The sequence below is a fragment of the Poromitra crassiceps genome (genome assembly GCF_964638095.1).
Source record: "Poromitra crassiceps genome assembly, chromosome: 21".
In the NCBI taxonomy this organism is placed as follows: domain Eukaryota; kingdom Metazoa; phylum Chordata; class Actinopteri; order Beryciformes; family Melamphaidae; genus Poromitra; species Poromitra crassiceps.
Window position 1 is genome coordinate 26,657,869 of NC_139638.1, and position 144,179 is coordinate 26,802,047.

At 42.9% G+C, this 144,179-nt stretch overlaps 5 protein-coding genes, 1 long non-coding RNA gene and 1 pseudogene across 8 annotated transcripts; 5 read left to right on the plus strand and 2 right to left on the minus strand.

Moving 5' to 3' along the window:
* Positions 1–317: 317 nt before the first annotated feature.
* bspry (B-box and SPRY domain containing) lies at positions 318–8,640 on the plus strand. Of its 2 annotated transcripts, none has more exons than XM_083657945.1 (6): positions 318–723; positions 1,550–1,648; positions 2,704–2,952; positions 4,796–4,821; positions 5,077–5,201; positions 7,584–8,640. In XM_083657945.1, exons 1-6 carry the CDS (start codon positions 340–342, stop codon positions 8,123–8,125), a joined length of 1,425 nt encoding a protein of 474 aa, XP_083514071.1. In that variant the 5' UTR covers positions 318–339; the 3' UTR covers positions 8,126–8,640. The 2 variants fall into 2 exon arrangements, with proteins under 2 accessions (XP_083514071.1, XP_083514072.1); XM_083657946.1 differs by having other exon boundaries at positions 2,704–2,934.
* A 3,784-nt stretch (positions 8,641–12,424) lies between these two features.
* Positions 12,425–20,347, minus strand: coq4 (coenzyme Q4 homolog; the record flags this gene model as incomplete). The annotated part of the gene is made up of 7 exons (XM_083657653.1): positions 12,425–13,522; positions 15,417–15,510; positions 16,137–16,266; positions 16,433–16,535; positions 16,673–16,769; positions 18,474–18,623; positions 20,287–20,347. 7 exons carry the CDS (start codon positions 20,345–20,347, stop codon positions 13,354–13,356), a joined length of 804 nt encoding a protein of 267 aa, XP_083513779.1. The 3' UTR covers positions 12,425–13,353.
* A 490-nt stretch (positions 20,348–20,837) lies between these two features.
* traf2b (Tnf receptor-associated factor 2b) lies at positions 20,838–40,799 on the plus strand. Its single transcript, XM_083657515.1, has 11 exons — positions 20,838–20,967; positions 24,406–24,610; positions 28,947–29,025; positions 30,816–30,914; positions 33,948–34,109; positions 34,266–34,340; positions 34,736–34,810; positions 35,812–36,045; positions 36,267–36,570; positions 36,872–37,020; positions 37,145–40,799. Exons 2-11 carry the CDS (start codon positions 24,435–24,437, stop codon positions 37,361–37,363), a joined length of 1,572 nt encoding a protein of 523 aa, XP_083513641.1. The 5' UTR covers positions 20,838–20,967; positions 24,406–24,434; the 3' UTR covers positions 37,364–40,799.
* A 17,198-nt stretch (positions 40,800–57,997) lies between these two features.
* Positions 57,998–107,929, plus strand: LOC310795362 (GTPase IMAP family member 8-like; the record flags this gene model as incomplete). Its single annotated transcript, XM_083657396.1, has 6 exons — positions 57,998–58,010; positions 68,287–68,429; positions 81,454–82,352; positions 93,939–94,266; positions 104,779–105,615; positions 107,904–107,929. Exons 2-6 carry the CDS (start codon positions 68,411–68,413, stop codon positions 107,927–107,929), a joined length of 2,109 nt encoding a protein of 702 aa, XP_083513522.1. The 5' UTR covers positions 57,998–58,010; positions 68,287–68,410.
* Positions 103,485–103,833, plus strand: LOC310795583. Its single transcript, XR_014553629.1, has 2 exons — positions 103,485–103,701; positions 103,732–103,833. It is a non-coding gene; the product is annotated as an uncharacterized lncRNA (long non-coding RNA).
* Positions 107,930–109,526: 1,597 nt separating the features above from the next.
* Positions 109,527–118,625, minus strand: LOC310795539 (F-box/WD repeat-containing protein 5-like). Its single transcript, XM_083657607.1, has 10 exons — positions 118,545–118,625; positions 117,104–117,299; positions 116,755–116,912; positions 116,002–116,185; positions 114,976–115,124; positions 113,530–113,859; positions 112,694–112,877; positions 112,420–112,567; positions 111,502–111,714; positions 109,527–111,148 (listed from the first exon to the last, which is right to left on the minus strand). Exons 2-10 carry the CDS (start codon positions 117,288–117,290, stop codon positions 110,872–110,874), a joined length of 1,830 nt encoding a protein of 609 aa, XP_083513733.1. The 5' UTR covers positions 117,291–117,299; positions 118,545–118,625; the 3' UTR covers positions 109,527–110,871.
* Positions 118,626–122,839: 4,214 nt separating this feature from the next.
* On the plus strand, positions 122,840–123,754 carry LOC310795364 (E3 ubiquitin-protein ligase TRIM35-like; annotated as a pseudogene). Its single transcript has one exon. The product of its transcript is annotated as an E3 ubiquitin-protein ligase TRIM35-like (transcript).
* Positions 123,755–144,179: the final 20,425 nt, after the last annotated feature.

The following is a 144,179-nucleotide window of genomic DNA, read 5'->3' on the forward strand; positions in this document are numbered from 1 at the left end:
GACCTAATTAACTGACTACATTTCAATGTATTTCTGACCATGATTCTGCCTACAGTAGAAGCTCACGTATGACGTCATGACTTCAAAGCACATGGCAGTTGGCTGACGCCCATATCAAACGGTTGAAAGCCAGTGGACCAAAAAGTTTGTGGCTGCAGGTTACAGCTGCTGATCTTGCTTTTCAGCCCTGACCTCTAGTCACTTCCGCCTTCCGCTCACCTGTTACACCTGTGTTACAAACAGCAGGCAGGTGCGACTCCACTCCTCTGTCGCTACACCTGTCGCGTTTTCGTTTTTATCCCTGCGGTGCGCTCTGCCTTTTACAACAGCAGCGGCGCCATGACCGAAGAACTACAGACCTGTGATTTAACATGTAGCACAGACACCGGAGAGGAGGAGACCACCATCAACACTAGTCTGAAAAGCCTGGATATGGACTGTGATCAACCCATTTTCTCCGCGTTGACTTTGCAGCTGAGCGCAGCCCAGCTGGGAGACACCTCCTCCCCGGCTGCCGGCGGGGCCACATCGCCGGCCGCCGGCACCTCGGACACCGAGTCGGGGATATTTTCCGGCGAATGTGAGCAGTGTGTGGAGCACGAGTCCGAGCTGGACTGGTTCTGCGCGTCCGAGCAGAAACTCATCTGCTCCCACTGCGCCATCGTGGGCCCCTGCCACGGACACACCGTCACTCCGCTGGCCGCTAGAGTCACCGCAGTCCGGGTGAGTTGAGTTACACTCAAATTATGTAGTTTTTAGTATTTATTATATTATAATAAGGCTATATTACTGCCTTGACTGAGCTGTGCCTTAACTCATACTAGTAGGCTGCTGGTAGTTTGGGGGATTTACTTGGGCAGGTGCAATAGGCTAATGTTTCGCCTTCACTGCTTGGGGGGTTGGGAATACCCTAGGCCCCTAGGGGTTAGTTAATAGGAAATAGGTTAGGTGGGTTAGGCAACTTCCACTCAAGTATCCCTGAACCTTTTCTTCTTTAGGTATAAAGAAGTAGTATCAATGTTTTAAGGAAGTTGATCATAAGGAAGTTGATCATCATTTTACCTCATCCACTGCATCTATCACTTTCTATTTATAACATGCAGACACAGTTATTAGTTTATAGAGATTTTTGCAAACATTTAAAATAAATTGTGCATTTTCATATTTTGAGATTGCATTGTCATTGTTGTATTGAGCAAGGTAGAGTAGCAATTATAAATCGACAACCACAGGATTTGTCTGGGGAAATGTGTTGAAATTGTATTCCAGTGTGTGAAATGTTTATTTGTTTAGTATAGGTGTGTGCTTCATATTAGGCCTATCTAATACTTTCTTGGGTGTGCCACATTTTGCAAGTACCACAGAGGTTTTCCATGATCATTCCCTCACCTTGGCGTTTGGGGAGACAGGATTTTCAAGTTGCATTTCAAGCTGGCGGCGTTCTGATGTCACGATGTGTCAGGAATCACAACGTGTGTGTGTGTGTGTGTGTGTGTGTGTGTGTGTGTGTGTGTGTGTGTGTGTGTGTGTGTGTGTCCTCTTTCAACAGAATCAGCTGGTGGACGTGTGTGAGAAAATGCAGCTGCAGGCACTGAGAATCGAGCGCTTTATCGACCAGACTCTGACGGCCAAAGAACGAATGCTGCAGGTGAGAAGGTTCCCCCGACTCCCACTGACTACCACTGAATTTAAGTTTCCACGACATCTGAAGTAAAAGCTGTCATGTGATACCACGTGGATAAGATGAAATCCATCCACACAAATCAACATGGACCTACACCTGTATCATATTTCATAGGTGAACGTTGAAGGGCCGGTTCCACAAAACCTGGTAAACCGGTGTAATTCACCTGTCTTGTCATCTTTTTACCTGAAGCTACAAATCCTTAATACAGTATTAAGCACCTTGCCATTGTGAAGGCATGAGCAAGAGAAACAACAAACTATTTGAGCATTTGAGACTGATATATGCTTCAGTGTCCTCAATAGTGAAGTAGCATTATTAATCTTTATTTATTTATTTTTTAACGCCTTGTTGTTGAGAGCAGTCAGAGGAGAATGGCTAGATGGGTTGGAGCTGACAGAAAGCCTACAGTAACTCAGATCACCTCTTTACAACCGTGGTGAGCAGAAAAGCATCTCAGAAGGCAACATGTCACCTGTTCGGGCGGGAGGAGGGGAACTGGGGGGAATAGTGCGATCCTCCCACACGCTACATCCTGCCGGTAAAAGATCCTCGCTGTCAGGTGAAAAAGAAGCAGCTGGTAACTGCACATGTAGCGGAGGAAGCATGTGCTAGTCTACAACTCTCCCCAGATCGGCAGAGGGGGTGGAGCAACAACCGGGACACCCTTGACACTGACACAACTGAAAGTTGATACCCACCTAGTAGTAGTATGGTGTTCCTAACAAAGTGATCGGTGAGTGTACGGCAAAGTTTAATAAAGAAAAGATTTTCTTTTTTTGAAAGCATGTCTGATCATATAGGAGTCTCAATGGGGAAGGTGCTAGAGTATGTTCACATCTAGAAAACTGTATCTTTAACTGTCATGTTGTTGCCCATAGTAATAATAATGATATAGTAATAATTATATAATGTTTATTCATTACCCCGCTGAATTCAATACCATTCAGTGTTCCTGCTCCTGCACCACCATGTCCTGTAGTGTTTCTTGACCTCGCCCGCTCTCTGCGTCCGTGCAGGCGGCGGCGAGCGGCGCCAGGGAGCAGGTGCTGGCCCAGGTCGGTGCGGTGCGCGACGCCCTGGAGGAGGAGGAGCAGCGCCTCCTGGAGGAGGTGCAGACGGAGGAGGAGAGGGTGGAGCAGTGCCTCCTCACCCAGAGGGCCCACTGGAGCCAGGCCTTGAGCAGCCTGACGCAGACACGCTCGCGCCTGGTCCACATGCTCACGCACACGGTGGACGCACAGCTGGCGGTGAGAACGGGACAAACGGTGATGTTCGTTTGGCAGCTCAGTCTCCAGAATAAAATGTCGTCATTTTATGCATCTGCAAAACCCACGGATACGTTGAATGTCAACGTTTTGCAAACCAAAAGTATGTTGCATATCAACATTTCTTGATACGTGTATATTAATGTTATAGGGTCTGCTATTGAAATGGCACGTGGCCAGTAAGGGTGTTGTGGGCGGAGTGGATGGAGGGTGTAAAACACTCGAGTTTCCAAAGTCTATCTCTTAAACCGTAAGTCACATTTAATGTTTTTGTTATTTAAGCCTAACCCAAACCGTAACCCTAACCTTAACCAACATGTTTTTTACCTAAACATAACCCAAGTTGTTTTATTTGCGTAATGTTCTCAAATTAACCGGAAACTGAGAAGTGTTTAAATTAACCACATTTTCAAATTTACGTTGGAAACGCTCCTGTGGAGTTGAACTTGTTGACATGTTAATATGCAACATCTTTTTTGTTCAGAAACATTGATATTGAACATATCCGTGGCTTTTAGAAACTTAGGGCTCTATCTTCCCAAAAGTGCTAATTTAGCGTTTGCGCTCGTTTAACGCCGTGCGCAATGCAAATTGGGGGCGGACACAAGCACATGCCTGTGATAATTGTACTGGGCATTGGCTGCCACAAGCCAAAGCAGGCGTTTCAGCGGTAAAATGTGGTTATGCATGGAGTTACCCTATCGTCAGCAGCGCGCAATTACTTTGCGCTAAGAGCTTTGAAAATGACCTCTTACGCGCAAATACCTCTCTGCGCTGGGTGCGCTGCACGGAGATTACGTCTGTGCTCCCAGCACAGAGGTATTTGCGCAGTGGAAAGTGGAATTCCTTTTGGATATGTCATTACGCACAGCCTTGCCACGCCAAGACATCAAATTATGCTGCTAAAACTGGGTATTAGCAGATAATTCAGTGAGACAATCAACTATAACTCACTGAGAAACTTTTATCACATCGCAAAGAGGGAAATGAATTGAGAAAACTTGTTGGACAATGGACATAGCCTATTTACCTTCATAAGCCGGAGGGTCGTTGGCACCACAGACGATCTGTCAATAAGCTCTCTCTGTCCTCGCACGAGTGAGTACACTTTATTACGCATGGAGAGAATTACAGCCTATTGCATGCCTCGCGCAAACAACCATTGCGAGACGGGAATCTGATTGGTTTTGATTGACGTAATGCCCAGCCTTGCCTGGCCACGCCTGTGAATAATTCTGCCCAAATCCCGTTTGCGCAGACATTTTGGGGCGCAGATGATTTTGGCACGGCTCTAATTTGCGCTTGCGACACGTGGCGTGAACCTTTCCGCATCCCGGCCGAGAATTGCATCCCCAACATATTTCGGGACTGTTTTAACTTAAGAAATCAGGGAAGGTCACGTCTACCAGACAATTATATCACTTTTAAACAGTTACATTTCTGTATAAATGATTACAAGTATGCTCCCGTGAGGTGGGGATGCTTTTATTTGCTGATTGGCGGGGGAGTAAAACTCGGCAGAACACCCGGCGGACGGCGCAAGGCGGAATGCTATCTTCCCTACATTAAGGCACGCGCAAACAGGTGCGCAAAGCGCTATTAGGGGAGATAGCGCCTGTCGGAAGATAGAGCCCTTAAAAATGCCAACATTTTATTCTGGCGAGTTGTGATTGGGTTTTCCACCGAGGGGGCGGAGTCAAGAGATGAATGGGGATCATTGTGGGCAGATAATTGGAGAATAAAGGGGACTGGGCTCACATAGTGGTGTTTGGATAATGGTCATGATGATAAAGTGCAGTGATGCTGATGGTAGTAATCATTTGCTTCCTGTCCTGACTCTCAGACTGCTGCCCAGGAGATCGCTGACAGGTAATCTTTCATCACATGCTCATCATAAGACATCATAAGAAATCTATGTGCTCCGTCTCGTGGTTAGGACGTCCCAGAGAAGTAACCCGTCTTCCCTTCTCTCTCCCCCTGTGTGTGTGTGTGTGTGTGTGTGTGTGTGTGTGTGTGTGTGTGTGTGTGTGTGTGTGTGTGTGTGTGTGCGTGTGCATGCGCGTGCGCGTGCCTGTATGTGTGTGTGTCTGTGTGTGTGTGTGTGTGTGTGTGTGTGTGTGTCAGAGTGGAGGATTCGGAGGGGGTGGGCGACCCCTGTGATACGGACCAGCTGAACCTGAGTCCAGGCTGCAGCGACAGCAAGCTGCTGAGAGGCCTGTGGGCCAGCGCCGCCCTGCTGGGGCCAAACGGTGCGTTCGGTTTGAACGATTATAAACCGGTCAAACTACCTGATCTAAATGAAGTGCCAGCGAGCAATCAAACAATTGAATGCTCAGAGCAAAAGAAGCAGACTCAAACACCTTAATCAAAGTCCCACTGAACCCATCTGTTCAACTTCTGACAATAGATACGCCACTAAAGCAATAGCAAAAGGAGGTTGGGGGTTATTCACCTTATTTCTGGACTTACCGTTTCCCATGATTCTCAGCGGTTGCCGGTTGTCGACTTCCTGTTTAAAAAAATATCACTAGCAAGGACGCGCACGCCGCTGTCAAAGAGTGGGAACGTTTGGCTTATTTCATCCGAAATGGCTAAAAATAGTAACGTTGTGTGGTTGCATAGCGGCGATATTTTACAAAAACTAGGTGAATGTTAATTCACTCATACTGTACGGGCTTATTTTAGCCGAAATTGCTAAAAAATAGCATGTGGTTGCATAGCGGCAGCTTTTGTTTTGAAGGCTAAACGTCCAAACCGGAACTCTTATTATTTGGTCATTGAACATAGCTTTAGCGGTCTCTCTCTTTCAAGATTCAAGATATTGTCACTCCGTTGTACAATTATGCACGTGTGAAATGATTGTGCTGGGGGCTCCATTACAAGACATAGGTAGGTACAAAGTCACAACAATTATTATGATTATTTTTAGTCTCTTTCGCTATGAACGGTCCTGGGCGGAAACAGGCAACCGGCAGCTGGAAACAGGGAGGGTGTCATGGAAGCGCCCACGGTCTCATCAGGAAACTCGTGAATAGAGGGGGCGCTCACTGCACATAGGTTTATGTGGTTTGTGCAGGTTTATAGGGTAAAGCCCTGTTGGAAAGACTACTGTGATTCTCTTGGCAAACATGGCCAAGCAACTTTTGTCTTTAGCTTGAAAAGCTAGTTGGTGACAATTCAGCAGCCATGTGTGCCTATGACTGCACCTACCCTTGTGTCTAGGTAGTGCACTTATCAGGGTCAACTTGCAATGCAAACACATTCAAATACAAATAACACAGGGTGAGGGAGTGGTATGAACATGGTTCTACATAGAAGATGCACCTGAAACAAATAATCGTTTATACCTAGAATGGAAAAATGAACCATATCTGCAACGTACTATTCAAGGTTGGGAGAGGTATTTTCAATCTTTTTCAGAGGCCTTTTCAGATTTTTCTCTTATTTTCTCCCCAATTGTCATTGCTCCATCCCTTCTGCCGATCCTGGGAGAGCCGTAGACTAGCACATGCTTCCTCCAATACATGTGCAGTCTGACAGCGAGGAGTTTCACCGGCAGGACGTAGCACGTGGGAGGATCGGATCACGCTATTCCCCCCAGTTCCCCTCCCCCTCGGGCCTGACCAACCACACCTAGTCCAGCGACCAGGACTCATACCCGCTTCCCACCCGCAGACAGTCTGACCAAGCCTAAAGTGCTGCTGCCGGGAATTGAACCCGGGTCTCCGCGGTGGTAGGCGAGTGCTTTTGCCCAGACGCTCCTGTCAAGTCTTCATAAACCTGGCAGTTTTAAGCGAGGTGCTGTCGCAACCTTTGGTATCATTTAATGTTTGTTTTTTTATCCTACTCTGCCCAAATACTTCAATATCACAACTTTTTTCCTTCGCTGCGGCCACAAAAGCCTGAATCTTTCTGGCGGCGAGTGTGGTTGTAGAATATGCCTTTCACTCTCCTTCCAAAGCGAATAGTATGTGTGAACTTTACAGGACTAAGCACTTTGTGTCTTCTTGATGAGACTGAGTTTTAATGGTGCATGCTGCCAGTTGGGCCCCCAGGGGGTGCTGCAGTGTGTATGTGGCCAAGGTGATATCTGACCTCCCTGTGGAAGAGGCGGAGTCTATAACGTTACATCAGACCAGAGCCGTGTAAGAAGAGTTGCGACATCTCCATTCACTCCAATGGACCAGTTTTTTTTACTCTCAAGAGTTCCAGGAAGTAAGGTCCTGGATTAAGCAGCACTGTCGAGTTGCAGCAACATGGACAGTTTGTGTTGTACTTTGAAAGTAGTTTTTTTCTTTAATCAAATTGTACATTATCAGCTTTATTTTAGCATTCAAAAGTAGCGCTTGACCCATTCCTGGCTGTTCATTGGCTAATGACATCAGACAGCAGATTTCCTTAGACTAAAGAATTCTCAAGATGCTGCTGAACATTAACCTGACTCCGCCAGATGGGGCGGTATTGAGTTCACAAGTTCACAAAACCACCACCGTTTGTTGTCGTTTGTGAAACAGAATGTGAAGCAAACCCATCCATCTGGCGGCGTCAAGTTAGCTGAACATGCGATGTCTGACTGGTCATTTTGCAACATTAGTTTGATTTGTAACATCCAGTCCATCCTCTTCCCTCAGCCTACGGTGCAGCCAATCTGAAGTTTGACGAGCGCACAGTGAGCCCTCTCCTCTCCCTCTCCGAGGACCTTTGCACTCTGACCTTCCTCCCCAAGAAAGCCCGCCAGTCGCAGTCCCCGCCCTACGACCCGGCCCGCTTCGACTGCTGGCCCAACGCGCTGGGTTCCCTGTCCCTGTCCTCCGGCACGCACAGCTGGGTGATGGACGTGGGCCACAGCGGGGCCTTCAAGGTGGGCGTCTGCTACGCCAGCGTGGAGCGCAAAGGCACGGGGAACGACGCGCGGCTGGGCTACAACGGCCAGTCCTGGGTGCTGTCCCACTACGACGGGGAGTTCTGCTTCTGCCACGCGGGGAAGAGCACGCCCCTCCAGGTGGTGAGGAGGCCCCGGAGCATAGGCCTCCTGCTGGACTGGCCCAGCCGGACGCTGCTGTTCTACGAGCCGGACTCCAGCGCCGTGCTGCACTCTGTCACGCACGCCTTCGCCGCCCCGCTGCTGCCCGCCTACGCCGTGGCCGACCGCAGCGTCACCATACTGCACTGAGGTGGCGCTGTTTAGCTGGACTGGAGGTCACAGGTCACAAACAACTCATCTACATGTAAATATATGATCAGCAGCTCCAAAGACTAATTTCTCCATCTGTGCAATAATGAAAACTCCAGTTTTTGGCAAGGAAACCATTTTTTTTATTTATTCTGTATACTTGATCGTGAGGACTAGATTTTTTTGTTACTGCGTTTTGAACAATTTCATCGATTTCTGTATGTTGATCAACAGTAGTTGTGCTATAACAGTAATTAAGTGTACTGACATTGATTTGTTTCTATGACGTTTGCTATTTGTTTTTAATACGATGATGAATGAATGTTTTTTGTTACCGGTTTGATCAATATAATGAAGATTTTTGAAGAGTGTTACTGTCTAAAAAAAAAATAATTCTACTGGTTGATCCAGTACTGCTTTAATTATTGTGGCAAAGAGACGTGCTACTTACATTTTCTGAGAGATCACTTTGTATGATGTATGAATGTTATATATTCAGTAAACCTGTGAAAACATGTGAACTCTGCAGTAGAACTTTCCATGACTATACAAAGATTGTGTTTCCTTTATGCTGACTAACATTTACTCAGAGTTGAGTAGGGACACGGACATGTTGACAAAGCCAGTGTAACTGTAAACTATTAGTCTTTCTTATAGTTGGACATGTTGAGAACAATATTGTGTTCAACTTTGTAAGAAGCTTGCCTCCTGTATTCACCTTATGTTCCAACACAGGGGTCAGCCAGTTACTTCCTATTGTGTTGACACTTCCTGTGACAGTACAGTACTAGTGAGCAGGTAAAACAGACGGTGTTTTGAACAGGAAGTCATAACACACCTGGGTCAAGTGGGCGGGGCTACATAAGGTGTGTGGTATATTAGCGAATGAGGGTCAGGCTTATAAAAACACCTTTGTATTTGACAAAGCAGACGTGTGACCTGAAGGTCATGATATGAACTGTCAATGACAATGCTTCCACCTTGGTAGTAGTGTTACAACCCGGCTGGAGGAAGTAACAAAAGGAGGGAACCACACGTCAAAATAAAAGTTCTAACAATAATTTATTAATTGAAACTTAAAGACTAAACAACACAAACTGCATTAAAAAAAAAGACAAAACAAAGGGAGTATCGGTGAGGAGAGAGAGAGACTGAATGGTCAGCAGGCTTTTAAAAGCCTAAAGAGTTCACTGGGCCCAGGTGCACCCAATCACCCTAAAGCCCCAACTACCTAGCCTAGGTAAACCCACGTGACCTGCTCTCTCAGTTCCCAGTCACAGGTCTGAGAGCAGGTCACGTGGGGGATGGGTTTACCCAGGCTACCAACTACCAGGCTCCTGCAAGACAGGGCCAGGACAGTGGGAGGGTGGTCACAGTAGACTGCAGCAGATTTATGACTGAAAAGGAGACGCAAACATCATCACCTATCTGCAGTGTAGGCAGAAAACCATTAGAGGGCAGCAATGTCAAACTAAGATTGTACAACCAAGATCATTATGTCCCACACAGGCTATCTTTTGACATTTTATCAACATGATACACTTGATTTGATGATATACAGTGACAGCAATTTTATAACTTATGTTTATAAACTCTATACACCATCATGCATCAGGAGATTTTAGGAGAACGTTGATTATGCTGATATAAAACTGTCATCCCAGGACCATGGGCAGCTACAGTTCATCAGCAACATGACAATCCACCCTGAAACTGAATTGATGTATGATAGGTTGTTAAACTGATGCTTGTGAGCATGAATAACTCCCACTCACTTATAGTTATGAGCAAAAGCACATAAGCATATTAAGTTGACACTAAAAATACTTTTAGGCAAGCAGCCAACGCATTTCCCCAGACCAACTAATGAGACAAGAGCAATATGCTTAAATTCCTACACGACCAAATTTACAAAGAACCAAAAGAAGTACAGAGATGCCACAGCACAATGAAACATCCTGTGATGATTATTTTTCTCCATGGCCATTTATAGTGACTTGACTTAACTGACTCATGATAGTGCAAACTTTTTCCCATCTAAACAAGCTTAAAGGAACACTCCGCCGATTTTTTTTTAAATATATATATTTCCCCCCCGATTTTTTATCCCCCGTTAGGGCTCATTTTAATTGATTTATCCTGGTTGCTGCTCCACCCTCTGCCAATCTTGGGAGAGCTGAAACTGGCTCCATGCTTCCTCCGAGACATGGGCAGTAGAGTAGCCAGCCGCTTCTTTTCACCTGACAGGGGAAGCTTCACCGTAGGACATAGCACGTGGGAGGATCACGCTATTCCAACGAGTTCCCCTCCCTCCGTTTGACCAGAGGAGGCACCACATCAGCGACCAGGATATTGCATGTTTTGGTGAGGGGTTCCTATATGAAGGAAACCCCCAGGGGGCATGGGGAGAACATGCAAACTCCACACAGAAAGGCCCTTTTGACGGCGGGCACTCGAGGACATGCGGACGGGCGCGCACTCCTTCAGCGCTCACAGCGTCCCAGGTGGGAATCGATCCCAGGACCTTCTAGCTGTGAGGCGACAGTGCTTACCACCATGCCCCCTACTCCGCTGATTTTCAACCAGCTTTGTATCATTACAAAATCAGTAGTATAACAGAAAACTGTAAACAGTTTTGCATGTATTCATTTAGTTTGACAGTTATTGAGAGTTGATTTTAGTTAAGCTGTGGACCAGTGATGTCATTTGTGCATGAATGGCATAACTGGTCCACAACTTCACTCAAATCAACTCTCAATAACTGTTAAACTAAATGAATACCTGCCAAACGGTTTACAGTTTTCTGATAAACTACTGATTTTGTAATGATATAAAGCTGGTTGAAAATTGGTGGAGTGTTCCTTTAATATCATTTCAGCACTAATGGCTATGAACCACAAATTACACTGCATCTGTGGAATGACCCAGGATGCTCCAGGCCGTCAGATTGGACTCATGTGAATAGAGTAACACGTTTACAAATCATGACCTAACTGTCGAAGGTCACAGGGATTGTATGGATTCGGTGAAGGAAGCAGTTGAAATCCTTTGTGAAATCGATGTCCTTGTACTTGTCAGGGCAAACTGTTTGAGGTGTTGCAAACAGGATGTGTGAGAACATCCTGGATGTTACGTTACAGTTTAGACATTTACCGGTAGATGACATCATATCCTTAACAGATAACACTAAGCACACACTAACAGAATAAGTGGAATTCCTGAATCCCATAACCACAAGGAAATTAACAACCGCAATGACACATTTTGAATTGGTGTATTTGATCTTAGTTTTGTTGCTTTTAAACTGGGAATATAGGTCTATAGCCCTATGATTTTTCACATATAATTGTCACATTCATAATACAATATAAGTACAATAATGAAAGTTATCTTGAAAGATTGCATCAAAAGCCAATAGTGATTAAAGCAAGCATTTTACAAAAACATTTTTCTTTCTGTTATGTGACAGTTGTTTGAATGGCTGTAGCAATAAAAGGAAAGGCTTAAAGGAACACTCCGCCCATTTTCAACCAGCTTTGTATTATTAGAACATCAGTAGTATATCAGAAAACTGTAAACGGTTTTGAGGTCTGTCATTTAATTACTAATGTTTCATTAGGTAATAATTAGGTGATAATCATTAAAAAAAAACTCTTGACCTGCTTCTTCATGGTAGCGGTACCTTTGCAACTCTTTAGAAATAGGAAAGGAATATTTTTAAGTTTAATAAATGACAAAAAAAAACATTTTCGACCCCCCAGCCTTCATGAGTGTCTCATAGATTCAATCATACATTTTTATGAATGAAACATAAGTTAGTTGAGATCAAATCAAATGATGTTGGCTTTGATCTTGATGTGAAATTGCTCCTCATAAACCTGAGATCTAATCAGCATATCCAAAGTATAGAGTTTGACTGTATTTCCATGTAAAGTATATCACAAAGAGTGAGTCACAGGCTGTAATAAAAGGTTACACATTGCCTCAATCAGATAACAAACAATACTCTATTGTCTGTTACAATACTGATTACATTGTCTCCAGAACACATGGTAACTTATCTTTGCCCTGACTTTAACGGACTGTCTGTGTGTGAAATGACTCGTCCAAATGATTCACATTTCAAAGTCAAAGCAGACTTTGTACAAGAAGAAGGGAGATTGATTTCCAGGGGGGTGATCAGCAGGTATCAATCACTCAGGGACTAACCAAGTACTTTTTTCTAAATCAATATATTTATTTATATTTTTTCTTTTTGTAACATAAAAGTGAAAAACATCACCATAAGACAATAAACAAAAAACAAGAAAATAATAGACCATTAAAATAAAATAAATTATGGGGGGGGGGGATATACACAACAAGACAATAACCAACAAAAATCAAAGATCCCACAGCTTCTCAAACATCAACTCCAGATGTCCAGAGACAGCAACCAAAAATGTGGCTTGAATGTGCAAACCAGGGAAGCATGATGATATCGGCACTGCAGGAGAAACCCCATGCTCTCCAGAATCGGCATCGGCCAACAGTGCTGGACCTCAACGGCATATCGGACCTCATATAAACATACGGTAGGCCGGGGATACTCAACTTGCTTTGCCTGGAGGCCACTTTTGCAAAATGACAGGAGGCCAGGGGGCAGTTAATAAACAAACATTAATAATATAATTTTTTCTGTAGTGGATTGTAGGTATTTGGGGTGTCAGCCAGAGTTGAATCTGACATTTTGTGCACACAGGATAGGTTAAGTTAAGTTTGTTAGTACATATAAGTACCTGGGTGGTGAGCAGGTGGCGATATTTGAGGATTTAGCTGGAGCTCAGTCAAACTTTATAGTTTTCATTATGAATTAGAAAATGGCCAGGGGGCCACTTGGCACCCTATCGCGCGGGCCACATCTGGCCCCCGGGCCGCAAGTTGAGTATCACTGTGGTAGGCTATATGTATATATGCATACATACACATACACCCATATATACACACACACATACAACCATTCATCCATCCATCCATGCATATACACATGATGACCCACTAACAAAGTGCTAGTCTCTCTGTCTTCGAAATCCCCCCTCACTCTACTTCCTCAGCAGTGAATACAATCCAGCACAAAGAAATCACCACAATATGGCACATCAAACATCTCTGGTTTCTCCACTGTTCTCGACCAAGCCTTTTGTCAAGCCATGAATCTTATTTGGGCTCTTCCTCGGGTGTTCCTCGGGCTAAGTGGCACCGGGCACGACGGGAGGCGGCTCGATGTTCAGCTCTCGTCTCAGCTCCTCCAGGTTCTGCTCCCATCGCCTCTCGTAGAAGATGCTGAGGACGCAGCGGGCCTGCCGACCGCTCTGCACAGCCCAGGGACCCAGGGAGGTCACCAGCGACTGCAGACGACTGGGAGAGCAGAAGGTGACATGGGAGAGGAAACGGGCAGCGCACGGACACGGGTTTGAAGAGGAAACCGTCAACACATGACCAGTGTTTTATTGTGTCAAATCAGCGGTACAAAACCAAGTTCCCCCCAAAAACTGTCAAGTTTATTGTTATTGATTTAGGAAGTATTAATGATTTACAGACAGAAAAAACACATAGTTCTCAAAAAACAGTTCCTGGCATTGACATAGAGTAATACTCTGTGGGACAATACATCCGAGGCTGTATTTCGTCACATATGGGGAATCCACAAAGGTTTTTCAACCGTCAGAATCTAAACAGAAACCAGGTCAGGTACCTAATTTGCTTGCCAATTTGAATTTTCCATTTGTCCCTTTGTCCCTAATTTGTGTGGTGCACTTTTGCTCTTAGAGGCTTCGGTGACAAGAACTAAACTCTGAGTAATTCATAATGTAATTTGTCTGGCAAGGTGGTTGTGGTTTCTTGCCAGATGGCTCAAATAAAGGAACTTCTCACGCAAGAGACCAATTCTGTCACACGGTCCATTCATGTGTAACCTGTGCGCTGTCTAACCAAAGGGCATTTTCACTACTAAAAGGCAGTTGATCAAAAGCGGGTGATCCATAAAATGTGATGGTTGTGAGGTGACTAATAAAAAAAACTAGAAATAACCGCCTCGCAGTTGTATGCCTCCGCCACGTTGCAGTTTACATCCACGTCTGTGCAGACTCCTAAATAGAGTGAAGACTTTGAAAGAATTGAAAAAAAGGTAGTGTATGTTTGGGCAAAAATCTATTTTGTGAGGTCACACCAAATTGTAATCAGTTCATCCTCGAGTTTGTGCCAAATTTGAAGAAATGCACACAAAGCGATATCGGGTCCACGAGAATGGGGCAGACGTGAGGTCACAGTGACCTTGAACTTTGACCACCAAAATCTAATCAGTTAATCCTTGAGTCCAAGTGGACGTTTGTGCCAAATTTGAAGAAATCCCCTCCTGAGATATAGCGTTAACGACAATGGGACGGACGGATAGACAACCCGAAAACATAATGCCTCCGCCCACGGCTGTCATGGAGGCATAACAAATCTTAATAGTCAATTAAAGATACAGCTTAGAGAATAAAGATGCTGAAGAACAACTACCAATGTTCCCATAATTGACTGTGTTCGTGGATTTGTGGGTTATGGGTCCTTTGTATGATTGTTTGTGTTGCTCCATGAGTGAATGACTGAATGTTTGACAGATCTTTATGATTTAATGATATCCTTGTCTATGTTTTACTTTTTTATTATTATTTTATTGCCTTTTACTGTACTTTGCTTTCTAAGGTCTCTAAGGACGGGCATTGCACATTTTCCAAGGCTACAAATGCTGGGATACATGTCATCAGAAGTTGGCAGATGTTCTACAGTATGTTGTGTATCTGTCCCTATATAAATAAATACAAATGAAGAATTATGTATTTCAACTTGTTCTAAGGCCAACATTTCCACACATGGGATAAAGCTTATAGTCATTACTGTATAGCACTATTTTAGCAAAATGTTGCTTGTTATAGTAATTTCCCCAATAACAGCCAAATATAGTCATCATCATGGTGCAATCAGATGTTCAGATGTTTTGGTACATTGTGTGAAATGTTCATGAGCAATTGCGAAACATTAGAACTCAGGAATGAAGAAATGGAAAGCTTACTTTATGCCAACTAGTGCTTTTCGTTTTGTTATCTAAAAACCTGAAATGCTTCCAACAACCAAACTGTAAAAAGTATTATTGCCAAATTAAAACGGGATAATTTGCTGACTACACAAGTCATAACTCTAAGAAGATGAGCAATAATGGTTATCCTAAGCGAAAGTATCGTCCGAGGTGTGAGAAAAGGTACTGCACCTTGGGTTGAGGCGAAGCGGTCCCAAGGCGGCTCCGAGAACACACATGGGCAGTCCGGTTTGAGCGGCTTCGAACCACTTCACCGCCACCTCACCTGACAGCAAGAGAGAGAGACACGGATCACTCAGAACCAGAACCAACAAGGAGACTGATATCTCTAACGTCTGTCTAAGCATACTTCAAGGTGAAATCCTTCAGCAATATGTGCCGTTTCTAAAGTTTCGTGTTTAATCAATTCAGTGTGAGAGAAAACCAGAGAGACATAATCACTCAGCTCACTCATCACTTCTGTGTTTTGTTTCGACACAAGTTACAGTAACAGATCTGTTGAAGAGAAACTCCGCACATCTTTCAGGACAGGTGCGTCGGGCAAAGACAAAAACGTCCGTAATAAGTGAAAAAAGAGTCCCGCACACTGTTAAGTTGCAATCAAATTTGTTTTACTGTGACGTTTCGGTCACCGACCTTTTTCAAACAAACGAAAAAAAGTTTGTTTGAAAAAGGTCGGTGACCGAAACGTCACAGTAAAACAAATTTGATTGCAACTTAACAGTGTGCGGGACTCTTTTTTCACAGTAACAGATCTGCCATGCCATGCTCAATTCGTGTTTCACGACACTTCAAATAAAATAAATGTCAACTTTTTTGTAGATGGCAGGTTTCTGCAGGACACTGATGGACTGAAATGGCAAATAGCGCATTCTGTCAGGACCGACTCACCGAGCATGTTAGTGGGCATGCCGAGTAAGGTGTGCAACAAGTCGTGGACCTCTCTGTATCGCTGCATGACGTACGCCAGCTCCTCGTTGTCCACAAACCTCACGTCTAGCCTCGAGTCAGGGGTCACGTGCTGAGGGGGAAATAATGAAGAAAAAGAAAGTGAGACTAAAAAATAAATAAATAAATACAAGTTAAAAAGGACAGTTTGTTTATCCTGATGAAGCGCCAACAAAAGAAACAACTACCAAATCATTGTATGTGTCTGGAGTTGTGCAAACCCCACCCCCACAACTCACATTGTCCTCCAGAAAGCGGAGATACTCTCTCCCGAAAGAGCCATCCGGCAGTGACGCCATCCTGTTCAGATCCAGAGTAGACAGCCGGATCCGGGGCCTTTCTCTGTGATAACCAGTAAATAACAAAATAGGCAAAAATCAAATCACTGGTCGCACCTCCATTCACAAAACGAGGCATGACAATAGATAATTTTAAAGTACATAGGGCAGATTTTGCGTGACAGTGTTAAAGTGACTAACGTTAGGATCTCGTAGCCCTCGGGGTCGTTTCTCATCCTGTCGCGCAGATTTAGCAAGGCTAGGTGTCCCGTTGTCTCTCCGAGCACAGCCACCATGTCTGTACAGTGAACACACGTTCATAAGGAATTCAAAATCTGTTCAAAGTATAATAAAGAGTTGTGCCAAGGTGCGACCTCTAGCTGCTGCTTAACCTACAAACCGGTAAAAAAAAAGAAAAAGCTAATTCCATTTTCAACATTGTTAAAATGGTCACACTGATTATTTTATGACTTGTTGAAATTGTGCAGTCGTTCTCAGAATGTTGCTTGAGAAATTCCTAAATGAACTTGGTTGGTTTGCAGAACAAGTATTGGACAATCAACGAAAAGCTAACCCGCCTGCTTCTGTGCTGCAAAACAAATGTGACTCTGTGTATTGGTGACCAGTTTTTCCCTACTGCCCTTTTCCCTACATTTAATTGAGTGTCTGTCTGAAAGAGAAAATGTCAGGGTATCTAAAAACAGCTTCTTTCCATGGGCCGTCCGGACTAAACAATCCCAGCAGCCGTTAACTCTCTCACTCAGTGCAATACATGAACTTGTGCAATACAGTATATCAACGTGCAATATTCTCTTACTACCTCAGCAGTATTTATTTGTATTTTATTATTGTTTTGTTTCTGCTTTTTTGCCCCCCCGTCTAGGTGTCATGTGTCCTTATCTGTTCTTAATGTTTTTTTCTTAAATGTTTTGAATGATTTTTTAACGTCTGATTTGAATGCACTGTCAGCTGAAGCACTCTTAATTTCGTTGTATGGAGAACTGTGCAATGACAATAAAGGCTATTCTATTCTATTCTATATCTTTAAGACAGCTGCTGTCTCCAGTCGTAAAAACTAAATAACAGATTCGCCCCCTGCAAGTTGCAGGGTAGCAGGCATACTAAGCACTTTTTAAAGCCTTTAAACATGCCAGCTTGAGAAGCTTTTCTAATTAAAGGGAAACTGTAATCTACCCCTCTTGGTATCAATTTACTGAGAAACGAAAATCAAAACGATTCAAAAACTTTCCAGTTCCTGAAAAGTGAATCATGGATTCCAACACAGAGACTTGTTGAGCGAGCCTGGCAGCTTTCAACAGGATTGGTTATAGACTGCCTGACTTTAAGTTTAATCAGAGTAATGGCTATAGAGAGGCAAAGTGACCACCTACTTCCTGCTTCAGCACTGTACCAGAGATTTTCATTCGCCATTTATTTTCCCATACACATTTCGTAAAATGCGTATAAAAGGTTTTACTGGTTCAAACCAAACGGTACAGATATATTTAGAAACAGGAGAGATCGCAGGAGGGACCAAAACGTTTTAAAAAAATGCGGGTTTAAAGGAAATATGTTTTCGATGTTGTTTTTTTAAGTTTTGATCCGAGTGAAATGTTCTATGGTCTCTTCCGATTATAGTGTTAGCTGAACCGTTTGGTTTCGACGAAGTACAACAATTGTATAAGCATTTTACGAAATGTCTATGGGAAAATAAATGGCGGATGAAAATCTCTGGTACAGTGCTGAAGCAGGAAGTGACGTTTCACTTTGCCTCTCTATAGGTCTACAAGACAGCTGAATGCAGAAATATGCCCCCAAAAATGTTGCACCTTGCAACATTGTTGCACCTTTTTATTCATACACAGATTCCTACAACAGTTTGCCCTTAATTCTTCAAACATAAAAAGTCTGCGGTGAAAGTTTCTGTATTATATAATGAACATTAAAAGGAGGACCCCCCCGGGAATAACTGGAGAATGACCATGTCAGCCATGTCTCTCACCGTGTCTGTAGGGGTTCTGCAGCGCGGCCACGCCTGACCCGACAGCCAGCAAGGCTTTCTGTACGGGGTTGGTGCGGATGTGTCCGGGGTACAGCCTGTCATAGTGGCCGTCAAGAGACTCGCTGCTGCTGTACTGCTGGCGGACACACACTGCAGAGGGAGAGGGAGAGGGGCAACAGCATGAGAAACATTGACACTGCTGCTGTGCTGCTGGTGGACAGACACACTGCTGAGGGAGAGGGGCAACAGCATGAGAAACATTTACACTGCTGCTGTGCTGCTGGTGGACAGACACTGCAGGGGAAGAGGGGCAACAGCATGAGAAACATTGATACTGCTGCTGTGCTGCTGGTGGACAGACACTGCAGGGGGAGAGAGGCAACAGCATGAGAAACATTTATTTACACTGCTGCTGTGCTGCGCTTTGATATATACTGTATATATATTTTTTTGTACTTTATTGCAAGATTTCATTTTTTTTAACAAATATTTACATTAACTGTTTATACGTAACATTCTTTTTTAAGTCTTTTTTATGTGAGAAAATAAAAAGGACAGTAATATACAACATCCATAATAATTGTATTGAAAAAAACAACAATACTTTAAATAAAGGAAAGAGATGAAAAAAAAATGCATGCATACTCACATACACACAGTCACACGCCACATAGACGCCACACATGAGGAAAACACACACACACCCACCCACCCACACACACACGCACACACACACACACACACGCCCCTTAACTCTTCAGTGATTCCTCGGCACACAAAAAAAACATTTTCAGACGTGTTCCGTATAGTTAATCCATTTATGATATTTGTTATATAGATCTGACAGAGGGCGTCATATGTATTCAATAAACTTTGATTATTCACATCATACAGTATATGCATGACAAGCCAACAACCGTTAGCTGTTCCATCAAATGTTTTTAATTTCAATTTGTCAATCAGCATTTCTGAATGGATGAGTTCAGGTGGACGGCTGAATCCAAAGTGACAACAAAAAGTACAGCTGACCTGATATTTCACCTGAGATTACAATAGAAACTCAATAGCTTATTGATTACTGTATGAATGTCTTGTCTGTACATGAAGTCAACAATCGGTTGACTTGATGAATAAAAGCTAATGAAAATCAATACATTATTGATGTGGGTTGTCATATATATTGCAGTCTGGAACCAAGATTTGGACCAAAATTGTGTGTGTGTGTGTGTGTGTTGTGTATTGCTGGTCTGTGCCACACTCATGATTTTAGAGGGAGGATGGCAAGATAAGATGACACCTCCCCTTATTCATGTTTTGACTTTGGGACCCAGGCTCAGGGCAAGATTCTCTAGTCGGGGTCAGTCGTGATTTGTTAAGACAATAATACGGCATTATTGTAATATGGGCAAATATAGCCTATATTTTAAAAGAAGGGGACATTTAAAACCATTCATAATTTAGCAGTACGTTAGCTAACTCTTCGTGATGGTAAGTCAGTTGATTAACGTTACACTTTTCAACGAATTATGTTAATGTGGTGTGGTAACAGAAAACTGTGCGTTAAATCGAGGGGGGGTAGATTGATTCCTTGTTTGAAGTGACTTCCCCAAGGTTTGTCCTCGACGAGAGATTTTGGTTTAATTATAAAAGACAAATGGATCACCGCCTCTGACATGTGCTAGCCTAGGAACCTCTCAGTCTCCGAGCAAAGAAACTGCTAAAATAACTGTAGCTGTGCTTATGGAGTAGTAGTATAATCTCCCTCTAACGTTACACAGTACTGTCACTCAGTGATTTATTTCTAAATGCATACCTTTCGAGGTCAACACGCTGTATCGGGAGCCCCACTTCACAGAGCAAAGCGAACGCTGCATCGCCGAAACAACCAAGTTTAGTGATGGTCGTAATACTCTGCGCAGTGCGCATGCGCTGAACATTCAGAGTAGTTCGCTTTTCACTCCGGAGCAGTCCGTGGGAGCGGGGTTTGATCCGTTCCACAGGGCTGTGGGTCTCCGCTCTACCCCGGGACGTGTGCACACACGTAACGTAGTAAAAAAAATTGTAAACATTGCTCGAGGTTGAGCTGTCCCTGTGTCCCAGCTGTCCTTGTTAGCAGGCAAACGGCTACCTACCTTTTTATGTGTTTTCGTGGAGAGTAAACGTTACATTTTAGTCTCACTTCAAGGTTAGTTGAGCTGGTTTTATTTACAGCTGACATTTTTTCTCACCAGATGACGAAGTCGTTTGCACCACAAAACCTCAAGCGCTGGCTAATTAGCTAACCGTGGTAGTTGTATTTTGAGCGCGTTTATAGTAGTCTATGGTCGTTACACCAAGGAAGGCAAGTTTGAATGTGTGAGATGGCTGCTGACTAGCTGCTCTTATATATCCGCTGACGTGGGTGTGTATGACCTCCCGGGTGGGGCGACAGTTGAAATACTAGTTGGTGGTTGTGTTGAGTTTGTAGTGAGAAAATACTTCTTTTGGAAACTGGGTGAGTGAATTTAACGTTAGTGTTCAGGTTTATGGTGTTCAAACTGGGAAAGTAGACTGGAAGAGTATTGAGCAATATGGCGATCAGGGCGCAGGCAGGCAAGAAGGGCTGCACAGACAGCTGCTACAGAGTAGAGCGAACTCTTTATACTGCAGGAGAGGAGATCTAGTTGTACATTTGACAAAGGCTGTTTTCTAAACTGAAGCTTTGAAACGTTTGTGTTTATACTGGTTGCTGAACTGCAGTGCTCATTAGTTATGCTGTTGGGTTGTTGTTTTTTTGTTGCAGTTTTCATGTTATTTTGTGATCTTTCCTGTAGTAGGCTATACATTGCTTTTTGCTGTTTTCAGTCACAGTTATAACGTTACCCTGATCCAAGAAGTCTGTTGAATTATGGAAAAGATAAGCATAAGGTTTCTAGAATATTATATCTTTGTTTTTGGTTGATGTGTATTGGTTGGTTGCTACACTCCAGGCTTCCATGGTTACACAAATAGCAATAGTATGTTGCATGAGTGTGTTATATGTGTATGTTACATACTTGTTGAGGCTTGTTTCCTCCCTTCACACTTTATTCTTTGTCAATATATTGCCTTCTAGTTGGACCTGGTTGCATCTAGTTTAGTCAACTGAATCTTGCTGAAGATTAAGAAACTATTTTTCTGAAATAGGTTTCCTCTTGTGTCTTTGACCTCACAGCAAGGCACCCTTGGTCTTGTGAGTGCCTGAGTGGGAGCTTATTTTTATTTTATAACAGTATATTTGCTGTTCAAGAGACATTGCCTACTGAAGGTTTCTATAAAGGAGGGACATTGGACCTTGGAGTTTCTAAAAGGTTTATGGTACTATGCATGCACAGTGCTTGACAAGTCATGCCTTCTGATTGTGGCTTCTGATATCAGAAACAAGATTGAAATTAAAACAAAATGAGAAATGACACTGAAAGTGAAAAACTATTTTGGCCTGACATTATAGTGGAAGTTGGGGATATATTATTACTTCTGTTTGGTGTTTCAATGTTCCTCTTTCGACCCATCAGCTAGTCCCACTTCTCTCTATGGAAGTATGAGGAGAATCCTCTCTGACAGTTAGGTCGAAATGTATTAAAGGAATAGTTCACCCCAAAATGAAAATTCATTCTGTTTTACCATTTGAGCAAATTAATGGGTGGAGACAGAGAGTACTTCACAAAGCCTTTTGGCATTTGCATTGTGGAGCATGGTACAAGATGTTCTAGATAAACAAGTTCTCTTTGTGAGCTGGTTGGCCTTTGCACCACTGCCTTGTAAATACAGTAAAGCTATACAGTTTTAAATCAACAAGTACATAAACATCCTAAATGGCCCCTATCTTACTTCCTGTCACAGTGTTTGCTAGTACAATAACTGACAGGACATAAGCTAGGTTTCAAACTGTTCCCTAGCACAATTCCATGACACAGTCTTCTAATCATCTGTTCAGATGCTTTACATATTTTCCCAATTCACTCTCTTAGCGCATGCACACAACCCTAACCCCTAGCCTACACCGGTGGTTTTCAAACCTTTTATGGCCAAGGCACACCAAAGGGCAAGACAAAATCTCAAGGCACACCTTTATTCATATCCATGCAAAATAGTCTGTAAATGCTTTTTATTTACTTCACAAAGTTATTTACTTCACAAAAATAATTCAATAATTCATTTGAATCTTTGTAAAATGACATCAAAGCAGCAACATACCCTTTAACCATTCCAATTAATTGTTTAAGCAGAATATCAGAGCAATTTACATTCTGTTATTAAACCTGTTAGTTTCTGACCTACATGTATTTCCCTCCCTACCTTTCCATCCACCTGTTACTCTGCCATGTAGTTTTTTCTTATATCATCATTCTCTTTGTCTGTTTTCATGGGGGAAAGAGAGCTACTCCATGCTGTAACTGGAAAACAGTGAAACAAAAGTGAAAGTAAAATGATTGCTTTACTTTTCGTCTTTTCCCATTTGAAATAGTTTGAAACTTGCTCTGACAAGTCTGTTAAACTGTTTGATGTGTTGAATTGCATCACGTTACCTGGAGGAGTTATGCTTCCCTATGAATATGTGTGTGTGTGTGTGTGTGTGTGTGTGTGTGTGTGTGTGTGTGTGTGTGTGTGTGAGACGTGTGGTGTGGTGTGTGAGTGTGGTGCGTGCGTGTCCATCTGCTTCACTCTGGAGTCTGGCTTCAAGCACATGGAGGCTCAACTGTCCGAGAGATTGGAAGAGTCTATTCTTCTGTAAAGTAGAGCCCGACCGATACTGGAATTTTGGGCCCGAGGCCGATACCGATATTGGGGAGTAAAAAAAAATCTGATATCGATATATTGGCCGATATTCTTATATTATATATACCCATTATATTACACAATTTTTTCCAATGATCCCTCAAATATCAAACAAAGATATGACTTGACATGACTTGAGATATGTACCGTAATGTAGTAGGCAGGATATTTTACAGCAACTATATTGTCCAAAATGTCATCAATGCAATGAAACAGTAAACTGAACTGGGAATATAATAATTATGACTAGAAATACAAAAACACAAATAGAATAAATATAAAATAGAACTTGATTTAAGAAGAAGTAAAAAATATATATATATATACACAATATCGGCCAACATATCGGCCGATACTGATATATCGGTTATTGGCCACTGCTCTTATGACATCACTGATGAATGACATCACTGATGATGTCACAGCTTTGTATCTTATGACATCACTGATGACGTCATCAGTGATTTATGACATCACTGATGATGTCACAGCTCTGTATCTTATGACGTCACTGATGACATCATCAGTAATTTATGACATCACTGTTGACATCAGTGATTTATGACATCACTGATGACATCATCAGTGGGACACAAATTTAAACAGAGACCACATTGCCAAATGTATAGATACTAACTGTCTACGAAAGACATACATTACAAAGCGCCGTGCATAAACCAGCGCAGCCAATTTCCAAGCTCATCTTGTCCGAATGACTTAGTAACTTGTTCAATGACTTAGTAACTAATTCAAATGATTTAATAAATAATCCAGCAAGATAACCTTAGAACTTGGCCACTTTTCACCTTGCCTTTCAGGGCTTCCGTAATAGCCTGTTGACATGACAACGAGAAACAAATTGTAGTACTTAGAAAAAGGATTGTGGCAAAAAAAGGTTTGACCTGTTGTTAAGACATGATGGTTCTGTCTGTAACTCAACATTTATCGATCTAGCAAGAGGAAGGGGACAAAGGTGAAGGCTAGTTATTCGAGAGTATCAAACTTTTGCATTTCAGGGCTTTGGCCAATGTACTGTTGTGCTGTATTGCACCAGGGTCTTAGAGGTGTGTGTTTGTCCATGTGTTGTTTTTCATATGACTAATTAACAGATAGTATGCGTGGTCTGTGTTCACAGGGTTCAGCACCAGAGATTGATGGAGAGGAATGGCCCGCATCTCATTGGACTGCGCAGACTCCCTGCCAGGGATCCCCCTCAGCGTGCTGTCGGTGCCCATGGAGAATAAATACAAATGTCAGCAGTGTCTCCAGGTCCTGAGGAAGCCGGTCCAGGCGCAGTGCGGCCACCGCTTCTGTGTCTACTGCTACAGGCAGCTCACCAGGTAGACTGGAGCTCCTCAGACCATCTAATAACTAAAATACACTACAAGAGTTTCCCTCCGATTTGACATAGGATTTCCAGTTGGGCTCAGTCTGTCTTTGTTGACTGTTAGTCTGCAGTTGTTGTGGGCAGTTGTTGTGCCAATTAGCAGCTAAATCTGTTAGTGTATTATGGTTACAGATTTCTAATGGTCAAGTGTAAACTACCTCCCGACTCCAGTCAGAGCCGGTCGGAGCGACAACGATTATATCAAACATGTTTGAATTTCTCCTGTAGTGTAAAATTGTTTAACGACCCGACTCAACTCAACTCAACTCACACGTGCATGTGGAATCCTGTCAATATCCAATGAAAAACTAGGAGGCAATGAGCCAAAAGCATGGTCGCGTCAGTTTGCTGGTCATTTGTGTTGTGGGTATGGTTCAAGACAATACCGTCTTCTAACATGAAAGACGTGAGTTTGCTGGGCGCACAGTCGGGTGGTGTGTTTTGATCTGCGATTCCAGTCGTGTCATGTATTTCAGTGAGTTTTTCAGTCATGATAAAAAGTCTTAAAGGTCCCATTCCGTGCAAAAGCTGTTTTTACTTGTAAATGCATATATACTGCTGTCATCCCTCCCTGTAATGAGTGGTCACAAGCTCAGAACTGCCACAGTTGGATTTGTCCCTATCCAGTCTCCTTCAAGCCACGCCCCCTAACGCTCTGTTCCCCCAGACGGGAGAATGTGACGTCAGTCGCTTCTTCAAGCATACTGCGCGCGTCTCTCTCACACAAGCTACCTGCACCATTTTGTCTATAGCCACAAAATTAACACTTCTAGCTGGAGCAACGCCAACTGTACGTGATCCAGCAACTGCGGAGGTGCATTCGGTAAGTCTAGGCATTTTGAGATGTCCTCTTTAGCGTAGCAACGGCGACGTTAGTTGTGGACACAACCTAGCGTGCTGGTCCACAGACGCTAATCTGATTGGCCGCTTGGAGCCTGGGGCGGGCTCTCCCTCAGCGGCCAATGGGAACTGTTAGTTCTGAATATATTATAGAAACAGACCATTCTTGGGACACAACGAGATGAGGAAGGGACAACTCCGTCACAACAAACAGGGTTGCTATATTTTCGACAAATTAATCCAGAATCATGTTTTATGGACCAGAGACACACGTTTTTAAGAGGTTACAGCTGCACGAATTGGGACCTTTAATGAACCAGTCGTGTGTAGTGTAAACTCCCAGTCTTTTCATAATCACAGTTAAGATTTCAAGTCGGCTAGTGTATTTTTACGCAGTGTGCACTGCATACCTGGCTCCTCACTCACTCCTCTTATACTGGGCATGCTCACACCTACCCAGCTCTCAGTAATGGCAGCATCCTCTCCAGCATCCTCCTGTGGCCGGTCTGCGGTGGTATTGTTTGTTTGCTTGGCTGCCATCATCAGCACATCCTGTGCACTTAACCTCTGCTGGTCTCTGAAGGCATGATCTGCATGACCTAATGCAGCATCAGCCTCCACATGATGACTGGATCCTATCTCTGAACTTGGTGATTCACCAGGATCTGCCCATGCTGATTCATTCTAAAGACGTCCATGGTTTTGCTTCTTTTCTCATCTCACACTCAGACTCTTTTATGACTGATGCATTGCTTGTTGGTTAATAATACATGAAAGCATTTGGGAATTTATTGTTAAAGTCGGGCTGAAATGGCTTTTCCGGAGTATTCACTTCCTGAAACGTTGGCTATAGCCGGGGGCCAGAGACCGAGAGGAATTTGAATGGACAACAGTGTTAGGATTTCATTGTCATAATGTGGAACTAACTCGGGTTTAAAAAAGAAATCGATAGTAGACAGTCAAAATGTATTGATTCTTATGCCAGGCTGTAATTCAGTCTTGGTACATAATGTAGACGTGATACAGGTTGTGTGTGGAAAAACCCTTCATCAGTAGAGAGGGATATGGTTAGTAGACAGTCACACAGCACAGCCACACTGAGTCAGCACAGATCATCCTGAACACCAACCAAAATCTTCAAGGCCTTTGAAGAAAATAAGGTCTAGAGAGCAGTGGTTCTCAACTGATGGGTCGGGACCCAAAAGTGGGTCGCGGGACCGTTTTGAGTGGGTCGCGGATGTGTGCATGATTTTTTTTTTTTTTTTTTGTCTATTCCTTGAAGATGCTGGCGTCCACAGCCAATATTGCTGTCTGTCAGAGGCTCATTCTAAACACAGATATGTCTCTCAGAGGCTGTAGCAGGCTCATTCTAAACACAGATTTGCTATCCTCTGCAACTAGAAGGCCTAAGGCAGGGATACTCAACTTGCTTTGCTCCGGGGCCACTTTTGTAAAACGATAGGAGGCCAGGGGGCCATGTTAATGAACAAACATTAATATACATTTTTCTGTAGCGGATTGTAGGTTTTTGGGGTGTCAGCCAGAGTTTAGTCTGAAAATTTTGTGCACACAGGATAGTTAGTTAGGTTTACGTGAATTGAATTGAATTGAATTGAAAACCTTTATCCCCGTGGGGAGATTCAGGTGTCTAAAACAGTGACAGGGACAGAGGTTAAAAGTACAGAGGTCAAGATATAAATAAAAAACATAAAACAATAAAACCAATAAGAGCAATAAAATGCAATTGACAACCAATGTAAAGTGCCAGTTCATGTTCATTCAGTTTATCTCAAGTTGTGGAACCTTGTGGCCACTGGCACGAAGGACTGGCCCGAAGCGCTTAGTGGAGTGACGGGGACGGGGGGGGGGGGGGGGGTTGTCCATGTCCAGTATTGCTCGTAACTTCGTAAGTTAGTTAGGTTAAGTTCAATTAATTAGGTTAAGTTAGTCAAGTACATAGAAGTGCCTGGGTGAGCGAGCAGACGGCGGTATTTGCCAATTTAGCTGGAGCTAAGTCAAACTTTATTTCACGTTAGTTTTCATTGTGAATTGGAAAACGTTGGGAGGGCCACACTGCACCCTATCGCGGGCCGCATCTGGCCCCCGGGCCACAAGTTGAGTATCGCTGGCCTAAGACATCCGTTGGTAGCAAACATGTCATGCTAGCTGCGAGCATCACCAGTTCAAACTTGTTTAAAAAGCATAATAGGCCTAAAGAATTTGCGAAATTTGGATCACAACGTAATGACGAGGGAGAAATGTGGGGCATGAGGTTAGACCAGTTGAGCACCACTGGATAAGATAACTGAATAAGTAGGGCATGTTGCATAGAGAGCTGATTCAAAGGCACCTTTCGTTGCGTGCTAAAGTTGTGCAATAGGCTTGTAATCTGTGAAGTGTTTGAAATGTGTCATTAAGTCCAAGCCTGTTTGCACTGCACTGCACAGAGTATTGCTCAAGCTACCCTCATAAAGTCAGTTGAACTGCAGTTTGTTTGTGGTTGCTTTCTTGGCACGATGGTATCAACACCCAACTGTTGACAGAAAACTGTCGATCAGGACAGGCACAAGTGAAAGTTGGCATTTGGCGTAGTTGTGTTTGCTATAGATAAGCATCCCTGTTTGGTGTGTCGTCTAAAATCTCTATGTAAAATGTGACTGAGCTTTTTTGATAAATTACCTTTGTGACCTTTGTTCTTAAAGCCCCGATATGTAGAAAGCTGCTGAGCAGCAGCAACAGCGGCCTCTGCTGCCACAAGTGGAGATTACAGGGTGCTAATAAATGCGACTTACTTCCCTGTTTGTACGTTCAGATAGCAGCCTTATTTTACGGTTTCAGCTTGTACTCTTCCTCTGCTGAAAAATCTCTCAAAATCTCGCTGCCGACTTGAAGAATAGAGCCGATAATTAAGCTATGCTATGCTATGCTATGCTATGCTATGCTATGCTATGCTCAGAGCAATAAACACATTTCACTTCCTTAAAGGGAGGTTCTCCATCCAGACAACACAGAGGGAAGGTTACCATGGGTCATTTCCACACTACCGACATTTCAAGGATACAAAGCTGGTTGAAAATCGGCAAAGTGATCTCAAACTAATTATATCAAGGCATTTATTTGTATCGGCATACATGTTGATTTAACCCTTTCCTTAACCCGTCATTTATTTGTCTTTAAACCTTGCATAACCAGCAGTAAATCAGCAGTTCTTGTATGGCACTAGAAACCTCTCTTGTTCTTGTGCTGCCTAACAAGTAAGAGTGCCACTACGTTGATTCATGATTCGTCTGTGTGCCTCAGCTCTCATCCATTCCACGGTGGTTTTAGGAGATGTTCCCGTAGTAAAGGAGGTGAGGATTGCTGTGGACTGACTGTGCCGACTAGCTGGCATCCAGAATGTTGTCGTTTTTTTGGTCCTCTAAAATGACACGCGTGTCTTGTTTCGTCAGTTCTGGCCCAAAGCCTTGTGACGCCTGCCGCCAGGAGGAGATATACGAGGAGCCAGTGTCCATTCTACATAGCAATGAGGTAAGTGCATGATCAGCCTACAGTGGTATTTTCTATGATTCACTCTCTTCCAACTCATCCCCATCCGACATGCCCTTAAAGGGACAGCTCACCCTAAAATCCATAAATACATCCTCTAACCTGCAGTGCTATTTATCCACCTAGATCGTTTTGTGTTATGCCTCCCACACACTAGAGGATAAAATGCCCGATTTAATGCCCGATTCCCCTCGGGGGGGGCGTGGCCCGATTCGAGGCTAGTCTCAACCGATTTTTTGTCAAAATAATTGTCAAGTGTCTGGTGTCAATAAATTATTGATTGAATCGGAGCCTGCCCGATCTCGAATCGGGCATATCAAACATGTTTGATATTTACGATGGCTGTCTCCCGACGGAACCCGCAATAGCCAATGAGAGCAAGCAGACCGGGACTCGTCGACGCGTCATACCCGGATGTTAATGCAGCGCTCACAACAAACGAGCAACAGCCATGGCAACAGCAGAGCCATGTAGCTCCTCTCCCCAGCATCCTCACAGCAGCTTAAAACAGGGTGGACAGCGGCGGAGGGCTCTCCAAACATGCGCCGAGCGGAGCGGCCCGCCCCAAGGGAGCGGACATGCTGCAATATGAGCTCTCAGACAGGACGTTGTTTTAGCTTATTTTGCGAGGGTGTCCGCCCGCTTGTAGCGGACCCGCCGCTCGGCGCATGTTTGGAGAGCCATCCGCCGTTGTCTGTGGGAAAAAATTGCGGTTCTGTGGGATATAAACAGCCTACAGTCTAGTTGCTGGAATCGCTGTGAGTCGGTACTTCAAACGGCTGGTGTGTGGTCTCGCAGTCTGGCCGAATCGTCTAGTGTGTGTGTTCAGGCGATTTTAATGTTAAAATCTGATGAAATTGTCCTCATGTCTGTGGTCTCTCATGTTTTTAAAATCGGTTAAGATTTTAAAATCCTCTAGTGTGTAGGCAGCATAAAGTTGCCTGAGTTTTGGAGATATCAGCCCTAGAGATTTCTGCCTTCTCTCAAATACAATGGAACTGGATGGCACTCGGCTTGTGGTGGTCGAAGTGACAAAAACATACATTTCGAAAAGAAACTCAACAGCAATGTCTCTTTCCAGAAATCATGACCCCGGTTATTCAAGATAATCCACAAACCTTTGTTGTGTGCAGTTTCACGTAGGAACTATTTTCCTTAGACCGAACTACACCCACTAGCTACTAGTTAGTTCCTACATGAAACTGCTCACAACTAGGTCTACTGTGTTATCTTGGGTAACCGGGTCATTATTTCTGGAAAGAGACAATGCTGTTGAGTTTTTTTTTCCAAATGTATGTTTTTGCCGTTTTGAGCAGCACAAGCCGAGTGCCATCCAGTTCCATTGTGTCGGAGAAAAGGCAGAAATCTCTACGCCTGATATCTCCAAAACAACTCACACAAAAACGATGTCGATGGATAAATCGCACTACACGTACTGTAAGAGGAAAAACATTTTGGATTTTAGGGTGAGCTGTCCCTTTAACACATGCACAGCTGATTCCCCGGGTAAAACTGATGTCAACAATGATAGTGATTGTAATCCTTTCCTGTTATTTCCTTGGGGGGGGGGGGGGGGCAGTGTTGTATTCAATCAAGGAAATTCACAAACAACAACTCACCCCCCACCTCCTTCCTTAGGAGAAAAAATAAATGAATCCCCAACTGAGTTTCCTCCCCACAACCACACACAATCCCACCCACTGTGTCTGCTTGCCTTTTTATTATTTATAATGAAAGGCTTTCTGTGATCCGTGTGCTTCCCCTACTGTCAGGCGTTTCCAGACAATGCTGCGGGACGGGAAATAGCCAGTCTGCCTGCCAGGTGTCTGAACCAGGGCTGCAGCTGGACAGGCTCCATCAAAGAGTATGAGGTATAGTACAGTGTTAGGCAAGTTACTTTCAAAATGTAATCTACTACATATTACTAGTTACTTTCATTTGAAAGTAATGAGTTACGTTACAATATTACTGTCTGTGTAGAGTAACTCGTTACTTATTCCACTACTTTTGCATTACTTTCACCAAAAGAACAGCAGCAGCAGAATGACATTGGAACCATTTCCGAAAAATAATTTCCTTGCCTTGAAGTCAGTGTGAACAATCCAACACTCTAAAATGTTATACTTTTCCTTTATTATTGTCATCTATAGTGGTTATTTGCATAAAAACACACAGTTTGATTAGGAAATGATAGTATCTTTTTTAAATATGTGCTTTGATTAAAAAAAAAAAGTACCCTAATTTGTAACTTGAGTTACTTGATAAAGTAACTGGTATAATATTACTGTAATCCTATAAGCAATAAGTTATATTACTGAGTTACTGCTAAAAGTAATATATTACATGTAATATGTTACTTTTGTAATGAGTTACCCCCCACCACTGGTGTAGTATAACGTTCAACTTTATTGTTGTGGTGGCAGTGTTCTTGTCATATAATCCCCATGTCCCACATGAGAAACCTGTACAGGTGCCAAATTTACAAAGTTGACTCCACTCCAATTTCTCGTTCTTTCTAAAAAAACAAACAGGGCCCACTAAATCCAACCACTGCATTTTCTGCATTTTTGTGTGTGTGTGTGTGTGTGTGTTTTCTCATGTTGGATCAGATGAATTTCCCCTTCAGACTTCAGCGTGTGGGTTACTTTGCACTGCATTGCGTTTGTACAAAAGTCCTAGTGTTTATTACGTGACCTCAGCCAATAGCAACGAAGGACGCGTAACAGGAAGTGAAACTTGACACATGCCAGAGCCTGGAAAGTCCCAGCCATACCCAGCAGCCCTGAGGGAACCTCATTATCAACCGAGTGGGGGGGGGGAGTACCACGCGGTGAAACAGTCATGCAGTTCAGATTAACTAGATCACTAGGGGGAACAGGGTAGGAAGCAGTCAGATGAACGATTACAAAGTTAGCTGGTTTCAGACTAAGACTGAAACAGTTTTGTAGGAGGAGCTCTGTCCCTCATTTCATTACAAAAGTGTGCTTTGTACAGAGAGAGAGAGAGAGAGAGAACAATGTCCAGTCAAAAAGAAAATATCCCAGGTTTATTTTATCACATTTTGGTGGTCTAAAATGAATGTCAGGTACAGTATTTGCTTTCGACTCTCTGTGTGTCTCAGAGTGGGGAAATGAAAGCTAGTAATGGTTGCTAAGCAGAGATGACTCGCTGGTGATTCTGTGAAAGGGGTGTTTGTTGCACTTGGAGTTTGTGGTGTGTGTATGAAGCCTGATAGCAACCTTGGCTAAAACAAGGGTGTTAACCCTGCCGCACCCCAAGCTAAAGGCGATGACAATAGGCTGATCATGCGTTAAATATATTTTTTACATAGTGTGCAAATGTGGTGCTGCTGACTAGATTAGTCTGCGGTTTTAAACCGCCGGTCTGTGGAGAAAGGCGGCTGTGACCGGTTTTTGTGACCATGGTATTGGTAAAAAAAAGAAAAAAAGTTTGCGGTTTATATATATACATTTGCGATTTTGAAGACGGTACGTGTTCGTGTGTGTGTGTGTGTGTGATTCAACCACGTTATCTGTGAACTATGTATAGGTCTGCTATGTTAGTCATTGTTGGCTGGAAAGATCTGGGGCTATTTCTTGCTACTTGCTAACTAGTCATAGACTCCCCCGTGTTATCCACAACAGGAAAAATAGACTCAACACGATGGTGATGAGTGGTTTGGTTAGGGCGGGCAGGGGGGTTTATCTTCTCGATCTCTGAACTCATTTATAGGTTATTTATTTAGAGAATTGGCGGTTTAACTCGAAGTGAGCAACAGTCAAACAGAAAACATGCTAACATACCTGTGGTTCTTGCTCTGTGGCTCCACTTCAGGCCGTTGACAATTAATGAAATGAGACGCATCTTCCTCTTCCTGGTCCGTGAACTCCCCCGCCCACTAACTGAACCCATTCGCCAGCTGGGCGCCTCTTCATAACTCCCTATTCAACATTATGACCTTTTATGGCTCGGTATGCAAATAAATGAGCATTATCAGATGACAGTTGGCTTTCCCCACACTGCAGCAAACAGGACATTCTGTACCTGTACACAGTGTGTGCAAGACATTACAACCACTTTAACCGTGTGTAAACAAGGGTGTAACTGCAGCTACACATAATGAGTGCCAAAAAGTCAGCTTGTATATCATTTATAAATCAGCAGTGTTGGGCAGTAACGCATTACTAAGTAACGCATTACTAAGTAATCCGATTACTTTTTCAGTAACTAAGCAATGTAAGGTGTTACAATTTCCAAAACAGTAATCAGATTACAGTTACTAATCCAAGTAACTCTGAGTTACTTTTTTTCTACTTTTTTCCCTATTTATGCAGAAAAACAAAACAAAAAATCAGGAGAGGCCATTGATTGCTTTGTTTTATATATATATATATATACCGTATATATATATATTACATATATATATATATATTATATAGATATACATATATATATATATATATATATATATATATATATATATATATATTACTGATATATATGGGGTATGGGGTAAAAAATAAAGAAAAGGTGACTAGTAAACTAACTAGTAATCAGTAAAGTAACTTTTATTACTTTTTTAAGGAGTAATCAGTAATCAGTAACTAATTAAATTTAGAAAGCAACTTGCCCAACACTGCCAATCAGCCCTATTACCTTTTTAGCGACATGGATATCATCTAACCTGCATGATTCAAAGCTAGCACAGCTTTTATGCTATGCACATAAAAAGGCTGTAATAACAAAAACAGCCCCATGACATTCTCTTTGGCAATGACAATGAATAGTAGAGATACCAGAGATGCACATACCAGTGCTGTATTGCATGAGAAGGACAGACACAGTAAGAAGACAGGAGAAATGATCTATCTGTCTGACGTTCTTCTCTCTCTTTTTTTCTGTAGGCTCAGCATGAAGGTCGCTGTGAACATGAACGTGTGCAGTGTGACGCCTGCAAGAACTTTGTCCTCCGCTCAGAGAAGGACAGGCACACCGAGAGGGAGTGCGAAGAAAGAACATTGAACTGCAAATACTGCAAAATAGCCTTCAACTACAAAGACATCAAGGTGAGAGACAGAGTTCATCTAGAGCAGTGAGGGGGTCCAACTGTGTGCCGAGGAGGTCCAAGAGTCTGCGGGTCTTCACGCCAAAAAAATCCATTGTGTTATACTGCATAAGAATGGGCACCAAATAAAGTGCTCACACTTCCACGTGTATTTTAGGCCCATGACGAGATCTGCCAGAAGTTCCCCTTGCAATGTAAGGACTGTGGAAAGAAGAAAATCCCAAGAGAAAAGGTGTGTGCTCTTATTGAAACAAATAAATAAATAATAATTAATTAATTAATAATTAAAGGTGTGTGCTCTTACTGAAACAAATAAATAATTAAGAATTCAATTATTCAAGTTCAATTCAAGTTGCTCTATATTTAAAATTAGTTGGATTAGTTTCATTTCCTAACAAGGGCTCAGCATCACTGTTTCGTTGTTACATTCTAAGGGCATGAGGTAATAGATTACCAATACATTTATAGACTACTGATACATTTCATGGTAATTTATGGTCCACTTGATAGTTTCAGTCTGAATTAAGCAGCCTGGCTTTTACTTTCACGTTTGAAGTGATACACATTACAACACCCGCAGGGGGCTGTCCCACATTTTGACCTTTCTCTTTTCCGTTCTACCTTCAGTTCAGTGACCACAGCAAGTCCTGTGCAAAGTCAAAGAGTGCGTGTCCTTTCAGTGAAGTGGGCTGTAAAGCCGTGGTAAGTAGTACAATAGTCTAATTGTCAAAGTCAGAATTCTGCGTGGGGGGAAAGTCAGCATACCACATGTTCCATGTGACATCACTGATGATGTCACTGATGATGTTACCAATGTTGTACTGAAATGTGAATGCCTGGGGGATCCCTAGATTTTTGTGACGTGGGGTCACAAGCCAAAAAAGGTTGGGAACCCCTGGTCTAATCACTCACTGTATCATGTGCGGTCTTCTTACAATCTGATAGAAGTACTTGCATTGACAGACAACTCCTTCAGCCAATCAGAGTCGCCAAATCCAATCCAAATCCACTCTGAAGTCTTTTTTCCGCAGAGAAACTCCGCTGGTGCATACTCTTGTTCTCGTTTAGTTGTTTTTATTGAGTCTATTCCTGCAATAACCGCACTTACGGCTGTGTTTACTCTACTAACGTTAACGTTACCGCTCGTTGCTTCGGGAGTCGCCATTACTCTTTTGCTAGTCTCTTAGAACAGACGAGTTGGTTTCGCGCAATTTTCAAATGCTTCCGCCATACCGTCTGTACTTCGTGGGGGAGAATCATGCACCGACCGGAATGGGAAGCAGAAAGGCGGGTCTTCCGCTCATTAGTCCAATCAGAATTTTTTTAAGGCGGGTCTTCCGCTCATTAGTCCAATCAGATTTTTTTCCCGTGGACACACGTGTCGTGATTGGTCGGATTTTGTCGAACTTCCTTCCAGTCTGAAGGTTTTTTTTCCCAACTTCCTTGTGCATGTTCTGGGGGTGTAACGTACAGACTGTGTATAGCTACATTCGCCGGATGTAGATGAGACAGTCTGTTTTAAGAGACTACTCTTTTGCCAGCGGTTATGTTGTTATGGCCACTTCATGACTTATAAGCAATGGATTTGTGTACCTGACGTTTCTAATTGGCTCAATGTAAAAAAAAAACAACAACAACAAATTAGCAGTTAAATTAAAAGATTTGTTGACAAACCCCATTGTGATTCTCCCATGCCCTCTCAGATAGAGAACGGGAAGCACAGCGACCACGAGCAGAGTAGCACTATGGACCACCTGCGCCTGCTGCTGCCCATGGTGCTGTCTATGGCTGGGATGCGTACGGAGGCGGCGGGCCCCGGGGAGTGGCAGGAGGACTCGGGTCTCTCTGGTCTGGGCCTCTACCGGGCCCCTGAGGAGGGGCTGACCATGGGTGCCGGAGCTGCAGCCTCCTTGCAATCCCTCGACTTGGATAAAAAGGTGGGTCTCAGTGGACTGGATGCACTTGGTTGGATGATGATGATCTTTGGCCTTTTTCAATCACTAATTAGTTCATCGATTATGTGCTGATAGTGATTATTTGCTGATTTTTTTTTTTTTTTTTTACCACTCGTGTATCATCAGGCCTTTGAATGAAACAAAACTCAACACAAAGGGAAGGACCTAAATGCAGTACGTGTTTTCGTGCCGTTTCATGACAGGTGAACGCATTGGAGAACGTCGTGTGCGTCCTGAACCGGGAGGTGGAGCGGAGTTCGGTCACGCTGGAGGCCTTCGCACATCAACATCGTCTGGACCAGGACAAGATCGAGAACCTCAGCACTAAGGTGCGGCAGCTGGAGAGGACGCTGACCATGAGGGACCTGCAGCAGGCCGAGGGCGAGCAGCAAATGCGCGAGCTCCAGTTCTGCACCTACGACGGCATATTTGTCTGGAAAGTCGCCGACTTCTCGCGCCGCAGGCAGGAGGCCGTGGCTGGTCGAACGCCCGCCATGTTCTCGCCAGGTGAGATCAACGAGGGATTGCAGGGGAGGTCATATAATTAACATCCATTTTTCATTTGAAAAGCTCAGTTGAAAGGCTGTTTGATTTTGAACGAGTTAAGATCATGTAGCGCCGTAGTTTGCTAGATTTAATCTCTTTCCATTCTCTTTATAGCGTGGTATATAAGGGAGGGAGTTTCCACAGACTCATGTTGTCCTTGAGGGAATTAACGTTCACTCCTGTTCTCATGCGCCTCCATTTTTAGACTCTTGTTTACAGTCAGCGTTTGTTAATCTGGTTTTCCCCTCTTCTGTTTTCCCAGCGTTCTACTCCAGCAAATATGGCTACAAAATGTGCCTCCGGCTGTATTTGAACGGCGACGGGACGGGTCGAGGAACACACCTTTCACTCTTCTTCGTGGTGATGAGGGGCAAGTGCGATGCTCTGCTCAAGTGGCCGTTCAGTCAGAAGGTAATGAGATAAGAACGATCATCACACACCTTCACATCCCCCCTTCACTCCATTTTTAATCCATGACCATCTCAGTACTGGAACAAAGCAAGCTGGTCTTCTCCTCTCTTCTGCGTCTCTCCAGGTGACTCTGATGCTCCTGGATCAGAACAACAGGGAACACATTATTGATGCCTTCCGTCCTGATGTCAGCTCCACCTCCTTCCAGCGGCCAATCAGTGAGATGAACATAGCCAGCGGCTGCCCGCTCTTCTGTCCACTGGCGAAGCTGGCTGGCAAAAGCTCCTATCTGAGAGACGATACAATCTTCATAAAAGCCATCGTAGACCTTACAGGGTTATAGTGTGTAGGTTGTGGAAGCCTAACTGCTAAACAAAACCAATTATCAAATATATAAAATAAATTATCAATTATATATTTACATATAATAGATATATAATTATTATTATTATATTATTATTATTATTATTATATATTGGGGTGGCAGTAAGTAGAGCAGTCTTCTGGGAATCGGAATGTTCCCGGTCGAAGTGTCCTTGAGCAGGACACTTAACCCCTAACTGCTCCCGACGAAAAGTATGCTATATAAATCTAGCCTAGGTAAACCCAGCCCCCACGTGACCTGCTCTCTCAGTTCCCAGTCACTAGTGACTGAGAGCAGGTCTGAGAGCAGGTCACGTGGGGGATGGGTTTACCCAGGCTAATATAAATCCAGTCTATTTAACATTTATATTAAATACAAGGATAAGACTATGGGATATTATATCTATATTATATGCAATGAATGTCATTAAGATTTTTTTTGAAAGAAACAGAACTTTACTTACAGTCATGACAGACGTACAAAGGGATGGACAAATTAAATGCCAAGCTAGAGGGTCCTCGGTAGAGTACGGTATACCTGCGCCAACCTTTCTACAACGTTTTGTGGTGTGGTGTGAATCAGTTTGGGGGTTAGGCACCTTGATGTTTTTGGTCACACCCTTTTGGCCAGTGGACATGCAAAGTTCATCAGTTCTGAATTGGCCCATCACCTACTCTTCTACAAAGTTCTGTGCAAATCCGTTCATAACTTTTTGAGATATCCTGCTGACAAACAGGGGCGAAAACATGACCTTCCGGCCATTTGGAAAGTGCTTACAGCCAATACTAAGGCCCAAAGAGGCATAAGGTGCACAAAGCATGAGCAATGGAACAAAAGTAATACAGCCTGATGGTCTTCACCTCTTTCCTTGGCTGGATTTATATACATAAAGTCAAAGGAAGCCTTCAACCCGCCATGTCTGTTGCCAACTCTTTGGTGGTGGAACTATAATCTAAGGGGCATCCATCTCATGGGAGTTGTTAGATCAGATGTTTGCTCTGCGTGTGCAGTCATATAACGGCCCGAGTAATAGGTGGCCGTTACAGGACCAGGTGCTGCATGTTGTGCAAACATCTGTTATCTAATGATTTCCCATATTCCATGATGGCAATGCCTCCATAAACACTGCTAAACAAACTCCACAGTGGATTGATGAACACCACGATCAATTCAGATACCTTTCCATGACCAACCCCAACCTACCGGATCTAAACATCATTGTATCCGTTTGCATGCGTATCTCAAAGAGCTGAAGGAGGCTTATTCTTATCTTGGAGAAGATCCAGTGGAGAAGGTCCAGTATCCCACTAATACAGGGCTTGTGTGACAGCTTTCCAAGGAGGATTGAAGCCTACATTTGTAGGCGTTTGGGTTATTTTGTCCATCCCCTATATTTAAGACTTGTGTTTTGGCAATACCTGGTTCACATGATGTTGTCAGAACATGACTTGGAATGACAGCCTGATGACAACAGTGATACAGTGTATGACTTTTTTTATTTTTATTTTATTATTAGTGGATAATGGAATAATCTGTAAACCTGATGAGAGACTTAACTCTGGTTTTCTAAGCTTTTTGACATTCTTGGCATATTATTATTATTATTATTATTTAGATTTGTACTAATGACCTTATTTGACATTATTATTAATATTATATTGATATTATTATACATAGTAAAATGCATTTAAAATGTATACAAACTCTATACCTTGTCGTTCATTAGCAGTATTTTGGTTGATGCATTTACACATCTTTACACGCATCTTTACTGTGCTTGGTGATTAGCAGTAATTTTTGTGTAGTTGGGAAGTTAATATTTCTTACTCCTAATTACAGGAGGGCATAGTATGGGGGCCATGGTGTGCTAACATTTCAAATAGGATAATCCAGCATCAAATATAGATATTTAAATACACTTTAATTCTTGGGGGGGGGGAAGGGGGGTGAAATGGGCACAAATAAAGTAAGGTATTTTGTACACAAATCGCATCTATAATCCATTTGTTTTATTTATATTTTATTTGTATGTCTTGAATTGAAATATTACACTTTTCCTCAATATTAGCACATATATATCCATTTTCCAATGCTCCTATTTAGTATTTTCCCTCTGCAGTGTGTGATAATGAGGTCTGTCAATCAAACAGCATTCGTTCACAGAGTAATCCAGCAGCAGATTAGAAAGGCAATCTGGATTGCGTGCGTGTGCCTGCTGTTGCACAGAGCTGCGGGTTTTTCCGAGCGAGCGCAAGATAACCGCAACATAAGATGCACATCAGGTATGCTGACCTGTTCAACGCCTGGCAAATCTCTGATCTTGTGCAAAATATCGATGAAAAGAACATGCCGATCCCCCATTCCATTCCATCTCCTAAAGAGCACATTGACTTGCACAATGTGATCAACTAACTCAGGCTACGTGAGTATAGCCTGGGTAAACCCAGCATCCACGTGACCTCTACGCTACAAGCATAGCCTGTGACGTCACGTTGAAGGCTGGGTTTACCCAGGCTAACGTGAGTATCCTGTGAGTCAATTGCTATAGTCTTTGGTCTTAAGTATAGTCATTTGTGAGTATCAATGTGTCAACTCTGACTACCGCACCCTGCATGTCAACATTTAGAGAAAAGCTTGCCCAGGCAGAACATCCTGTATGCGGAGCTGCCGGAATACTGGCAGCTTATTGAAGACTCATCTCATTATAATCTATTGTATTGTAAAATATGAAATAGAAGGGAAGGAATGGGTAAAAATGGGCATGATATTTGATGCTGGATGATCCTATTTGAGATGCTGGCACACCAAGGCTCCATAACTACTGTACAGAGATATATAGACATAAAGGACTAAATTGTGTAGTTTGGCAGCTCTAAAGCCATGAAGACAGTGACATTTTCATCCTCCTTAAACAGATGTTTGCAATCGGTCTCTCACCACTGCTAGATGGCGCTGCTCATGCACATAATCAGTTTAGGTCAATATACTGTATAGGTATATACTGATCTTGGGTTATCTATATAAGATTATTATAACTGAATTATAACTAGATTAACTATACTACTAAACTGTATTCCTGTTAGATGGGATTACTGTATAATATGGGATTGTATTTATTCTTCAATATTCAACACGTTCATATTATTTCTTATATTACATAATTAGGCTGTTATATTGCATTAGTGCTATATATTCTTGAATAATAGACTCACCATTTATTTTTGATAATAACCTGCTGTATGTTGAAATGACATGTTTAAATCACATTTGGGGATAGGCAGGCTAGGCCCAAAGTGAAAATGGGTTCATAGGCTAGTCTCAAAGTGCAGTATTTTCTATTTATTTTCTCCTAATCGTAAATAACTTGTTCACTTGTTCTGAAGTGTTATTTGGTAAATAATAAATACATTTTCTTTGCTGTCTAAATGTTCCTTTGATTGTACATAATTGCAACTCTTTCAGAACATGAATATTCTTTCCCACAGCAGGGTCAAATTCTTAATTTATCTGAGCTTCCAAAATTCTAATTTCAATGGATATCATAAGAAATCAAAGTGACTCTACATCGTTAACTCAGAGCTGGCAGAATGTAGCACAGAGGCTAGTGCTAAATAAAAATTAACAGACCAGACATTTTAAAACAACTTGCTTTTACAACTCCACTGAACACACAATGATGCATGACGAGAACCGCTTTGTGGTAAATAATGTAAGAGCAGAATTATGTTAAATAATGGGAATTGATTGATTGATGAGGACAATGCCCTATACAAACATTTTTATTTGACCCCATTTTGGCTCTTTTGTTTGTGTGTGTGTGTGTCCCAAATCTGTGGTGAAGCCTGACCCCTATAGTGAAAAGTAGGGTACTGAACTGACCTTCTGCTATTTGCTCACCACCTGTTGTACTCTATAGAAGTGACATCACTTAAGTGACATTACCTGGCACAAAAACCAGCCAATCCAGGAATGACAGTTCAGTACCCTACCTTTCACCAGTAGGTGTCAGGCTTCACCCAAGACTTGGGTGGTGTTTACAGAAATGCAATGCTGCATACAAAGCAAAGTAGGGGCATATAAACTCCAACATTTCTCTAATACAATGTGCCATGTTCCTTCCACTTAGGCCAGGACCAGGTATGAGTTGCATATATCTGGTTTTTAAAATAAGTACTGCCCCCCTGTGTACTGTTTTGCTCATCGCAGATCATCGCTATTACATATAGGGAAATGCTCATAATGCAATTCAAATAGGTTAAAGAGATGGGGCAAACTGAAAATGAAATTGAATGATTTAATGAAAGGGATCCAAAGATCAACACAAGCAGCCCACACCTGACAGTAGGTGGTCCATATAATCCTGTAGTTCCCCTAGATCTCCTGACAGCTCATGATGAACGACCTGAAATGGGGAAATGGTTTGCCTCCAGGTTACGTGCTTCCATCCCTGCAACTCGCTATCGCCAAGATCCGGTCCTCCCTCTCACACCCTGCTGCTGAAACACTCATTCACGCCTTCATCCCCTCCCGTCTGGACTACTGCAACTCACTCCTCTACAGTGTTGGACAAGTTACCTTTAAAATGTAATAGGCTATATATACTACATATTACTAGTTACCTTCATTTTAAAGTAATAAGTTACTTTACAATATTACTGTCTGTGTAGAGTAACTCGTTACTTATTACACTACTTTTTGCATTACTTTCACCAAAACAACAGCAGCAGCAGAATGAGGGGGCGGCTTTAGCTCAGGAGGTAGAGCGGGTCGGCCAATGACGCAAGGGTTGGCGGTTCGATCCCTGCTCCCTCCCAGCTGCTGTCGCTGTGTCCTTGGGCAAGACACTTAACCCTCCTTGCTCCCGATGGTGTGTAGGCACCCTGCGTGGCAGCCTGCCGCCATCGGTGTATGAATGGGTGAATGTAGACTATCTACTGATTGTAAAGCGCTTTGGATAAAAGCGCTATATAAATGCAGGCCATTTACCATTTACCAATGACATCGCTGCCCCGGAACCATCCCGAAAAATAATGTCAACCGCATTTAAGTCAGTGTAAACAACCCAAAATTCTAGATGTTATTCTTTTCCTTTGTTATTGTATTATTTATCTTTATTTAAATAGTGCTTTGATTTAAAAACATTAACTCAATTTGTAACTTGAGTTACTTGACAAAGTAACTGGTATAATATTACTGAAATCCTATAAGTAATAAGTTATAGCCTATTACTGAGTTACTGCTAAAAGTAATATATTACATGTAATATGTTACTTTTGTAATGAGGTACCCGCAACACTGCTCCTCTACGGCACCAACTCCACCCTCATCACATCAATAGACTCCAACTGGTCCAAAACGCAGCCGCCCTCCTCACCCACACCAAATCCTGGGACCACATCACCCCATTCCTTCAACAACTCCACTCCCATCTCCTCCCGGATCACCTACAAAATCCTCGTCATTACTTACAAAGCTCTCCACCAACTGGCCCCCCCATATCTCACCAACCTCCTCTCTCCCTACCAACCCTCCCGTTCCCTCCGATCCACCTCTGCCGGCCTTCTCTCCACCCCCAAATCCAACCTCCGCAGTTTCGGCGACAGAGCCTTCTCCAGGGCAGCTCCCAAGCTCTGGAACTCTCTCCCCCCGGACATTAGAGAATCAGACTCCCTCACTGTCTTCCAATCCCGCCTCAAGACCCATCTCTTCTCCTCTGCCTTCTAGCTCCCCCTGCCTATCCCTGTGTGCCTGTGTCGTGTTTGTTCATTGTCTGTTGCACTTACGTCGTCCCCGCCCCTTTAGTGTTTCTTTTTTCTTTTTCTTTTTTTTTGTAAAGCGTCTGAGTCCTAGAAAAGCGCTATAAAAAACCCATGTTTATTATATTATTATTACACAAAACACCCGCGTGTGCCCGTAGGCTGTAAATTGTGTTTTTCAAATATCAACAAGAGTGAATTTTACACCTGTTTGGGTTAGCCACTAGTTAGGCATGATAGAAGGACTACTGATGTAGGCTACATGACTGCAGTGAATTTTCCCCAATGCACCAACATTTGAATTTTTGACCAATATTTCAAAATCGGCTTATTTTACTGGTCGGACTCTGTGCGGCCGTAGGCTGTAAATGTGTTTTGTAAAATGTCAACAAGAGTGAATTTTACACCTATTTGGGTTAGCCACTAGTTAGGCATGATAGAAGGACTACTGATGTACATGACTCCAGTGAATTTTCCCCAACGCACCATTTGAATTTTTGAACAATATTTTAAAATGGGCTTATTTTACCGGTTGGACTCTGTGCGGCCGTAGGCTGTAAAATGTGTTTTTTTAAATGTCAACATTAAGAGTGAATTTTACACCTATTTGGGTTAGCCACTAGTTAGGCATGATAGAAGGACTACTGATGTAGCCTACATGACTGCAGTGAATTTTCCCCAACGCACCATTTGAATTTTTGAACAATATTTCAAAATGGGCTTATTTTACTGGTCGGACTCTGTGCGCTGCGACTTTTTCATGTGTGGGTGACGACGATTGATTGATGAAGTGATAATGAAGTATTTCTCTGCCTTCTCCTTAATCCTCTCTGGTGAAACAATGTGCATGAGAGCAGGCAGCTGTAACAGGATTTCAAACAGGAAACCTTGTCTAAACCACACACTGCCTGTCTTCAACACAGCACCTGCAAACGTTCCCTTTGCACGTACAATCGGCTAACACAGGAAGCTTTGATCTCAAAGAGAGCTGACTGTCAAACTGCATCCAAAACAACTTGGGGCTAGGCAAGCAAAATAACTTGGTTGGGTTTAGGCAACTAAAGGGTTGTGGTTGCCTAAACTCAACCAAGTTGTTTTACTTGCCTATAGCCAGGTTGTTGGTGTTAAAAACTGTTCAAACGGGGTTAAAATCTGGACACGTCTGGGCTCAAACCAGCTCTCTATGTATCTGTAATAGATATTGTGCATGGGGTCCCACACAAGGGGTCCACAAGAAACCAGACAGGAGAGCCTCAGACACTATTCATTCTTAAGCTCATCAAAGTAGGCCAAAAAAGGATCCCAAAAATAGTCGAGAACCTTTTAAGCGAGTTGGCTCTCAGGGACCTGAGTCTCTCCATCTGTATAACAGAGATCATGTCCATCAGCCACACCAGGTGGTTTGTGAGTGGTTCGAGTTCAACTAATTTACTCAGAGAATATGTTCATGGACTCTTATTTCTCTATAGATGTGTTAAACATCTATAGGCTACAGACTTTTACCGCTAGCTTGGACCCAAAGGAAGACACAGACATGAGGTGAGTGGAGATGAAAAGGTTTATTTGTAAAACGATGGTCAAGGGGATGTGAATGATAAGATGGATGGAAGCTGGAAGCCACAGGGTGTTTGTGATCCAGACCGAGCAGGCAGACGGGCTGACAGACAAGTGGTGCAGCAGAGAGGAGAAGAATCTTCAACACAGAAGTAACAGGAAGCCTACAGGCACAAGAAACAATGGGAAAACTCAGGTAAACTGTATGTAGCAGCCAAGAGAGGGAACACTCAGGTAAACTGTCTGGAGCAGCCAAGAGAGTGAAAACTCAGGTAAACTGTATGGAGCAGCCAAGAGAGTGAAAACTCAGGTAAACTGTATGGAGCAGCCAAGAGAGTGAAGTCTCGGCTTCAAACATGCAATTTCACATAATTTTGGATCATTATTACATCTGTGTAGAAAAGGTCTAATCTAAAGGAAATCTAGAGCAGATAATAAACACCCGAAAAGCTTAAAGGTCCCATTCCGTGCAAAAGCAGTTTTTACTTGTAAATGCATATAGCCTACCGTATACTGCTGTCATCCCTCCCTGTAATGAGTGGTCACAAGCTCAGAACTGCCACAGTTGGATTTGTCCCTATCCAGCTTCCCCCTGCAGTCTCCTTCAAGCCACGCCCCCTAACGCTCTGTTCCCCAGACGGGGTATTGGGACGTCACGATGGTCCTCAAGCATACTGCGCGGGTCTCTCTCACACAAGCTACCTGCACCATTTTGTCTATAGCCACAAAATTAACACTTCTAGCTGGAGCGACGCCAACTGTACGTGATCCAGCAACTGCGGAGGTGCATTCGGTAAGTCTAGGCATTTTGAGATGTCCTCTTTAGCGTAGCAACCGTTAAGTTAGCGATAGCTCGCAACCTAGGCTGCTGGTCCACAGACGCTAATCTGATTGGCCGCTGGGAGCCTGGGGCGGGCTCTCCCTCAACGACCAATGGGAACTGTTAGTTCTGAATATATTATAGAAACAGACCATTCTTGGGAAGTGACGAGATGAGGAAGTGAGAACTCAGTCACAACAAACGGGGTTGCTATATTTTCGACAAATTAATCCAGAATCATGTTTTATGGACCAGAGACACACGTTTTTAAGAGGTTACAGCTGCACGAACTGGGACCTTTAAAGAATAATCTTGCTACAGAAATTGATTTGATCTAATTGATTGGACTGCAGCACAGGCTCACTGTAGACCGATATCCATCTTTCTCACACATAATGCACACATGTGAGTGCACGTGCACACTCCACCCCCCTCACCCCCGATTTTTTCTTGCCTCCAGCCTCAGGGCTTAGCCCCTGTAAGCCCGTGCATTAAACCAGGGCTGGTAGTCCAGAACTCCCACAATGGCTGAAAGCCATGCCACAGCCAAGGCCGGATTAAAGTAGCCATGGGCCCCGCGGTTACGACTTTTTCAAGGGCCCTGTGGGTGAAGATTGATTGATTGATTGATTGATTGATTGATTGATTGATGAAGTGATGATGAAGTATTTATCTGCCTTCTCCTTAGTGTAGTCTTGGACTGAATTTCAATCATGGAAGACCAAAAAGCATAGGTAGAGCACCCCATGCTGTCATACCCCTCAGCCCAAATGACGTCACTAAATGACGTCACCATCACCGACGTCACCTTCTCTATGACGTCACCTTTACAAGGTGACGTCAGTTGCCCAAATGACGTCAGTTATGACATCATAAATACCCTTCTCCTGGTACTATATAAAGCCCCCATCACCACAGCACACTTGTGCAGTCATCACTCACCTTGTACCAGCATCCCGCAAGGTGAAACAATTTGCATGAGAGCAGGCAGCTCTAACAGGTTTTCAAACAGGAAACCTTGTCTAAACCACAAGCTGCCTGTCTTGAACACAGCGCCTGCAAACGTTCCCTTTTGCACGTACAATCGGCTAACACAAGAAGCTTTGATCTCAAAGAGAGCTGACTGTCAAACTGCATCCAAAACAACTTGGTTAAGGCTAGGCAAGCAAAAGAACTTGGTTGGGTTTAGGCAACTAAAGGGTTATGGTTGCCTAAACTCAACCAAGTTGTTTTACTTGCCTATAGCCAGGTTGTTGGTGTTAAAAACTGTTCAAACGGGGTTAAAATCTGGACACGTCTGGGCTCAAACCAGCTCTCTACCGACAATAAAGTTGGAAATCAGTAATGCTTCAGGTCCACCAATCCCACCCCTTCCCCCAACCACGCCGCCGGCTTACTTGATTGTTGCACTGTGCTGTGGCGTGGCTTTCGGCCATTGTGGGAGTTCTGCTGGACGACCCGGTTTGTTCAAAACTAAAAAGTATAGTGATATCCTGGGACTAGGCTAATCATTAGTTGTCCCTTCACTGTTTAACCAGGTAAGTGTTAATAGCCTAAAGCAGGTGTTGCTGGCCTCATACCATTTTTTAATCCATTAAAACCATCAGTCCATCTTGTTTGGCAGTTTGCCTAATGTGCCTTATAAATTGTGTGTGAGAAAAAACATACAACTTTGTACTTCTGCTTCATCTGTACAGTCAAATTTTTCATGAATAGTATGGAATGGATATAAATAGCCTGTAGACTGTCAACTAGTTTTCACTGTACTTGGGTAGTCCAAATGAAAATCTACATAATGTTTAGTGGTTATGCAATAATCAACTTCCATATCTACTTATATGTAGGTGATTTTGTAGACTATCAGCTAGTTTTCACTTTACTTGGGTAGTCCAGATGAAAATCTACAGATGTTTAGTGGTTATGCAAGTGATGGTCAACTTCACGTTTACATTATGTAGTTGAAATTCTGTAGCTTTATGAATTCTAACGGCTTTATGAATGCACTACATGGACAAGGCAGTACTCCACACGTGGTTTGTTGAGTTTTTTCTTTCTTTCTTTTTTCAATTTTTTATTTTTAATCTTTATAGAACAATAATAATACACAAACAAGACAAATAAATAGGCTCAGACACAGGAAAGAAAATATGAGAGAGAATATGTTCATGGACTCTTATTTCTCTATAGATAATGTGTTAAACATCTACAGACAACATCTATAGGCTACAGACTTTTACCGCTAGCTTGGACCCAAAGGAAGACACAGACATGAGGTGAGTGGAGATGAAAAGGTGTATTTGCAAAACGATGGTCAAGGGGATGTGAATGATAAGATGGATGGAAGCTGGAAGCCACAGGGTGTTTGTGATCCAGGCCGAGCAGGCAGATGGGCTGACAGACAAGTGGTGCAGCAGAGAGGAGAAGAATCTTCAACACAGAAGTAACAGGAAGCCTACAGGCACAAGAAACACTGGGTAAACTCAGGTAAACTGTATGGAGCAGCCAAGAGAGTGAAAACTCAGGTAAACTGTCTGGAGCAGCCAAGAGAGTGAAAACTCAGGTAAACTGTCTGGAGCAGCCAAGAGAGTGAAAACTCAGGTAAACTGTATGGAGCAGCCAAGAGAGTGAAGGTAAACTGTCTGGAGCACCCAAGAGAGTGAAGTCTCGGCTGACATCTAGGAATATGAAGAAGCACTCGTCGTTGGGTGTGAAGGCTCGGTGGGCGCGCAGGCTCCTCCTCTCTTCCCTCAGGCTCTTCAGGTCGATGACATGCAGGTCGATCTCCTCAGCGATGGGGGGCGGGGACATGGGGTCAGAGATCACACATCCTGCCGGCCACGCCCGGCTGTTCACATAAAGATACCTGATGAATTGATGGCGAGGAGTAAAGTTAGAGTCACACAGGTGTGCAGGAATCTGAAAAACTGAGAAATGGTGTTGCATTAGCAAGCATCTAATGCTGCAAGTGGACATCCTAGATTTTAGTGAGCCCGTCAAATTGTAAGACCTGCTATTGTTTGCTACATTAAAATACACTGTATTCATTATCATCTGCCTCCTCAGCCACTCACCTGTGGTCTGGAGAAAGGCCCATACCAATGATGTGACCGTGGATGTCAATCACATGGTCCAGCGAATCAAAGAACTCCTCTGAACTCCGCTCCTCCCCGAGGACAGGCCCACATGTGGTCATCTGATCAGGTGTCTGATGGTCGTCTGAGGGTGATCTGGTGGTGGTCTGGTCTGAGGGCAGTCTGGTCTGATGGTGGCCTGGTATTATGATGGTCTGGTCTGATGGTGGTCTGATATAAATGGTAAATGGTAAATGGCCTGCATTTATATAGCGCTTTTATCCAAAGCGCTTTACAATCAGTAGATAGTCTACATTCACCCATTCATACACCGATGGCGGCAGGCTGCCACGCAGGGTGCCTACACACCATCGGGAGCAAGGAGGGTTAAGTGTCTTGCCCAAGGACACAGTGACAGCAGCTGGGAGGGAGCGGGGATCGAACCGCCAACCCTTGCGTCATTGGCCGACCCGCTCTACCTCCTGAGCTAAAGCCGCCCCGTGGTGATATGATGGTGGTCTGATAGTGGCCTGGTCTGACGGAGGTCTGGTCTGATGGAGGTCTGGTCTGAGGGTGGTCTGGTCTGATGGAGATCTGGTCTGATGGAGGTCTGGTCTGATGGAGGTCTGGTCTGATGGTGGTCTGGTCTGATGGAGGTCTGGTCTGATGGAGGTCTGGTCTGAGGGTGGTCTGGTCTGATGGAGGTCTGGTCTGATGGAGGTCTGGTCTGATGGTGGTCTGGTCTGATGGAGGTCTGGTCTGATGGAGGTCTGGTCTGAGGGTGGTCTGGTCTCATCATGGTGGCCTGGTCTGATGAATCACGCTATCTCTGACATCATGTGGAGGCCGGGTGTGTGTGCATGGTTTACCTGGGCAACAGATGGCACCAAGATGCAACCAACCCAAATTCTCTCATGTCACTCCCCTCTTCCGGGACCTCCACTGGCTTCCCATCTCAGCTCGCATCAAATTCAAGACACTGGTACTGGCCTACAGGGCAGTACACCAGTCAGCTCCCCTGTACCTGCAATCTATGGTCAGGTTCCAAACCTCTCAGCGCTCCCTTCGCTCCTCCACCAGTGCAGGTCGCCTTGCCCCTCCTTCGCTACGGGCGCTCAAAAGTCGCTCATCCCGATCTCGACTCTTCTCGTCCCTGGCACCCCAATGGTGGAACGAGCTTCCACCTTCGGTCAGGACAGCTGAATCACCGCCGATCTTTCGGAAAAGACTAAAGACTCACCTTTTCAGGCTCCATCTGGGCCCTCCTTGATCTAACTTCTTTCTCTCTCTTTCTATTAACACATTAAGTGCCATAGACGGTTTAACTCGTCTTACATAATCCAGCGCTTGAGTGCCAAGGACGAGTTAACTCGTCTTACATAAAGATTATTTTTTTTTGACGGTGGGACATCAATCAACAACTTTTACATCTTCGAGATCACTATTGGAGCAAGAGAATGTGTATAATCTATTTTACCGACCCACTAAGTGTTGACAGTGCTCCCCCAGACCGAAATCAAAGAAAAAACTGCCGCGGGAGCAAGCCATTCAAGGAAATGGCGAGGCGATTTTACAGTAATCGATTCCAGACTTGTCTTGCCCGAGAGCGGCCGCGCACCGGCAGCAGCACACAGAGAGCGGAGAGCGATTTGCAAAATAGATTATAGGTGAAACACACTTTGAAACACCTCAGAAAGGCCAGAATCAACATCTGCCCATCGCCCACGCATTCCCCGGCCCATCTTGACTCGCACAAGGAGCGTCCGCACGCAGGCAAGCAAGCAGGCAGGCAGGCACGCAGGCAGGCAGGCAGGCAGCAGCAACGCGCTTCTGACACGCCCGCTGTAGAGCCAGGAGGAAGGAGGAGAAGACACACGGAGGGAGGAGTTTGAATGAGAGGGGTGTTTCCTGTTGTTATGGAGGAAATTACTGTTCAAAACTATTGTTTAGAATGTCTGACGGTCTTACTGATGCCAAAAATGAATGGTTAAAGTGACTGTTCTATCGAATTCACAAAAAGCCATTTATCTCTGAATAAATTTCCAGACGCTGAAACCATGCTGTACTCAACGGCTAATATCTACATAACTACTAACTCTGCAAACTAACTCTTTTAGACAGAGAAAGCACACATTCTATTAGTTATTTTTAGATGATTGGTGTTCATGAATTCTTAACAGAAAATAATCCTCGGCTCTTGTAAAATGAGCCCGAATCCTCAAAAAAAAACCTGGCACAACTTACCTACAGGATGAAAAAATGGCTGGCACTCAATGTGTTAATAATTAAAAAAAAAAAAAAAAGAATAATAATTAAAAAAAAATCCTAAACTAAACTCGTACCACTGTTCCTTCAGAATTTGTAGTTGTCATAGACTGTGCTCCATAGTTGATTGCTCTATTGCTGACCAAAAATGTGTTATTGTAAGTCGCTTTGGATAAAAGCGTCTGCCAAATGACGTAATGTAATGTAATGTAATGATGCATCCTGTATTATACTTCATATTATAAAACGGCTCTCTCAAATCAAGCAATCTGATTGGTTCACAGCCATTGTATAATTCCAGTAACCGAGTTCAATAACCCATGGCCATGGGTTATTGGTTGCCATGGCAACTCTCTTACTAAAAGGCAGCGCTGCGCTCGAGCCAAACAGCTTTCTCCTGATCTGCTGTATGGAGGGTCACTAGTCCTTCAAGTCTTTGTACAATGAGTCATTATGGACGCATGATGGCGCAACTCTCTTACTAAAAGTACCTCAAAAACAAAATGGCGGAGACAGCTTTCAGATCCTTGTGAATCGATCTTTGCTTATAACTTTACTAATACTTCGCAGAAAATGATGTATTGTACAAGAATAGACGCGGGCTAATGTCTTAACCCCTCTCTCGCGCGCCCTCACTCTTAACCCCGCATTTCTAAATAAGACGTAACGTTACTTGGTGTCGGCATATGGCTCTGGTGTGGGGCTTTGCAAAAGCTCTCAGCAAGCGCCAGGATTGGCCAATGTCGACTTCAGTCTCCAGATCGATCCAATCAAATCACCCGCATGTCTATCTTCTTGCTAGAGGTCCCGCCTTACAGTAGTGTTTCAACTGACTCTATCAGAATAAAATGCCAGTCGGACTTATAGTATTATTATTATTATATTATTATACTTGGAAACCGTTTTATAAAAGCAATATAGCACTCGAGCTGCGTGGTGTTGTGGAATATATCCCGCTGATAAGCTGTTAGCCCACTCGGCCTGCGGCCTCGTGGGATAACAGCTTATCAGCGGGATATATTCACCACAACACACTTGCTCTCGTGATATATTGCTTAATTATAAAATGGGTACCTCAAATCAAGCAATCTGATTGGTTCACAGCCATTGTATAATTCCAGTAACCGAGTTCAATAACCCATGGCCATGGGTTATTGGTTACCATGGCAACTCTCTTACTAAATGGCAGCACTGCGCTCGAGCCAAACAGCTTTCTCCTGATCTGCTGTATGGAGGGTCACTAGTCCTTCAAGTCTTTGTACAATGAGTCATTATGGACGCATGATGGCGCAACTCTCTTACTAAAAGTACGTTACTTGGTGTCGGCATATGGCTCTGGGGCCGGTTGCACCAACTGGTCTTACACTGGTCTTAACTGCCTGTTAACAGAGATCTCCGCGGAGACCTTTTTGACCGTCATCGTCGTAACTGCGGTCAACTGAGCCGTGTTCGTCGTAACACCGCCAGTTCGCTGTCTTTGAAAGCACGACGTTAGATTATAACTAACTAGTTGTGTGGCTTAGCCTTCCAAAATGTTGCCGTTAGTTTTTTAGAAGTTAATACATAGAATTGGGAACGTTACATTCAATTTCATTCAGACTGTCTTTCTGGCTCAATCGCCGCCATTGGTGCAACCGGCCCCTGGTCGGGCTTTGCTCTCAGCAAGCGCCATGATTGGCCAATGTCGACTTCAGTCTCCAGAACGATCCAATCAAATCACCGGCACGTCTATCTTCTTGCTAGAGGTCCCGCCTTACAGTAGTGTTTCAACTGACTCTTAAAGAAAAACCATGCCAGTCGGACTTATAGTATTATTATTATTATATTATTATACTTGGAAACCGTTTTATAAAAGCAATATAGCACTCGAGCAGCGTGTGTTGTGAAATATATCACACTGATAAGCTGTTATCCCACTCGGCCTGCGGCCTCGTGGGATAACAGCTTATCAGTGTGATATATTCATCACAACACACTTGCTCTCATGCTATATTGCTTAATTATACTATATTATACTTAATTGTAGCCATGTATGGCCTATAATAGGCCATACATGGTTACAATTAAGGCTGGCTTTTCTGTGATGTCTGTTGAGTTTCCACCAAAGGGCACTATAGGGCACACACAGTATATCCATCCTGTCTACACTGTTTTGATTTGACCCCTCAGGGCGAGGACCAATACATCCAGACCCAAACCAACTTCTCAGGGTGAAAACTGAAATCATCCAAATTGTTCATACTATTCTGTTACATCACCACACGTCCATGTTGGTAGGACATAGGGTACCACAGAGATGACATGTTTTTTGTAGGCTTACCCATAAATCGCTGCCATGCTGGTTCATAAGGGCAAAAGGCAATGGGATTTTTGTATGGGGATTTCGGTTAAAGGAGAATTTCGTTTTTTTTTCAACCTGGACCCTATTTTCCACACTGTATGTATCTAAGGGACTCATCGTGACATATTATATTCAAATTGGTCGAGTACTCACCGAGATAGCCTTGTTTACAGCTCGAGCAATGTGCTCAAACAACTATCAGTGTAACTACACAGGGTAATCCCGCACCGCATCGTCAATACGCGTTCGCTAATAAAACTGCTTGTTTTGCCACTGGGAGACTCAAACTGTCAATAGTGTCTGGCAACATGGAAACGCCTCTCCGGACAGAGAAAATGGGCATGAACAGGCGAGGAAAGAGAGAGAGAGAGAGAGAGAGAGAGAGAGAGAGAGAGAGGGGAGAGAGAGAGAGAGAGAGAGAGAGAGAGGTTTGGTTTATTGGTTTGCAAGTTTACATTAAAATTGTAAGTTTTAAGTTTTTAAGTTTTAAATTTGTTGTTCCAAATAGGTTTTTTGGTCAACACTAATATTTTATTTGATCTTATTCTATTATATTTTATTCTTTTTTGCTTTGATTTGTTTTTCGCTCTCTTCTGAAGATTTCAAAATAACAACGGTTATTTACAGATTCTGTGAATTTCTGTTAATATAGCCTACTGTAATTGCTCTCTATTTGCACTATCACCATTTTTACTAGTATTATTAGTCTTCTATAATATTCTATCTTATCTTATCACATTCCATTTCATTTTCTTTTCTCTTCCTCTTTGAATATCTTAAGATTTTGTGATTTATGTTACTGGGTAACAAAATGTCTTGTTTTCTGTTTTTGATTCTTTGTAATTGCTAAGTGTAGCTAATGTATGCTTTGGCAATGTAAGATGCACCATATCATGCCAATAAAGTCCTTTGAATTGAATTGAATTGAGAGAGAGAGAGAGAGAGAGAGAGAGAGAGAGAGAGAGAGGAGCAGGGAAGCTTGCACTGTCAACACAGAGGATTTAACCTCTCGTCAACAGCGCTGTGCTGTACTCATTTCTCTTTCTCTTTCTCTCCCCTCGCCTCTTCATACGCACATTTTCTCTGTCCCACAGTAAACCCCGGAGAATAATACTCATGTATAGAGTCGTTTCCATGTTGCCAAACACTATTGACAGTTTGAGTCTCCCAGCGGCAAAACAAGCAGTTTTATTAGCGAACGTGACGATGCGGTGCGGGATTGCCCTCTGTAGTTACACTGATAGTTGTTTGAGTACATTGCTCTGTAAACAAGGCTATCTCGGTGAGTCTCGACCAATTTCAATAAAATATGTCACAATGAGTCCCTTAGACACATAAGCCTACAGTGTGGAAAATATGGTCCAGGTTGAAAAAAAACGAAATTCTCCTTTAACCCTATAACGCCAAGCGTATCATATTTGATACATGATTTTTAGAGCCCTCTAAAATCATACGTGCAATATTTTTTTTTCTTGAAAAACCTGATGTATACAATACGATACATGTAATTTGTGGATAATGCACTAGGGGGCAGTGATTTGCGCAACTGAGTGCCTTGTGCTGACATAGCCAAGATGGCCACCTGCAAGGAGTAACCAACATGTGATTTTGCAAGGAACTCTTTGTCAATTTTGAAAAGGTAAACGAAGTTCAAGTTCAAGTTTATTATTGTCCCAAAGGGCAAATTGAGTTGCAGCACATAGGCATACAGATAAAAACACAGACAAGAACAACACAAGTGGCATGTTAACATGTTACATGCATGTAGTTAAGAATAAATAAAAGGCTAAGTAAAACATCAAGAACCTTGTTTGTGACACACAATGACCGATAAATGTGCAAGGTAGCATTAAAGTGCACAGCGATCAGTAAAGTGCAGACACACAGCCAGGGACATGCACAGAACATTAGAGGGGCAGGGGCTCAAATTCATAAAAGGGCACTACAGCCGCCGTCCGGAGGAAATTTGAGGCAATTTGAAGGCCAATTTAGGGGTATAACTCATTTTAAATATTCCGATTTTAACCAGATTTAGAGGAATATCTCATTTTAGGATGAGACTTGTCATGGAAAAATAACTCCATAACTGAATAATATTATATAAAAGTTGCATGCTGTTGCAATACTGTTGTGAAATCATTTAAGCATCAATATGTATTTGCTCCTTTTCTCCCTTTAGGTTGTTGTACTACAACAGATAGCAACACAGGCAGAAACATTGAACGATACTGAGTGAGGCTTGTAATATACCATGCATTTTAACCATAATTCTAAAAAGCAAGACAGAAGATTTACATAAGGTGTATTAGAATTTTTTTTATTTTTTGCGGATTCAACAACACAACATCCCTTTCCAATAGTGTAAAGTAAAAAATATTTTCAAGAGCAACAATTCTGCATTTGTTCCCTATATTTTGGTTATTTATTTATTGGGTGGTTTATTTATTTATGTATTTATTTATTCATTCATTTTTGGGTTAATTTTTGGGTTGGTGCCTTCAGGGGCAGTTTAGAAAAACACTGCTCCATGCAGAGGCCTATTACAAATGGTGCATTCAGGCCAAGAGAGCTCGGAAAAGGCATTTCTCTTTGAATGCTGCCTTCAGTGACGGCATGGAAAGGGCAAATTCCATACAAAGCACCATTAGAAATGCATTCATGGTCAGGAAAGGGCACTTTTTATTTTATTTTTTAATGTGTCTGAGCTGTTTGTTTTGTTCATGTGTTGTTGGAATGAAAATGAAAAATGTATTATAATAATAAAAATAAAAAAAGGGCACTTTTTACAGACTGAAAAAAAGGCAGGGGCTCAAGCCCCCTTTCATGTCTATGTGTGCACGTGCCTGCACACAGCGACCGGTAAACCGCGTTACACTGTCACTCATCTAAATCACGTTAAATCTGCAAGGGATGACATATATGTTTCACATAGGGTTGTGTTTTGATTTCGATGTTTTATTTGGTCCAATATTGAAATGTTCTACAATTGCAGGTTGTGTTAACATTACACATTATTTAGATCTACCTTTCTATCTATTTCGGCTCATTTGGTTGCTATTTATTATCTAAATGGATTAGCCCAATGCATGCTGGGAGATTTCACATTTGTGGCTTTGGTAGGGACGCCAGGCAGTGAACATTTGGTTGGACAGAATGATCTCGTTTTCTCTCGCCTTTTCTTCTCCCCCACTGCACAGGTAGGACGATGCAACAGCCTCTGAATGTCACGGGCTCAAAACTGTCATGTTAGAAAAAACTGTCATGTTGTTATACTATGTACGGTATAACAACTTATTTTTTGTGCCTGTCTGAGCGAGGGAGTGAGAGAGAGAGAGAGAGGGGGACAAACTGAGATCAGCAGAGCAGAAGCTGTGCGTGGAATATCCACAGCGCACTGAATAAGGCCTGGTTTTAAAAAGCACAAAGCGCTAAATTAACGCCAGGGGGGAAGATATCGTTAGGCCAGTATTTAAGGCCGAAATGCCCATTCTGGCCTATTCTGGCACTGCACCACGCCTGTTTGGCGTACAGCGCATTTCGTCGCCTAAAACCATGTTGCTATCTTCCGGAGGCAGGCGCAAGGCGCGTTTTTTTGCGTTTAAGGCCAGTTTCTGCGCCTTACGCCTACATTCCACTAGGTCCGTGTTCGGTCCGTCTGCGCTGCGGTACGGCATCGGAGCCGATACGTTTCCACTCTAATCATTGTGTCAACTCCCACCTACTCCGCTGCGTTGCGTGTCTACTCCGTCCCAGCTCCGACGATCCGGAGCTCTCCGAAAAAGATACGCAAGGGTTCTATTTTTCACGGATGACGGAGCAGAGCTGCAGCAAGTTGGGCGGAGCCAGGCCTGGAGTCAACAGGTCCGAGGTGCTTACAGCATTCAATATCAAGCCAGAGGACAAACATGTATGAGGAAAAGTTCATCATTGAAGTGGAAAACCACAAAATAATTTATGACACGGCCCATCCTTTTTACAAGGACAACACCAAGCATATCCACCCCTCCTCTGCTTCTCCAGTTGGGAACAATGATCTTCTGCCTGTTTGTCGTTGTATTTATCCCACATACAAATTGTCTCGCGCGAATATGCGCGATTTCACCGCGAGAACTTGTCTGGCGCAGCTGAGCCGTGACGTGCTCTACACGCAGCCAGTGAGTGTTGCCGCAGCACAGAGCACGGAGCAAAACCGGAGCTCAGCCGCAACGCAACGCAATGCAACCAGTGGAATGCCGGCGTAAGGCCTGTGGGAAAATAGAGCCCTATGTGTTACTGACCCTGAGTAACACCAGCTCAAACACAGTGGTTGATTCTCGCCTAGAATAAAAAACACTTGTGTAAACAGTTACCTGTGGTTGTTGTATTTATGGCTACAAACCCAATGGAGACATAGCCACAGGCCTTAACACATCCCAACTCAAAGAAGATGAAAAAATACCAAAACATGAGTATTTGGCAGTGGTTTTTGTAGGGAGATACCTAGGCGGATTTCCAAAAAGCCATTTGAAAAAGCCAAATAATCTGAAATGTTGTCTTTGTCTTTGTACAAAGACGGCTATAACTTCCGCTGTGTTGATCTGATCCGAAAAAGGAAGACATGGTTCAATGCGCAAGATTCAGCCGATTAATTTGGTATGTAGCATGAACAGCATTGTTCAGAATTAATTACCTAATTCATCACGTTAATGACAGATGAACAGCAAAAAATCAGAAAGGTAACGCCCGTGATACCAATGCAGTCATCAAAAGTGAAAGTGTTTTGACAGGATATATCCTCTGTTTAACAGGGCCATTTCACATTGTAGAAAAGAACAAGAGGGTAAGTACACATCCTTTTCTTATGCAGCAGCAGGGTGTAGGCGCGCCTCAGCCTCTGCAGCCCAGTAGGCTGGTCTGGTGCTTCTCAGAAAAGGCAGACTTACGATATAGATATTTGGATGTAATCCAAAAGGTACTGGAGCACACAGATCAAGTATATAATGAAGTTTTTAATAAAAACAAGGCCAGGTTGAAACCTGGCATAGGCCTTTGCTGCCTTCAACACCTGGGGAACTTCCTGCAACCACATTGGACAGCTACCTCTCTTTTTTTATCTTGTAGCAAATAAATGTGTCTAACTTCATATAGTTTTACGCGTTTAAAGTGCAATAAATAAAAATGTGCTTTCAATGTACATGGACATATTTTATTTGTAATGCTGTATTGCAAGGAACACACCAACATTTTTGGGGATTATTATTAGATTAGTATTTGCCATATTCCCGATAGTAAGACTAGAAGATAGATGCCCTTCTCTTCTCTTCTGTGTGTGTAGTAGAAAAGTAGCAGACTACAGTATGCACCTAGATCGTTAGGTTTTCTTCTATATCAGACACAGGTTTGTGTTCCTACCTGACATGTTTCGACGGCAATGCTTCCATCTGATGAAGACGGAAGCATTGCCGTCGAAACATGTCAGGTAGGAACACAAACCTGTGTCTGATATAGAAGAAAACCTAACGATCTAAGTAAAGTATAGACACTATGAACCTTTTTGGATTACAGTATGCACCGGCCACTATCGTGCAGCACCTGGCTACAGTGAAGATCTCAGCTAAGAACAGGCTGTAAATCACATCTTTTCAAGTCAACTTGGTATCTCAGGGCTTGTGGAGACGGCATGTGTTCTTAAGATAGATCTTAAGAAATTACATAAGAGGAAACTTTAGGAAGTTCCTAAGAAGGCTCTTAAGTGCAATTCCTCAATATTTTCTTAGGAACAGTCTAATTTCTTACGAACTGCTTACATTTTCCTACTTAAGAACTTCTTAAGATAGGGTCTAACTTAATAAACTTGAGGCATACTGCCATTGAGGCTAGGAGATGAGGCTATAGGAGGCAACCCAAAGTGCTTCCATCTACAAAACCTATTTACAGGTACAGTAGGACAACTATAGGGCAAAGATTTAAACATTGGCTGGTGTTTGTTGTTGTCTGTCATGTCTGTTGTAAATAAGCCTCTAGCTCAGGGGTGTCAAACTCAATTTCACCCCGGGCCACATCAGCATTATGGTTGCCCTCAAAGGGCCGGATGTAAATGTAACACGATATAAATGTATCTAGCCTACGTGTTATAATATTTCATAATTGCCTCTGATTTGGTTATTATTTTTTAGTAATAACCTAATACTTAATAACTAGCTCTGAAAGTAGAAGTATAGGGAAAACAATGGCAAACAGATAGCTAGTAGCCTACAACTATTATTCCATTTAACAATAGCTATTTTAAGCCATATTGCGAAGAATTGCATTGCACAAATTGTATTCTTTCCTTGCTCTCGCGGGCCACATAAAATGAGGTGCCGGGCCGGATCTGGCCCCCGGGCCTTGAGTTTGACACATGTGCTCTAGCTAATTGTCTTTGCTAGCTTATTGCTAGCAAAGACAATTGCTTAAACAGATCCAAGGATCCAAGGATGTAGTAAATGCTACATACATGCATTTCTGACTATTGTAAACAACATGCACAATGTTTTAGCCCAAGTTTACATAAAACAAATAGAACAGGCAGAGTGACCCAACACCAAATAAAGATGTACAATAAATTAATGTTAGGTGTAGGGGAACCTGTGTAGACTTTGAACTAGAACCTACTTGTCTAAAATGTGTTTAAATATGATATTAGAGGCTTAACTTTTCACTGTATGAATTTTAAGACAGGGGAAGGGCTGTCTTAAAGTTAAGAAAAAAATCAAGAACACATTTGAGAAGTTTCATTTCAAGAATATATTTTCTTCATAAGTTTTTTCTTAGGAAGAAACATAAGAAGAAAGTTAAGAAAATACATAAGAACTGTTTTTGAGAATAGCCATTTTTCCTATCTTTTTTCTTAAGACTAAAGTTAAGAAAGAAATGGCACTTGAGAAGATTTCTTTTCTTAAGAAGGTTTTGTGAATCCGGCTCCTGGTAAGCAGTATAGAAGCATTTTCTGTTTTTTTCGGTTGTCTTTTTATATTTTTGTTTAATATGTTTAACGGGGGTAGGCTAGCACTACTTTTCTAGTCACTATAGTCACTTTTGCTAGTCACTATTTTTCTACTCCACGCACAGAGAAGAGAAGGGCATCTATCTTCTCCTGAATATGGCAAATAGACAAATCTTTTTAAAACCTGATGAAGGTCTAGCACCGAAACGTTGTTTCCCGATTGTCTTCTAATAAAGAGTTTACCAGTAAGGTCAGTGTTTTGCGGGATTTTCTCCACTCCTAGTTTATTGTTCCATCCTACGCACCTGATTTAAAGTTTTTAAGGTGTGCAGCAGCTCTTTCACAGACTTAAATAGATGAATCTCCCAAAATGTTCCTTTAACCTCTATTCGACTATATTATAGAATATATTTTCTATATCTATTAGCAATGTATAATCTTTACAATGCCAAACATATACCGGTAACACTTTACAATAGCCTACTGGTGCACATGTGCATGAATTGATGCTTAACTCATGATGAATTAAGCCATTAATTGATGCTGACTGCATCAATTAATTATTATCAACTAATGAAAGGTATGTTTGATGAACAGACTGAGCCATATATGAATTACTATTAATTAAGTAGGCTATGCCTATATCATCATGGATTAATTCCTCATCAGCACCTAGTATTAATTAATACCATAATTCATGTGTTAATTACCACTATCGACATCCAGCTCCCTGCAACCGGAACTTTAGCGTTACCAGAGCGCAGTGCCGACAGTCCGCAATGCCGATAGCCCACAAGCAGAACCAGCTGAACGAGGCGGTGTGCAGCGTGTCGGGGGACCGGCTGGAGCTAACCACATGAATGAATCACCAAACTTGTTTTTACTGAAAGCCATTTTAGTTCTCAGCCCTGATTGCCTACTCTGTGCTGCTTTTAATCTCTCTCAATAATGCTCTCAACACAACACATTTACTTGGTGAAATGACTAAAAATGAACAGTTGCAAATCAAAGTTTATAGCCTACCACTTGGGTCAAGAAATGTGGGGGGAAACACAGCTCAGTGTTCAGGGCTCAGTGGCTTGAAAGCGGCCATGTTTGGAGAGAAGCCGTGCGGAGGTCGCGCTGTGAGAAAAACAAGGCCAGGTCGAAACCTGGCATAGGGCCGATGCATGGTATCGTCACCCATGTATACCCATGAGGTCCTTGCCAATCCCCAGCTTTAGCTGTAGTGGGGCATTCCTGTCCGTGTTGGAAATTAACTTTTTTTCGTCGTGCGGCCAAAGAGGCTGGCCGATTTGAAATTGTACCAGCCATACACATTTGAAATTAACTTTTTTTCCACTATTGATCACTATTTTGACTTTGAGCTTGCTTGCTTCCACTTTCTCTGTTCCATGGTTTAATAAGCTAAAATGTCGTGGTTTAAAAACAATGTGGTTCCTATTTTTCAGGGCGGTGGTTGCAGATGGGATGAATGATTTTTTGTATGTGTTTTTCCGGGCCAGTGGAATTCTGTAACGGCGGCCCGATGGAAGTAGCTGAAATGATTGGTGGAGGGAGGAGGGGGTGAGAGGGGTCCTGTGTGATTTGTGTGGCTTTCCTGATTAATGACTGGTTGTATATTTCAGACAGGGGAGTTTGGGGTGAACCGATGATTTTGCTTGTCAGATTGGCTGTACGGGAGAGTTTGGTTTTGTATTTGACAGTGAGGGAGTTGTACCAGGATGTGTTATTGAAGGTGAGAATGGATTCAATGAGTGATCTGTAAACCAGGCTTAAAATGTCCTTGCTGACGTTAAAGGGGTATGGGCATGGCATATGATTGTGTATGTAGCCTACAGCACTTTCTAATTCTGTTTTAGAAAATTGCTAATAATATTCTCACTATCATCATCATTATTATATGTTATCAATGAAAGTGATATTTATTTAACTCACAGGTATCAGCATCAGCACTCGGAAAGGGCGCTCGATCATCTGCCTCGTGGGTGTATCTTCCTAGGCAGGAGGTGGGGTGCGGCGTTATTGTTGTCGTGGTGGTGATACACAAATAGTGTAGTAGTCGTACCGTACCGTACTGCAACTGCTACCATTATGTATGCCTAATGTTTAATTGTATGTCTAACAAGGTACATGCTATTTGCACCTGTATGTCAATTACGTCGAATTTAAAATGTCTGAACACGTCTAACGTATGCACAATGCCTAATGTTTAATTGTATGTTTAATAAGGTACATGCTACTTGCACTGTATGTCAAATACGTCGAAGTAAAATGTCCGAACACGTCTAACGTATGCACATGACGTGCACCTATGTGCAATGAATATGCCACTGACTTGTCTTATCGCTATTCTGCCGCATTGCCTATTGCTGCTTAGTATTGCTTATTGATGCCTATTTCTTATTGCCTATTGCTCATTGCTTGTTGCCTATTTGTACTATGTCGTAAACGGAGTCCACAGCACAAGAATTTCACACGTGATACTTGTACCATGGAGTGACAATAAAAATCTTGAATCTTGAATCTTGAATCTTGATACTGCTGCTTGAGGTAGCCTACATGTAGGGTGTGACGTGTCATGATGGACAGGCACAGGTGTTGCTGTCTCGCTGGCGGGGGTGGATGTTGATCGAACTGATATGACAAAATAATGACGTCACCGGTATTACGGTTACACCAGCAAAAAAAACAAAAAACAAATCTCAATAACCTATCTTTTTTCGTCCCTTCTGTTTGTGTCACCATGTGCATTAAACGGCAAATAAAAATAAAAATAATTGCAAAGACATGTTAATATAGTAGCCTAGTGAACATTTATTTAGCCTACACTGATTTATGAATAATGCCTATTATAGCCTACTTAATAAGTTTTAAATGGAGAAATTACAATAACTATAATAACAATAATAATAATAATTATGATAATAATAATAATAATAATAATACCAATAATAATAATAATAATAATAATAATAATAATAATACTAATAATAATAACAACAACAACAACAACAACAACTACAATAATAATAATAATAATAATAATAATAACAATATCGAGGGAACGAGGTGCGGCCTCAGGCCAAAGTCATAGGCTAGCTGCTACATGCAGGGTTTCAAAATGAGAGCTAATATATATAGCTTATAAAAAAAATAGAATAATAATATAATAATATCAATAATAATAATAATAATAATAATAAAGGTAATAATAATAATAATAATAATAATAATAATAATAATAATAATAATAATAATAATAATAATAATAATAATATCGAGGGAAGGAGGTGCATCGGCCTCGCCGCTGAGGTGCGGCCTCGCCACTTTCTTAAGGCCAAAGTCATAGGCTATAGCTGCTACATGCAGGGTTTCAAAATGAGAGATAATATATATAGCTTATAAAAATAAAAATAAATTGCACTTTGGCGGCAGGCTTTCAAAATGAGAGAAAAAATATAGGCTATAGCCAATAAACAAGGCCAGGTCGAAACCTGGCATAGGGCCGGTGCATGGTAAAATTTCCATTTCTGCACTGCATGGCGATGTCCTGTACCACCAACTATTTATACACAGACAAAACACAGCAATGAGATCCTTTAGATTTATTTCTAAATTCCGTTTTATTTTTTCCCCAATTATTATTTTTGCTTTTTCTTTCTGTCAGACAGCCTCTTCCACACTCAAACTGAAAAGCAAGCTGTGACATGATGTAAGGGTCCCACGCACCGCAATCCAAAACAGAATTATTTATCTGGACCTATTTTCCCAATTATGAAACCATTTAGGTTCTACAATAACTACGGTTACTTTAGATTTGAATAATTAGGCCTAATTCTTTTTTAATCAATTTCTGACAAATTGTACATTCCATGTTTTACAGTGAGTTAGTACACCTTTAGAAAACATACATTATGTACGCACAAGTACGCACCTTCAGTCTATGCAAACTGTACACAGTGCACACAGTTTCCAATCACACAACATGCATCCATAGCTTACACACATGAAAACAACGATGTTTTGCGTTCTACATTAATTAAATGAAGACATTACCGTTTGGCAGCTTGCTTTGTTTGTATGATAGATACGTATTGGCCAAGTATATAAACATTTAAGAGCGAAGACTTTCAGGAAGTGACACAGAGCTCTCTCTCTCTCTCTCTCTCTCTCTCTCTCTCTCTCTCTCTCTCTCTCTCTCTGGACTAGAGAGAGAGAGAGAGAGAGAGAGAGAGAGAGAGAAGAGAGAGAGAGAGAGAGAGAGAGAGAGAGAGAGAACGAACACAGCACATGGTGGGAGGGAGACAGAAGCGCTGTGCACGAAGTGGCAGAGCAGAGATTAGTCTCGTCGGCGGTGTGTAGAAACCTCTCCTCTGCCTGCTGCGGCGCTGCTGTGTGTGTGTGTGTGTGTGTGTGTGTGTGTGTGTGTGTGTGTGTGTGTGTGTGTGTGCGCGCGCGTGCAGACAGATAGACAGATGACCGTCAGTACGCTATGCGCGCAGCAACACAGCTGATGTAGATGCAGCCAATTGTGCTCTGGAACTTTTTGCCATTTTTCGCCATAAATGTTCGTAAAGTGGCACTTATTGAAACCTACTACCCTGCTTGTAGGCATCAAAAGTCATCAGAAATTAATTTAGTGATGAAATAAAACTTTAAATTGTAAAAAACTTTCCGGAGCTTATGGCGTCTTCTCTGCTTCTGTGCCTCTGCTTATGCCGAAATGCATGCTGGGAGTGTGGAAAGACATTTAGAACCTGAATCGGTGCTCAAATATGCAAATCGGCGACAGAGTCGAATGTAGGGGTCCTGGCTGTGCATGCACAACCGGCCCCAAAAATGAAATAAAATGCCAATTTGGCAACAGCTAAGCCGACACAGCCCGGCGGCCGACACTGCTTTAAAAGTATAGCTACCGTATTTCCGCTAATAGTGGCCCCTATTCAATTACAGGCCTCGCTCTAATATAGGACGGGGGCACGGCCTGCGCGGACAAATAAAGTCCCCTCCCTCAATACAGGCCGGGTCAAAAAAAAACAAAAAACGAAGGAGCAAAAACTACGGTGAATACGGTACTGTAAAACACAACGCATCTACCGTGTGACGTGTGACGTAACCGGACGTAACGCAGAGACCAAACGAACCAGACGAAAGTTTGACGTTAAGTTTAAAGACAGCGTTGTGCAATATGCAGCGGAACATTTGGTACAGTGTGATGTGGAATCAGCCCTTCAAGCAGAGCCTGCACGATGCCTACGACGAGTGGATAGCTGGGGACGCAGATACTGGTAAGCAGTACACAGCTGGAGGTGGAAACCTAAAAGCGCCTGCTCGACGCCTGCTTGTGGACTGGGTGATCGCCGCCTGGGACAAGCTGGACAAGGATCTGATCAAAAAGTCCTTCCAAGTTTGTGGACAGTCTGTGAAAACTGACGGGAGTCAAGACAACCTCATCCACTGCTTCAAGCAGGTACAGCCCTGCGCCGCTGGACGGGAGGCTCTCGCCCAGCTGCGTTAGCGGGACCAGGAGAACAGACAGGCAGCCGATATGAGGAAGATGAAGAGGAACTGGTCAACAATGAACTTGTTGTTCTGAATGATGAGGACGCGGAGGATACCGACATACTAGATGAGGAGGAGGAGGATACTGAGTGAGTGAGTGACCACCAATATTTATTTGCGTTTGGTTTTATGCAATATTTTGCAATAAAAGTCATAAAAATAAAGGAGTATGTCCATGAGAGTTTAATATTAAGAAATAAAGGCCTCACTCGAATACAGGCCTCTGCTCTAATATAGGACGGGGGCTCTCTGCGGCTCAGTAAACAAAGGCCCCGTCCTATATTAGCGGAAATACGGTATATACATATTCTTTGCTAGGAAAACCAGCATATTCACCTTGTCTGGCTTAATGTAGCCTAAGAATGGATGTTTTGGCCGTGGCAGCATCGGGGGGAAACACATCGAACTCACCTTCAAGTGCACCACAAGAGCGAGGCTGCAAAGAGGGCCCGCAGCTAAATCCCACCAGAGAGGAGAGACACATACCGAGGTGGAACACTTGCACTGATGCTGTGACAAAGTATCTCTGCAAAGGATTTGTGTCTTTCAAGACTGTTGAAAAGCCAGAGTTCAAAAACCTCATAGCCACACTCGACCGCGCGGCGAACCCACCTCTGTGCAGCGTTCCGTGTGCGCCGCGGTTTTGCTCCGTCCTCTGCACGTCAGCATGTCCCACAGCACGCGCTTCAGCAGCGGCCTGGCAGCTGATGCAAGATACTGAAAAACAAAAACAAAAATACCTTACTGCCTGCTGCTGTGACTCCACTCTGTAGGTGCAGCCACAGAGACAGACAGCAGCTCTCTAAACAGACACAGAGCAGTTTCTTTAGGCTATTTGGGAAAACAAAAAAAGACGGTGTTCCCGGTGGGCACATTATGTAAGGCAAGGTAGATGAGATGGGGCCCCACAAGGGAGGTTTCCTACTGTGATGTCATGTCATTGCAAATTGTCCATTGGTTGTATAAGGGGAGGGGGTTGCGGTCATTTCTATGGACTACATTTTGGCTGCCGTAGGGGGCCCCCTAGTGGCTGGGGCTCTGCTGATGTGTGACCGCATTGCAAATACCTGTGTAGAGTCGTGCATAATGTGTCGGCAACAGAGGGGATCATAGAGGCCAGTGCTAGTGCAAGCACGCACTGGCCTAAAAATCAGGCACACGGTGGGCGCCCTACGAAGGTAGCGAATAACCACGCCCAACAAATTTACGACGGTCACGCATTCCTTCATGTTCTTGTTCATGTTTATTTGTTTTGTTTATTTGTTTATTTGTTCACATACATAGATGATCCATCATCCGGGGGGTCTTGGTGGGTGGCCAATTTACCTATGGGGGGAGTCAGTCTCTACACCAGTTTGCTGTGCGTAAGTTAACCCGGGCATTTTGGGGTAGCCCCTCTTATGTGGAAATATAGCCTAATTGCTGTGTACTGCATCTATTGCACTCTTTTCGTGCCGTTTGATTTTCTCACGTGTGCTGTGCATAATCATTAGCCTACTGTTGTGGCCTATGTTTTAAAGGCCCATTCCGTTGGTTCTGGCGAGAAATAAATGTGCACAAAGTGTTTTTTATTGGCAATGAGTGAATGTGCCTTGACGTAACTTAAAAATGGCGACCAGGGGCGTTTCTCTCCGACCAGCCGTTCAGATACATGGAAATACCGCAGTTTCGAAGGGGTTAGCATTTCCCGCCACAGCTAGAGGATGTGACATCTGCGCGTTCACGAGCCTGCCTCTTGTCCTAGACGGCTAACAGGAAATGGCTAACGTTATGTTCGTCGCTAGCTGCTAGCAAAAGGAAACAACAACACAGACTCCAGAAAAAGTCCAAACTAAATAAATAAATAAATATTTATCTAATGAAGCCCGTCTGGCCAGACAGCAGCAATGTGACCGACATCGGGGGGAAACTAGAGTCAGGACTGTGTTTTCGGTTCATGAAGGGAACTTGCTGCTTGTAGCTACTGTAATGTGGTTTTGACCAGATAACGTTAGCTGCTTGCTAATGGATTTTCAAGATTCAAGATTTTTATTGTCACTCCGTAGTACAAGTATCTGACCACCTGGTCAGAAACTCTGCTAACATTACCGTCTTGTGTGAAGTAGGCTAATGCAACCCGTCAGAGGCGACTCCGCTGCACCCCGAATGCCTCTCTTTACAGCCAGCTAGGCACCGGTCAAACAAAGAGAACTCTCTTCCCCCGAAGTTGAGTATGTTTCCCCCGTTCCCCTGAGATGTCGCTCTGAGAAGTAGGAGCGTGGGTAGCGCATCCTGTCTTCCTTATGCAACGGGAGAAACTCACTCGATTTCCCGGTTGCAGGCGACTGGAAGTTGATAGTGGTAATTAAGACATGAATTACGGTATTAATTAATACTAGGTGCTGATGATGAATTAATCCATTATGATATAGGCATAGCCTACTTAATTAATAGTAATTCATATATGACTCAGTCTGTTCATCAAACATACCTTTCATTAGTTGATGATGTGGGGGGGGGGGGGAGGCTGTTCATTGGGCCATTGGCATTCATCTATTCTATATGATCTGTCTGCACCCCTGAACAGATTGCACCCCTGAACAGATTACAGACCTGAACAGATTGCACCCCTGAACAGATTGCACCCCTGAACAGATTACACCCCTGAACAGATTACACCCCTGAACTGAACTACACACCAGCAAGCAAACATGAACAGCAAACACATCGGTAAGTTTGTGTGTCAAACTTTGATCCAAGGTCGATTATTTGATATCAGAGCTGTGTATGATGTCGGTGGAGAAAGAGGCACCACCCAACATCCAAGATAAGGCTAATGCATTGTAATGCTTGAGTCTGATTATCAGGACAAACTATATAAACACTTGAAATGATGATTAAAATCAAAACATTCACATTGCATGATGTACTAAGACACTGTAATGTAACTTTAGCTTGTTAAATGCAGTGTAAATACTAGAAAGAACAATCTGATGCTGTGAGTGAAAGATTCTGTTTAGACATGACCAAAATCACTGATTGCAAATGTTACAGGTCTCAAATTGTGAGCCTTTAAAGATATGAATTCCTGTAAAAGAGGAGAAAAGTGTATCTTCTACACTTCTTTAATCAACCTCACTCATAGTGGAAATAAAGAAACTGTAGCGCATTACTCAGTTCAATAAGAATGCATGAGCTGAAGGCTTACAAAACATCTTAACATATTCAAAATATTCAAATGTCAAATGGCAGACTAATACCAATGTTACATTATTTTAAATCTTTAACCTAATACCAAGAAAAGCATTCTTATAAGCTCAAAAAATGAAAGTGTGATCACAAAAATTGTGATGGCCACAAAACGCTTCAAGTCCTAAAAGTGCTCCTCATTTGTGAAGATGATCTTGTTGAACACAAGGTCTCAGTTTCATCAACTTTAATTAACCACAGAACTTATTTCAGGCATCTAACCAAAACCCCCATACAAAAATCCCATCGACTTCCAGATGAGGGAGACGAGCCAGGTGATGCTAACTTCTGGGTTTTAGGGGTCATTCCTGCCGCACTCTATTGAAATGCTGTTATATTGGTACCTTTGTAGGAACCAACAGTACAGGATTTAAACCTTCAATAAACAATGTCATAACCAACCTTGAAACTACCTTGTATCTACAGTATGTGGAGATTTCTGTGAGGCATAATAATGATATAAACCAATATCTACAGAGCAGCAGCTGTTCTAAACCTTGTTGCCAAAACCCGGAGTGACTGAAGCTCCTCTCGGTCCATTCAGTGGCTTTTAAACTAACATGCTCTCCCACTTTCCTCACAAAATTCTTGTAGTGGTTGGAGTCGTTTGAAGCGAGTCAAGTTTGTCAGCCAGAGCCAGCAGGAAGTAATTTAAGAGACTATTGAACAGCTAACATTCAAACTGTTGAAGCTAGTAAATAAACTAGAAATCCACATTTCTAGCGTGAAGAGACTAGAGACGATGCACATGCACCATGGGAGCACTTTTTGGAATATGACCAATCTCATGTCAACTCGTGTTTAGCTGCTCAAGTCTTTCCTTGCTGCCATCGACAAGTGCATACTCTTGTTGGTAGGGTTGCCAACTTCTTGAAATGTAAATAAGGAACTGGGGGGGGGGGGGGGGGCTGTCGGTAGTGGACTTAAATATAACAATCACATAACTGCAATTGCTTTAGCTTCAACCATTTCCACATTATTATTATTATTATTATTATTATTATTATTATTATTATTAACACAAGCAAACACTTTCGCGCGTAGCCTATTCCTAGATTATCATCCAAGAATTTTATTTGGGCGTTGCAAAACAAAAGTTTCTCATTCTTAATAAAACAGCTGTATTAAAAAACAAACAGTAGGGTAGTGCAAACAGTATTTAGATATAGGTCTAAATAGCCTACTTCACATTTGCATGTAGGCCTACACAAGGTAGTTATATACCTATAGTTATATAACTACCTATATAACTATAACTATGGAGTGTAGTTATAGTGTAACTATGGGGTACAAGGAGTGAATTTATACACTCCTTGTACCCTGTAGTTATACTATAACTACAGTGCTTGTACCCCGTAGTTATACTATAACTACAGTCCTTGTACCCCGTAGTTCTACTATAACTACACTCCTTGTACCCCGTGGTTATACTATAACTACAGTCCTTGTACCCCGTAGTTATACTATAACTACAGTCCTTGTACCCCATAGTTACTGTATACTATAACTACACTCCGTGTACCCCATAGTTATACTATAACTACAGTCCTTGTACCCCGTAGTTATACTATACCTACTGTCCTTGTACCCCGTAGTTATACTATAACTACAGTCCTTGTACCCCGTAGTTATACTATACCTACTGTCCTTGTACCCCGTAGTTATACTATAACTACACTCGTTGTACCCCGTAGTTATACTATAACTACAGTCCTTGTACCCCGTAGTTATACTATAACTACACTCCTTGTACCCCGTAGTTATACTATAACTACACTCCTTGTACCTCATAGTTATACTATAACTACACTCCTTGTACCCCGTAGTTATACTATAACTACAGGCCTTGTACCCCGTAGTTATACTATACTACAGTCCTTGTACCCCGTAGTTATACTATAACTACACTCCTTGTACCCCGTAGTTATACTATAACTACAGTCCTTGTACCCCGTAGTTATACTATAACTACACTCCTTGTACCCCGTAGTTATACTATAACTACACTCCTTGTACCCCGTAGTTATACTATAACTACAGTCCTTGTACCCCGTAGTTATACTATAACTACACTCCTTGTACCCCGTAGTTATACTATAACTACACTCGTTGTACCCCGTAGTTATACTATAACTACAGTCCTTGTACCCCGTAGTTATACTATAACTACACTCCTTGTACCCCGTAGTTATACTATAACTACACTCCTTGTACCTCATAGTGATACTATAACTACACTCCTTGTACCCCGTAGTTATACTATAACTACACTCCTTGTACCCCGTAGTGATACTATAACTACACTCCTTGTACCCCGTAGTGATACTATAACTACAGTCCTTGTACCCTGTAGTCAGGGCCGTAGACAGGGGGGGGGGGTGGGGGGGGGGAGTGTGGACGATTCCAAGGGCCCTTGCCTGACAGGGGCCCCAAATGGCCAAAATCTTCCGCCGCTGCCCTTCGGACGGCGGCATCCGTGGGCCCGATGTGATATCCTTTCATGGGGCCCGAAATCCCTGGCTACGGCCCTGCCTGTAGTTATACTATAACTACACTCCTTGTACCTCATAGTTATACTATAACTACAGTGTGGTACCCCGTTGTTAGCCTATAAGTACAGAATTGGTCCCCTGCTTTAGAATACAGCCCACGACCCCGTAGTTACCCTGTAAGTACAGTGTGGTACCCCGTAGTTATACTATAAGTACAGATCTTGTTACCCTCTAGTTCAGTGCTGATCAATTTGGGGCCCGCGGGCCAAGTTTGGCCCGCGCTCTGTTTGTTTTGGCCCGCCACGGATTTGGGGAAAAAAATGTTCCCCACCCTCCCATTTTTATCCCCCATTGGTGCTAATTAATTAATTTATCCTGGTTGCTACTCCACCCTCTGCCGATCTGGGGAGAGCCGAAACTGGCTCCATGCTTCCTCCGAGACATGGGCAGTTAGCCAGCCGCTTCTTTTCACCTGACAGGGGAAGCTTCACTGGTAGGACATAACACGTGGGAGGTTCACGCTATTCCAACCAGTTCCCCTCCCTCTGAACATTTTCAAAGTACCTTGAGGATTTTTCAAATTGTGAATTAAGTCAAATTTCTCTCTTGATTACAAAGGTGGAAAATACAACTGTTTTTAACTGGGTGTTTACTGATTAAATGTTTAAGCTCCCCACAAATGCAGATGTTTTTTTTAATATATATAACCAATTGCAAATTATTACAATTACCAAACAGATAAAAAGTAGATTATTATATTCAAATGTTATTTTAGATTTAGAATGTTAATTTTCTATAAAACACAATACATTTTAATGTAATTCCACAACGTTTATTACAACGTTTATCCACCCAGATTGAGTTTTGGCCCTTCATGGGAAAGAATTTGGGCACCCCTGCTCTAGTTAAAGTCTAAATTCACTCCTTGTACCCCATAGTTATACTATAACTACACTCCTTGTACCCTGTAGTTATACTATAACTACAGATCTTGTTACCCTCTAGTTAAAGTTTAAATTCACTCCTTGTACCCCGTAGTTATACTATACACTCCTTGCACCCCTTAGTTATACTATAACTACATGCTTATTTGCGGGCTGTATTCTAAAGCGTTACCATATTTTCCCTCTCTCCCAATACATTGATCTCAATATTGCAGTGTGGAAAATACCAATATTACTGTCTTTCAGAGGCTATGGCAGGCTCATTTTTAAAGCAAGCTTGAATACATGAAAATAGAAGACCTATTTTAGATTTAGAATGTGAATGGTCTATGAAATAAATTAATTTAATGTAATTTCACGTAACTTGAACACATCCATCCATCCACAGGCTTATGTACACACAATTTATTATTATGAAATTCATTTTATTAATAATAAGGGGGGGCGGGGGGATTCACTGTCCTATATAGTCATTGGCTCATGGCTGATCTATAGGACCAATCGGTTGATTGTATTTGTAGCTGTTTGTAGTTTTCATCCAATGAATGCCTTCCCATGTCCAGGGGCTGTCCCAATAGATGTCGCCCCTGGCCATTCATTGGATGAAAACTACACAAACAGCTACAAATACAATCAACCGATTGGTTCTATAGATCAGCCCTGAGCCAATGGCTATGAGCCTGGCTGTCTCCAAACTGATAATTGGAGTCATTACATTTGAATGAACCTCTGAATACCCCCATCAGAGGTGTTAAGTGCCCCCTGCCCCCATGGGTGTGAAAAGCTGGTATGGTTACCGGTTTTTGCTGGACTGGAAAAGTGGGGAGAAAGTACAAACATAGTCAGCATATTGAGCACTATGTGGTCATCTACGTGCCCGGAAAGCAGGTTTTTCATGCAGTGAGTGGCCCTAGCCGCTTCGCTGGCCCGGCCACTAATAATAATGGCAAATACAATAAGTGGCCCTGCCGCTTCGCTGGCCCGGTCACTAATAATAATAATGGCAAATACAATAAGTGGCGCTGCCGCTTCGCTGGCCCGGCCACTAATAACTAATACACATTCACCTGCATCTCAACAGGATTTTGATAAGAGAAGTGTCCGTCCGTGTGTGTGTGTGTGTGTGTGTGTGTGTGTGTGTGTGTGTGTGTGTGTGTGTGTGTGTGTGTGTGTGTGGTGTGTGCGTGCGTGCGTGTGAGCAGAATTTTGGCGGACCACAGCTATGCCGTTTTACGTGCGATCTGGCTGAAACTTTCAGGGGGTGTAAAGAGCACCCGAGTGGGTAACCTGACGGAGCCGGATTTTGGAAATTAGGGCAGATTAATTGCCCTAAGGCTGATTGCCTGGCTGATTGCCTTAACCCTAGAACACTAACGTGATTTAGTCAAGTCAAGTCAAGTCAAGTTTATTTGTATAGCACATTTCATACACAGAGGGAATTCAAAGTGCTTCACATAAAATGGTTGACAGGAAAATAAAAGAATAGAAGAAGAGAATAACATGGACATTTAAAAGCAAAACTTAAAAAAAAAAAAAGGTATAAAAAGTGCATTAAGCAACAGGCGCAGCAGTTGCAAAAAGAGCTAAAAACTTATAGAGGAATAGACTATATAAGAAACATGACTAGACACACATATGATAGTGATTGAGAAATAGCTGTCAGCAGTTAAAAGCGACGGTAAACATAAAAGTCTTTAGTCTATTTTTAAAAATAAGTAAGGTTGGGGCAGATCTGAGGTTTTCAGGCAATTTGTTCCAGCTAGCAGAAGCATAGTGGGTAAATGCGGCCTTCCCATGATTTGATTTGATCCTAGGGACAGTTAATAAGCTGGACCCTGCTGACCTAAGAGTTCTAGACGGTTCGTAGCGTGGGAGCAATTCAGCTATGTATTTAGGGCCTAGGTCATTAAGTGATTTATAGACTAATAACAGTATTTTAAAATCTATTCTATGACACACTGGCAACCAGTGTAAGGACTTAAGAACTGGAGTGATATGATCAGCTTTCTTAGTCTTCGTTAGAACTCTAGCAGCAGCATTCTGAATGAGCTGAAGTTGCCTATTTCTTTTTTGGAGAGACCAGAGAAAAGGCTATTGCAGTAGTCTAACCTACTGTAGATGAAGGCGTGAATTAGTTTTTCTAGATCCTGTCTGGACATGTAGCCCCTAATTCTTGCTATATTTTTAAGATGATAAAAAGCTGATTTTCTGATTGACTTAATGTGGGAGTTAAAGTTGAGATCGGAATCAATAATAACGCCAAGATTTAAAATCACACCATCACTAACGTCATCGGGTGTATTTCACCCCATGCAATATACCCCATAAAACATACTTCTCATCAAAATATCTTCAAGTAAGTACAACCATACATGGCAAATTGAGGTACTCTTCTTTTATTTTTAAATGTGAAATATCACAAAAAACACAAAAAATTATTATGGGGGACACTATAAAAAAGATGTCAAATTCAGGAAAAATGAGGTCATCGTTACAAAAAAGATCCCCCCCCCAAAAAAACAGGAGCTCCCAACTTCTCCTTTGGTCCACCCATTCATGGGACTTGTGTGGTGAAAATCACCACACAAACCCTAACCCGAACCCAAACCCTAACCCTAACCCGAAGATATTTTACCCTCTATCACTAACGTTGGGTGAAAATCACCCGAACACATATCCGGTAGAAAAAACCATGAATGGGAGCAGGGAAACAAACCTACATTCAATGACATCAGTGAGCATCCTGAAGGTACCCAAGGACCCGCCCACCTCAGACAGCAGCAAGACAATGAAAATCACGTGAATTAAATTGTCTGGGTGAAAATCACCCGACGTTAGTGTTGTAGGGTTAAGGCTGAGGCTATAGTTCAGTGATGATGTCATCAGTGATGATGTCATCACAGTGATTATGTCATCACTGATGTCATACATAGGCATTGTGACATCACTGATGATGTCATCAGTCACACACACACACACACGAGAGAGAGAGACTGAGAGAGAGGGAGAGAGACTGAGGGAGAGGGAGAGAGAGGGGGACTGAGGGAGAGGGAGACATTGCATGCGCCAATAGGGCAGGCGAGGCCACGCAGCAGCCGAGCTGCGGGCGAGGCCGCGCAGCGTGTGTATGCGAGGGGGCCAGCTCGGTGAGCTGCAGGGCAGGCGACAGCGAGCTGCCCAGCGTGCGAGCCTAGGCCTAGTATTATACATTTCCCGAATCCTTAGTCCTGTGAGCATTCCAGTTTTTGTGTTTTGTGTTTCTGATGTTCCTTGATGCCACAGGGCTAAAAGAAAGTATATAGGTGAAAATTATGGAAAAATGTGTGTCATTGATGTTGTGAACTATTTATTATACAGTCTATGGTTGTGAAGAGCTCAAGTGACCTCTATATTTGTGCGAAAAAAATCGCAAGTGCCCTTAAATGAAAGCTAAGAAGGTTCCCTTTAAAATAGGTCCAAACACAATACATTGAAAAATGCCCTGACCATGTGCCTAACCCAGGATATGCACCAGTGTCTAAAATGCAATTTACTTTAGTGGGGGTTCACTTCACAAGCTGGTAACTGTCTCACAGCTACCACTAAGGAATGGCTATAATACCAAAATATCATCTACAGACACGTGTCTTAACAAACATTATAAGTCTTGCCACCTTGAGTGGTACTGGAATCTGGTCTGGCCCATGGACTAACAGGCTAAATGATGCGACATAAATATACATTATGTAAAGTCATTGCATTGCATTGTATTGTTACGGTCAAACTACCCATTTCACTATTCACGTTGTATTTGCAAGGGGTATATATACACCCCATGTGTTTAAATTAAATTTCCTTTTATTTTTGTCCAATATTCAAATATTCTAGAATTGCATTTTGTGTTAAAAATAAATATTATTTCTATGCATTTTGTGTTAAAAATAAATATTATAATGTTCAAATATTCCAGAATTGCATTTTGTGTTAAAAATAAATATTATTTCTATGCATTTTGTGTTCAAAATAAATATTATTTCTATGCATTTTGTGTTCAAAATAAATATTATTTCTATCTAACTTTTTTGCCAGATTTGATGGTTTTCTTGTCAAAACTTTGCCGCCTCAAAGCTTTCTGGGTAATATCCAAACAATAGAGACAGTCGGCGTATGTGGGAACGCCCACACGGCTGGCGCGCGAGTGGGGTGAAACCGTCCATATACCTCAATAGGCTGACTCACCAAAGGAAGGTGCTGCGGCTCTAACTGATGGTGACATCTAACTGATGGTGACATCTAACTGATGGTGCTGCGGCTCGGTTTGGGGATTGTAGAGCAGAACACAAGATGTCTATTCAGATATGCGTTTACTGCGGTGGTTGAATCCCTGATCGTGTCTGCCTGGGCTGGGCTATCAGCTAAATTCTAACTTTGCTGAATGGATAGAACGGGGGATTTACCCCACCATGACCACGCCCCCAGCCAGGCTGAGCCAGCTAACCCAGTGTCTATGACGAGACATCGCCTCAACCTTAGAGAGGCAAAGTGACCGCCTACTTCCTGTTTCAGCAGTGTACCAGAGATTTTCATCTGCCATTTCATACACATTTTGTAAAATGCTTATAAAAATAGTTTTACTGGTTCAAACCAAATGGTACAGATATATTTAGAAACAGGAGAGATCGCATAACATTTCACTGGGACCAGAATGTAAAATAAATCTGTGTTTAAAGAAAATATTTTTTCGATGTTTTTGTTTTGTTTTGATCTGAGTGAAACGTTCGATGGTCTCCCCCGATTATAGCGTTAGCTGAACCGTTTGGTTCGACGAAGTAAAACGGTATGCTGGTGTTTGGACTGAGAGAGCCTGGTGACGCGAGATTTGGACAGGAGAAGCGAGGGGGTGGTGGGACGGAGAAACATCAGCAGCAGCAGATCCATTGATCCATTCACAGTGCTAGCTGGCTTTAACTGAAACTACACATGCACGAGCAGGAAATGCACAGAGCTCTGCCATTGGTTCTGAAATTTGCCCGCCCCACAAAAGCTCATCCTATCCACATGTGGAGTGGGTGGATTCGAAAGCCTGAAAACTCCCCGCCCTTTTTTGAAAAACTGACATGATGAAGGTCTGGCTTCTATCTCTGGTCATGGGGGGTTGCAGATCTCTTTAAGCGGTGCTCTCCCACTTTCCTCACAAAATTCTTGTAGTGGTTGGAGTCGTTTGAAGCAAGTCAAGTTTGTTTATTTAGATAGCCAGAGCCAGCGGAAAGTAATTGAAGAGAACAGCAAACATTCAAACTGTTGAAGCCATTAAATAAACTATAAATCTGAATTTCTAGGGCAGAGACTCTAGAGACGATGCACATGCACCATGGGAGCACTTTTTGGAGTATGACCAAACTGATGCCAACTGGTGTTTAGCTGCTCAAGTCTTTCCTTGCTGCCATCACCAATACTAGCCTACTTCTTAACATGCAGTGGAATCCGTATTATAACCTGTTCCTAGCCGGTTGGCCTGCATGTTAAACAACAATTAGCCGGCCTACGCGCACTCCCGCGAGTCCGTATCTTATTCACCTCGGCCGCCGGTGTAAGATCCGCTTCCACGCAAGCGCAGCTGCTGTTAAACAGTGGCAGGTCATTATCCGCAGATCCGTCTGAGTGGGCGGGTGTGACTCACTTCACTTCACTTCACGTTCACTAGTTTATTAATTAATGAATCGTTCGGGCAATCGCTTATATCAACGAATTAAACGAGCAAACTCACGGTTTCCTCAAGTGCTGCAAACGGCTTTGAATTGTTTGGTAGAGCTAGGGATCCCAACGCGCCATGCATGCAGGCAGGCAGGTCCGTGCATCACACAGAGGAGAGGAGACAGCTTACTGCTGCGCTGCTGATCCATGTCAGAAAAAGTGAGACATAGGCCTAGTGATCAATCAATCAAATCAATCACGCTCATTTTTGGCACATTGCCACCCCTCGTTGTCGGAATGGACTCCGTTAAAACGGCATGTTTTTGAAGTCTCCAGATTTGTCGCTAACGTGTGAGGCAGCCATTTGAGGCAGGCAGTGTTGTGTGACTGTGCGTCCACACTGCGGAGAGGATATGAGCTGACTGACTGATAGCCTATATCGAGACATATAGGCTAGGCCTAGCCTAACTTTTGTGGGGAGAAATAAATTTAAAACTAGTCAGATATGACTTGAATGCCACTTGTAAAATAAATCACCCACAGTGATTGACGACGGTGCGACCACTATTCTGACTGCCTCATTTTTGGCACAATGCCAGGAATGGACCCTCTGTTAAAACGGCATGTTTTTGAATGGAGTTTGGTTATAAATTCACTAAAGCTGTTTCCTATCACATTTCTCGTTATCGATACATGCTACCGCCACTGGCCACTGGCAGAAAAAACGGCTCATATCCAGTTGTTTCTAAACAAAGACCCCTCATGTTTAAAAAGGTCAAACCTGAAAATATCCTGCTCTCTCTAGCCTGACATGATCCAGACTTCATGTTTAAAAGGCAAGTGTGACACAAAATGGCCCCCGTGAAAAGGGTCTATTGTTTCAGTTGTTGGGTGGCTGAAATAAAGAGGCTGGTCTTCTACCTCTATTTGTAAAGTGCATCAGATAACTCTTGTGATTTAGCACTATATAAATATAAAGGAAGGAAGGAAGGAAGGTGATGTACTGTACATGTTAAAGTAACGAGGACAAATCCTATTGAACAGACTGGTGGTGTTCAACACTATGTCATAACAACAATGTGAAAGACTTGGGCGTCTGGGTAGAGTAGCGGTAGATTCCCTGCCTACCAACACGAGGGTCGCAGGTTCGTGCCCCTGTATTACCTCCGGCTTGGTCAGGTGTCCACTCCATACAGGAACGATTGGCTGTGTCTGCAGGTGGGCTGCTGTCAGGTGAAAAGAAGCAGCTGGCAACTGCGCATGTGTCAGAGGAAGCATGGTGCTAGTCTACGGCTCTCCCCAGATCGGCAGAGGGGGTGGAGCATTGACAGTAAATATAGTGGACCACCATATGTTTTTGACACGGCAAAATGAAGCTCATTTCCCGATATTGTTTGATTTCGTTTGATTGGATGAATGGATTTTCCTGTTGCATTGTGGGAAATCTGTTCAAACCTGGAGCCGGGAAAACAGGAAGGGGCGTGAGCGTGGACGGGACTCGGAGGAGGGTTTCCACCGCCACGGCATCCATCTTGTTCATGTTGTTTTCCCTGCTAGCCGTTAGCTTGGCTAACAAATGTTGCTAACGTTAGTTGCTATTGCTAGCCTTGATCTCACAGTGAATACAGTAGCCCGAAGAAAAACCAGAGTATTATTTCCTCCAGACCTCGCGCGGCGTCACCAGCCTGCCGCTTGCATCTTCCACAAAATCGAGGTAATCTTATTTTCTAACGTAATGCTAATTGCATAGCATGACATTAACGCTAGCTACATGTCCATTTGTCATTACAGGAGGACGTTAGACTAGAGTAGCATAAGTTAACGTTATACAACGTTAAACAGTATTGGATGCTGCACAGATTCGGACGTAGACAGAAAACAAACGCAGTTCTGTTTACCTAGGTTACCTCTTTGAGATGAGGCAGACTCAAAGCATACTCATATGATCTACCAGCTATAGCGTTATATATCTAGCTAACGTTAGATCAACTATCAATCAATGAGGGGGAACAAGGGGGTTCAACTCCTCTGGATAGTTTATCCACCTCTGCATTTACAGTATTTACCAATCGCACGTAGTGTTGGGTAAGCAAACGTTAACGTTATACAGTGATTAACAGTGTCTAATTCGTTTCTTCCAGGGGTAGCTGCTGTCCAGTACCAGATGGGACACACAACAGAGGATCATGATTTGTGAAGATTAAAGCTATAATATTCTGTTCTCCTGAGATTAACGCTAAACTACATGTTACTGCTGATCAGTTGTTTCAACATAGGAAATTGCAATAACACACAAGCCAAATGCTGACATGAGAGATTTGCTTTGAACAAGTTGTAGCTAGTGCCAGTGACCGGAGAATATTGTTATATTTGCTTGTTTTAATGCTTTTGTCAATAAACATTGTCAACAAAGATAGCCTTGTTGTATATTATCATGTATAAGATTGATGTCGAGTGAACACAAACTACGAACCGAAGATTGGACCAGAGGACATGACGACGGAGAAACCAGCAGTCTGCTTCAATCAATGAATGCTTAATATTTATTGAAATGAAATATGGTGATATCTGGTGGGCTGAAATTACTCTCTCTAGCTAGGGTAACTGGCTTATATTGTCATAATATTGTAACGTCTGCTACACCATGCAAATATATTTCGATATAATTCAAACAATTAGCTCACCATGGGCTGGACTGTATTGCTGTGAAAAATTTACATTTTATTGTTTTAAGTGTTACACGTTATATTTTTAACTGAGCTTTGCGGAATTACCTCAACACAATTGTGTATCAGCTTTAAATGTCCATTATATACAGCATTAAACAAACGACCAGCAGCATTCAAATGTGCAAAAACGTTATATTTATTGAAATGTGATCATGTCACAAGTCACATTACATAATGATATAGCGTTAGGTGTTCTTTTGATCAACAGACCTCATAACGGGGATCTATACTGTTACTACGTTGCTAGCTATTCACACGTTTTTGAGGTATTGCAAATCACTCTGGTGCTAATAGATAATTTACTGTGGGTCTTGAAAGATGACCAACAATTATGAAAATCTTTGGCCTGTGCTAAATATTGGCAGTCCTAAACTGGCCATGAATGAGTAAGACACAGAACGAGAGAGAAGTCGGCTCATTTTTAAATTGGAGCCAATGTACGTGTCGTCACTTCCGGACCTGACGTGCGCCCCCCTGCGGACTTTCGAATTAATGGGATTCCAGGACGGGCCTCATACATTCCCCATTTCTGTTGCCCACTGGGGTGGAGCAGCGACCGGGGCAGCACAGGGAAATTGTCACAGTACAATTGGGGAGAAAATGAGGGGGAAATCAAGAAGGAAAAAAAAGTGACAGATTTAACTGAGGTGCACTTGTTCTTCCACAGAACAAGAGGAGAGCAACGTTCTGAGGATTGTGCTGTTGGGAAAGACTGGAGTTGGGAAGAGTGCAGCAGGAAACACCATCCTGGGGAAAGGGAAATTCAAATCAGGCAGATCTTTTTCCTCTGTGACATCATGCTGTGACAAACACACAGAGACAGTGGAGGGGAGAAAGGTGTCTGTCATTGACACTCCAGGTCTGTTTGACACATGTGAAACAGAAGCTGACACCATGAAGGAGATTAGGCGGTGTATCTCTCTGTTTTCTCCTGGTCCCCATGTGTTTCTGGTGGTCACATCCCTGGCAACCAGATTCACTGAGGAGGAGCAGAAGACAGTGAAGCTGATTCAGGAGCTCTTTGGTCCTGAGGCAGTCAAGCACACAATGGTGCTGTTCACGTATGGAAGCCTGCTGAAGAAGAAAACTATTCAAGAACGTATCAGTATCAGTAAAGAACTTGAAGAATTCACAGATCAGTGCTGTGGTGGATATCATGTAGTTGACAATGAGGATGAGAATCCGTCTCAGGTCACAGAGCTGCTGCAGAAGATTGAGAAGATGGTGGTAAAGAATGGAGGAGATTACTACAGCATTAAGATGTTCGAGGAGGCTGAAGCAGCGATTCAAGAGAAAGGGAGAGAGATTCTGAAGGTCAGCGAAGAGGAGAGACGCAGGGAGGTGGGGAGGCGGAGGAAAGAAGGAAGGAAGGAAGAAGCAGAGAAGTATAGAAAACAGCAGGAAGCTAAAGCTAGAGCCGAAGCTGAGAGAGAGAATGAATTCATTAAGGAATCAACAGTTATTGGTGCCGTAGGAGGACGACTTGCTGGTGCAACTGCAAGGCCGTGGGAAGGTGCACCAGTAGGTAGTGTGGGAGGGCTATTCTGGGCAGTGGTAGGGGCGATGGTAGGGGGAGTAGTAGGGGCGATGGTATGGGGAGTAGTAGGGGCGATGGTAGGGGAAGTAGTAGGGGCGAGGGTAGGGGGAGTAGTAGGGGCGAGGGTATGGGGAGTAGTAGGGGCGAGGGTAGGGGGAGTAGTAGGGGTGATGGTAGGGGGAGTAGTAGGGGTGATGGTAGGGGGAGTATTAGCGGCGATGGTAGGGGGAGTAGTAATGGCAATGGTAGGGGGAGTAGTAGGAGCGAGGGTATGGGGAGTAGTAGGGGTGATGGTAGGGGGAGTAGTAGCCGCGATGGTAGGGGGAGTAGTAATGGCAATGGTAGGGGGAGTAGTAGCGGTGATGGTAGGGGGAGTAGTAGGAGCGAGGGTATGGGGAGTAGTAGGGGTGATGGTAGGGGCAGTAGTAGCCGCGATGGTAGGGGGAGTAGTAATGACGATGGTAGGGGGAGTAGTACCGGTGATGGTAGGGGGAGTAGTAGGGGCGAGGATAGGGGGAGTAGTAGGGGTGATGATGGTAGGGGGAGTGGCGGCAGTTCTGGGAATCTCTAATCTTAGCCGATCAAAATGAAGTGAACGTGACTGGTGTGTAGTCAAAACTGACCATTTTCAGAAAGTTGCTACTTGCTACTAGCAACGAGCTAGTGATAATAATAATAATAATAAATTGTATTTGTAATTGCACTTTTCATTTTGGACAAAATCCCAAAGTGCTACAGAGTAAAACTAAATAAATAAGATAAAATAATTAAAAGAATTAAAAAAAAATTAAAGGAGAATAAAAAAGAAATAAAAAGATTAAAAGAACATTAAAAAGAACATAAAAAATCACATAAAAAGCCTAAAAACTAAGGAAAGCACAAAACTAGAAGGCTTTATTAAAAAGGAAAGTTTTCAGTCCCTTTTTAAAAGCATCCACCGTCTGTGGAGCTCTTAGGTGGTCGGGAAGAGTGTTCCACAGACGGGGAGCGGCAGAGCAGAAGGCCCGGTCTCCCATGCAGGCCCGGTTCTACGGGGGTGCAAAAGCATGCATTGCACCCTTATTTTAATTGTCTGCATGCTCAGTTGAAAAGTTAAAAAAAAAAAAAAAAAAAAAAACTATTTTTATTTTTTATAAATGCTACAGCTGCACACTTACTGTTTAAACTTGAATTATCGTTGTTGTTTTTCTTTGTTCTTTGATGTGATTTTATGGCTTTTTGGCACCTATATGTAACCTTTTAAGGTTGAGATAATTGTATTATCATTATATGGTCCAAATATTTCAGTAAAGCACTTGAAACACTTGAAATATTCTTGCTTGGGTGGTATCATTCTACTTGAAATGATGGTCAAATGCATTATTTTTAGTAAAATAACATGTCAAATTTTGTCAAGTGTGTCAAGTGTGCCTGTGTAGTCAATAAGCACTTCCAGTTCCATTATGACGGACAACAAGTGTTGTTGTCTCATCCGTGCCTCTCTTGCAGCACGACCCGGCACTACTCTGCCTCTGATTGGGTTGGGTTTAGGCAATGAAGACTGACGATTGGTTAAGGGTAGGGCAAAATATGTCATGTGCTAGCGAAGTCACATCATGTTTTTGAATATTGTGCCAGTGAAAGTTTCAGTGTGTTTTATAATATAATAAACAATCAAAATGAGTTTTTTTTTGTCTGCCTATTTGTTTAGTGGAAAGTTGTTCTTTGACAAGAAGTTGATTTCAATGTGAGAAAAAAGTAGCTTTGATGTAGCAAGCTGCTTTTGCCATGTTGCTCGTAGCTTAGCTTGCTACATTTCTCTGGGGATAGCTTCAATGTAGTTTAGCTATATTTAATCGAGAGTAACTGATAGCTTAGCTTACTACATTTTCCAAGTAGCTTGCCCATCACTGGGTTTAACAACAAACAACCGTGACAAGCAGTGTTCATTAAAATCATCACGTATTTGCATGTGTGAGCTAATTGATACTTACTATGAGCTAAGGGGATTTACATTAACTGCACACTTGGATTTCTGTCTGTTTGAAAAATCGCATTTGCCAGCCAGCTTCGCTGGCCGGCAAATCTCACTCCTAACTATGGCTGAAACTTTTTTTTTTTTCAAATTCATTTTTGCTGGCGCCCGTTAGGGCCGTTGGGTCTGTCTGTCTCTCAGGTGTAATAATCCCACAACGATCACAGCTTTAACAAGCATCACAGGCTGTGTAAACAGTGTAAAGTGGGCTCTAAGCGTCAGGGGCAGTTGCCCCCTCAGATTAAAAAAAAAAAAAAAATTTAGGGGGACCAAATTTTAAGGGGGACAAAATGTCCCCATGTCCCCCTTGTTCCGGCGCCAGTGGGTGATGGTAGGGGGAGTGGCGACAGTTCTGGGAATCTCTAATTTACCCGATCAAAATGAAGTGAACGTGACTGGTGTGTAGTCAAAACTGACCATTTTCAGAACGTTGCTACTTGCTACTAGCAACGAGCTAGAGTTGTTATTGTTGTTTCATAGCGATGGACAGATTTGAGAGCGACACGCAGGGAGCGGAAAATAAATCCATTAATGGGCAGAGCCGGTCGGTTGGAGTCAATGGCAGAGCTTGCTTCCCCTTTTGGAATCAATGCCAAAGTAAAGGAAAACTAGTTGTGTGTAGTTCACAGGAACAGTAGTTTTCCTTTACTTTGGCATTGATTCCTTTTATATAAACTCATCTTCAGATTCAGATTCAGACAACTTTATTTATCCCAGAAGGGCAATTCAGTTTCACAGCCTACCCAACACCTTCAAAAGCTCACAGTGAGCTACAAACTTCAGACATGACAGGACGTAACGTAACAGCGTGACATAACATAAACAAACAAATGTCAGAGATAACAGATCAGCCTCATATAAACATGAACAAGAAATAAAAAGTATACATATATTTCTATATGTAAAGACATGAGAACATGTATAAGAAATAAAAGATATATATCTATATATGTATGAACGAGCCTAACCTGTTCGTCACAGACATCGTCTTTGGTATCTCTAAACTGCTGGTCTTGGTCTACACATTGATGCACACTCCTCCTTGATATCTCTAAACTGTTGGTCTCGATCTACATAGTGTTAGCATAGTAGACTTATACCTTTTGTCTACTTGCGCAGCGGGTTCATAAAGTTCAGCGTGGTTTATTTTGGTGGAACAAATTACTGCTGCTCTCTCTCCAGAGTCAGTCAGCCAAGAGACAGAGGGGGCGGGACTCGCCTCCCAATATACAGGGTAGTGACATCACAATCATGCGACTGTACATTGACAATCATAGATATATATAAAGGCTAGATGGCTTAAGGCGGAGTCAGCAGCGTCGTTGAACGGCCGTCATCTTGCTACAGTGCCTTTCTGGTACGTTCTATGGTAGCTGGTGACCTGCACAGACAAAAATACTCATAACTCGCTGAAATCTTGACGGATTTACAAACGGTTTGGTTTATTACAAGCATATTCCGTTCCCGAGATAGACCAAAAAAAAAAAAAAAAACACTAAAAACACTATTTTTTTTGATGGGCTCCAAATTACACCAAAATTAAACCGAAGCATCTATGCCATGAGAGGGATTCAGGCACAAAGTTTCATGCAGTTTCATCGATTTCCCTAGGAGTTATGATCATATGATGTTGCCATACTAACCCAACAACAGATGCTCATAACTCCTAGTAGCTCCCTGTAGCAAGATGGCCGCCATGCGACGACGTCGCTCTCCATTGGCCGGCAGCGCGGGTAAGCTATCTAGCCTTTATATATATCTATGTTGACAATACCCAGCGCAACAGCGCCTCCTCCTGGATAAAGGGAGTAGTTGCAACTACTCCCATAAACACAGTTTAAGGTACACAGTGACACATGTAGTCATACAATATAATATATATATCTATGTCATATGTCAACACTCCCACTTATGAATTATGTGCTTCTGTATACCTGTGTATATTTAAACAAAAAAAAATGGTACAGTCAAATGTGGACTTCTTCAACACATTTTACACACCAAACATGACCCCTGCAAACTTTCTCAGTTTCAGCTTGGAAACAGGATTGGTCATTACATCTGCAACCATTTCATCCGTGGGACAATACACTAATGACATCTTTTCTTCCCTTATGGTAGACCTAATGAAGTGGTATTTAATATCCACGTGCTTACACCTTTGCCTACACACGGGGTTTCTTACTAGTGCAATTGTCCCCTGGTTGTCCTCGTTAACAACGGTTTTCTTATATTCATAGGCATCCATACCTCCTAGCAGTTGCTCCAAATAAATACACTCCTGTATAGTTAAGAGCTAGAGCCATATATTCGGCTTCGCATGTCGACAGTGCTACCGTAGGTTGTTTCTTGCTTCTCCAAGAGACTAGTGAGCTCTCTTTAGCCATGCTCACACAATACCCTGTCGTACTGCGTCTATCACTTTTATCTGCAGCCCAGTCGGCGTCACTATACGCTTGCAGGCCTAGTTTCTCGCTGCTCTTTCTAAAGCAGAGATGTTTGTCTGAAGTACCCCTGAGATAAAAAAAAACATGTTTTACTGTACCCCAATGCTCATCTGTAGGTCCAGCAAAATGCTGCGATAACTTGCTTACTACAAAACATAGGTCTGGACGTGTACAGGTTGTCAAATAAAGAAGGCTGCCTACAGCCTCTCTGTACTTCCTCACATCCACCATTTTAGGTGCATCTTCGGTGTAGTCTAACTTTTGGTCACAGGGTGTTTCTCTGACCCTACACTCCTGCATGTCAAAACGTTCCAGTATCTTTAAAACATACTTCTTTTGTGACACTTCCACACAGCCGTCCAACTGGCTGAAATCCATGCCTGTGATTCACCATCCCCAAATCCTTCATCTTAAATTTGGTAGAAAGCATGTTTTTCACTTTCTCTAGGCTCTTGGTGTTGTTGGCTGCGATGATGAGATCATCGACCCAGATAGCAATTATTACTTTCTCCCCTTTTGACTCTCTTACGTAGACGCAGTGATCAGCCGGGTTCTGTGTGAAATTGTCATCTGTTAGACATTTGTGCAGCATTTCATTCCAATTTCGGCCTGACTGTTTCAAGCCGTAAATTGACTTCTCTAGCTTACACTAGAGATGCTGCGATCCGATCATGTGATCGGATATCGGCGCGATATCAGCCAAAAAACATGGATCGGATCGGATTCCAGCGAAAATGACCGATCCAAGGCTCCGATATAAGCACTCCATTCCATGACTCCGCTCCAGGATTTCTATCCAGCATGCAGAAGCAGCACACAGAGGCCGCGTACCTAGGATGGCCAGGGCTTAGATCTGCGTGAGCACGACCCGTCGTAATTTGTCCAATTCAAGGTACATTAAAACGTTGTCTTGCTTCAACATACATCGCATCGCATAAACCATTTCCACCCGCAGGTTTGAGGAGTAGCTAACATAAACGTCAGATAAATACTCTCTATAGGCTAACGTTACCCACTGAGGCAGCTAACATGGCTAATTAGCTAGCTAACAGCAGCTATCTTTCTCCTCTAACTAACGTTAACGACACGTTATTGACTGAGCGAACGGCGCTGTACAGCAGGTCATTATCAAAACGTATTGCACTGAAGAGAAGTAACATTAGAAAATGACAAAAGACTCCTCCAATCTGGCAGTGGAAATGTATGCACAAACTTTGTGTGTGTGTGTGAGAGACAGAAACAGGGACAGGGCTGTGTGTGTGTGTGTGTGTGTGTGTGTGTGTGTGTGAGAGAGAGAGAGAGAGAGAGACAGGGACAGGGCTGTGTGTGTATGTGTCCTGTGTGAGACAGAGTGGGGGTGTATGTGTGAGGAAACAATAATTATTTGTGTCCAGTGTTCACCCATTACAAAAGAAGTGTGTATTTGATTATGTTTTAGTTTTACATCGAATTAATTAGATGAACTAAATCGTTTACATACTATATTACCAAAGCACACACATACATACCTAACCCTAAAAATGTTTGTTGCCTGCTAGCTATCAGACAGCATAGAGAGGCTTAAATATGTGCTGTATCGGTATCGGATCGAAATCGGTATCGAATCGGGTATCGAAATTTGATCGGAATCGGATCGGTTTTGAGGCTAAAATATCGGAATCGGATCGGAATTGAAAAATCTCGATCGCAGCATCTCTAGCTTACACACAAGCTTTTCTCCCTCTTTTACATAACCCTCAGGTTGTTCCATGTAAATGTCTCGATCGATGGGAGCATGCAGGTAGGCGGTCTTCACATCCATCTGGTGTAAAATTAAATCATCTTGGGCTGCCTTCTGCATTAATACTCATATTAGGGCTGTCCCAAATGATTATTTTCTTATCGATTCGACTAACGATTATTTTTTCGATTAGTCGATTAATCTAACGATTATTATTATTATATATATTTTTTTATATAACAATAAATTTACCCAAAACAAATAAATAATCAAAAACTTCTCAATTTCTGTATTTTATTTAACCATCTCATTCTCTTTAACAGTCCAACATAAAATCTCTCAAATAAAATTAAAGCAAGAGCTTGTCCTAAAATAAAATGAATATAGTGCAATTCAAAATAAAATAGTAGAATCAATTAAATTCAAGACACTTTCAGGAGTAATACCAAAAACCTTGTGCAATGTCAACTGAGTTTAGCAGCAGTCCAACATAAAATCATCATCTTCCAGTACAATGGTGTGCAATTTTCAGTAACAGTGCTCTTAATTTTGGAGAAAGACAAATTCTCCATGTAAGATGGTCACACATCATCCAGACACAAGGCTGTTAGAAGAGTGTGCTGACGTCAAATGACGCTGCGCTGATGGGTAAGCGCTATGTTAGCGGCTACTGTTACTTGTCGTTACTTTAAATGGCAGTAAAACGCCACTGAATGACCAAATTGATTTCACTTTTAACCATTTCGATTTCCACTTTCCATACGGACCCCAGTATTGGTTAGTTGTTTATAACGTGACTATATTTATAACGTTTATAACGTAGGCTACTCCGGTTTCCAGTTTATAACTCGGGTCTACAGCCAGAGTGCGACTTGTAGCTATTGCGCAACACACAGATTCAGCCCGCAAACCGGAGTACGTTATTAACGTTATAAATATAGTCACAACGTTAACAACTAACCAATGCTGGGGGTCCGTATTGAAAGTGGAATTCGAAATGGTTAAAAGTTAAATCAATTTGGTCATTCAGTGGCATTTTACTGCCATGTAAAGTAACGAAAAGTAAAAGTTAGCCGCTAAAATTAGCCACACGTGACGCGTCGAAGCACGTAGCGTGCGTCGACGTATTTACGTAGTCGACGTCATCGATTACGTCGACTCGCCGGGACAGCCCTAACTCATATACTTGTCAGGTTGGCTGTTGGTGAGAACGTCTCCCCATAATCTATCCCCGCCCTCTGACTGTATCCCTTCGCTACAAATCTAGCCTTGTATTTGTCGTGTCCGTCAATGTCGCCCTTAATTGAGTACACCCATCTTCCTCCCACTGTTTTCCTGCCCTCTGGCAATTTTGTCAGAGTAAATGTCTGGTTGTCCTCTAGGGACTTCATCTCCTCATCCATCGCTTTTCCCCACTTTTCTGATTCGGTTGATGTCATGGCCTCTTTAAAGGTCAGAGGTACACCGCAAACCGCTCTGTAGCAATAATCTACGCTGGTGAGTGTACTATCATCCTCCTCACTATCTTCCTGAGCAAAATCTCTCAGGTACCCCGGGGCTTTACGCTCCCTGCTGGGATATCTCCTGCTGTCTGAGGCGTGTGGCGTCACCCTAGGGTGCTCCTCGCCATCATCCTCTGGTGCTGACTGTGGACCGTCAGTCTGTACATCTGTGCTCAGCACACTAGGCTGTGGGGTCTCTCCCCTCTCCTCACTGTCCCTCTCCGGGTCCAGCTCTAGCTCCTGTGTCTGAGTCTCGCTTTCACAAGTTGTCACGGTGACAAACTTGACCAGTCTGTGCTTTTGCACCTTCTCTTTGTCGGGGTAATAAACTAGATACGCGGGACTGCCCTTGTCATGTCCTACAAAATGCCCTTTCTCACACCTAGAATCTAATTTACCCATGTCCTGCTGGTATGCAAAGCACACTGCCCCAAATTTCTGCATCCTAGCTAAATCACACCTTTTTCTTGTTAGTGCTGAATATGGCGTAGTGCCGGTGTGCTTGTTAAAACACCGGTTTCTGGTATGGGCTGCTTCCTGGGTGGCATAGTGCCAAAGGCTCTTAGGTAGCTCACTGTCGATAAGCATACATCTGGCCATCTCGAAGAGAGTGCGCCCTTCTCTTTCGGCTGTCCCGTTCTGGTGAGGGGAATAAGGACAAGACGTCTTGTGTTTAATCTTGTTCTTTCTCAGTAGTGTTTGAAACTCCTTATTGGTGAACTCGGTCCCGTTGTCTGATCTAATGCATTTCACAGTTCCATAAGGGGCTACATCTGCGAGATAGGCTACTTCTCAGTGGCTTGAACTGCATCGCTCTTTGCTTTCAGGAAATAAACAAACACCGCCCCTGTACACACATCTGTAAAGGACTGCATATACTTGAAGCCATCTATGGACTCATTGTTTACTGGACCAGCAAGATCAGTGTTCACCAGCTCAAGTGGTGTCTTTACTTTATCGGTCGGATCTCTGCTCCTCGTTTGTGTAAATTTCCCCTCTATACATACTACACATTCTTTATCCGGCTTACACTTTTTTACCCTTGATATGCATGCCTACGGTCACATCCTGCAGCTTTAAAATATCCTCATAATTGCAGTGACCCATGATCTCATGCCATGTTTGGATATCATGGCTGACATGACACACATCATCATCATCACATTCGGTTTGCAAATAGTACAACTTTTTATATACGGTACATAAATGTCAAACCTAGTACCACTCGGTAACACCATAACATCTTTACCGTCATCGAAGATCACCTTGGCGCCGTTAGTGGTAGCAGACTTCACAGAGAAGAGTTCTTGGGGGTACGATGGAATGTAAAGTGCGTTCTTTAGTAGTCCAGGCATTTTACGCAAATATGTGGGTCAACCTCACACTAATTGCAACAAAACCAAACTCAACTGATTTTGTATCCTCAATATGTCCTCAATGAAGGAAAAAAAGTGTTAAGGAAATGTATGAAGGGAAAGTTTTGAAAATGACCTAAATATGATAGTAGCCTATGGAAGCCTATGGAAGCCTTTTTTTTTTTTTTTTTAATGTGCCATAAATCTCATCACTTATATCCTGTATGTGTTTTTTGCTTCAAGGAGAAAATAAATAAATAAAATAAAAATGTTAAAAAATAAATAAATAAACGTTTTTGGTAGCATCATATAGGTAATTTTCAAAATTTTCCCTTCATACATTTCCTTAACACTTTTTTTCCTTCATTGAGGACAAAATCAGTTGAGTTTGGTTTTGTTGCAATTAGTGTGAGGTCAAGTGACATTTTTACTGGACTATAGGGTCACATTACACCGTCGCCCCTCACTGTCTATCAGACATACCTGTGCGTCTCCCTTGCGCCACCCCGAAGGTACGCTTCCCGTCGGCCAATTCCATGCTGTGTCTCTCCGGCTTGAAGGTGCTATCAAAGTTCTTGAATCGTCTCTTGTCATAGTAGTCTTCTCCTCCCGCAGCTGCTCGGACGCGAGCTCGTCCACGACCCGCCTCACGACTGCGGTGAAGCCAGCCTACTCTCGCTGTTGCCTCGTCAAGCCAGCCGCTCCTACATTTCAAGGGCGCCCTTATTGCAGACCTTACGGTAAATACACCGCGCGTTGACCAACTTCAGGGTTTCAAAATAAAATGTCAGGTTTTTGAAAGGCAATAACAGAGATGTGTCGAATTGTCGATGATTTTACCAGCCAGCCAGTGTATTCTACACTAATTTTGAGTCATTGGGTCACATGACCTGGAAGGTATTGAGCCGAAAATGCTTATTTTTCGATAAAGAAAATAATATGAAATATATGGAGTATTAAACTCCAATAAAAATAGGTGTGTCCTAACCAGGCTGTGCAGTAATGCCATTCTACATTGATTTTGAGTCATTAGGTCATATGACCTGGGAGTTATTGAGCCGAAAATGCTAATGCTAATAATAATAATAATTGTCAATAGCCTGTGACAGCGAGGCCTTATCCTAGCGTTGTGAGCTGTTTCAAGATGGTCAAGATGAATTATAAAATGTAGGCTAGAAGTCACCAGTGAAATGTGTCCATGCATCTATTAAATCTATTAAAGTGTATGCTAACTGAAAATGTATAGTAGCACTTTAACTAGCTAATTGTATAAAATGAGCTGGTGTGATGTTAATTTCTTTTCCCTGTCAATAGTTGTATGGGTTTTGGAGATATCAGCGCTAGAATCTTCTGCCTTCCCTTCTAAGAAAATAGTTAATACTCCTCATATTATATTTTTTATGGAAAAATACGCATTTTCAGAAAGGTGAGCCTTTTTGGCTCAATAACTCCCAGGTCATATGACCTAATGACTCAAAGTCAATGTAGAATGACATTACTACACTGCCTGGTTAGGACACACCTTTTTTTATTGGAGTTTAATACTCCCCAAATTTCATAATAATTTTTTTTATGGAAAAATGTGGCTTTTCGGCTCAATAACTCCCAGGTCATATGACCTAATGACTCAAAGTCAATGTAGAATGACATTACTACACTGCCTGGTTAGGACACACCTTTTTTCATTGGAGTTTAATACTCCCCATATTTCATGATTAATTTCTTTATGGAAACATGCATTTTCTGAAAAATTGGCCTTTTCGGCTCAATAACTCCCAGGTCATGTGACCTAATGACTCAAAATCAATGTAGAATCATATTACTACACTTCCTGGTTAGGACACACCTTTTTTTATTGGAGTTTAATACTCCCCAAATTTCATAATTAATTTCTTTATGGAAAAATTTGCCTTTTCGGCACAATAACTCCCAGGTCATATGACCTAATGACTCAAAATCAGTGTAGAGTCACATTACTACACTGCCTGGTTAGGACACAGCTATTTTTATTGGAGTTTAATACTTGCTATATTTTATATTGATTTCTTTATGGAAAAATTAGCATTTTCGGCTCAATAACTCCCAGGTCATATGACCTAATGACTCAAAATCAATGTAGAATGGCATTACTGCACAGCCTGGTTAGGACACACCTATTTTTATTGGAGTTTAATACTCCATATATTTCATATTATTTTCTTTATCGAAAAATAAGCATTTTCGGCTCAATACCTTCCAGGTCATGTGACCTAATGACTCAAAATCAGTGTAGAATACACTGGCTGGCTGGTAAAATCATCGACAATTTGACACATCTCTGTTATTGCCTTTCAAAAACCTGACATTTTATTTTGAAACCCTGAAGTTGGTCAACGCGCGGTGTATTTACCGTAAGGTCTGCAATAAGGGCGCCCTTGAAATGTAGGAGCGGCTGGCTTGACGAGGCAACAGCGAGAGTAGGCTGGCTTCACCGCAGTGCCTCACGGTCGCTGCTATCTTGTGCGTGCGCGCACCGAGCGCCATCAGCGCGGTCTTTCTTTGTGCACGCCTTGTCTGCGTGCCCCTTGCTTTTAACAGGAACTACACCAAACTTTCTTTGTGCAGTCATCCTTTCGGTGGCCCTTCTCTCCGCATCGCCAACACACCAGCCCGTTGCGATCTCCTTCCCCGTCGCGGGTGAATCGTTTGGCTGGTTTTCTCTTTGGCGTCGCTTGGACCTTCAGCACCCTTTCGCCCGTCTCGTCTGAGGCCGGGGCTGAATCTTCTGAGGCCTCGAAGTTCCTCAACTTCGCCTTGAACTGTCCCAACGTCAGCTCCGCGTCACCGTGTGTCACCATCAATGTGAACGGCTTGTACTTCTCCGGTAATCCCCGCATGACCATCGCCATCATTAGCCCCTCACTCGGTGCTTCCGTTACAGTCTCGTTATCAGCTTTCTTCAGCGCGGTCATTGTACACAGGGTGACAATTCGGGGTCTACCTTTTCCGATGTAGTGATCCCGTAATACTCTGAGACTTTCTCGGCCCTTGTCCTTTGTGTCTCTGAATATCAGTCCCAAGCTCGTATTGTCGAGTAGCGGTGCTAGCTCACAATAGGCGTCTCCATTCAGCTTGTCATCTAAAGCCTTCCGTTCCGCGCTCATTTCTCCAGAGGATGCTCTAAGGATTGTCTCTTTCAGTCCTATTCCGTGCATGCAACACAGCATCCTTTCTTCCCAGAGTTCATACTCCTCTGCGTTCCCGTCGAACGTGGGCCACTTGCTCTTGTGCCTATTCGCCATGTCTTCTTTTTGTTTGTAGCTTTCGGTAGCTTAGCTTAGCTCTTGTTGTTAGCTTCTCTCGGTTCTCCCGATGCTAAACTAACTAAACTGCTAACACTTGGCTAAACTTCCAATCATGGAAGATGGAAACCCTCATTAGTGTTTTGCTCGCACCTGTGTTTATCCTGCCTTTTCGACACAAAATGGCCCCCGTGAGAAGGGTCTATTGCTGGGGGCTTGGGACTCATAGACATATATAAAGGCTAGATGGCTTACCCGCGCTGCCGGTCAATGGAGAGCGACGTCGTCGCATGGTGGCCATCTTGCTACGGCACCACAGCTTTATATATATCTATGGGTTAAAAAAACGCTAACATTTTATTATTATTTTTGGCTCCAAATTGCACCAAACTTAGACCGAAGCATCAGCATCATGAGATGAATTCACGCACCTAGTTTCATGCAGTTTCATCCATTTTGCTAGGAGCTATGAGCATCTGTTGTTGGGTTAGTATTATCACATCAGATGATCATAACTCCTAGGGAAATGGATGAAACTGCATGAAACTTTGTGCCTGAATCCCTCTCATGGCATAGATGCTTCGGTTTAATTTTGGTGTAATTTGGAGCCCATCAAAAAAAATAGTGTTTTTAGTGTTTTTTTGTTGTTGTTGTTGCCGTATCTCGGGAACGGAATATGCTTGTAATAAACCAAACCGTTTGTAAATCCGTCAAGATTTCAGCGAGTTATGAGTATTTTTGTCTGTGCACCCTCCAACAGCTACCATAGAACGTACCAGAAAGCCTGCCGTAGCAAGATGGCGGCGCTTCAACGACGCTGGTGACTCCGCCTTAAGCCATCTAGCCTTTATATATGTCTATGTTGGGACTCACCTCCCAATATACAGGGTAGTGACATCACAATCATGCGACTGTACATTGACAATACCCAGCGCAACAGCGCCTCCTCCTGGATAAAGGGAGTAGTTGCAACTACTCCCATAAACACAGTTTAAGGTACACCATTGAGTTATACAATATAATATATATATCTATGTCATATGTCAACACATAGTTATGTAAACTCCTATTTGGTATCTCTAAACTGTTGGTCTCGATCTACATAGTTATGTAAACTCCCATTTGGTATCTCTAAACTGTTGTTCTCGATCTACATAGTTATGTAAACTCCCATTTGGTATCTCTAAACTGCTGGTCTTGGTCTACACATTGATGCACACTCCTCCTTGATATCTCTAAACTGTTGGTCTCGATCTACATAGTTATGTAGACTCCTTGATATCTCTAAACTGCTGGTCTTGATCTACATAGTTATGTAGACTCCTATTTGGTATCTCTAAACTGCTGGTCTCGATCTACATAGTTATGTAGACTCCTATTTGGTATCTCTAAACTGTTGGTCTCGATCTACATAGTTATGTAAACTCCTATTTGGTATCTCTAAACTGTTGGTCTCAGGCTTTGTTTTATTGTAATGCACCCATGAGACACTTGGAGGCGCCTCTATAGCTTAGTCCCACCCGTGAAGCCTTTCAGCCTGACTGTGGTGTCTGGGACACCCTAGTGACAGTCTTTAATTTGAACTTTAATTCTTACTTTTGTCTTTCACATTTTGATACTGTCACTGATTTTCATATGTTCTGTGTGCACAGTTTCGTTCTGGGATATTACCACTGCATTGAAACAGGATGGTACATTGGAACTGAAGTAGATGAAAGACTATGTGGCTACTGTGATCTTGACGTAGTTGAGGATGAAACCCACTTTCTACTGTACTGCCCACTCTATGATGACTTAAGAAAAACACTCTTTGACAAAGTACTGTCACATGTAGGTCTGTCCCTGGATAGCGATATTGTTAAATTGTTATTTAATAACCATACATTTGCAATATCTAATTATATCCATAAAGCCTGGAACAGAAGGAAACATCTAACTTATGCATAGTGGCACTGTAGATAGATCATACCAACATGGTTTCAATTTGTTTTAATTTCTAAGCATTCTTCACGTGGTTTGTATTGTAAATTGCATCATCTTGTCTAGCCGCTAACATCCTTTTCCTTTTTCTTGCCCTCCTTCACTCTATCTTGAATAGTTAGAAAGGAAAATAAAATATTCATTCATTCATTCATTCATTGTAGTATTCTTACTCTTGATCATACATGGTCACACTTCACCTGTTTGGTACATGGTATCTTATACCAAAATTGATTTATGCAAAGAACAACCTTAATATTTATCATGCTTCATGGTCTCTAGTTGTTTTCATGTATATTGTTTAGAATTAGTACTTCTAAGAAGTTCACCTGACCTCTGACCATGTAACCACAGCTGTAACCCATGATTGGGTAATCCTGCATGATTGCATTGTAATTGTATCATGTGACCTCAATGTATGCATTTAACCCTAGAACACTAACGTGATTTAAAGTCACACCATCATAATGTCGGGTGTATTTCACCCGATGCAATATACCCCATAAAACATACTTCTCATCAAAATGTCTTAACACGTTCACTGCCAATGACGTGTTAATACGTAAAAAAAAATCCAACGGTTGACTGCCAATGACGTGTTAATACGTCAAAAATGACGTTTTTTTTTTTTTGACCGTGGGATGTGCATCTAACCCTTTTACATCTCTTATATAAATATTGAAGCCACCGAACGTGTACAACCCATTCCACCGACCCACTAAGTGGCGACAGTGCTCTCCCAGACTAGAAAAAGCAGAGCCAAAACTGCAGGGGAACGCGCGATGAAACCATTCTCATACTGTAGAATGGATTGGCGAAAACGCTTTCGCTTTCGCGCTGATTGCTGGCGGTGAGGGATTGCAAATTTGCATAATAGATTACAGGTGGAACACACTTTGAAACACGCAGCATAAATAAGACCAGAATCGCAAAAGCTTCATCAAAGCTCTCAACCGAAACCGCAAGAAACGAGCGAGCCCATCCAGACTTGCCCAGCGGCCGCCAGCAGACAGGAGCAGCAGCAGCAGCAACAGAAACGAGCTTGTGACACGCCCGCTGCAGCCAAGAAGAACACACACGGAGGGAGGAGTTTGAAGGAGAGGGGTGTTTCCTGCTGTTATGGAGGAAATTACTGTTCAAAACTATTGTTTAGATGTCTGACGTCTTACTGATGCCAAAAATGAATGGTTAAAGTGACTGTTCTATTGAATTTCACAAAAAGCTATTTATCTCAGCTTAAATTTTCAGACGCTGAAACCATGCTGTATTCAAGTGCTAATGCCTACATAACTACTAACTCTACAAACTAACTCTTTTAGACAGAGAAAGCACACATTCTATTAGTTCTTTTTAGATATTTTGTGTTCACAAAATCTTAGCAGAAAAGAATCCTCAGGTCTTGAAAGATGAGCCAGAATCCTCAAAAAATCCCTCTGGCAGAAGCTACCTACAGTAAAAAAAAAAACAGCTGGCAGTAGGGGTGTCACAATATATCGTCCCACGAAATTTCGCGATAGTAAAACGTCACGATATGTATCGTTGAGATGAAATCTCATATCGTGAAAAAAAAAAAAAAAAAAATCAAAAATAGACAAAGAAACGTCTTTGTTTGTTGAAGTTCAATGTGTGGAAAGTAGTTCAGTTGAACAAGTCTCTGAAGAGACACATGAGAAGTTATACAGGAGAGAAACCATTCAATTGAGTTTCTGGCAAAACTGTTTACTTGACAGGAAAAACTGAAGATGCATAAAAAATAGACTAAGAAAAGTCTTGTTGTTTGAGTTTGAAGAAAAACTGAAGATGCATAATGAGAATTTATACTGCTGAGAAACCTTTTAGTTCAAAGTAAATCTAAGTGACGGTGTAACTCATTCTATTTCAAGATAAGCCTTATCTCCAATCTCATGTTTTTTCTAGTTGTTATTGTAATAACAATTTCCCACAACAGCATGTTTTGTATTTGTGCATTTCAAATAAAATACTACTTTTCCAGTCATATATTGTCATTATTCAAGTTTAAAAAAATATTGTTAAAATCGTATCGTATCGTATCGTTATCGTGAACCCAGTATCGTGATACGTATCGTATCGTGAACTGAGTGTATCGTGACACCCCTAGCTGGCAGTGAATGTGTTAAAGTACAACAATACATGACAAATTGAGGTACTCTTCTTTTATTTTTCAATGTGAAATATATATTAAAAAAAAAAGAAAAAATGTATTATGGGGGACACTATAAAAAATATGCAAAATTCGTGAAAAATTAGGTAATCGTTACTAAGAAATTCCCAAAACAATAAAAAAGGAGCTCCCAACTTCTCCTTTGGTCCACCCATTCATGGGACTTGTGTGGTGAAAATCACCACACAAGTCACCACAATAACCCTAAACCTAACCTGAAGATATTTTACCCTCTATCGTCGGGTGAAAATCACCCGAACACGTAGCCGGTAGAAAAAACCATGAATGGGAGCAGGGAAACACACCTACATTCAATGACGTCAGTGAGCATCCTGAAGGTACCCAAGCCAGGACCCGCCCACCTCAGACAGCAGCAAAACAATGAAAATCACGTGAATTAAATTGTCCGGGTGAAAATCACCCGACGTGTTCTAGGGTTAAGATGGTGTCTCACTGTCCTATGCCAGTCTGACGAAGAGCTTGATGCTCGAAACGTCACTTTTTGGTTGTTAAAATAAAAATACTGAAACTGGAGCCCACGCAGTGTGCGAGATTTTTATTCATTTTGTAGGCTACTGCTTGTTCACCTTTGAGCTTGGCACCTGCCCAATCTGGATTTGGATGTGCGTGTTTTCTCCTTGATAAAATCAAAATATTCACATTGCATGATGTACTAAAACAATGTGATGTGACTTTAGCTTGTTAAATGCAGTGTACAGTATATACTAGAAAGAACAATCTGATGCTGTGAGTGAAAGATTCTGTTTAGACATGTAGCCTACCAAAATCACTGATTGCAAAAAAGGGTAACACTTCATAATACTGTAACACAAAAAATGGGTAGTTACTGAGGAACGAGTAAGGAACGAACCATTAGTTCATGAATAGTTAATGAGTAGTTGATAGGTAGTTCCTTAATGGTAGTTACTTAAGAACTGACCATTAGTTACCATGTTAACGAACCAGTAAGTAATGATTACTTCCCTAAAAAAAATTTTTTTTCATTTGTTTTCATTCACAAGTTCATTAATAGTTAATCGGTAGTTCCTTAAAGATCCTTAATGGTAGTTCAATCATGAGAGACTTGTAAGACATTTTAACAATCTTTATTGAATCAGAATAGACAGTTTGAGTATGGCGTATGACTCCATGATGTGACGCTCCTCTTGCTATGAGAGAGGGGGGCGTCAGTGCTGTATGAGATAGAAAATCCCCCCTAAGGGGATTTGTTTCCAACAGGAGTCATGACATTGGTGGTGATCTGGGGAGGTGGTGGGGTGAAGCTTTTGCTCTGGAGATGCTGGATGAATGCGGGATGCTGGCAAGAGGTGAGTGATGACTGCACAAGTGTGATTTAAGCTGTGGTGATGGGGCTTTATATAGTACCAGGAGAAGGGCATTTATGATGTCATAACTGATGTCATAACTGATGTCATTTGGGAGAAGGGCATTTGTGATGTCATAACTGATGTCATTTGGGCAACTGACGTCACCCTGCAAAGGTGACGTCATAGAGAAGGTGACGTCGGAGATGGTGACGTCATTTGGGCTGAGGGGTATGACAGCATGGGGTGTCTACCTATGCCTTTTGGTCTTCCATGATTGAAATTCAGTCTAAGACTACACTTACTTAAGAACTGACCATTAGTTCCCATGGTAGTTACTTAAGAACTGACCATTAGTTACCATGTTAATGAACCAGTAAGTAATGATTACTTCCTTATTTATTTATTTTATATTTCACTAGTTCATGAACAGGTAGTTCCTTAAGAACTGACTATTACTTACCATGTTAGTGCATCATTACTTCCTGCTTACTTTACCATTAGTTCCCATGTTTGTGCCCCCTCAAGTAAAGCAGTACATCTTACAGAGTTGTTAGTAAGGAATGCACCATTACTTCCTGCTTACTTTACCATTACTTAACATGTTTGTGCCCCCTCAAGTAAAGCAGTACATCTTACTGAGTAGTTACTAAGGAATACACCATTACTTCCTGCTTACTTTACCATTACTTAACATGTTTGTGCCCCCTCAAGTAAAGCAGTACATCTTCCTGAGTTGTTACTAAGGGATACACCATTACTTCCTGCTTACTTTACCATTACTTAACATGTTTGTGCCCCCTCAAATAAAGCAGTACATCTTACTGAGTTGTTACTAAGGAATACACCATTACTTCCTGCTTACTTTACAATTACTTAACATGTGTGTGACCCCTCAAGTAAAGCAGTACATCTTACTGAGTTGTTACTAAGGAATACACCATTACTTCCTGCATACTTTACCATTACTTGAGGGGGCACAAACATGTTAAGTAATGGTAAAGTAAGCAGGAAGTAATGGTGTATTCCTTATTAACAACTCAGTAAGATGTACTGCTTTACTTGAGGGGGCACAAACATGTTAAGTAATGGTAAAGTAAGCAGGAAGTAATGGTGTATTCCTTAGTAACTACTCAGTAAGATGTACTGCTTTACTTGAGGGGGCACAAACATGTTAAGTAATGTTAAAGTAAGCAGGAAGTAATGGTGCATTCCTTACTAACAACTCGGTAAGATGTACTGCTTTACTTGAGGGGGCACAAACATGGGAACTAATGGTAAAGTAAGCAGGAAGTAATGATGCACTAACATGGTAAGTAATAGTCAGTTCTTAAGGAACTACCTGTTCATGAACTAGTGAAATATTTAAAAGAAAATTAAGGAAGTAATCATTACTTACTGGTTCATTAACATGGTAACTAATGGTCAGTTCTTAAGTAACTATCATGGGAACTAATGGTCAGTTCTTAAGTAACTACCATTAAGGATCTTTAAGGAACTACCGATTAACTATTAATGAACTAGTGAATGAAAACAAATGAAAAAAAAAATTTTTTAGGGAAGTAATCATTACTTACTGGTTCGTTAACATGGTAACTAATGGTCAGTTCTTAAGTAACTACCATTAAGGAACTACCTATCAACTAATCATTAACTATTCATGAACTAATGGTTCATTCCTTACTCGTTCCTCAGTAACTACCCATTTTTTGTGTTACAGTATTATGAAGTGTTACCCAAAAAAGATATGAATTCCTATAAAAGAGGAGAAAAGTGTATCTTCTCTACACTTCTTTAATCAACCTCACTCATAGTGGAAATAAAGAAACTGTAGCACATTACTCAGTTCAATAAGAATGCATGAGCTGAAGGTTTACAAAACATCTATTCAAAATATTCAAATGTCAAATGGCAGACTAATACCAATGTTACATTATTTTAAATCATTAAAGGGATAGTTCAGTTTGTTTGAAGTGGGGTCCTATGAGGTACTCTCATACAGTCAGTGTACTGGGTAAAGCACTCCGGACGCATCGCCCACCGAGATAGGAGAACTGCACTCCAGCTGCAACAGGCACAGAGAGCTGTCTGCTGAGTGTGATGGGGGCCAAGAGCAAAAACATACAAAACAACAGAAAAAATACATGAAATGCTTCCATACTGCTCACCTGGCATAATGCAAGTCTCCCACAAGCCCTGAGATGCCAAGTTGACTTGAAAAGATGTCATTTACACCCTGTTTTTAGCTGAAATCGTCACTGTAGCAAGGTTGTACCCTAGTTGTTGAACTTTCAGCTGCTAGCTCCAGTGACGATTTCAGCTAAAAACAGGGTGTAAATGACATATTTTCAAGTCAACTTGGCATCACAGGGCTTGTGGAGACTTGCATTATGCCAGGTGAGCAGTATGGAAGCACTTTATGTATTCTTTCTGTTGTTTTGTATGTTTTTGCTCTTGGCCCCCATCACACTCAGCAGACAGCTCTCTGTGCCTGTTGCAGCTGGAGTGCAGTTCTCCTATCTCGGTGGGCGATGCGTCCAGAGTGCTTTACCCAGTGCACTGACTGTATGAGAGTACCTCATAGGACCCCACTTCAAACAAACTGAACTATCCCTTTAACCTAATACCAAGAAAACCATTCTTATAAGCTCAAATGAAAGTGTGATCACAAAAACTGTGATAGCCACAAAACGCTTCAAAAGCCCTAAAAGGGCTCCTCATTTGTGAAGATGATCTTGTTGAACACAAGGTCTCAGTTTCATCAACTTTAATTAACCACAGAACTTATTTCAGGCATCTAACCAAAACCCCCATACGGAAATCCCATCAACTTCCAGTCGCCAGGCGATGTTAACTTCTAGGTTTTAGGGCTCATTCCTGCTGCACTCCATTGAAATGCTGTTATATTGGTACCTTTTATATACGAACCAACAGTACAGGATTTAAACCTTCAATAAACAATGTCATAACCAACCCTGAAACTACCTTGTGCTACACTATATATGTGGAGATTTCTGTGAGGCATAATAATGATATGTAAACCAATATCTACAGAGCAGCAGCTGTTCTAAATCTTGTTGTCAAAACCCGGAGTGACTTGAAGCTCCTCTCGGTCCATTCAGTGGCTTTTAAACTAGCATGGCTTCTCCCTCGCTGTTAAGCGGTGCTCTCCCACTCCCATTCCTGAAACACAATTGTGTAGTGGGGTCCCACTGAGCAATAGACGTCTTTAGACCTCATTTCAAGCTCGCCTCTATGGTTTAGCTCTGATATACACCACGGTTAGACCAGGATTTTGGATCTACGTTTAGCCGAGTTTTAGACAATGTTTTAACAACTTCAGAAGACATTTAAAAATGCATAAACACCTGTAAATGTGTAACAAAACCACTGTATACCCTTGTGTTTACACTATAACTTTTTATTTTTGGTCGTACACCGATTCCCCACTGAGCAGTGGTTTAGCTCTGATATAGACCACGATTAGACCAGGATTTTGGGTCTACGTTTAGCCGAGTTTTAGACCATCTTTTAATAGCCTATAAAATGCATAAAACCTGTAAATGTTTAAAGTGCTTCACACCCCCTCGTGTTTACAGTAGGTTATAACTGTTTAATTTTTGTCATATGATTCTGTCACTGCAACACAGCAAGCAAGGATGGACCCGTGCCTGGACCAATCAAGAGAGCCCGATACCAATCAACAGTGTTGGGCAAGTTACTTTCAAAATGTAATTTATTTTTACATAGATGTTTATTCAATGTCTAAAAACATCTATAGACGTCTAGGCTAAGACTAGACGTCTACTAAACTTTCACTTTTAAACCTTCAATAGCCTTAATCTAGATACGTCGTCTAGAGACAAATAGATGTTGAATAGATGTTTTATAAACGTCTTTAGACGTGAAATTGCTCAGTGGGGTGAGTCATTTGAAGTGAGTCAAGATTGTTTATTTAGATAGCCATATAACTAGAAATCCACATTTCTAGGGCGGAGACTCTAGAGACAATGCCCATGTACAATGGGAGCACTTTTTGGAATATGACCAAACTCATATCGTGTTTAGCTGCTCAAGTCTTTCCTTGCTGCCATCACCAAGTGCATACTCTTGTTGGGAAATAGTTTAAACTGCGACATGACATGTGCAGTAAAATAACCAGTACATGTGAGAATAGACCCTTTTCACGAGGGCCATTTTGTATCAAAAGGCAGAATAAACACAGGTGCAAGCAAAACACTAATGAGGGTTTCCAAATTCTAATCATGTAAGTTGGAAACCCTCATTAGTGTTTTGCTTGCACCTGTGTTTACCCTGCCTTTTCTACACAAAATGGCCCCCGTGAAAAGGGTCTATTGTTTCAGTTGTTGTGTGGCTGAAATAAAGAGCCTGGTCTTCTACCTCTATTTGTAAAGTGCCTTGAGATAACTCTTGTGATTTGGCACTATATAAATATAAAGGGAAGGAAGGAAGGCGATGTTGTGTGTCAGAGGAAGCATGGTGCTAGTCTACGGCTCTCCCCAGATCGGCAGAGGGGGTGGAGCAGCGACAGGGAAATTGGCCAAGTACAATTGGGGAGAAAATGAGGGGGGAAATCAGGAAGGAAAAAAAGTGACAGATTGAACTGAAGTGCACTTGTTCTTCCACAGGACAAAAGGAGAGCAAAGATCTGAGGATAGTGCTGGTGGGAAAGACTGGAGCTGGGAAGAGTGCATCAGGAAACACCATCCTGGGGAAAGAGAAATTTAAATCAGATTACTCTTTAGCCTCTATTACAAAATGCTGTGACAAATACAAAGAGACAGTTGAGGGGAGAGAGGTGTCTGTCATTGACACTCCAGGTCTGTTTGACACATGTGAAACGGAAGATGATGTCATTAAGGAGATTAAGCTGTGTATCTGTCTGTCTTCTCCTGGTCCCCATGTGTTTCTGGTGGTCATATCCCTGGCAGCCAGATTCAGTCAGGAGGAGCAGAAGGCAGTGGAGCTGATTCAGGAGATATTTGGTGCTGAGGCAGTCCAGCACACAATGGTGCTGTTCACACATGGAAGCGTGCTGAAGGGAAAAACGATTGAACAATTTATCAGTAGCAGTGAAAAACTTAAAGAATTCACAGATCAGTGCAGTGGTGGATATCATGTAGTTGACAATGAGGATAAGAATCCATCTCAGGTCACAGAGCTGCTGCAGAAGATTGATAAGATGGTGGCAAAGAATGGAGGAGCTTACTACACCACTGAGATGTTCAAGGAGGCTGAAGCAGTGATTGAAGAGGAGAAGAGAGAGATTCTGAAGGCGAGCGAAGAGGAGAGACTCAGGGAGGAGGAGAGGCTGAGGAAAGATGGAAGGGAGGAAGAAGCAGAGAAGTATAGAAAAGAGAAGGAAGCTGAAGCTAGAGCCAAAGCTGAGAGAGATAATGCATTTATTACTAAATACAAAGTTATTGGTGTAGTAGTAGGAGGAGTACTTGCTGGGGCGTCGGAAGGTTTAAAACGAGGTAGTGTGGTAGAGGCAGTGGCAGGGGGAATAATGGGGGGAGTGGCAGGGGGAATAATGATGGCAATTGAAGGGAATGTAACTAAGGAACAGGCAGAAGTTGTGAGACAAATAATCAATAATTGCACCACACAGTGAGAGAACAATATGGAGACCAATGTTTGACTTAAACAAATGATTATGGCTGGGTTTCCCAAAAGCTTCTTAGCGCTAAGAAGCTAATTTAACCCTTCTTAAGGCCCCCTTAAGAAGCAAACGCGTTTCCCAATTGCTTCTTTACGAAGGCATGCGTTTCCCAAAAGCTTCTTAGCGCTAAGAAGCTTCTTTGACCCTTCTTAAGGCTCCCGTAAGAAGCCAACGAAGCCAACGCGTTTCCCGATTGCTTCTTAGCCTAAAATTATCTTCCGTTAAGAAGGCTGCGTTTCCCAAAAGCTTCTTAGCGCTAAGATGATCTTTCGTTAAGAAGGTTTTGTAAGAAGGGTCTGGGGCATTCTTAACACCTTCTTAATGACGAAACACTGACAAATCCAGCCGCGTCAGGCAAAAGGAGATACTTGTGTCCACTGTTCCTCTTGTGTTTTTCCCTTTTTCCTTTCTTTCATGCACCCTTTAGCCTTTAGTGTTTAAAATTGGGGAACACTTGAAAATCTCCCCTGTATGTAGGCCTATGGTTACTTGTGTTTTAAATGTTTTACCGTAGGCTATATTCCTCTAATCAGAATGGATTCCTTTTATAATAAGAATCTTGTGGATTTATATAGCACCTTTCACAGAACCCAAGGTCGCTTAAATTCTGTGGTGTTTCTTGCAATTTTGTTGTATGCTGTGTATATAAAGCAATTTGAACTGCAGTCCATGTCTGAAATAAATAATGTTTAATAGAAGAAGTTCTTGTTTAACATGACCACGATTAGGTTATTCTACAACAGTGTTTCTCAACCACTGGGTCGTGGCCCACTGGTGGGCTCAGAGTGCCATCAAGTGGGCCGCAGAGGACCTCTCACATCGAGATGGTGGACAGCTCCAGTTAAGATGCTTCTTAAGAGCCTTTTTTTTCTTTTTCTTCTCTTCTGTTAAGAAGGTGTTTGGGAAACACTTCTTTGGAGCCTTCTTAACGCCTTAAGAAGCTTCTTAACGCCTTAAGAAGCTTCTTAACTCTTAAGAAGCTTCTTTGTTGGGAAACTCAGCCTATATCTACCGTATATATGCAAACGACTATTATGCACGAATGTTAATAGCGGGCATCGCACATTATGTGTTTTTAGCAACTCATTATCAGACTGTTTGTTGAATGTGAATGCAATTCACTTGTGCCATAAGGCTATATTGATGGACTAGTAGTCGAATGCTCCTATATTGGCTGGGTTTCCCAAAAGCTTCTTAGCGCTAAGAAGCTTCTTAGACCCTTCTTAAGGCCCCCTTAAGAACCAAACGTGCTTCCCAATTGCTTCTTAGCCTAAGATGATCTTTCGTTACGAAGGCATGTGTTTCCCAAAAGCTTCTTAGCGCTAAGAAGCTTCTTTGACCCTTCTTAAGGCTCCCGTAAGAAGCCAACGAAGCCAACGCGTTTCCCGATTGCACCCTTTAGTGTTTAAAATTGGGGAACACTTGAAAATCTCCCCTGTATGTATGGTTACTTGTGTTTTAAATGTTTTACCGTAGGCTATATTCCTCTAATCAGAATGGATTCCTTTTATAATAAGAATGTTGTGGATTTATATAGCACCTTTCACAGAACCCAAGGTCGCTTAAATTCTGTAGTGTTTCTTGCAATTTTGTTGTATGCTGTGTATATAAAGCAATTTGGACTGCAGTCCATGTCTGAAATAAATAATGTGTAATAGAAGAAGTTATTGTTTAACATGACCACGATTAGGTTTTTCTACAACAGTGTTTCTCAACCACTGGGTCGTGGCCCACTGGTGGGCTCAGAGTGCCATCTAGTGGGCTGCAGAGGACCTCTCACATCGAGATGGTGGACAGCTCCAGTTAAGATGCTTCTTAAGAGCCTTCTTTAGCGATGTGTTAAGAAGGCTGTTAAGAAGGCGTTTGGGAAACACTTCTTTGGAGCCTTCTTAACTCCTTGAGAAGCTTCTTAACTTCTTAAGAAGCTTCTTAACTCTTAAGAAGCTTCTTTGTTGGGAAACTCAGCCATTGTCTTTCATTAGAGTCTTCCATGACAAAGGGGGGTCGTGTGGTCACTGAATTGTGTTTTGTCACTTTTACACGGCGGTGATAAAGGCTCTGGAACCTGGGTTCACTCTTTTGTGTTTTCAGGCCCCAATAAAGCCGTTGCCATGTAAACAGAATGTCCAAACACAACAACACTTTGCTGTTTTATTCAATGCTTTTGACCTGAATTAAAGGAAAGCTACAGATGTGGCAGATGCAGCCAGTTCAATAACACAACAAACGGTCAACCCAAAAATAATTGTATACATTACATTGTTATGCTATGTTCAAAGGTAATCATTTCACGCATCCAAGTTCTTCACACACACGCATACTGGGGAAAAAGTGAGATCAAAACGAACCTGCCCTTGTGGTAAATCTTAGGTGGGTCAGATGAAACTACTCTCTCAAAGAGAAATCAATGGAAACACCGGTGAAGGAGGGTGCCCACCTGATGACTCCAATGAAGCTTTGAACCCTCCCCCGCCACACACACACACACACACACACACACACACACACACACACACACACACACACACACACATCACCACAGCTCCTGCTTGGAGACCATCTTGGATGGCATCATTGTCCCCACTCATGTCTCAAGTGGGTGAACCAGACAAAGTGTCACCTAGTCCTAAAACAGAACTGAAAGGTTTTGGGTTTTGTTGCCTGGAATGAACTTTTGCATAACGGATGCTATTCAACAAAGTTATTCTGTATGCTATCACATTTTATATAAGTACACACGTGAGCACATGAAGCACATTTTAACATATGAGCACTTAGAAAATCAAAGATAACGCGCTCTCAATTTCATGCTTTTTTAACTCAAGAAAGGAATCCATTAAGTGTACATTATGTTATGATTTGGAACAGATTTCTTTCTTGGATGTTTTGGTGAAGAAACATGGATCCTCTGTACATACTGAGGTTTACAGAAAGGAAACCGATAGAAACACTTTCTTACAATTCAGCAGTTTTCATTCACCAGCATTAAAGAGAAGTCTACCATATAGTCAATTATTGAGGATTAAACGTATCTGTGATTCTGATGATTCTTTTGAGTTATATGCTAAAAATCTTTGTGTTACTCCCTTGATACCCTCATCTTTAAGGGGCTTAATGAGGAGATGTCTTTTGTTTGTTTTCTGTGAATGTTTTTGTGTTTTCTATGCATTTTGTTGTTTCAGTTATTGTACCTGCATTGACTTTGCTGACTCCCTCTGCTGGTCTACACTGATAGTGCCGGTAGAGACCTATAATTAGTGGCACCTGTGTATCACCTGTATGTAGCTTAATTGCCATTACACGCTGAAGAAGGGCGTTGGCTCAAAACGTCCATTGTGTGACAATATATCTTTAAACTTGGAGTGCTGTCTTTAAAAAATTTTTAAACATATGAGCACTGAAACAAAGTTTTCCAATATATTTTGTGTGAACTGAAGTCACCATGTTATAGCCATGTATTCCCTGTTGAATTTTTCCTTGTTTGCTCAGAATAATGTTTTAAGACAATCGTTTCACATCATTCCTTTAACGGTAGTACAGCTTTAATAAAACCGTGTATTTATTTATTGGATGTTATATCATTCACTTTTAAATAAGGTGCAAGTGAATTTAAGAGTAAATTAATTCTAATTTATATTCAAATACTGATGATGTCATTCTCAACTCCATCCCACTGTTAAAATTCTACATAGAAGCAGTGACTCAAACAAGGGACACGTGAATAGTGTGGCAGGGAAATGACCTAAGATTTCTTCCAGATTTTATTCAGACAGGTTCCAAGTTGTCCATAATAATGACGGGGATTTTGTATCTGCAGTGGGAAAAACAAATCATCTTAAAAACTAAACATACCTTCTATCAGATGTAGACAAAAACTTAAAAAACATGGCAAAGCACAGAAGGCATCCATTCCTCAAAACAAATAAACTTGACTTACTTCTCAGAATCCCAGTGTGCCTTTCCATAAATTAAATTATGACCTTGTTCTGATACAACAGCGAACAGCAGCTACTAATGAATGAACCAATGAATAGTTTCAATTTGTATCTTATTTGCAGATGGAGTCATCTTTAAAATCAACAGTAAATCCACTTAGGCCCAGTAATTAGCCTGATAACAAGCCCCCCCAACCCCTCCACGTTGATTGAAGTGTGTGGTTAACAAATCCAACCATTCAGTGTCAGTCCACCTACAATTTAAAGTGTTAATAATATTACTATTATTCCATTATTCCATTTTCAGTTCATTCTTCAGCTTAACTGTTCCTCAATGACTATTCAACATGAAATTACTCAATAACTGATCTAATATTTCTGGGGCACATAAACAATGGGACATCTTGGAGAACCAAGGCAGATGGCAATAAATGCATTTAAATATTTTCCTCCCTCCCATTCGAATTCTGGTGTGCTGAAAATCACGTTTTGAGACGAGAGTCATGTTTATAAACAAGATAGACAACTTGCAATATATTCAATATTACTGAAGAAAAGAAAATTGACTGCACTTTGCCTTTGTTGGGCAGGAGATGACAGCAGTGATCATGAGGTGCCATCTCTCCAACACATTTACATTTACACCTTAAGTCCAGAGGGTCTGTGTTCGTAATCCTGTCTGACTTTCATCATGGGGGAGAAACCCTCCTTGACCGGGCCCTGTTCAGGCGCAACATTAAAAAATAAAGACAGATAGAACCTTCTTGTGGAGAACAAGTCTGGATGTCTGTACACTTAACTGTTGGATCTATCTTCTATCTGGCTTGAGAACATTCATATCACCCAAAGCTTAATAGTAACAGAGAGTATGGTGATTTCTGTTCATTGTTGTTGCAATAGCGCCCCCTTGTGTCTAACCCTGAGTCACCTCACATCCAGTGTCACTGTGTCCTGTTAACTGAAGACACCACTGCTGTGGGTCATAACAACAACGTGAGCTCGAGCCAAAGCACATTACTGTACCACACTGTACATACGTTTATACAAGGAGTGTCTATTCACACCAAAGAGGTCAAGCCGTCCTCGTCCCTCTCCCTCCCTCCCTGAGTATTTTCCAACCTGACTCAAGGTTTTCCGCTGGCCGCCGTGGCGTTCCTGCTGCGGCCCAGCCAGGAGGAGAGGAGGCTGCGGGGCCTCTGGGGCCGGGCGGGGGTCTGTGCCAGGCGCACCATGCGTGGGGAACGCCACACCTTAATGGTGGAGTCGTCGCTGGCAGACAGCAGCAGCTCCTGGTCGGCGGTGCTGAAGGCCACAGAGTTGACCACGTCGTCGTGGGCCAGGCGTGCTAGGCAGATGTTGTAGTGGCGGTCCCAGATGTAGCCATGCTTGTCCTCCGCTCCACTATGAGAGGAAATAAGTCAGTTAGTTAGGTATTCACTTTGACATCATTTCATTTCATCATGGCCAGCGAATTAGCTTTTTGCTCTGAATACATTTTCAAAAGACATGATGTAGTCTCTTCAGGACCATGTCCACTGTCCATAGGAGATATCATCTCAATGATTCACATGAATGTTCTGTTTCTAGGTTTGTTTTTTTACAAAAGTCCCAGGCATAGAAAATGTTTCACAACCCCTGAATGAAACCTCACCTTTAATCATGCAAATGTAAAATACTTCATGTCTATGAGAAAAATCCAATTGTTTCTGTGACTTAGTGCAGGACTCACTGGACACTGACAGTCAGTAACCCACCTGGCAACAAAGTCTCTGCTGACGTCTAGGAATATGAAGAAGCACTCGTCGTTGGGTGTGAAGGCTCGGTGGGCGCGCAGGCTCCTCCTCTCTTCCCTCAGGCTCTTCAGGTCGATGACATGCAGGTCGATCTCCTCGGCGATGGGGGGCGGGGACATGGGGTCAGAGATCACACATCCTGCCGGCCACGCCCGGCTGTTCACATAAAGATACCTGATGAGTTGATGGAGGAGTAAAGTTAGAGTCACACAGGTGTGCAGGAATCTGAAACACTGAGAAATGTGACATGAGCACCTAATGCTGCAAGTGAACATCCTACACTTTACTGAGCCAGCATCAAGGTCTAATTTTAAGACCTGCTATTGTTTGGTACATTAAAAGACACTGTATATACCAGTGTTGGGCAAGTTACTTTCAAAATGTAATATACTACATATACTACTAGTTACTTTCATTTGAAAGTAATAAGTTACTTTACAATATTACTTTCTGTGTAGAGTAACTCATTACTTATTACACTACGTTTGCATTACTTTTACCAAAACAACAGCAGCAGCAGAATGACATCGCCGCCCCGGAACCATCCCGAAAAATAATGTCAACCGCCTTGAAGTCAGTGTAAACAATCCAAAATTCTAAATGTTATTCTTTTCCTTTGTGATTGTCATCTATAGTGGTTATTTGCATGAAACACACAGTTTGATTAGGAAATGATTGTATCTTTTTTTAATATGTGCTTTGATTTAATAAGATGTAACTCAATTTGTAACTTGAGTTACTTGACAAAGTAACTGGTATAATATTACTGAAATCCTATAAATAATAAGTTATATTACTGAGTTACTGCTAAAAGTAATATATTACATGTAATATGTTACTTTTGTAATGGGTTACCCCCCAACACTGTCAGCCACTCACCTGTGGTCTGGAGAAAGACCCATACCAATGATGTGACCGTGGATGTCAATCACATGGTCCAGCGAATCAAAGAACTCCTCTGAACTCCGCTCCTCCCCGAGGACAGGCCCACATGTGGTCATCTGATCAGGCATGATCCGCTTAATACCTGGAGGGGAGAAAGACTACTGTGAGATGTCTGACATCCGTGAATGGAATTCTCCTGGTACAACATTTCAGAAATGAATGGATTCGTTGCTTTGGCTTTATTGCAGCGGTGCGGAAGCCACCGTACCTATCTGGTGAGGGGAGTACGTAAGGCTGCCAGTGGTGAAGAGCAGGTAGGTCATGTCCTCTCCCTCCCCGGGGGCAGAGGAGCCGATGAGGCTGGGGACGGGGGCCTTCGTGTGGGCTCTGCCCATCATCCGGGCTAGCGTGCGCTCAATCGCCAAATCCCGGACCCCGATACTCTGACGACCCTGATGCCAGAGGGAAGCAGAGAGAGGGGGAGGAGCCAGAGGGAAGCAGAGAGAGGATGAGGAAGTTCAAAGCCCCCTATTGTGTATTGTGGCGCAGCAGTGACGCTAAGGCAATTAACATGTTGGCACAGTTGGAGGCGTGTCCTAATTTGACGGCGCAAATTTGTCCCTTTGCACCGAAATGGGCGGGGTTAAGTAGTCAAATTATTCACAGGCGTGGTCGGGGTGGAAGATCTACACCAGAGGGTTTCAAAGAAGGAGGCGGGTCTCCTCACGGGGACTCCAAACGGTTTCAGGGGAGGCTCAGTGCATGGAATTGAAAAAAATGTTCCATCAGTTATAACCTCCGCCAAGGAGGTTATTTTTTTCGGTATGTTTTCCAAAATAGTCATACATTCTATCGTTGTGTTACTTATGGATGGAATTATAGTGAAACTAGAACGACCGCACCGCGGTTATATGCCTCGGCCAACAAGTCAGCAGTCGGCAAGCATGTCTGTCCAGACTTTGACGTTTGAGCCAAATGTGAAGACATTTCCTGAGGAGTTCAGTTCATGATTGCAACCCACTATAATCTATTTCATATACAGTACTGCATGGACATAGAGGTGGGTTTATCAGAAGCTGAATTGTGTCAAGCTTTATTGCTCACCTGTATCACATGCTCCAGACCTGAGAGGGTCTGCTGGGGGAGGCGAGGACCATGTGGCCTGATTTCTTTGTGCCGCTCCTCATCCTGCTCTTCCTCCTCTTCTTCCTCACTGTCAGTGGCACCCAGGTCAAACAGAAGGGGCTGGTGCTGCTGCACCCCCTGGCTTTGGGCCTGGGCGCGGGCCTGCGACTGAGCCTCGTAGTCCAGCAGCAAGTCTGGGGTGTCATGGCGCCTGCAGTGGGCCACCATCACTGTGCGGATGGTGCTGGCATTGACGTTCTGGATCTTGAAAAGGCGCTTGACAACATTGACATTCTCCGATTCAATATCCTAGAGGGGAAACGAAGGAGAGGAGAAAGGACATGCTGGTAAATGGGGAAATGAATGTGACTGAATAATGTTTTAATAATGTTGGAGCTGCGCAAACACTTGAATCACATTTACATACTTGCAAAGAAATGTATCATATAAATGTTTAACACATTTCTTTAATGAACACAGGGGGCAAGCTGCAGTCCCCAGGCCTTGATGATTATAGACATATGTATGTCTATGTATTTTGCCCAAACCAGGTTCAGATTTCCAAATCGTAGAAACTACAACCGCTCTATTCCTGGTCACAGTCAGACGAGAATCCAGGAAGAGAGCGACTGTAGTTCCTACAAATTGGAAATTAGATTTTTGTGACTTCCTACAGCCCATCTCCGAGACACAGAGCGAGTAGACGGACATGATGGTGCCGTCTCATACTGTACCATGTACAGCAGTGATACTCAACTGGCGGCCCGCGATGGAATTGCAAACAATTTTTTTTTTTTTTTTTTACAGTGCACCTGAACGCAACATGCAAGATACCCGCTGAATAAGTGTCCAACATTTTCATGTCATTCTGGTCAATACTCCACTTCTGTTATAGCATTTCAGTCTGGAATATGGAATATCTTTCAATAATCTATGATTTAGCTGCTAAATTGTCAAATACCGCCGTCTGCTTGCTACCCAGGCACTTATGTATGTACTAACTTAACCTAACTAACTATCCGGTGTGCACACAACATTGTCAGACTAAACTCTGGCTGACACCCCAAAAACCTACAATCCGCTACAGAAAAATGTTTCTTGTTTGTTTATTAACTGGCCCCTGGCCTCCTATCATTTCACAAAAGTGGCCCCCGAGCAAAGCAAGTAGAGTATCCCTGATGTACAGTATTAGTGAGGACAATTACTGTATATGGCGATATGGTAAAAAATAAAATAAATAAATGAAGTGTTCCTTTAAACTAGCTGCTCATCACCAACAACATTTCAGTTGTTCTGAGATGTTCCTAACAATAATGTACTCCAATGACATGATGCAGGCCAAAAGAAGTTCCTCCTGTACCTGCTCAATCTGCATGGGAGAACATAACAGTTGATTGGAGTTTGCGGAGCTGCATTGGGTCTCACCTGGAAGGCTTTATTGAGCCAGAGCACAGAGCAGGAGGTCATGTTGCCGATCCAATGCAGGTTCCCCGAGATCAAGTGGGTCTCATTCAGCCAGCAGCCAAACACGTCATAGGGCTTGTTCCTGACCCGCGACAACAGCGTGTAATTGTCTGCGGTTGTGGCATGGTACAGGGGTTGTGGCATGGTACAGGGAGGGTGGGACAGATGGAAACACACGCATAGAGACGGAACACAAATACACACACAAAAACACTCTGATGAATATTTAGGTTTAAATCATTATTTTTTTTACACCTGTTCAAGAATGCTACAGCGACATCACACAGAGGTGATGCTAGCATGGCCAATTTAACCTCAGTCTGTAGGTACCGGCGCTGACCAAAACTTACACCGCACTTAAAGTACTCCTTTTGTGGAATCCTTGATGTTATATATATATATATATATATATATATACAGTATACATATATATATATATATATATATTAGGGCTGTGAATCTTCACTGGCCTCACGATTCGATTCGATTATGATTCAGAGGGCTACGATTCGATTCGATTCTCGATGCATCTCGATGCATCTTAAATCGATGCATCACTTTTTTTCCCCAATACATGATTTATTTTTTCTCACTTTCTTTTTTCTCACTGTGTGGCTACTTTTAAAATAAAAGTGCATTTGGAATTGCATTGTATTATGATCCAACTAAACAACAACAACAACAATTTTGCTTAATATTGCATTTACTACTGTTTATTTTATGCTATGTGTGTTCTGTGAGCGAGCTACTGTAACTTGTCCCAATTTCCCCCCGGGGATCATTAAAGTCTTTCTGATTCTGATCCTGATCTGAACTGCATGTACTTTTTCGATTTTGGGCATTTGTGAATCGATGCAGAATCGTGCACGTCCGCATCGCGATGCATCTTATAATCGATTATTTTTGACACCCCTAATATATATATATATATAATTACAGTACAGGTAACATGAGAGCCCCTTCCTTGTGTGCTTATGTGGGTCCTACCCAGGCTGATGACGGCGATTTCTCCAGAGCAGGACTGGTGCGGGCCTATGTAGACGCCGGACACTAGCAGCAGGCTGTCGTCGGCATTGAACTGAGAGTACTGGGTGTAGCCCCAGTTGAACTGACGCATGCTGGAGCTGTGCACCAAGGAGATGGTGCCATCCGGACACTCCGTGTCCCACAGCTGATCCATCGCCACAGGCCAGCAGACAGAGAGGTGGAGATGAGTGAGTGAGTGATAAGTGGTTGAGCATACATGGATTCAAAAACCAAACAATGATTTGAAAACTACCTGACACAAGCAATACATAAATAATAAATAAGTTTGGCTCAGTGGAATCTGTCAAATTACACCCTGATGGGTCAGAGGACACTTCAGTGGCTCACTTCCCTATTTAACCACCATGTAAGGGATAAGGGATTGGGCAAATACTGTGATAAATTGGTGTTTGTAATTTGTTTATGTAATGTTACCCCCTGAATGAATCTAACTGAAAAAGAGTTTCCCCACTGGGACAATAAAGTACCCTTACCTTACCTCATGAGGCTAGTTCCCTCTCCTCTGACTGTGGGGTGTGCTAATTAGTGTGGCTGTAATGTAATATGATTTGTCTGCATCTGCGATTTTTATGCGATTTTAATGTTTTTTATGTACTCTCAGTGGTCCTCTCCTGGATAAATAAAGGTTAAAAAAAATGAAAACCTGTAGAATCTTGGTCCAAAACCATTTCCCAGGGTGGGTTAATCCCCTACCTTGACAGTGCAGTCTTTGGAGCAGGAGGAGAAACGGTGACCCCTGTGGGAGAAGGCCAGGTGGAGGACTTGGTCATGGTGCTCTCTCAGGGTCTGAACCTCCACACAGGGGATACAGTCAAACAGACGCTTGAACTCCCTATACCATGACACGGCCGCTGCACAAAGACAAGATTGGGAGTCATTATTGCATCAGTGTTGAACTTGGCCGAGACATCTATAGACAAAGCAAGTGTTAAGCAGTGTGACAATGTGTTTTTCTAATAAATAATTGTATAACATATTGCTGAATGTCTGATTTGAAAATGGATATGACTTCCTCCGTGAAATAAACGAGTGAGATCTGCACCTGGGTGGCGGGGTACGGAGCGGGGGATGCGGTAGTAGCTGTAGAACAGCTCCCTCCACAGGAACTCATCTCTGGACACAGCCAGCCACTGTCTGCAGGTCAGACCAGCTGTCAGCACGGCATCATGGGGTAGACGTAGGAAGATCTCCAACACCAGGCTATCTGGCAGAGCTGGGCCACAGTCCATTCTAACATCCTGGTCAACATGTTAGGTGGATATAGTGCTACGTCAAAGCCAATTTAAAGTAACTGCAGCAAGGTAGGAATTTGATACTTGAAATGAGATTCGGTAAGAGCTAGAGCAAGACCACATTCCTTGCCACAGATGTTGCTCATTAAATATTCAATTTAAGATACTGCATACACAGAAAACACACTCCAGCTCAAGAGACGTTGCAGAACATCTATGACGGAGATCCTGACGTGCACGCATTACGTCAGTATCTAATATCTTTCTGGCCCTCTGCACCCATAAATAACCTGACACACCCCACTCATAATGGGTCTAATTCGAGACCGACAGCTGAGAGTTTCAGGACTGGTGTGTTACAGTGAATGACTGCACCACAGCATTCACGTGCAACCTGGTCACTCTGGGCTCCCAGTCCTGCTGGCAGAAAGATGTGCATCATGATGATGTCATTGTGCATCGTGATGATGTCATTGTGCATCATGATGATGTCATTGTGCACGCCCTGCCACTGTATAATGCTATGTAAAGTAGAGATACACGGCACGGGCTATTCTTTCAGGCTAGAGAACATCTCAAACAATAGCAGTGTTAGCTGGCCAGCCACTGTGAGAAACGTCTTGTGAAAAATTCTCGGGTAAACTCTTCCTGTTGAGTGCAGTGCAGTACAGTACAGTACAGTACAGTACAGTCACTGTCAGAGGCACACTGGCATGGCATTTTATTACTTTCAAAACAACAACAGTCATTTATCCCCAACACCAACATTCATTTATCAACAACAACAACAACCCCCGAGTCGCCCCCCTCCCGACTATCGGAGAAATCTAGACGTGAGTCTTGGTCGGAAACGAAGTTCAGCCCAGAATATATCTAGTAACGTGAGGGTGTTGTCGTTGTGCGTTAAACTCTCATTGTGTTTAACGTACACAGCCTCTGATCCGTCTACAGTAACTAGCTAGTAACTAAACGTAGCGTTAACGCTAACGACAACTGGCTGTTGGCTAACGAGATAAGCTAGTTAATCAGCTACCCGCAGCAAGCTAGCTAGCGTTTAGGCGACAGCTTGGCTAGTGATGATGTCTAGCAAGCTAACCTGTTAGCGTTAGTAAGCTAACTAACGTTAACTGACATTCGCCTCCAACTTTCACATTTGACGACACTTCATCTTGACAACTACTTTTATTAATGCTTTGAATTGCTTTGTCAGCTTTGCTAGGCATAAACCGTTTAATATAACATGTGACCAACCTGCAAGATCAAAGTATGTCGGAGAGAAAATCAGACGGCTAGCTAGCGTTATGGGCTAGCCACCGAAAAATGACAACAATCCTCCCCCAACAGTGAAGTGACGACAAGACCCTACAAGCAGATGCGAGAAACATCGCTCAAGGCCAACTCAATCTGTGACAGATGGTCTCATAACCATTTACTCTGCTCATAAGTTAGGCAGATATTTGTTTCCATTAAGACAAGATATTTTCTTATTATAATAAATTCATCCTATCAATATGTAACGGGTTGGGTTTGTGTGCTGCTGTTGTGTGTTGTACTGTTCTGTGCATGGGGAGTTACGGGGGGGTCTGTGAAGGCGACATGTAGCCAGTGGGTGGGGTGAGAGAGGGATTCACCTGTGATTGGCTGGGGGGAGGGGAGCTGTGAGAGAGGGGAACAGCTCGGGAAGTTGGTGCGTGGAACCTGAGAGGGAAGGTTGTGTGTGGGAAGAGCGGAGAAGCTAGGAGGAAGCTAGCAGGGGTTTTGGTGTGTGTTGTGGGGTTGTTTTGGCGTGGGCTACGGCTGACAGTAGCCCCGGACCTGTGTGTGATAAAGAATAAAGTGCGGTGACTAGATCCTGACTCTCGCCTCGTTCCTGACAATGCTACACTGGCGTCAGAAGAAAAACTAACGACTGGAAGGCTCGAGCGCGACCTGGCGTTAGCAGTTAGCTGTTTGTGTGCTAGCTGCTACAAGGACCACGTGGAATGGTGCACAATGAAGAACACCTGTCGGTGGACGGGGGGGAAAAGGAGCTACCGACCCCGGAGTTTGGCTCGGTGCTTGCTGGCATGGAGGGCCGCCTGAAGCAAGAGCTCAGCGCGGTACTTGCCGGCGTGGAGGCCCGCTTGATGCAGGAGGTCAGACGGCTGTTGGAGGCTACGCCTGCCTGGGCAGAGGGGCTTATGGAGCTACTATGGGAAGTCGCGCAGCGCGGAGAGAAGCGGACGGAGGAGCCGCAAAGAGCGTGTTGGACCTGTGGAGAACCGGGCCACGTGGCGAGGTGGTGCCGCAGCGGTTCCGGGGGACAGACGGGGTACGCGGAGCAACGATACTGGGGACGGCCAGGTGTCTGCTGGTCGTGCGGAGCCTTCGGGCATCTCGCCAGGGGGTGTCCGGAGGCTGTCGGGGAGCAGAAGACGGCGGGAGAGGAGAGACGTGCAGGCGGCTGGCAGGTGAGACTCTGCTGGTCGTGTAAGAGGCCTGGACATTTGGCCAGAGACTGCACTGAGACAGTGGAGGTCAGGGAAGAGACACGGGTTGGGGAGAATGTGGAAAGCCGGGGGGAAGAGAACGTTGTGAGGATCGGGAGAGCGAGGCTCATATTTCCAGGTGAGCAAGTGTCGCTACTAACGCTGGAGGGACCAGCACAGCCGAGCTGCGCTACGCCCCCCACGGTTGCTGTACGGGAAGCCGAGGTGGTGGTCGCGGCCGTTTGTGTTCTCCCTGCTGTCCTGAACACGCCGCCCCCTGGGGGAGGGGGACAGGAGGACGAGCGTGGGCGAGAGGCGGAGAAAGAGGGGGAGTGTTCAGATGTGGACCTGGCGGGCGAGGACGACATGGCCATCTGGTCGGTCGAAGCGGAGGAGTGGAAACGCAGGCAGGCGGAGGACGCGGATATCGGTCCGGTGTACACGTGGGTGGTGGCCGGACGCCGGCCCCCTGTGGAGGAGATTCACACGTTTTCCGGTGCCACGAAAGGACTGTGGGATATGTTTGCGAAGCTGCGTCTGAGTGAAGATGGAGTTTTGGGGAGGGGGGGGAAAAGAGGGTTCCAGACGGTTGTACCCAGCTCCCTCCGAGGGCTGGTACTGCGGTGGGCGCACAAGGGCCTCGGCTGTCTCGGGCATCGCGGGCATGAGGAGACGCTCCGCCGTGTTCGGGGGGGACACTACTGGGGCAAACACAAGGAGGATGTGCGGAGCTACTGCAGTGCGTGTGATGACTGTGGGACACAGGGGGGCCGGGCTGAGGAGAGTCACCTGGCGGAGGAGTGACCCCACTGGGGGGGGAGAGGGACTAGTGTGCTTCTGGTGGGCCAGAAGCTTTGATGTGCGGGGGAAGTGTAACGGGTTGGGTTTGTGTGCTGCTGTTGTGTGTTGTACTGTTCTGTGCATGGGGAGTTACGGGGGGGTCTGTGAAGGCGACATGTAGCCAGTGGGTGGGGTGAGAGAGGGATTCACCTGTGATTGGCTGGGGGGAGGGGAGCTGTGAGAGAGGGGAACAGCTCGGGAAGTTGGTGCGTGGAACCTGAGAGGGAAGGTTGTGTGTGGGAAGAGCGGAGAAGCTAGGAGGAAGCTAGCAGGGGTTTTGGTGTGTGTTGTGGGGTTGTTTTGGCGTGGGCTACGGCTGACAGTAGCCCCGGACCTGTGTGTGATAAAGAATAAAGTGCGGTGACTAGATCCTGACTCTCGCCTCGTTCCTGACAATGCTACAAATATGTCCATAATTAATTATTAATATTGTGAGCATTGATAGTATATCACTTGAAGTTGATTTCTTATTTGTAGCTTTTTATTCCTGAGTTAAAGGGGAAACCTAAATCCGTTTATAAATAAAGAGCTCAATATATTTTGATGCTGGTAGTCTGGTTTCTGCCTAAATATTTCAAGTCTACCTCAAATCACTACTAATTGCTGGCATGCCTTGTATGGGCTATATAGTCTTTGATAATGCATATGGCACAGAGGACATTTCCCAGAAGACCAACCGCTCAAGGAAAAAACTAGGAACCCCCACCCCCAAAAAAGGGAAAAAGGGGGGAAAGTTTATTAAGGTTGAAATCAATTAATCAACTCAAACTGCCAATAATATTGCTGAAAGAATATGTTGTGCCAGTTATCAAACATACAATTGTGGAAAATTAAATAGATAAAGAACTAAACGCATGTGTGAAGCAGGGGTGTATGCAGAAATTGAATTATAGGTGGGCCTGGATCAAATTGGGTGGGCCTGGATAGGAAGGGGTGCAGATGCCCGGCCGAAGGCCGGGCCCACTCGGGTGGCCGGCCGAAGGCCGGCTGCCCGAAAAATTTGACGTGTTATTTTACTAAAAATAATGCATTTGACCATCATTTCAAGTAGAATGATACCACCCAAGCAAGAATATTTCAAGTGTTTCAAGTGCTTTACTGAAATATTTGGACCATATAATGATAATACAATTATCTCAACCTTAAAAGGTTACATATAGGTGCCAAATGTTGCATACATGAATGCTTATACTTGTGTGTATACTGTTACTTTATACAGAAATTAGAACCACTGATCCATATACTGCTGTGAGTTTAAAAAATAACAACACTGAGGCTGCTTCAAGTTTGAACAAGACACCCTCTGGTTTATTTATCCACAGAGAGAACAAAATTCCTAGATGTCATGAAGTTGTCATGCATTAGACTCTGGAGATGATGTGCCCTGCGTTTTTACAAAAGTAACAAAACCATTGGCTAGCAATGCAGCAGCAAGTTTGCCTCTAGAAAACAACCAATTAAAAAAAAAAAATTTTTTTGGGTGGGCCAGGGCAAGAAGTGGGTGGGCGTGTGCCTACCCAGGCCCACCCGTAGATACGCCCCTGGTGTGAAGGAATTAGTGTATGTTGTGCATGCAGATATGTGCATTTGTGTGTGTGTGTGTGTGTGTGTGTGTGTGTGTGTGTGTGTGTGTGTGTGTGTGTGTGTGTGTGTGTGTGTGTGTGTGTGTGTGTGTGTGTGTGTGTGTCTGTGTGTGTGTGTGTGTGTCAAAAGGACAGGGCATACTTTTGGAACGAAACTTAACTCATCCCTGGTGTGACAAGGCTCTGCCCCTTAGTTGACTCAGCTGAGACAAACCAGGAAACAGAGGTTGTTATTCTTCCACTCCTCACTGAGAAGAGATACTGTGTACAGTGTACACACACACTGAGAAGAACAGACGATACGATCCACTTTCCTGCCAAACTCACGTCTTCCACTGATGGGAGGACAGTAACAGGAGGGGAATAATGCAATACTGCCACTCCAACCTGCTCGACTGCTCACACTGAATAGAAGAACCAGGACTCAAAGTGAAACCTTTTCTGCAGGAAGAAGTGTGGCACCCTGACTGGCTGGCTTTCTGTCTGAGCTGTCTGCCTGGTGTGTTTTTGCTTCAGTCAGAGAGATAAATTGGCGTCATCCCGATTGTCTCTCCTGTCCTGTCTGCCGCGATGTGACATCTTTAAAGATCCTGTCCTGTCATGTAGCCACGGCTTCTGTAAAGGCTGTCTGCACAGCTGGTGGAGAAGGAAAAAAATGTGTGAGTGTCCATTTTGTAAGAGTGCATCTTCACAGAGAAAACCACCTTGTAACTTGTTGCTTTCTTACTGGAGAGATCAGAGAGCTTCAGCCGAGTCTGAGCTTCTCTGCAGTCTGCATACTGAGAAGTTCTGTCTGGACCATCAGCAGCTAGTGTGTGTTGTCTGTGGAGATTCAGAAAAGCACACCAACCACAGATTCAGGCCCATCGATGAAGCTGCACACGGGATCACAAGGAGGAACTCCAGAATTTGCTGAAGCCCTTACAGGAGAAACTGAAGCTCTTTAAAGAAGTTAAAATAAACTGTACTCAAACAGCAGAACACATTAAGGTCCAGGCCCGATGCAGAGTTTATAAGAAGCTTCACCAGTTTCTAGAAGAGGAAGAGGAGGCCAGCTTTGCTGCACTGAGGGAGGAAGAGCAGGAGAAGAGTCAGATGATGAAAGAGAAGATTGAGGTTCTGAGCAGAGAGATATCAGCTCTTTCAGACACAATCAGAGCCATAGAGAAGGAGCTGAGAACTGAAGAAGTCTCATTCCTGCTCAGCTACAAGGCTACGCTACAGTGAAAAGAGTACAGCGCCCCCTGCTGGATGATCCACAGCTGTTTTCAGGAGCTCTGATAGACAAGGCCAAATACCTAGGCGCACCCTGAGCTTCACAGTCTGGGATAAGATGAAGGAGATGGTCTCCTACATGCCCGTCATTCTGGACCCCAACACTGCCTATCCGGAACTCATCCTGTCTGAAGATCTGACCAGTGTGAGGTGTGGAGAGAGACAGCGGCTTCCAAAAAACCCAGAGAGGTTTGACTGCTACAGCTGGATCCTGGTCTCTGAAGGCTTCAACTCAGGGATCCACAGCTGGATGTTGAGGTTGGAAACAATGCAGATTGGCGACTGGGTGTGTTAGCACCTGTCCAGCGGAAGGGACGCATACAGTCTGGATTATGGAGCGGCTAAAGCTCAGGAGGTAGAGCGGGTCGTCACTAATCGCTTTGGATGAAAGAGTTCGGTGGTTCGATTCCCGGCTCCTCCAGTCTGCATGTCGAAGTGTCCTTGGGCAAGATACTGAACCCCAAATTGCTCCTGATGGTGTGCCAGCACCCTGCGTGGTAGCTTGCCACCATCGGTGTGTGAATGGGTGAACGTACCTACTGATTGTAAAGCGCTTTGGATAAAAGCGCTATATAAATGCAGACCATTTACCATTATAGAGAATCAGGTTCTATAATTAAGCAATATATCACGAGAGCAAGTGTGTTGTGGTGAATATATCCCCCTGATCAGTTGTTATCCCACGAGGCCGCAGGCCGAGTGGGATAACAACTGAGCAGGGGGATATATTCCACAACACACGCTGCTCGAGTGCTATATTGCTTTTATAAAAGGGTTCCAAGTATAATAATATAATAATAATAACACTATAAGTCCGACTGGCATGGTATTCTGAGAGTCAGTTGAAACACTACTGTAAGGCGGGACCTCTAGCAAGAAGATAGACGTGCGGGTGATTTGATTGGATCGTTCTGGAGACTGAAGTCGACATTGGCCAATCCTGGCGCTTGGCTGAGAGCTTTCTGGAAACCCAGGCAGCTCGAGCGCAGCGTTGCATTCTCAGGGCTTGCCCGACACCAACTAACGTTACGGGGTTAAATGCGGGGTTAAATGCGGAGTTAACAGCCTTTCTTTTGCAAAGAAGACATTAGCCCGCATCTATTCTTGTACAAAACATCATTTTCTGCGAAGTATTAGTAAAGTTATTAAGCGAAGATCGATTCACAAGGATCTGACAGCTGTCTCCGCCATTTTTTTTCTTCTACGTTGTCATTTGAGGTAAGCCTTATTATTACTCTCTTAGTAAGAGAGTTGCCATGGCAACCAATAACCCATGGCCATGGGTTATTGAACTCGGTTACTGGAATTATACAATGGCTGTGAACCAATCAGATTGCTTGATTTGAGAGAGCCATTTTATAATGTTGAATACACAGCACGCTCCTCACAAGATCAACCCACTGTTCTCCCAGTGAATAAGAAGCTCCAGAGGTTCAGAGTGAGTCTGGACTGGAACAGAGGAAAGCTGTCATTCTCTGATCCTGATACTAACACACACATACACACCTTCACACACACTTTCACTCACAGGCTGTTTCCATTGACTGACACTTGGAAAGAACTCCCTCTGAAGATCTTACCAGTGAAGGTCTCTGTAACTATGGAAGAGCACAGTTAGAGATGATACATAACTTACAGATCAGATAAATATAGGGCTTATTACTGCACTAACCAAACCACCTTGTAAGAGTAAGAATGAACACCTCACATGGATCTTGACGGAGCCCCCGGTCACCTGACAAGAAAAACGTATTTGTGAAATCTGTACCCATGGATTAGTAATCCACGGATTAGTAAACCAAACCATATCATAAGTGAAACGAGATAAAGCCTGTCAATTAATTTGCCCAGGGCTTGTATCTGTATGTGACTCTCTCTCTCTCTCTCTCTCTCTCTCTCTCTCTCTCAAATCTCCAATGCATTAACACCTTACTTACAATCAAATCTCCAATGCATTTATGATCTCATTTAAACTCAGCTTTACTTTGAAATGAAAGACATACAGCCTATTTTTAATGCACATATTTAACCTACATATATATCAAACATCATAGTCTTCCACAGTGGCTGATCATTTCTTTTTTCCATCAATTAGCCTCCTGAATTTATATAAATAATAGGCCTATGTTAAGGACCCTTGCTTAGGGAAACCTCACTGTGATTGTTGTAATGCTTGGTTGCATTAAAATTAGTATGAAGTATGAAGAGGCAAAATAAATTAACAGTTTAAAGAATCGATTCAGTAGTAACAGTAGCCTAATAGTCGGCTATATTTCCTGGACCGACATGGTGAGTCTCAGCTGGAGGCGGGTCTCCCTGTGGTTTGCTTCAGTCAGTGCACCTTTCCATCGTTACTGTACTTCATAAGACTGACTGCATGGAAACAGCTGGACTAATCCATAAAGAAAAACTTTAAGTGAAGCTATGCCGTGATGCCTGATATTCTCTGGTAAGTAGTAGCCTAAGTTTGCATACAATTGTGTAGCCTATATGCAAGTTTTTAAATGTGATTATGTAAACAAATGGTTAGCCTAACCAAATAAGCAAAATTATTTTTCTGTAGACGGCTATACTTCCCCCCATTGTGTTAAAAAAACAAATATCATAATGACCATAATGTTTTCATGAAATAAGGATCCAAAACGTATTGTAGAATGCTGCTGAAAACGGAACGCTTTAAACCTGATAGGGGTGGAATCATGTTACCTGTCAGTGTCACTACAGCTTGGCAGAAAAGGCTAGAAGGCAGTATGGCTTCTACAAACGAACAGAAATACAAGAGGAGTTCCTGTCTGTTTCAAAAGTTATTTAGGTTATCAGTTTTCTATTATAGGACTTATGCTGCTGGTCCTGAGGACAAATTTCGTTTCATGTGAAAGCATGTAATGACAATAAAGACCCTTGAACCTTGAACCTTGAACCTTGAACCTTGAAACTCTCTTCCCCCAGGACTGTCCAACTTAGCTGACTGGATAGTCTCTTGTTGTGGGCCCTCAAAGAAGGAGCGGTCAGCAACAGGATGACTAAACCAGCACAAAGGTACGTTACATTATTAAAAATGGTTCAGGGTGTAAAATGCTGATCTACAGAGTTCTGCTGTTGCTTGAACCATCTTGTTTTTCCCAGCTTGTGCAGGCGAAAAAGTGTGGACAGTCTGTAGTGATGAAACAAAATCCAGTCCAAATGTTTCCAACATGGAGCTGTCCTAACTCCACCCCGGCAGAGTGGACAGAGGAGCTCTCCAGCCCACCTTACTTACTCCCATCAATACATCTTGATCTCTGGTTTGCCTCCAGAATGTGATGCTCTTTGGTACTTGTGATAATGATGACTTGTCTGAAAACTTCTCCTGGGAATGTGGATCATGTCTGACAAACCAACAAGTACAGCAGATGAATTGCATACATTCCTATGGTGAATAGTCATCAATGAGGCTTCAATTACAGCTGAAGCATGTTAATCATATTAATGATATAAATGGCTTTTACGATATTATATGAGTCATAAATGTGTCCTTTCATTGTCTCTGTTTGCCTCTCAACACTCAATCAGTCCCGATGGCTCTGAAATAGAGGCAAACAATTGCATTGTTATACATGGTTACACAATCAATATTAATCATGCAACAACTATATACATATATCCAGGCATGCATGGGGGGGTGTACATTGCATTTTCTCCATTGAAACAGTGTATGTACCTGCTACCTTAATTAGTTTTTAAAAGCAGAAACATTTCTTCCACACGCACGCACGCACGCACGCACGCACGCACGCACGCACGCACGCACGCACACACACACACACACACGCACGCACGCACGCACGCACGCACACACACACACACACACACACGCACACACACGCGCACACACACGCGCACACACACACGCACACACACACACACACACACACACACACACACACACACACACACACACACACACACACACACACACACACACACACACACACACACACACACACACACACACACACACACACACACACACACACACACACACACACACACACACAACTTTGACTGGTAACATGCTGTTATCACCACCAGATGTCAGCAGCGAGCCATCCTGTTTATAATTGAACGGGAAAGTGACGTCAGATGTCAACATCTCGTTCGACGCAAACTTTTCCGTGGCAGCCAATCAGATTTCAGTCGGACAGTCTCGGCAAAGATGGCGTCGGCAAGACACACAGAGGAGAGGACTGGATGCTCTACCGTTATTAAAAACAAACATTGCTGGCTCAGCTATCGTAAGAATTGACACAGCGACGAGAGCGAAGGTTTAATCGACCAACTGTCCGTGGCGGGACGCAGTTTTTCCGCACCGCATGATTTGGTCGCAGACGTCGGAGAGCTTTTGTTTTCGGTCACAGTCCGTGCCTTGGACAGCTCATCAAGGGAATGTTAGCCTGGCTAGCTGTTTAGCTCTATCGGCTAACTTGGGGACCTTTTAGGCATTCATGGATTGCTAGCTTGACCAGTGTCAACATTGGACTTCATATCCCCCAGCTAAAGTGTTTTTACACGACCACGCGCTCATGAGCCACGCGGATTAAAACCACTCTGTTTTTGGAACCAGGGCCACTGGTCTTTGCATTGCGGCGCTGTTTTGAGTGTGGAGTTGTTGGAGTGACCGCTGTGCCCGTCATGTATTTTCTAACTGGCTGGCCCCGGAGGCTACTCTGTCCGCTGCGAAGTGAAGAGGAGCCCTTTCACATCCAGCCCAGCTCCCACAGGCTTCACTTCGCCGTGTTGTCGGAGACCCAGCTCAGCATCTGGTTCAGTCGGGTAAGCTTTAGCTGCTACAACGCTGATCTGGTGATTCTGCTCATCGGTGTCCGATAAACAATGCGTGGTGGTCACTTATTATGTAAACGTGCCACACAATTGCCCTGAACATGATGCACGTCTTCTGCTGCTGCCTCTGCGATTATGCGATTATGCATGCACTATAAACATAGTTTATACGCTAGGTGTTGCTAGCCGTTGCGCTGCAGCAGCGGTCAGTAGCCTGAAGATATGCAGGTAACTTGTGCCGCCTACTACAGCTATGCAAGCGACATTGTTATGCATTGTAGCTAGTTGAGTATCCGTATACGTGTGAGTTTTCACAGCGGCACACACACACTAGAGTTACGTTGTTGCATTGAAAAGGCTTTTCATGTACGTCATGCCTCTCCTGTGCTCATCATTCATAATAATAATAACAAAGGCCTGGACTGACTTGCATCCCCTCAGCCTCAGTGGCTGCAGCCTATCTGATGAATACTTTGTGTAAGACCCCCCACTAGGAAAATGCTTGTAACCCCCCCCCCCCCGCTAGGAAGACAGTGGCAAGTTTAAACACATCCACCACTAGTAAGCTCAACCGTTGTCCCAGGGACAGGCCATTGCTAATATTGCTATTTTTAACAGTATATTTACTATTTTTAACAACCAGCTGATCAAGTTCAAAGTTTCATTTACTATTACTATTGGCACAGGAATCCACACTGTGGTGTATTATATATCACGACTCAACCTTACTCCAGGGGCTTCCAGCCTCTTCTACCGGGTTATTATTATGAATTTAGATAAACAATCTTTTACCAGCCCCACATTTTGTTTTTCTGCTACTACAAGTACAAGATATCAGAATCAGAATAACTTTTATTGCCACAGTATGCAAGTTACATACGAGGAATTTGTCTTTGTGTCTGTATGCAGCGTAGTGGTCACATCAGACCAGAGATAAGAAGTAGGAAGATAACTAAAGACAATCACAAAGTTGCAAGTGCAATCAAATCGAGTAAATATATACACTATGTACATGAGTGGTGAAGTGTTCCGTGGATAATAAATATGAATTTACATTGAATTTACATGAGATTTACAGACCGAGTTAAATAGGCGTTAAATAGGCAGATATGTCCAAAGAGCAATTTCATAGTGAAACCAAAAGGCAAAAGTCCAAAAGCCATTGCTGGATGTTTATCATTTCAGTGTGATATTACTAAAGGGCGAAGCATTTCTCTAGGCTCTTTACATGGGATCTTGATCAAGGCCGCCAAAGCCTGCTTTGATCAGTGGCATGGTATTGAAGTTATAGTGGCAACTGGGATTACGGCCACAGTAGTAGTGGGTAGCCTACTGAGTGAGAGTGAGTGCGAAAATGTTCCCCCAGTTGTTTTAGGCTACTCCCAGTCCCAAATCGGTTTGGAACCATCTTATGCAGTTCCTATGGGTATCCAGCGCATTGTTTTTACGACAGTCTGTGTTCCACACAGCTTGTAGTGTTTCACTTCATCAACAATGGTTTCAGGGTCACTGTTTACTTCCCTACGCCTACACAGGAAGTGGCCGTGTTTTGCTTCCCCTCTTTCATCCTCCCTGACAACCTTGCTCGCCTGCCCAAGTATCAACAAGCGGTGCAGGAAAAGGTTCCTCTCAGGAATGTAGCTTGCAGGAGCTCCTTCCTCTTGACATGCACCATCACATCTGTTAGATGCATTATGTTGGTCCAGCGCACCGTCCAGCAGCCCCACTCCCAAAACACAGGGATGTAGGGGCTCAGGGAGGGTGTACCCAGTAGGGCTGTGAATCTTCACTGGCCTCACGATTCGATTCGATAACGATTATCGATGCATCTTAAATCGATGCATCACTTTTTTTCCCGAATACATGATTTTTTTTCTCACTTTCTTTTTTCTCACTGTGTGGCTACTTTTAAAATAAAAGTGCATTTAGAATTGCATTGTATTATGATCCATAATTAAAATAAACAACTGCATGTAGTTCCATTATATTTTATTTGATTATATAATTTTTTTTTTTTTTTTTTTTTTAAATAATCGATTTTTGACATTTGTGAATCGATGCAGAATCGTGCAGGTCCGCATCGCGATGCATCTTATAATCGATTATTTTTGACACCCCTAGTACCCAGTACCCACTTATAAACTCAGTTCACCAACCTTTTTATTTATTTGCCGAGTAACAGTTCACCCACCTTTTTTAGGGTGATGTCAGTCATGAAGACACTCTTTTAAGGAAACAGTGTGTTTTTCGGAAAATATAACTCATTTTTGTTCACATGATGACGTTAGCCTAGATTACCGGCAGGCACGGATTCAACATTTGAAAAGGGTTTGAGTATTTGCAAGGAAATCACAATAGCTCTGCTTTGTCTCCGCATAAATAGGCTATAGGCTAAGTAGAATGTTATGCCTATTACTTAGAGGGTTGGTTTGGAATCATTTGAGAATAGTTATTTTAAATTGCTCTACCCTATTGCTGCTGCTGAAGCACCCCTAGTGGACGCGTATGGATGATAGTGTCGCATAGTTGCTGGAGCTTCCAGACATTTGGTGGTAGGAAGCAAAAAATAAATATTATGGCTCTGACTTGGGCTGAGGAACTATTCTCCACACAAGCATCGTCACAGCCCACACAAAGAATTGCTAACTATCCATGAAATACACACAGGGATTAGACTTATTGTGTTCAAATATTTTAAGTGTTGTTGAATGTGTTTTTCTGCATAAACACGGCATGATTTAACACCCTCATCTGAGTGAAAAGTGAAAATGAAAGGAAAGCATGGAAGGGGGAAACACTACCAGCACACATCATTCATTGTTTTCTCTGCACTTACCATTTAGAACAAGTTGTGTGATTCCAGGGCTACTGCTAATTAAATTAAAGTAAATGTAGCTCAATAGAAATCAGAAGTACAAGCCTTTGCAAAACTGCTGTTTTGGAATTTTCAGCACGGCAGCTTTCAGCAATTAAACAACAGGAATACAAATGAGGAACGACAGACAGACAGACAGACAGACAGACAGACAGACAGACAGACAGACAGACAGACAGACAGACAGACAGACAAATAGATAGACTGACATACAAATTTTGTATGTCTCTATCTATTTGTCTGTCTGTCTGTCTGTCTGTCTGTCTGTCTTTCTTATTTATTCATTTTATTTATTTTAAATATTTGTGGGGTTTTACACAGATAAATTATCTGTAGCCAAACACTTTTCAGATTGAATTGGCATATAAGCAGATACACTTCTGTTTCTTATAAAAGCCTCTTAACATCGAACGTGTAGAAGTGTATCCTAAAATCTAAGAAAATGTGTTGGGAGGATTCTCAGTCTGTCAAGATGATATCACAGTCAGCAATGCATAATATGATATGAGGATGGTATCAAGTGATCAACAACACAGATCCAGGCCTGCTGCTGTCCTACATGTTTCTCTCTCCCCTCACTGTATTAACCCCTCAGCACATTGCTCAGGTCACTCTGTCCGTGTGACGCAGGTGATTGTAATTCTGTCACTTCTTCCCGCTTCTTTGGCCCCGTTTCTCTATCTATCGTGTTTTATCAGCCATCACCCCCCCCCCCCCCCCCCCCCCCCCCCAGGTCTGTCCTCTATAATCCCATCTCTCTCCTCGCTCGGTCAGTCCGGCACTAGCCGGGCTAGTTCAGTCGAGGCGCTAGCCGCGCTACCACTAATCCGTGTGTAGCACAGCAGCTTAGCCTTGTAGTAGTCGCTGTGTTCTGTCACCCTGCCACAGCTGTGTGTGTGTGTGTGAGGCGGTAAACTGCTAGGGATTTCTAGGAACAGAGGGAGAGAGAGAGGTGTGTGTGTGTGTGTGTGTGTGCATGACCCACAGTGCGGTCAGTGAGTGAGAAATAGTGTGTTTGTTTGTGTGTGTGTGTGTGTGTTTGCGCAACTGTGCATGTTTATGTGCGTGTGTAATCCGTAACACTCCATTGGGGTTTCTTCAGTTACACTGAGTGACTGGGTGTAATTGTGGTAGAGCATGGGAAATGGAGATGGGGGCAATTACACTGGCTCAAGTCACTGTGTCCCAGCAGCCATCTTGGTCTGAGGAGCTGGGTTTGAATGCTGCTGTGTCTGTGTGGCCGGCAGCCATCTTGGTCTGAGGAGCTGGGTTTGAATGCTGCTGTGACTGTGTGGCCGCCGGCTGTTTATACGGGGAGACGACATTTGGGATGTTGTCCTCGTTGGTGTAAGCTCAGGCTGCGCAGGTGATGAAGTCCTTAGGAGCGCTCTGCTCTCTGCTTCTGGATCCGTTTATCAGGCTGTCCTCCTGCCTGCCTGCCTGCCTGCAGGGCTCGCTCGGTGATACACCGCGTTTTCCCGTTTAAAGAGCAAAAATCCAAAGTCACCTTCGATTGGACAGAGTTCTAATAACAATACAAAAACTGCGTTATTTCCTAATTATTTCACTAGCTCCTCACATTTAATGGTGATTCTGTAATAGGGGCTGGGCGATGAATCAATAGCGATATATATCGGCGATAGACACTTCATCAATACAATATGAAGATGTGCCTCATACCGCATTGATGACAACTCGGACCGCCGGAGGTTTCATCTCGGAGCGTCCGCCCCTGGCATGTTTGCGTTCACGCTGCACGTCCCTGTTAGAGAGAAAAACACTGGGAAAAACCCAGGAGGGTTCTGGGAAGTGGAGGCGGTAATGCAACATTTTGGATGAGATGTGTGGATATGACGTCAACTCTGACAAAGCAGAGCTCTGAATGATACCCGAGTTTCCGAGCTGTAATTCCGGCCTGGACGACCAAGTTCAATTCACTTTTTACAGGTCGGAATCTATTTTTTCTGGTGGTCCGAGTTGTCTTGAACGGGGTATTTTTTATTTATTTATTTATTTATTTATTTATTTATTTATTTATTTATTTATTTATTTATTTATTTATTTATTTATTTATTTATTTATTTATTTCAGGGACAGTGCAACATTAATGAACATTTGCATGTAAATGTGCCGGATTATAGCCTTAGCTAATTTCCATCCGTAGTCCCACAGGTGAGGTACAAAAAAGTTTAAAAAGAAGAAATAGAAAAATTAGTGAATACATAGGGCAACTGTCTGACAGGGGTGCAATGTAAGTGATACATACATACGCATAGGGTAGAAAGGAGAGGAGACATACATATACATGGTGGAAGCATTTAACTTTGCAATTCAAGTGGGCACATACAGACCTTCAATTCCAGTATGTAATACAAATAAAACAAAAACATGAAACATTAGGGACATTGACCAAGGTGGACATAGGACTAGGGTCCTATGTCCACCCTGACTAGGGTATTAGTCAGGGGCACTGAGAGGAGTATTAACACTGACTAACATACATGCCTTTGACGGTGGGAGGAAACCGGAGCACCTGGTGGAAACCCACGCAAAACACGGGGAGAACATGCAAGGACCTTGGACCCATGCAGGACCTTCTTGCTGTGTGAGGCAACCGTACCAACACCTGAGCCATCATCTGTGACATCTCCTAACAAAGAGAGAGGCTGAGCTGGTTTCTCCAGCGCTCACTTTTTATTTCCGTTATAAAGCTTTAATTCTAGGAGGATCTTGCTCTCACGTTACAGCGACTGGGTACGAGGGCTAATGTAGCCTAGCTTGAGTTACATGAGATACTGCCCTGCTTTTGTTATCTGGGTGTAGTGTGTCAGTCTACAATGTCAAGTCTACAAATCCTAGTTTTCATGTCATATCAAGGCCTGCTCGTGCTACTATATATATACTATATATATACAGTATATATATACAGTATATATATATATATATATATATATATATATATATATATATATATATATATATATGTATATATATATATATATATATATATATATATATATATATATATATATATATATATATACATACAGTATATTAGGGATGCACCGATTCCGATACCTGAATTTGGATATCTACCGATATTATGCCGATACCAATGTTTTTCTTGAATATACAGTAACAGTATAGGCAAAGATTTGGCCAATCAAAGATTTTTTTTTTTAAATATACCTTGCAAAAAGCAGACAAAATTAAGAAAATATACAAGGCAAAGAAGGATACTATTATACATGGGCAAATTACGGCCAGACTGTGTGGCCCGCGCTGGAATTGCAAAAAAATATATATATATCCCAGATTCTGATCCGATTCGTGAATTAGTGCAAATATCGGCACCCGATACCGATATTGGATCGGATCGGTCCCATCCCTAATATATATATATATATATATGGGATTATTAGTTCATGGCGTGGCGACTGTGAATACACGAGTCACAACATTGCATCTGTGTTTCTGACGCTCTTGGAATGTGCATTTTGAGCGAATGCCAGTGATTCTGTGATCCAGACAAATGGCGACTGCCATCAATATATCGAGTGATTCTGTGATCCAGACAAATGTATGTGTAGTGATTCAGGGGTAGAGGTAAATTCAGGCCACCGTGTGTGTGTGTGTGTGTGTGTGTGTGTGTGTGTGTGTGTGTGTGTGTGTGTGTGTGTGTGTGTGTGTGTGTGTGTGCGCGCGCGCGCGCGCGTGCGTGCGTGCGCATTGGTTGCGAGAGGCCTTCAGATGGCTGGTCTCCCTAAGAGTAGTAGGGCCAAGCAGTTAGCGAGGTATTGTTCAATATCTGCTATTTTTGGTAGCCGCCCAATATGGAGGAGGCGCTGCTTTTTGTACCCATGAAGTGGATACTGACTGTTGTCTTTGTCTTAGTCTTACAGTATAACTGTATCTGTCGACCTGCCATTGTCATCATACCGTGTGTTAATATCCTATATCCTATGTGTTAATATCCTAAATCATTTCCTGTGTGTGTGTGTGTGTGCGCGTGGCGCGTGTGTGTCTGTACGTGTGCCTGTCTATCTCAGGGAACAAACTGTAGTGTGAATCAATTCTCAGGGAGAAGATATGAATGTGCATATAACCACTAGGGGTGTTGGAAAAAATCGATTCACCTAAGTATCGTGATTTTTAATGTCACGATTTTTTTAATCGATCTTTTATTCCAGAATCGATAATCGCAATTTTTTTTTTTTTTGGGTGCCCGCAGTCAGGCCACTCACTGAACAGCAGGCCAGGGGCCAGGGGTTCGTCAGGCCACTCACTGAACAGCAGGCCAGGCGCCGCCTACTGGTTTACTAGTGGTTTTATTACTTTATTAGTTAGTCTGAAGTAATAATTACACTTCAGGGTTAAAGTGGGTGCTTCTCATTGTAAAATTGGACTTCAAACGGCCCAAATCTGGCTTTAAACGGCCCAAATTGGGCTTCAAACGGCCCAAATTTTTTGCGCGTCGGCCCATATCGGCCTGGCCTGCTTGGTATCTAATGCCCGGCCTAAATTATGATCCCAATCCGCCCCTGTTTTTAACTATATCGCCCAGCCCTACTCATGATATAATATACAGTCTCTAGTGTATGATTCAACTTTTCCCATGTTCTAATCTAGTGTAAAAAAGCAAACAAACTGAAAAAAGAAAAGAAAAAAAGAAACAAAAATCGCAATAAATCGTAACATCGAATCGCAATAATCGTAGAATCGCAATACTTAAGAATCGCAATATAAATTGAATCGGCACCCAAGAATCGTGATAGTATCGAATCGGGAGATAAGTGAATCGCCACAGCCCTAATAACCACGTCATATTGTCACCATGGTTAGCATGAGCTGTTTAGCAGCAGCTAGGTAACACAGCCATGTCATTCTTCCAGAAGAGGGTTTTATTTGTGCAGCTTGCTTGTTGCCACAGAGCAACATGAGTGGCAATGAAATGATTAGCAACAGGTTTCTCTCATCCAGTCCATTAGCTGCAAATAATGACAACAATGTCATAAATGTTAACATGCTTTTCCAGCACTTCTGTTTTCTCATGTTTGACTGTATCTACTGTCACTGCTGGATACCAGTTTAGTGGGACTTTACCTTCTCTTCTGTTATTTCCATCAGTCTTTTAAGTTAAGTTATCCTTTATTTATCCGCATGGGGAAATTCATCCTCTGCATTTGACCCATCCTCTACTAGGAACCTTCCTAGAACTATAGGAGCAGTGGGCAGCCGCAGTGCAGCGCCCGGGGGACCAATTCCTGTTCTTTTGCCATTGTCTTGGTCAGGGGCACTGACAGGAGTTAGTATTAACCCTAACATACATGTCTTTAGGTGAGTTGCTGCCTTCGGCTCTGGTGAAATAAAATCGATCTCCTTGCTCAGCTTTGACATGATGACGGTGGTTTTCAATTGTTTTGAGAGAGAAAAAGTCCACTCCTCGCTCGGGAAGCCCTTTGTAGTTGTGTGCTACGTCGGCGCCGCTAGGCCGGAGGCGGGTGTTTTAGCGAAGCCGCGGTCTTGCCTGGTGAGTGGGCCCGCCGGGGGTAGTGGCGTCCCTTCTCCCCGTAGCGTAACCCCCCGTCCCCCGCGCAGCCAATGCATGTGAGTAACAACAAAGTGATATCCATTCTCCTGGCCGATTGTCACATTTGCCCATGTCGGTCATTTAGAGGCACCAGTATTTCATAACCAGTTTAAAAGTTTTGTGTGTGGATTTAATTTTAACGTTATTATGTTCTAGCCTACTTGGGCTATGGGAGGAGGGCAGATATGCGGTCGCCATGACGACCAGGTGTGGGCGGAGGTGAGTAAACTTGCTATGGAAGCAGAGTCTATATCAAGTAGAGACGAGTGAGGCCAGGTAGAGTAGAGCTGTACTGTGCTGTTATATGTGGTGGGAATGAGCCACAAGATGCTCCACGCAGGTTAAGGCCTTGGCCACACTGATCCGTGGTGTCTGTCCGTGTGCGTTCATTTCTCTGTTCACTTCCATTCATTTTCAATGACAGCTGTCCGACTGTCCGTGGAGCATTCAGAAGCGTACGTATCCAGAAAATTTGCATACGTTTTGATGGACAGAAAGTTGAAGAGGGATGAACTTTTTCTGGATGGACGTATCGGATGGTCGGATGGTCGGATAGTCACTGTCCGTTTAGCCAATCAGAGTCGAGGTCTCGAGAGGAGGCGTTCCGAGATTTGTTTCAACTTTTCAAAGAAGATGGCGGCCGAGGCGGTGAAGGAGGCTAGAATTAATGCTGTGTACACCATCCCGCTGTTGTACAACGTGATAGTCAGTGTCACCGTCTGATTTCACCATCTAATCTGGTCATTCGGTGGCATTTTATTGCCACATAAGTAACGTAACGCACAGAGCTAACAGCTAGCTGACGCCAGCTTTCTTCTTCTCTCGGTATATAGGCGGGTCGCTGACACCTTCAAGGTGCTTACCGCCACCTGCTGTACAAGTAGGTTACTTGTACATGCAACGGACATAAATCTATCCGTCTATCTGTTCTGTCCATTTTCTGACGGATCAGTGTGGCCAAGGCCTAACCCTTTCAACCGCAAAACCAAGCTGGGAAAGAACCCTGGTTGTGGTTGGACCTCGGTCTGAATGGGGTAATAGAGTCCTGTGGCTTCCCCGTGTGGAATTTGGCCCTGATTGAGCTGAACAGATTATGTTTGTGACTGTAGTGTGTCGCTGCGTCCAGAGTCTGTTTGTGTTTGTTCAGTCTTGGATTGCTTCATCACCTAGCCTGGTATCCACCAGAGCCCATGTACAGATGCTTTCCAAAAGATTTGAATATCATGGAAATATCATGGCATCGAGGCAGTAATGAAAGCAAAAGGATTCCCGACCAAGTATTGAGTGCAGGCATCATGATTGAACATAACTTTTCAGAAGATCGACATTTCTGTTTTGAAAATGATTGGTTTTATGTGATATTAAATTTCTTGAAATACTGTTTTGGGGTTTTTTCTTTATGAGCTGGAAGCCAGATTTATGCAAAGTTAAACAAATAATTACTTGAAATACTTTACTTTGGGTGTAATGAATCTATAATCTATGAAAGTTTCACTTTTTGAAAGGAATTATGGAAAAAAACAAATTTTTCCGTGATATTCAAATTTTTTGGAAAGGATCTGTATATAGAAGAGTCGCGACATCTCCATTCACTTCAATGGACCAGTTTTTTTTACTCTCCAGAGTTCCAGGAAGTAAGGTCCTGGATTAAGCAGCACTGTCGAGTTGCAGCAAAATTGGTTTGTGATGTACTTTGAAATAGGGCTGCACGATATGAGGAAAATCTGCAATGTGCGTCGATGACGATACGACTTGCGATAAATAAACAAATATTAAAGTATGCATATTAGCTATACAGTTCCTATATCTTTCTGCTTTAATAATGCTAACATAGACCCCAAACATAGCCTATGCCCACTGAATAAAGAAATGAAATACACACTGACTCTAGCTGAAACTACACACAGCGTGTTTGGCCTTTGGCAGAGGGGCGGAGCGCACTGTTGCAAGGGAAAGATGTGCGCTGGATTTACAACACAAGACAAAATGATCAGACGCTGAGTGGGAATGCATGACGCATGTCAATAAAACCACTTTTGTTATTCATTGCGTTTCAGGCAGTCTTTGCGATGTGTTTATTGCGCATGTTCATATTGCGATGACGATGAAAATACGATTAATTGTGCAGCCCTACTGTGAAAGTTTTTTTTCTTAAATCAAATTGTACATTATCAGCTTTATTTTAGCATGCAAAAAGTAGCGCGAGACCCCTTCCTGGTTGTTCATTAGCTAATGAGTCACGCATTTTGGTCCTCCGCTGACGCCACTCTCTCTCTCTGAAATTGCTCTGCTGGTATCCACTCTCCAGCCCCACATGAATCACTGTTGTCATCACTCTTTTCTCTGGTGCAGTTGAGTTCACCTGTTTTCACTTTCACTTCCCTCAAGCCTGTAACGGCGGTGGTTCTTTGCAAGCAGAGGCTTGCAGAAAGCTCTCATGGGGGCTGTTTGTAATGTAAAGCGGCCCTGCCCTGCCCACGCGTTTTTCACCCATTTCTGAACGAATGACAAACAACTTGGCAGTAAATCTGTAGAACATAAATTAATTTGCACGGCTAAAAGATTGTTTGCTTCCAAACGTTCTGGCTCATCCAGGAGACACTTCTTCACATGGTGTTTACACATGATGGAAGGTACTTCACATGGTGTTTACACGTGATGGAAGCTACTCTCTCCTGTATGTGTATATTGGGCCGTTCCTTTCAAACTGGGACATGGGAATGTGACGGTTCAAAGGTCATGAGCGCCGACGGCGGTGACGTCACCCATGCGTGATTTCGAATCGCACATAGGTTACGCAAAAACCACGCCCTGTGCCCGCCTACGCAGCAGTCAAGCGTCGGGATTGGCCAGGAGCAAGTCTTTTGTCTTCTTTTGACAGCTGGAATCTCCCACACCACAAATCGCTGGGCACGCAGCCCAGCGATTTCATGAACCAACTGAATTGCTCTTGATAGGGGACATTTAAATTAATTATTAGTGTATTAACGCCAATGAAAACGTAACACAAGCTTTTAACACACAATCGATTTTTAAACATTTATTTCAAAACATCATTGTAAAATTCAGGCCTTTAGCCAAAGCTTCAATAACAGAGCTCAGCTGACAGTTTAACCTGCAAATGAAAACTATAAAAAATATCAAATTAAAAATACAATAGGCTACAGCGCATAGGCCTAGCCCAGCCCACCCCCCATCCCCCCCCCCCCATCCCCCCCCCAGTCCAGCCGTTTGTTCCAGGCCAGTGAAGTCCCAACAATCTACAAAAACATGCAATAATATAAAATCATAGATAAAAAGATGAATCATACACAATAAATACAACCAAAAGTAAAGGGTTAGCCTTCCCAATGGCCAGCAGCATCTGTTATTCTGGCCTCATAATAAGCACTGAGGCGGGTGGTCAGAAAGCCAAATAACATTAAAATACATTGTATGCTTTGGTGCGATGTAGGATTTTGTCTTTCAATATCCTCATTGCAGCCTCGCTTGGTGTTGTTGCTTCTCACAGGAATGTGTCCCTGTAACAGAGAGCCCAACATGAGCATGAGCGCCTGGCCAATCCCAGCGCTTGACTGCTGCGTAGGCGGGCACAGGGCATGGTTTTTGCGTAACCTATGTGCGATTCGAAATCACGTGTCACCCGTGCTCGGATTTTCTCTGCCAAACTCGGAGGCGCCTCAGCAGCCCCGACCTCAAAAATCCAAGATGGCTGCTCGGTGCAACAACATAGTAGTTAAAATCGTAATAAATACTGTTTATTTATTAGCACTTCTGTCTTGTTTGTGTCTCATTAAATCAGCTAATAAATACTGTTTATTAGCACTTTTGTCTTGTTTGTCTCTCATTAAATCAGCTGTACACACAGCACTGTCTAACTTCTATCTGTGTGGACTAGGGCTGCAACTAACCATTATTTTCATAATAGATTAATCTGTCGATTATTTTCTCGATTACCGTAATCGATTAGTTGTTTGGTCTATAAAATGTCAGAAAATGGTAGCAAACGTCGATCAGTGTTTCCCAAAGCCCAAGATGACGCCCTCAAATGTCTTGTTTTGTCCACAACTCAAAGATAATATCAGTTTCCTGTCATACAGGAGTAAAGAAAGCAGAAAATACTCACATTTACGAAGCTGGAATCAGAGAATTGAGACCTTTTTCTATTAAAATTGTACTCAAAACGATTAATCAATTATCAAAATAGTTGTCGATTAATTTTCTGTCGATCGACTAATCGATTAATCATGGCAGCTCCAGTGTGGACATGTTGCTGCAGTGTTTGCATGCGCAAAATACCGCGAAATGCATTTATCATTATCATCAACTGTTATTGCTAGCGATGGCTAGCCTGGCTAGAGCTAACCCTGGCTGGTTTTCCCGACTGTTTAAACGGAACGTCGACAACTCGGGTGTGACGTCACTCAACCGCCACATTCGCCTTTCCCAGTTTGAAAGGAACGGGCCATAAGTGACTGAAATGGAGTCTCCATTAAAACCATGTGACCTCCATATTGCCATATAAGGACCCCCCCCCCCCCTACATGTTATTATTATATGCTATTTCTCTACATCAGTGGTAGCCAACACGGCGCCCGTGGGCACCTGGTCGCCCGCGGGGTGGCGCTGTGGCGCCCGCAGGCCACGTTCAGATTTTTTATTTATTTATTTTTTACACAAACAAGACAAAACAGACAAACAGGCTCAGACACAGGGGAAAGAAAGGAAAAACAAAAAAATATAATCAGAAAAAAATATGTTTGTTTTTCTCCTCCCTTCCCACAATAACACACAAATGTAGAAAATAATTGGTTTAACAATGCATACGTTTTAAAAACATTTATTGTCTGTGTATAATTTATTGTCTGTGTATAATTAATTATTGATTAACTATTTTGATCCACCTGGGCTGGGGTCAAAGTTTAGTTTTACGTTACGTGACTACGTCATTTACTCTGCGACAGTGCGACTGCCAGCTGCCAATGATTATATCAGTCGGCTAAGCTAAATGATGGAAAGCAAGAACAATGGCAGAAAAGCGAAAGAAAAAACATTACCAATTTCACGAGGAGTGGGAGGAAGAGTTCTTCTTCACAACAGTGAAAGAAAAGAGTGTATGTCTCGATTAAATGCATAATACGGTACTCATTATTTAAAGGTAAATCGAGCAAATTTCAGCAGGTAGCCCCCCACATGACTCTCTACCCTTCAGGTAGCCCTCGACCTCAAAAAGGTTGGTGACCCCTGCTCTACATACTGTAGACGGCTGTTAACATTGCAATATATTGAAAATCTGCTTCTTCTTTTCCCACATCCCTTTCCTCCGCCCACAGCCCAGTGTTTTGATAGTCAGCTATATCGAGTCGGCCAAGGCGGCCGCCCAGTTTGGCTTCTACCAGAAGGCGGAATGGAAACCAGACGACTCCATGATCGCTGTGGCGGTGAGTAGGCCTACGCCACTCCTACAACAACATCTCCCCTTTGTCTCTCTCCCACTGTCACCTCCTTTACTCTGACTTTGTGACACATACATGATCACACATACGCACACACACACACACACGCACGCACACGCACACACACACACACACACACACACACACACACACACACACACACACACACACACACACACACACACACACACACACACACACACCTTTCACACCTGGCATTAAACCACAGGAACGCAATGCAACCTCCTCTCCTCACTGTCAGGTGGAAAGAAGCGGCTGGCGACTTCACATGTATCAGAGGAGGCGCGTGCTAGTCGACAACTCGTCTTACTCATGTATTTTCACACAAGTGGATTATTTATTATTATTTATTATTATTATTATTTTTTTTTTGCTGAAATCAGAGAAAATGTCACTGTAGTAAGTAAACCCACCGACAGTTGCTGAAGCTAAGCTAACGTCACTTGATGCTTAACATCCAAATGTGAAACGTTGTAACTTCAACAGAGAACAAATCTGTTTTGCTTCATGCTGCATGATTACAAACATGATTATAGTTTAAGTGTTTAAACTTTAAATACATGTCGGGTAGCTCATCTGGTTTTTCTTGCTAGTGGAAAAGGTTTCAGCCTGAAGCCAAAACTACTTACCGAGGCTTAGCCCTTGTTCACACAGGACGTAGCAGAGCTGAAGCTCGAGGCAGGCACAAGCTGAACTGACGCCTAACCGTCCACACAAGAAGCCTTCTCTTTTCCTCTCAGCGCCTCCTCGGCTGCAATTTGGCGATTTGTAACTCGGCGTCTATGACCCGTGTCCTTGAACTTTGACCTCATTTTTACAGGTCTGACAGGTTATAAATAAGCATGAACCCATAACCCCAGGGGCTTCCTTCGTGTCGTCATAGCTGTGTGCCTTAGGTCAACTCTCAAGCACAATACACACAGATCAATGTTATCTAAGCCGTCACAAGATTAGATTCAACAGGTTCCTTCCTTACATCCACTGTCATGCCTCTTGAGTCAATTATTCCACAACAGTTATAATAATAATATATATAATAATAATAACATACAATAAAAATATTAAATTGTTAGTTGTTTAGTGCAGTGCAAGATAACCGCTAGTCTTATTTGAGCTAAAATGGCTAAATGTAAGTTAAAAGATCCGACACAGGCTCACGGCGCCTATAACAAATTTGGAGTTAGCCCAAATTTGGAGTCCCTGTCTCTGCCCTGGGCGCATTGAGGAGATTCATGATTCATGAAACCAGAGGGAAGAGCACCTCCTACTGGTCGTCCAACACCACTTCCAGCACCAGTCTCCCATCCAAGGAGTATCCTAGGCACAGACCTGCTTAGCTTCCCCAGGAAAGCCAGTAATGTCATGCAGGAGCCAGACTGGTGCTGAGAAGCCTAATATTGTCAGCTGTACTGACCTTGCCTGCCCAGCTTTCACAACAAAGGTAGCACAGAAGCCCATTTTGGAGGCAGGAAAAACCTGGAGATATTTTTACAGATATTGGTGCTCCAGAGGTGGTCGTGAAAAAACCCAGCAGCTTCTGATGTCTTCAGGCAGCAGTTGCTGTTGGTGATGATGATGATGTTATTGTTGGTTGCGTGTCACTCAGCTGACCTGCGCTCTCTGCTCTCGCCACTGTACAGAGAAACATGAAGCCATGTTTCCATCTGCTGTGGCCACGACAATGGCAGCGGGCTTGATTTCAGGCCGTGCGTCTGCATGTCTGATTGGACCAATGAGAAAGAGTGTGTGTGTGTGTGTGTGTGTGTGTGTGTGTGTGTGTGTGTGTGTGTGTGTGTGTGTGTGTGTGTGTGTGTGTGTGTGTGTGAAAGACGAAGAGAGCGAGAGAGGAATTGAGTCGAGACTGTCTGTCCGGCTGCCAGTGTTTCCAAATGACTCATTCGTATGCAAGTCTACTGGAGTTAGTAATGTAGGCTACTGCTGTGTGTGTGTGTGTGTG

What these genes read in the sequence shown, in the direction of transcription:
- LOC310795539 (XM_083657607.1), bottom strand. Translation starts at nt 117,290, where the DNA reads ATGGACTGTGGCCCAGCTCTGCCAGATAGCCTGGTGTTGGAGATCTTC. An exon ending in CCAAAGACTGCACTGTCAAG is followed by an intron (nt 116,186 to 116,754) that starts GTAGGGGATTAA and finishes GCGATGGATCAG; the next exon opens with CTGTGGGACACGGAGTGTCC. An exon ending in AGCAGAGACTTTGTTGCCAG is followed by an intron (nt 111,149 to 111,501) that starts GTGGGTTACTGA and finishes TTCCTCTCATAG; the next exon opens with TGGAGCGGAGGACAAGCATG.
- traf2b (XM_083657515.1), top strand. Translation starts at nt 24,435, where the DNA reads ATGGCCCGCATCTCATTGGACTGCGCAGACTCCCTGCCAGGGATCCCC. An exon ending in AGAAAATCCCAAGAGAAAAG is followed by an intron (nt 34,341 to 34,735) that starts GTGTGTGCTCTT and finishes TTCTACCTTCAG; the next exon opens with TTCAGTGACCACAGCAAGTC. An exon ending in GCCCGCCATGTTCTCGCCAG is followed by an intron (nt 36,571 to 36,871) that starts GTGAGATCAACG and finishes CTGTTTTCCCAG; the next exon opens with CGTTCTACTCCAGCAAATAT.
- bspry (XM_083657945.1), top strand. Translation starts at nt 340, where the DNA reads ATGACCGAAGAACTACAGACCTGTGATTTAACATGTAGCACAGACACC. An exon ending in CTAGAGTCACCGCAGTCCGG is followed by an intron (nt 724 to 1,549) that starts GTGAGTTGAGTT and finishes CTCTTTCAACAG; the next exon opens with AATCAGCTGGTGGACGTGTG. An exon ending in GCCCAGGAGATCGCTGACAG is followed by an intron (nt 4,822 to 5,076) that starts GTAATCTTTCAT and finishes TGTGTGTGTCAG; the next exon opens with AGTGGAGGATTCGGAGGGGG.